Here is a 144,179-nt window from a genome sequence, read left to right on the forward strand (position 1 = left end):
ATAGCCCATGATTTGTGGGAACCAGTGCAATTCCAGCAAGACAGTCACTACAATTAATGTGGCAATTAGTTTAAAAGTAAAACCAACCATGTCTAATATTAACTACCTCGCTGGAATTGTGCCATCTCCAGAAAATTGTGGGCTAATAAATTTGGCCCTTGGTCAATAAAATACTGTATCATATTTAATACCACTTTTGTAGTTGAATTCCTTTAATTTAAAGGGAACTATGATATGTGTAAATGTCTGGGACGGTTCTAAGAGCGGTCTTACAGGGCTGTCGTCCGGATCGCTGGCCCCTAGAGGGTGCCACTGACTCCCCTTGTAATTTTTAGGCTTTTTTTGCATTATAATTGCTGGCTGCTGGGCAGCTGCCGCTACTGGCAGCCAGAGTTATATAGCAGGTGCAGCAGAAGCAAACTCGGAGTCTCGGAGCCTGAGCCTGAGAAGCTCTGCCTCCTAGAGCTCTGCTCTCAGTGCCCTGGGAGCTTCCTGCTCGGGCGTGGTTGCTTGCAACAAGTGTGTGGGATGCTGAGAGCAGTACAGACTACAGAGCCAACTCGGACCAGAAGACTAGCATCAGGTAAGGATTTTTTTTAAAAACTAGTGTACTATTATAAGTGATGCTGGTGTTAGTAAGGGGATGGGAGTGTGCTGCTGGTGCTGGGGTGTTGGTAAGGGGGGGAGTGTGCTGCTGGGGTGTTGGTAAGGAGGGGGGAGTGGAGTGTGCTGCTGGTGCTGGGGTGTTGGTAAGGGTGGGGAGTGTGCTGCTGGTGCTGGGGTGTTGGTAAGGGGGTGGTGTACTGCTGGGGTGTTGGTAAGAGGGGAAGTGTGCTGTTGAGGTGTTGGTAAGTGGGGGAGTGTGCTGCTGTGGTGTTGGTAAGGGGGGAGTGTGCTGCTGGTGTGTTGGTAAGGGGGGAGTCTGCTGCTGTTGGGGGGAGTGTGCTGCTAGGGTGTTGGTAAGGGGGGAATGTGCTGCTGGTGCTGGGGTATTGTTAAGGGAGAGTGTGCTGCTAAAGCTGAGGTGTTGATAAGGGGGGGAGTGTGGTGCTGGGATTTTGGTAAGGGAGGGGAGTGTACTGCTGGTGCTGGGGTGTTGGTAAGGGGGAGAGTGTGGTTCTGGTGTGTTGGTAAGGGTGGGGAGTGTGGTGCTGGGATGTTGGTAAGGAAGGGGAGTGTACTGCTGGGATGTTGGTAAGTGGGGAGAGTGTGCTGCTGGTGCTGGGGTGTTGGTAAGGGGGAGGGAGAGTGCATCAGTTGCTGGGGTGTTGATAAGGCAGGGAGTGTGTAACCGTGCGGTGGTGTAAATGAGGTGGGTGTTGTTGCTGGTGTAAGGGAGGGGGATAACTGCTGCTGGTATTAGGGTGTTGGTCGGGGGAGCGAGTAAAGGAGGCAGGCTCAGCAACATACCCAGACAGGTACCCCTTACCGCTGAGAGGCACCCATATACACCTGTAGCTCTTATCACTGGGGGGCAACATAACCAAGGTACACCTTACCACTGAGGCAGTAGGCTCCTCCACATACCCAGATATCACTTTGCTACCTATCTCTATACCTTTGCTACTGGAGGCAGGCTCCTCCACATTCCCAGATACCACTCACCACTAGAGACAGGCTCCTACACATACCCAGGTACTTGCCAATAGAGACTGGTCTCCTACACATACCCAGGTACCACTTACCAATAGAGACAGGCTCCAACACATACCCAGGTACCAATTACCATTAGAGACAGGCTCCTTCACATACCCAGGTACCACTTACCAAAAGAGACCGGCTCCTACACGCACCCAGGTACCACTTAACCCTAGAGACTGACACGGACTACTGGAGGCAGTCTCATTCACATACCCAGATACTACAGAAGACCGGCTCCTAAAATGTATTATAAAGGGCATTACTGTGTAAGGTGCATTACTGCGCAATTATTCATCTTGAGGGTAGAGCTTGGGGGAAAGCCCAGCAACTCCGTAAGTGCTGGGCATGCCCCAAAGTGTGATGAATTGGGGGTGTTCAGCAAGGACACCCCCCTCACAGATCGGTCTTGCCCCCTTTGAGGATGCCATCTGTAAGCATTTTTTTTTTTTGGGGGGGGGGGTGCAACTGGAAACTTTTGCCCTAATTTCCACAATATCTAGAACAGGCCCTGGTAAATGTATTTTCTATATGATGTATATATTGCAAATTAGCCTTTCAGCCGTCTCAGTTGTTGCAACAATGTTCCTCTTGAAAAGTTGGATTTCTATTATGTAATTATCTTCCTCAATTATACGAGTCATCTTACACCGTATCTTCCATTGCTGTGATCAACATATCTACAGTGTAACGGGTGCAGGGGCCCAGGAATGTTGCATAATTGCAGCTTGAATAATTCCCTAAAACAAATGGACTAATTTGGAATATACATTTTATTTTTTTTATACACTGAAGGTAGTGCTAACCATATTTGTACATGATATTCACAAATATTTTGTCCCTGCCAAAGCTTAAATATGATCTTTGCTCTACAGTCAGAATTTACATATTCAGAAATCTATTTAAAATCAGAACTATAATAAAAATATAGAAATAAATGGCATCACCAAATAAAACTGCATGTATGCCATGCAAAGCAATGTAATATTACCTACCTCAATCACTTCTTGTCTGGCGGTTCCATGACCAGTATCAATGGCTGAAATGTGTAGCTAATGCTATCATAGACTCAGATGTTGAGAAATGGCATACAAGGGATTTACACAGCATGCAGCCATGGGAAAGACATTAATCTGATGAAGTTGAAGGCAGTGGCATCACTAGGGGCTGTGGTGGGACGGACCATACCGGGTGTCACCCTCCGAGTAGGTGACACCAAGAGGCAGGCTCCTCCTCAGTCACCAGGAGTTGGACACTGCACTGTGCATTGTGCAGTGCCTGGCTTCCAGTCACTGAGGAGAAGCCATCATTGTGGGGAAAGTGTCTGGGGCAGCCCGGCATCTCTGGGAGTGCTGGGCATGCTCCCAGAATAAAATGGGGATGCACCAAGAGGCCATGCCCACTTGTCCATTATGCGATGCCCCCTATTTGGACAATCTACTGTCCGCACTGGGTGTCACCAACACCAGTGACGCCACTGGTTCAAAGGCATCCAGAACTCTTTCTCAAACCCATCATTTATCTAATTTTTCCACAAGTATGATTATTTTTTCATTATTATTATTATTATTATTATTATTACAAATGCCAAAACTATATTTAATATATAAAATGTAAAATTGTCTATTTATTTTAGTCAGACTAATGAGCTGTTTTGAATAGAATATACTTGCTTTCCAGTTTTACAATACTTACTAATTACTCTGGACTTCACAATATTACATACATCAAAAATGAGCTAATCCATCATTAACGCAATTGAAAATTATGTGCACTTGTATAAATGTCTTTAGGGTAAATGTTGTTCCTTAAGAGCATATTCAAAAATTATTAATATATCCACTAGTTAAGATAGCAGTAAAATATCCAGATGTGATACTATATAAGTATATATAGGGATGTTTTTCACAACAAGCTTATAAGAAGACTTTCTGCTGAAATATTGTGTGACATACACTATTACACAAGTCCCCATAGGTATTAATATGGTAATGTGATATTAATAAATTCTATTTATATGATTTATGCTGTATATTGATTTCATATTATTGCCTGCTAAAGATTATCCATATTAATGCTATAAATCTAGATGAGCACAAATAAAGCTTTAAGTGATTGTTAATTCATAGATAACAACACATATGTTGTTGTATTTGTGAAATATATTAGCAATGTTTACATTGCCATGAATAAGTAATCATTATTCAAATATTTAGCAGTTACAGATTTGGATTTTGTGCATGCACTGTTACATTTAGAGATAAACAAATGGCATCATACTGTATGTACTAAATAAAACATATGATATGAATTAGCTAACAATCTTGGTGTGTTATCAGTAAACATAAAAAAACAAATATACCAAATACAGTAAATGTACCTAACCATAGTAAATAAATATACTTACTGTAAACAATAGGTACTTTCAGTTATGTTTTGAGATGCTGTTATATTTCTGATCCATCATTAAAATGTTGCCAGAGGTTAAAATGCCCATTGTAGTCCGGCATCAATAATCATGACATCTGGGTTATGTTAGGTCTGCATATTTTACATCTGAAAAATGGGATTTTTTTTGGCACTGGAAAGATAAATCAAACAAAAATTTCTTATAATAAAAGTTACAGCTACAGTACTGACCTATTAAGCAAAGAACATTTGTAAAGGGTCATTGATGGCTCATTTGATTCTCATCATGCTTATGAAAATGATTTTTCTGCGTTTGTGACCCAGTCAATCTCCAAAAATAATCTTTATATAAAAACTGATTTATTTCTAAAATTACAAGACTTTGGAATTTATTGATCACTGTCAACACAATATTGTCTTTTGTGTGTATGACACTTAATTCCATTATTTTATTGTGTACCAATAAGTTTTCCACGATATATATAGTACTGTCAAATCAAATCTCAACACAATCTTGGGACATAAGTACAGTATATACACTTGTACACCTGTTTAAAGCCAAATGTGTCCACTTCTAAATGAGCCCTTTTTTGTTGGAAGTAGTGCATCCTGCGCTGCCTTCCTCCAGCATCCTGTTTATTACACTGAGCCGACAGTCACTAGGAACCACCGGAGCTCAGTCAGAAGGGTCCGACATCTGACATGCGCTTCTGGGCATGCCCGTCATTTCTGCGCATCTTTACTCCATTGTGACCTGAGGACAGGGCGGACTCTGAGACTCTCACCACAGCCAGAGCCCTTTAAGTGCCCAATCATAACCACAAGTGCCCTATACCGCTCCGATATATAGTAGGATACCAGGGCTGCCATCGACTGGTGCATTCACAAAGCTCATGCCTGGTGCACTACACAGTCCAGCATTACCCTAAACTCCAGGCTGCTACACGGTAGGTAATCTATGTATGTTCTACACAGATTGCCCCCTGCTGTTACACCTGTGATATCCCTGTGCCATTTGTTACTTGCTGTTCTACCGGATTACAATAAATCTAAGAACTGGTTAAGCTGTACCACATGTGGTCTAACCACCTCCTCCACCAACATCTGATTTTCACACACAGTACCATCAGTACCTTGGCCAATACATGTGTACCTAGGTTGAACTTCTTATCTGGAGTAGACTGCACTAAGTACATCCCCATAGACATACAGTAACTGTGTCAGATTTACTCTGCTACTACTATCTGCTGTCACAATACTACTTTGCTACGGCTATCTTCTGTTACCATACTACTCTGCTACTACTATCTGCTGTCACTTTACTACTCTGCTAACATTTTTGTCTTAATATACCTCTTAATTGAGTTCCTGTAGACTGGATGCAATCGGGAAGCAGGCTGACGTAAGCCCGACAGCCGGCTGACGTAAGCCAGACAGCCAGCTTCCCGACTGCTTTATCCCAGTGAGGGATATCTAGACGCCTGTCATTTTTCCGATGCCGGGAGACCGGCGCCCGGCATCCCGATCGAAGGTATGCCAGGCGCCGTGAGCGGACAGCCGCGGGGGGGTAGGGTTAGGTTTAGGGTTCCCGGGGGGGACTTAGGGTTAGGCACCCCCCCGGGAGGGTTAGGGTTAGGCTAGGGGGAGGGAGGGTTAGGGTTAGGCACCCCCGGGGGGAGGTTAGGGTTAGACACCCCCCCGGGGGACAGGTTTAGGCAGCAGGGAAGGGGGGGTTAGGTTTAGGCACTTAGAGGGGGGATTAGGGTTAGGCACAGGGGGGAGGTTAGGGTTTGGCATGCCTAAGGAGGGTTAGGGTTAGGGGGGTTAGGTTAGTTTGTACTTACCTAGGGACGATCAGGATTTTCAACGCTGTCGGGTTGCCGCTGCCGGGATCTCTGCATTTGTCGTGCTGACGATGCCGGGAATCGACTTCCATGCCATGCGGCCGGCAGTATTTCATACCGATTCCCTGTAGACAAGTAGAACCATCCTCTCCTTACCACTTCCAACATTGGTACTGAACCTTTGGCTTCAGCCAGTGCTGCTTTTGTAGTTATTATGACTGCATATGCAACAATGCTTACATAGCTTTTATTCCATGTTCAGCCATATTTGTTTGTACTGTTAACAGTCTTTTGCTGTTTTTTCTTCTTTTGTTTGCACTGTTTTTGGTTATGTACTTTGTAAGACGCTGGAGACCCATTGTGGCTTAATAAACAAAGGATAATAATAATAATAATAATAATAATAATAATAATAATAATAATAATAATAATAATAATACAGTACCAGTATTGGGTACTTGTTTATGAGCTCACCAATTAATCTGCCTTTCTCTAGAAGAATTTGTGAGTTAACAATACCACTAGCACCAGAGCTGTAGAGAAGCTTAAAAGAGTTCTATATGTGAAAGAGGTGTTTGAACTTTAAAGCAGTGACTTCTAAGACCAGATTAGACAATGTCTCTTGTATGTGAATGATCAGTTACCACTAACAAGGTACAGTAGGTGAGCCTGTTCTGTTTTCATGTTAAGAACTCCTTACATTCTACATATTTATTCCCCAGCAAAGCTAAAAGATCTGATGCACGCACAAAACAGGAGAATTTACACTTTATTTATATATCAGGCAAGTACATCTGTCCTGCTCATATGAATCATTCCTTACGTTTTTTGTGCCATGTATTCATTTATAGTCAAACATCTGTCAATGTCAGAATATACTGAACTGTAAGTAGGTGTCTACATATGGAATATAGAACTCATTATAAACATTTAAACTGGTATTTCACAGTGACTAAGGAACCCATAACATGAATTTCCGGCAGCTGGACTCTATCAATCAACATACAGTACACAGAATATTAAACGCCTATGCAGGATGGTATCACTAACAGACTCTTATGGAAATTATGGACTGTATATCTAAAGTGTTAGTTATGTCAATAATATTTAAATTCTTATTTTTTATTTGTTATTCGCTTCTGTATTTGTCCTCATATATACACATCTTTCAAATAGTATTCCTGATATATACATACCTCATATGTAGGGCATAAGATGCAATAGAATAACTTAATATTTAGCATACATACTGTATATGGCAGTTCTCCCTGGTGAAATACTGTTTATATTAATTATTAAATGAACAACAAATGTTATTAGCATCACACAGTTAAAGCTACAATTGGTGGGTGGCTTACTGTGAAAAGATAATTATGCAAATAACAAATTATTCCCAGCGCTGCCTAAAACCATAATAAACAGAAAATCTTGAACCAACTCTGGAGCATAATTTTACTCAATAATACCCATGGGCTATCACCCTTATCATATGCATCATATCATTGTCACTCTTCAGGAAAGCAATGTAAAGGTAAAGAAAGGACACCTCCAAGGCTAGCAATGTGACGGCTTTCTAGCAGTTATCAGGACTTAGCAGGCAAAGAGTAACATTAGAAGCAGAAGCTATGCAATGGGGGCCTATAGAAAGAATATAGCTTCCCAAGTATCTGGAGGAAGTACTAAAGATTAACCAAAATCCCTCTCATGTTGATGGTTGGTTGTTTTTCTCTATAATCAAATAATAAGGGGTCAATCCAATTAGGTGCGAATTGTGAGTAGCGAGTTTGTTTTTTGAAACTCGCAGACTTTGCATCGAAGCACGCTCCCGAAAATTCTCCAATCCAATTAAAATTGCCTATTCACACTACTCGCAGTGGAGGGGTGCGATTTGACTACAAAATGAGATTTGAGAGAAGTGCATGAAAAAGTGGGGAGACCATCCTGGACCTCCCAAAATGGAAAATTTTGTTAGCAGAACCATATAGAAGGCTGTTTGTGGGCATTAGGAAGGTACTGTAGGTTTTTAAATGGTGTCAAATGGCTGATTTGTGTGAGTTTTTTAAATGCAAGAAAATTATAAAAAACAAACTTTTTTGTTTAATCTCAAATGAATTAAACAAAAAATGCAAAAAAAAGTACGAAAAAAGGTGATTTTGGGGTTCTTTGAGGGCACTTTGAAAAATGTAATTATTTTTAATGAAAAAAACAGTTGTTTCTCAATGAAAAAAAATTGTAATTAAATTTGGGGTGTCTAAACTAACAAAAAGGAGAATTTTGGGGTAATTTGAGGGCAATTTTGTTTTACCCCAAAAAATGTAATTGGACTAATTAAGCTAATTGGAAACTTCCAATTGTCTAATTAGTCATTAGGGGGGGTGTCTAAGGGGTTCAGCACAGTGAGCCTGATTCAGACCCGCTCGCGAGCGCACAACGCTCGCAAGCAGGTCGATGGTCCCCCATTGCGCAGGCACACGATGGAGCCGACTCCGGCATGTGCATATGTGAGACCCGGCCAGCGATGGGCGCTCCGTTGCTATGGGTCTCGCACCAAAACTGAGCAGCTGTCGATTTTGGGTGGCTGGCCAAACGGAGGCGTTCCCGAAGGAACGCCTGCCGTTTGGGGGCGGCCTCACTAGTGAGCTCTATTAGAGCCGGAAGCTCACTGGGGCTTGCGATGGGCGAGACCCTACCACAAGGGTCTCATCACAAGCCCGATGGTTGCGATGGTCGTGACCATTGTGACCATCATCTGGTCGCTCGCAAAAGCTGTAGGTAGTCAGCCACAGCTTAACAAGCGGCCAATAGGCCGGAACAAAAAATAAACGCCCTGATTCAGAGCGAGCAGCTCTGAATCAGGCCCAGTGTCCCAACATTTTAACCTTAAAATAAAGATTTTCCTTTCCGTCTCTCACCCTCAGGTGTGATTGGAAATATGCAAATTCATTCTGACTGATTGAGTGCGAGTTGCTAATTGGATTGTAAAATGATTTTGCTATGCAAATTCGAGGAGAAATTAGCAACTCGCGGCTCGCAATTCACACCTAATTGAATTGACACTTAAATGTAGTTTATAAAAATCAAAACAAGTGTATTGAGACACACTAAATTACAAGACCTTTATTCTGCACAAAAAATAAATCAATGGAAATTGGACTTTTAGCACCTCTCTTGTTTGTCTAATATATCTGTATTATTTTCACATCTTTATGTTTCACCTTTCTATATGTAGCAGCAGCTGCTCTTATCTATCCAACACTTTTTTACACTTCACCTTTCCTCATTAGAGTGATGCACTGGGGTGGCTTAGCTGGGCTGATTTGGGGGTGTCCTGAGCTCTGGATTTCAACCCCAGTATGTTAGGGACCTACCCTCAGAGGTTATCTGGGCACGGTGGGTAGGCCCATAACCATGGCCATGATTATGCCAGAACCTCTATTTTATTATTTGTTAAGTTCTATTGCAATATGTATTACTATATATAATTAGTAATGTTGGAGTTGTGCATCTGTAGTTCTTCTATTTGTGTTTGCAACAATAGTCTCCACAGTTAGCACCTCCCATATAATATGTATATTCAGGGTGTGCAGTCTAGGGCCCCTCTCCACATTTCCGAAATTTCTGTTAGAAGTAATATGAAACATCTATAAGACTAAAATTAACAATATAATGCAAAGGTGGATTGTTACTCAGCATAATTGGGGCCAAGACCAGTGGCGTAACTAGGGCAGGGTGAGTGGGGTGCGTGCCCTGGGCGCCGCTGGACTGGCGGCACGGGGGGCGCTGCCGGCCATGGTACTGGCCGGCCGGCCCTAGTTAGCCAGTGTAGCGCCGACCGCAATGAGTGCGGTCAGCGCTACACATTTACACAGGACCGGCGCTAAGCTTCCAGCACCGGTCCTGTGCTTCACACCTGAGCCCGTTCCCTCCCCCTGAGCACTTGCCCAATAGCACTAGGAGGCGGGCTCAGGCTGTGCATAACACACGCATCGCCGCCAGTGCTGGCGGCGATGCGTGTGTTAAACAGCAGCCAATGAGAGTCAGATAGTCTCTCATTGACTGCTGCAGCACCCACTGCAAGAGCCGGACTTCCGTCCAGCTCCTGCAGTGGGTAATGGGACAGATGTCATGACATCATGACGTCTGTCCCATAATGCTGAGTGCACCAGCCCGGGTGGGAGCGGCGTCGCGAGCAGGACCAGGAGCAGGAGCAGAGATTCAGGTAAGTATATTTTTATATATATATATATATTTTTTTAACCTATCTGCACAATGGGGGAGGGGGGTGGCTACTACTGGGGGGACCTCTACTGAGGGAGGGGTGGCTACTACTGGGGGTGCCATTGGGAGGACCTCTACTGGGGGGGCTACTCTACTGGGGACTACTACTTGGGGGGGAACTACCACTGGGGGCATTATAAAAGGGGCCTACTACTAGAGGCACTGCACTCGGGGGACCACTACTGGGGGCAATAATAGGAAGGGCCGTACAGGGGGCACTGGATAGGGGGGATCACTACAGGGTGCCTGCATTGTGGAGACCACTACTGGGAAAACTGCATGGGGGGACTACTACTGGGGGCACCATATAAAGGGCACTGCATAAGGGGATACCGCTACTGGGCGCACTGCATTGTGGGACTGCTACTGGGGGCACTGCATAAGGGGGAACACTACGTGGGGCACTGCATTTGGGGCGCCACTACTGGGGGTACTGAGTAAGGGAAACTAATTGGGGCTGTATAAGGGGGACAACTACTGGGGATACTGTATAAGGGGCACTACTATGGGCCTGCATAAGAGGGACCACAACTGCATACTGGGGGTACTGTATAAGGGGTGCTACTGGGGTTAAGGTGCATATGGATAGGAATGTTCAGCGTGAAAATAAAGGGGTGTGTCATGTTGACACGCCCCATTTTTAAGTGACCACGCCCATTTTTTTCCGCGTGCGCCTTCGGCGCGCACATCTCGGGATATTAGGGGGGGGCTCCCTTTTCAAATTTGCCCTGGGCTATAAATACCCTAGTTACGCCACTGGCCAAGACATAAGTGTTAAAAAGCTGAATTCAGAGCTGACCTCTTTCCTCCTGTAAGACATGCAATATGCAGTCATACCTTCTGAACCACATAGATATCATTTTTGGATGTAATGGTTGTGGAGTATGGAAAAACTGTGATCTTTAAGTAATAAGAAGAAAGTGTAGTACTTAACTTTCTATTTTTGTTGGACTGATTGTCTATCACTCTGCACTCTTATCTACCCATTTAGTCTGCTTGACAACTTGCTGTTTTCCAGGTGAGTTACACAGAAATTTGTTTAGTTTGTTTTAAACAGATGAAGTGGGAAAATAGAGTGGAGTGCTATGTGAGATAGTTTGACCCAACATAAAAGAGCGTGGAAGGTGACTAGGCATTTACCTTTTATTTTATAGTATCAAACTCTACCCCAAAGTAATCCTTTAACCATTTTCATCCTTGGACACCTTCAGACGGATTTCCTAATATCCTTATTGACTTTTATGATATCCAGCTGCAGGTTCATGTCATGATTACTAGGTTTTGGCCATGGCTATCCCTTTGATCCTTTAGAGAGAACCATATTGAAAGTGGAAAATGTATTTTCAGATTCATTTACAACTGTCCATGCATAGGCCGGTCCTGCTGTTCAACACAGCATTTTATTGATCACAAACATATATAAACTTTTGTGTATGTCAATGGAGCTTGTACAACCAATTTCTAAAAGAGGATATAATAAGGCAGCACCAAGTTGAAAAGTTGATGAAAACATTCCGGAAAAACACCTCTGACCACTAAGATAGCTGTAATTGCATCAAGCTTGTCTGTACAACTCAGGGAAAGGCAAAATAAAACAAAGTGCCCACCCTCCCTATCCTCCAATAGACCCAGGCTATTCAGCATTACATTTGTGGGAACTTCTGCAACACTGTTGGCAGGCATTTCCCAAGTAATATTTTCCATTGTAGAAAGAATGCCATGAGTGTGTTCAGTCAAAAATTGTAATTAAATTTTGTTAAAAAAAAAATGTTGAATCATTTTGTTTATCTCCAATTGTTTATTTGCTCTATGCTTTCATTTCAGAGTATACTGAGACATCAAATTGTGTAAATTTCAATAAAATCTAGAAAAATTTTTCTAATACTTTTTACCCGTACTGTATGTTATTTTGTTACTTACATCTTTGCTCTGTACTCTGCTGCGGACATTTGTGATACCTTATAAATACAAACTAATAATATTATTATTATCGTAAAATGTAAAGTGCAATGGAATATGCTGAGGAAGCATATGGAAGTGTTAATAATAAATTATTATTATTATTATTATTATTATTATTATTATTATTATTATTATTCATTGTATATAAAAAACTGATGGCTTCTGATGTATCCTGCATTATGAACATTAATTGTTGGTTGCAATGTGCCTTTATATGCTAATCTGAATTTCCCATGTTTCAAACTGCAGTGATTAGATGCCAGGATGGACCATGATTGTGAACATATGTAAAGCGCTGCAGAATAATAATAAATATGTATGCACTGGTCCATAAAAGTAGACAAACTTGAACACAGAGATATGTTTGCTCTTAGCAAATATTTTTAACTAATTTATCAAATCAAGATTAAGGCCATAGACTGTAACAAGTGATCTACTGTGAACTGTTTCAAATTTGGCAGAAATGCTGTTATAGGGTTTGAACCTACCGACACAAAAAATAGCGTTCCATAAAGGGGATGTGATATTTATCATGATTTCCCTTGAGACTCATCAGCAATGTCCTTGGCCTAAGGAAATGTCCCAGAATTGAATGAGAACTGTTACAAGTTTACATGCTTTTTAATCTGAAATGACTAATATGCAAACCAAGTTACAACAGATTCACTTATCTCTAATTGCAATTGCCTCTAAAGCCGCATACACACTACACAATGTGTGTATGCAGCGATATCTTACTTGACAGGCCCGGCGGGTCTGCCGGCATTGGCAAGTGTATACACACTTGCCGTTGCCGACCAGCGACGGACAACGGGATGGGTGGGGGTGTTTGGATCTGGTTTAAAAATTTTTTTTTATAATTTAAAAAAAAGAACAGCTAAAATCATAATATTTGTAATCCAAAACCCAGAATTCAGATGTAAAATCCAAATTCCGAACCATAGGAAGATCAGGACCTCAACCTGGATCTGTCCAGATTCACGCAATTCGGATGGATTAAAATTTTTGGAGAACCACACGTCTATTGTGTATAAGCAATTATATAAATATATTGGTGTGGGGTGTATTCACGTGGTATAGGTTGGGTCCATTGTTCCTCCTTAACACGTCATTGACTGGTAACCGCTACTTTGCATTACTTGATGACCATTTGCAGTTGTTCATGGACTTCATGTACCCCCACAATGATGGAATATTACAGCTGGATAATGCACCTTGTAATCAGTCCCAAGTTGTCAAGTAATTTGTTTATTGAGCGTTCAGGTGAGTTCCAACAAATGGTGTGACCACCACGTTCACCCATCATGAACCCAATCAAGCATTTATGGGACGTGGTGGAGAGGTCCATTCGAACCCAAGATCCTGCACATACAAATATCAGGGAGCTGTGGGAATATATCCAGATGGCATGGGGCAATATCTCTCCAGAGTTCTTCCATCCACTTGGTGGAATTGATGCCATGTTGAGTTGCTGCACTTCAACAGGCTAGATGTGGTAGTACAAGATACTAGGCACCTATCCATGACTTTTGGCAAATCACTAATACTGTCATTGTACAATCAAGCAGCTCCTTTTATGTTGTAACTCTGCAGTAAAAATGTGGCATGTCATAAATGTAATACATGTTATTGATACATGTGCACAATAAATGGTTACTTAACAACATCACACAGTAATAAAAATGTTTGAAGCACCAACTCTGACTGAGAACTGGCTGGTCGTCCTGAGCTGGAATAGTCTCTTTTTTGCTATTATAAACATTCTGAATTCATTGAAAGTGATCTGACTTCTTCTTAAATTACAGTGTAATTTGCACAAATTGATAATTGAGCCAAATTCTAAGTTCACTCATTGTGATAGAGTCATTCCATTAAACTTGCATTTTTAGCACTTAAACCCATAATCCATCTTCTAGGGACCATAACTCCATTAATTTAAAACTATTTATGCAGGTAAAGCATTAAAATTAAATAATAATTCAATCACATGTAGTTACTAAGTAATGATCAATAGATTTATCACCAATCATTTAGTGCACTAAAGAGGTCAAGGACTGTAATATTATTTAATATAGAGGTAAGGATCTCATATTTGTGATATTCCCCCAATATGATCCTCCTGAACCAGTATCCTCAACTTCCTAATTGAGATTCTACTGATAACAATAATCATATCACGATTTTTTTTTGAATTACTGTTTTAAGTATTTGAAAATAATAAAACTTCATCACAGTCCAAATACATTTGTATAAAGAAGGATTGTGATGCCTGCACTGTAGCTATTTGTAATGTGTATACTGCAGTAGCTATGTTTGAAGAAGAGGAAATATTCCTAATCTCTAGAAATATGCTGAATGTTAGACAACGGATTCCAGAGCACTTCATGCAAGCTTAATGTGTGGGTAAAAAGATTGCAAAGGCAATAACGAAAAGAATTGTATTGGTAGTATAATAGAGTCATATAACACATATTGATTGACGATTTAAAAATATTTTGTCAATAAATGTAAACAAAACAAACTAAATAGAAATATACAATGCAGGTAATTTATCCCAAATCATTAGCCAGTAACATACATCTGGGGTTACTGCAGTTTGTCCCGTAAAGGTCATAGGAGATTTGAAAATATAACAGGTCTCAATTAGTAACTTAATAAGATTAGTTAATATGCTTCTCAATTAATACATTTGAAGTAGCTGTTAATATGAGAAGTCAATCCCGATCAGTATCCAATAACACTGGTGGATTCTGAAGTAGGTCAGATTCAGGTGCAACAAGGAAATTTCCCTAAAAAGGACTTTAGGTGTTTAAAGGCTTAACAAAGTTTCAGTTAAGTAGAAACACAGAATAAAAATACATAATAAAGGTGCTGCCAGTGGAGTAGTGTGAGCAGCTGTTGGGAGGATGTCAGACTCCTAGCCAAAGCTAAAATGTAGAAAAACAAAAAGTACTATGAATTGATCTCTTATTAGTGATATGGCTTAATAAAGTAACATATTTTATACATTTTCAGAAAAATACACAACAAAAATATACCAATAGAGGTTAATATGCATCATATAATAACAGTTGAGCAATCAGTATTAGAATAACCATATTACAGGAATTAAAATCAGATTAGAAAATCACTGTACAGTTTGTCCCAGTTCAGTGTTAATATTACAAGTCTTGCATAGTTATGGACTTTAAGGGCATAAATTGAATCAAAATATTACCATCCCTCCTCTGCTGGAAAGGATGTGGTAGGTTCTTTCAGTCATATATGTTGGTCCTGCCCCAAGATAGCACTCTTTTTGGAAATTGCAGCCTTGATTGGCAGAGTAGTGAATGTCCCTATTGTCATAGATCCTTGGGGGGTATCCAATTTTTTGTGGTAAATTACCACGGCTAATTTCAGCTTATTAACACTTATGTCTTGGCCAGTGGCGTAACTAGGGTATTTATAGCCCAGGGCTAGCCAATTAACCCTGAAGTCAGCATGACATGAGCACTTATCGTGGGTTTCTTTTTCGGGAAATGATGTATCCCAAAAAAGAATCAACGATAATTGCAATTTTTTTCACCTAAATAAAGGTGAAAACACATAGGTCATCGAGCTTATTGTGTCACCTATATTTTTTCGGGAGAACTATCCTATTATTTAGACCAAAATAATAGGATAGGGTGAAAAAAAACATTGGCGAATATCGGGAATAATCAGCGAAAAATCCCTGTTTTTCGCCTATCGAGGGGGTCAATTAGCACCCGAACAATGTTCGGGACTAATTGGACACCGTTCTTGGTCTTTGCTTTTGGGACTACCGCTCACTGCTTTGAACAAAGCTGCCAACAAACATGTGGTTCAAATCCTAAATGAAGGCAAATTCTTAATTGCATCACACTGGAAGCATCCTGAAGCCCCTTCTCTTAGTCATTAATAAAATATGGCATCTGGCAGGCATGGAAAAATCACTGCCTATCTTAACATGAGACCTCACAAATTTCTGCAGGTTTGGAATCTGTTGTACTACTTCTAAATATGGTCCAGTGTTAGTAGGTGTATTGAAGCCCCTGCTGATTGAGGAACAGATGATTGCCCAAGCAGAGTCTTAGCAGTAACAAGCCTTGCATATGATGTTACTGATGGTACCTCTCGCAGATATAAGAAATTCTACAAAAAAGCTGGTCCAGAAGGATGGATTAATAATTGCGCACGGTTCATTAGGACACGTGCTTGGTCCAGTAGGTCAGCACTTTGCTTGATGCATTTCACTGTGGTACTGTAGGTAATCACAGCATCCTCAACCATATCACAACTCGTTAGCAGTGTTCATCATAGCACCCTGAACCTAAGCATTGAGGAGGGCATATTTTAATCTTTAAGGGCAAAATTTTATATGTGATGTATGGCTACAGCTACGCATTTTATACATGATGTATCGCTATAGCTATAGCGATACATCACATTTAAGGTTTTGCCCTTCAAATTAAAATATGTCATCCTCACTGATTAGGTGCAGGGTGCTAGAATGAACACTAATTAGATTTTAAAGCAATGTTTTAGTTAAGCATGATGGGTAAATAACAGCTGGTAGTGGTAACTGTAAAATGGAAGATGTATTTTCTTTTTATTCTAGTGGCGTCCTGCTATGAGCATAAGTGAAAAAAGGTCTAATCCTACCAGTAAGGTTTGAAGGGGTACATCAAATGTCCTACTTTATGGGTGGTGCTTCGTCCCCCATTAATCTGCCTCTAGTTACATGCTGGGATGAGAATACTGAATTGCCCAGTAATCCTATTACCGTTAGCTAATTGAAACCATGTGTTTTGTCCCCGCTATAAATATTTCAGTAAATAAACAAGAAAAAAAAATTGGCATCCATGAACAATTATGTCATACTTTATTGAAGAATAATTATCATAAATGAAAAAAGCAAAAAATCAAATTGCATCAAGATGCATAAGACAATATTAATATAGCAGCACTACCGTTAAAAACTGTAAATCCTTCACTGATACAAAATAAATGTTACTGCACAGCTCCTGGGTAATCTGTACTGCCTATAGTCAGTTTTTTCTGCCCACACATCTTGCCTGGATGCCTTGTGACGGTATACAATCGGGAAACCGGCTGCCTTAATACCGACAGCCGGCTTCCCGACTGTCATATCCCGGCGAGGGTGCAATGTCGGGCGTCCAGATGTAGACGCCTGACATTTCCCCCGACGCCGGGCGCCGCGAGCGGACAGCCGCGTTGGGGAGGGTTAGGTTTAGGGCACCCGGGGGGGACAGGGTTAGGCACCCCCTGGGAGGATTAGGCTAGGGGGAGGGAGGGTTAGGGCTAGGCACCCCCAGGGGGGACCTAGGGTTAGGCACCCCCCCAGGGGACTTAGGTTTAGGCAGCGGGGAAGGGGGGGGTTAGGGTTAGGCACTTAGAGGGGGGATTAGAGTTAGGCACTTGGGGGGAGCTAAGGGTTAGGCACCCATAAGGAGGGTTAGGGGGTTAGGTTAGTATACACTTACCTTAGCGACGATCGGGATTTCCAGCGCTGTCAGGCTTCCGCTGCCGGGCTCTGCTCATCTGTTGGCCAGGCACTGCCGGGAATCGAACCATGCGACCGGCGGTATTTCATACCGATTCCCTTGTGACCTGTCCATTTCTGTACCAGTTCCTGAGCCACTATGACCTAAATCTAAAGTCAACTTATTATAAAGGATCTACTGTTCCAGAGTTATTTGTTCCACCTGTTTTGCGCCTGAAAGTCTTCCTGATGTCTCAGAACAAAATTACCTATTGGTCTGCATTATTCGAACCACAGAGACCAAAAAAAGAGATGAATATATAGAAATATCACAGCATCATCTACTGAATTTGACTCATATTTTTTTTAAAAAGTTTACAAATATTGTGAGTTAGAGGAAAGTGTTATAATGAACCGAACTTTGCAATAATCACATGATCACAACTCTGTTTGAAAATCAGCTAGGAGTTTGATTAATAGGACCCATACATATGTACGACCAGCATATGATCAGATTCATCATAAGATTTCCCTATTATTCCCCGTAGCTCCCTGGCAGTCCCGGCAGCATGTTTGTTGTTTTTCTTAGCACAGGATCTGTCGTAAGATCGATCCTGTTTCTCACAGGCTCATAAGGGAAACAGTCATTGAAATTACTTGAAATTCCACACGATGGATCGCATAAACAAAATAAATGGCACGATCTGCACACGATACGATGGAACATATGGGCTGCACATCTGATCATAAGATCCAATTATAGGAGCTGCAGGAGCGCGCATCTGATCTTATCTTAATACAAAAAGACACAATTTTCACAAGATCCATCTTATGACTCGTCGAAAATCAGGCAATCAGCCCGAAATCGTGCAGGTGTATGGGGGCCTTAACTGGTGTTAAAAACATTTCTCTTCTTCGCTGGGCTGTTTTTCAGGTACTGCTGATTATGCCTTATGCTGGGCATACACTATACAATTATCTGTCAGATATCTGTCCAATCTGGCTGGTTGGAATGAAAACCTGGTAATGGTATGGGAGCAAATGACAGTCAAACATTTGTTCACAAACACTGGAAAACAGACAAAAACGGGCGTTCAGTCAAATTGTGACTGCAGTTCCGATCACAGTTGCTGTTTCGCGCACGCACACTGCGATGCATATGCATGCACAAAACGTAACAATCGACCGGATGCATATGTTTTTGCATTTGCGATCCTTGCTGAATCAGGCCCTCAGTTTGATGCTTGGATTTCACTTTAGATTTTCCTTTGATTCTAAGGGGTCTATTCACTAAGCAGTGTTAGGAGACAGAGTGAAAAGTGATAAGGTGCCAGCCAATCAGCTCCCAACTGTCATTTTTCAAACACAGCCCGTGAGATGGCAGTTAGGATCTGATTGGCTGGCACCTTATCATTTTTCAGTCTGTCTTCTAACACTGCTTAGTAAATAGACCCCTAAGCCTGTTCTGCCAGTCCCAACCTTGCAGTGTCCTAATGATTTTTCTGTCCAAGACCTTGTAGTATATTTTACTTTATCAGTTTATTTATATCCAAATTTTCTCTGTGTAAGTAACTCAGTGTATGTCCTGTCATGACTGTGGTAATGTTTCCCTGTCATATTATCATTTTTGTTTGTGCGCAACTGCTGCAGAACCTTTTGTCAGAGGTTTTTTATTGTTATTCTAAATAACTATAATTATATTGAATGTTTTTGTCATTGTTTCAGTATAGATCTGAGCTGTGTGTTCTGTATAACCATTGTAATCCCATTAACCCTTGATAAGACACTACCTCCCACTTGGAAATCTTGACGGCATCCAAGTACTGCTTAACATATCTAGCTTTAAGGGTAAGGTGGTTGTTGTAGGTGAAGCAATTGGTTCTATTTCTAGAAGCTTACTAGTATGATTCATAACAGATAGGTCTTAGAACACTTTATTCAAATATAATTAATATGAAGAATAGGAAATGAGTCAGAAAGGTTTATTCCAAACATGACTTTTCCAATTCACAGTGCAGGAACATCAACACAACAAATCAGCTTCATAGAAATTCAGCATCAAAGCAAAGCTTAATCGCAGAAAATTATTGTTACAGCAAATCATCATCACAATAAGGCCCTCATTCAGAGCCGCACGTTAACAACAGTACGCTCGTTGCGTTCCGATGTTGACTAACCGCGCATGCGTCGGTGTTACACTGCGCATGTGCGTACGGCAGATTGCAAGCTTTTTTTCTCTCGTTCCTAAAATAGCGTACAGGAAGTGACATGTCAAATGTGATTGACAGAACAGGGCGTTTTTGGGTGTTGACGGGGGTGGAGATGAAAAAACGCAGGCGTGGCGAGGCGTTTTTGGGGCGTACATACATTAGCAGATGCGAACGTCAAATGTGTTCGGACCGTCTCATACGTCACTGGAACATCCGCTTTCCCTTCAAAATGCTCGCACAGCTTAGGGTCAGGATTACTCGACCACATTGGCGATGGCCTTCTCCTCCGTCCCGGGACTCAACGATGGTGCTGCGATTAATCGCGGCTGGTCAGTAAAGTAATTAGTGTTGGATTGAAAACCGGCTTGGTATGTGTTTGGAAAGCAGTTTATTGGGATAGCACAAAAGCGTACGCAGGTGGAAATCAGAGCTGCTAATGTCATGATTACACAATCAATTAGCGTACATTTTGGGTGTTTTATTTTGGCCACAATTTGTTGGTTATGGCCTATTGTAACAATAATGTCATCATGTTTTAATTAGCTCCCCTTTTTTTTGGTTTACTGTGGAATTTGCATCGCTATGTGATTTTTTAAACGTTCCTTAAAGAGGCCTTTTTTTTTTTTTAAGAGGGTCAGTTTTTGCCTTTAGGGCCAGGATTAAATGTAACCCATTTGTACAATAATGTCACAATACAATGTCAGTTTTTTGTTTTAAATTTATTGTTTAAACACAAACAAATTGGCCTAATATTTTTTGGCCTTTTTTTTGTGGCAAAGATATTTGTTAAAATAAAAAATAAAGCCATAACTGGTAACATAAACGTAAATACCAAATTTAAAAAAATTTCACAAGAAAGGAGAGGGAAGTTTTGACCAGAAAGGAATATGAGCCAAGCACAGAAGGAGTGTGGGCAAAGTCGCCATTGCTGTCACCGTTTTCTCGCCCGTTTGGCTGGGTGAGGGTGGGCGCCAGACCGGGTCCAGGATGCCATCGGGCTGGCCTGTCCAGAGGCAGATGTTGTGGCCTCTGGACTAGGCACAGGGCTAGGCACATTTGGAGGATTGGCTGATGTTGTGCCAGAGGTGGAGGATCCGGATGTTCCGGCAGGAAGGGAGGTCGGCTCCACCATGTGCTGGCGAACGAGCTGCTCCAGGGCATCGGCGATGCGGATGTTGGCCCTGGTATTTTCCGCCAGGGCCTGAGCAATGGTCACGTTGGCCGCAGCATTTTGCTCCAGGGCCTCAGCCACCCATATCAGACTGGCGTCCATCCTCTGCAGAATCTCCGTATGGAAATCCGATTTAAAATTGAGTTCTGTGAGGAGGCCCACTGCCTGCGAGGGGGCACGCCCTGGACTGGCTTCTGCAGGGTCCTCAGCCGGATGTACTGGTTCCTCCCCTGCAGAGCCAGCAGAAATTCTGCGGCCAAGGCTCCCATCTGGAGCAGACTCATCCGCCTCTGTCTCTGTTAGGAAAATTGCGAAAAGACTCACATTAGAATCTACATATTGGCACAATAGCATTTCAGAGTTGGTGACATCACAAGACTTACCTTGGCCAACATGAGGAGCCGCAAAGTCTGGCATGTCCGTATCCATGTTGGACACGCCAAACACCTCCACAGCCTGCACACACCCCTGTGCCAGCTCTTCTAAGTCTGTCAACTCCAATGACACAGGGGTGGGACCCCCACCTGTCCCCCTTGCATGCCTAGCCCTGTCGGCAAGTTTTTGCTTGAGACGATATTTGAAGTCTGCCCATCTGTGGAATGAAATTGGAACCATTATCCTTTGTTTTACAATGGGGTTTGTTTATAGGATGGGAAAGTGTTTACTTACCGCCGTTTGACATCCCGGGCTAGACGGACATAATCACCCACCCTATTGACAGCAACGGCGACCTCCTCCCACATTCTCCACTTCTGGCTTTGGCTCATATTCCTGGCTGCCTGGGGCAGGATGTCAACGCACTTCTGGATCAAAACCTCCATCTCCTTGCTTGTGAAATGTGGCTGCCTTTTTTTTTTTGGCAGCTTTGGCGGGTTGACTGGGGCCAGCAGTCTCTTCCATGTCATCCTCCTCACCTATTTGGGTAAATATGCAGATTTAGCCACTTCACAACTTGCACAATATTATGTTTTAAAAGAATCATTGAGACAAAATGCATGAAGGCCTTACCGCCGGAATTTTTGGCCATTGTTTCCCTGGTCTGAAGCCATGTCTCTGCTTCCAGAATGAAATCAACCAGAAATTAAATGTGATTTCGTGACGTATTTATACATGCGTCCTTAGTTTGCGGCCGCATCATTGATTGTGCGTCCCTATGATTCATCCTTAATTTGTGCGGGAAAATAAACACTATTTATGGCTTGGTGTGTGTGGAGTCGAGGTTGCGTTGTTGGATTGTTGGCGGTTAAGTTGGTTGGATTTGGTTGTTTGCGGTTGGAGGATTTGGCGGAGTTTGTTTTTTTTTTGTTTTGCTACAGTTGTTTTGGTTTTCCGTTCGCATTTTTTTGGTTTATTTTTTTCCATCGTTTCCTGATTTGGTAAGTTTTGTGCAGTCTAATTTGTGGCCAATTGGTGTCTACTTCTGGTTTTTGGTTTTATATATTTTTTTTTACACTAATTTCATCTATTTTAGTTTGTTTTGGCTTTCGGACCCAAAGACCTTTTTGTTGGAAATCTTATATATTCGAGTTGGGTAAGTCCATTTTTTTTCTTGCATTTGCGAACTAATTAACGCATTTTTGACTGTTGGTGTAGTGACTTGCATTTGCGAACTAATTAACGCATTTTTGACTGTTGGTGTAGTGACTTGCATTTGCGAACTAAACGCATTTTTGACTGTTGGTGTAGTGACTTGCATTTGCGAACTAATTAACGCATTTTTGACTGTTGGTGTAGTGACTTGCATTTGCGAACTAATTAACGCATTTTTGACTGTTGGTGTAGTGACTTGCATTTGCGAACTAATTAATGCATTTTTGACTGTTGGTGTAGTGACTTGCATTTGCGAACTAATTAACGCATTTTTCGAGGCTTATTCATCATGTAAACCAGTTTTGCTTTTCCCTTTTCCATTTTTGGGGTCCATTTGACCCCTATTTGACGTACGGTGTGCAATGTCGTTTTCATCGATGGCCAAATGTGTGTTTCGCCTATTTTATGTGTTGGCTTGCACCAATATGACAAACAAAAAATCACCCTCTAAATTTTTGATGTCTCATTTTTGGCTTTTTTACAGTTTATACGTATCATGACAATACCCCGGCATATAAGCAGCTATGGATGGTATCATAAAGCTAAGTTGTTTTATGTTACTTTTGGGGTGGCTCAAAAGCCTTACATTGTAAACTTTGAATTTCAGGTAGATCTGGGGCGAATTGTTCTGGTCCTGCTCCCGGAAGATGACCAACCTCAAACTCGTCCCAGGCGTAGGCATCGTAGGCATGCAAGGCCCCAGATATTTCGAACACGTGTCACCCTTTTTGGAATGCCCGATGATGAGGTTTTAAGACGCTACCGTCTACCTCCCAAAATCATCATAGACACTCTCTCATTAATAGAAAGTGATCTTGAGCGGCAAATTGACAGTCCAACAGCAATACCACCACTGACGCAATTTATGGCGGTGTTACATTTCTGTGCCTCAGGATCGTTTCAAACAACGGTGGGAATAGTGGCGGGCATCTCCCAATCCTCCTTTTCCCGGATCCTGAGGGCAGTGATGGAGGCACTTTTCAAGCACCTCCATCATTTTATTAAAATGCCTTTGGATATGGGTGCCCTTAGTGTTGCCAAGGCCAATTTTTACCAAATAGCTGGCTTCCCACACATCATAGGGGTTGTGGATGGTACTCACATACCACTTCAGCCTCCAGCACGGCTGGAGGCAATATTTAGAAACCGTAAACACTATCACTCCCTGAATGTAATGGTGGTATGTGATGCCTCCCTCCAGATCCTGTCCCTGAATGCTAAATTACCAGGAAGTGCTCATGACTCCTTCGTCATCCGGCAATCAGGGATATGGCAGAAATTAACCAACCTACAAGCTGGTGATGCGTGGCTTCTGGGTAAGTGGAGACCTTTAGTACATAACAATGTTAAGCTTGATACACAGTGTTCCTGATGTTGGCTATTTTTTTTCACAGGAGACAGTGGATACCCTTAAATGTCCTGGCTGCTCACTCCTTATTTGGCTCCCACACCAGGGCCACAAAGTGCGTATAATTCCGCACTTACAGCCACCAGGCAAGTGGTGGAGCGCTGTATCGGCCTTTTAAAAGGCCGATTCAGATGCCTCCACCGCTCTGGTGGCGAGCTCATGTATGTGCCGGATATGGTGTCTAAAATTGTGGTCCTGTGTGGGATATTTCACAACATTGCCATAAGGAGTGGTGTCCCAATGCAGCCAGAGGATGCCTTACCTGAGGATGGCCCCCCCCAAGGTTGGTCGGAGGTCAGTATGTGGGGGGGCCATACGCGATGATGTGGTGGCCAGATTTTTTAGGTAAGTTGTAACAAAACTACAGTGTTTATACCTAATGTGTTTGTGTTTGTTTGCGAACATCTAATTTTGTGTTTTTTTTCTCACCATCTTCTGTGTGTTCACATAATCTTTGGCACTCCAACGCTCACTACTTCCTGCTACCCTTACCAAACCTGGATCTGGTCCTTTTGGGCATATATTCTGGAACCCATATTGCAACGCCATGTTTGTGGAATCATGTTGGCATGGTCCTTCGTCAACCAGTTCTTGATTTTTTGTTTTTATTTAATTATTTCTTGGTATGTGTTGTATTTGAATTTATCACTGTGTTCTTTTTTTGGGAGTGACCACTTTGTTTTCTCTCTTATGTTGTGAATAAATGTTTGGAGAGTGAAATGGTCTTCCTTTTTTGGGACGTTAACAGCAAGTGTAACCAGGTTAACACAAGTTACATTTGACTAAGGGGTAATCCAGTACTGACGCCAGTTGAGCTAAACTGAAATATGTTTTCAGCTTCCCAACCCACACCAAAAGGAAGCCTGGCCCAACCTTGGGATTTGTAAGATTGGCCTAAGCAGCTTGCGCACCAACTAGGAACCTGTAAAATATAGAAATATGTAATTGACACTACACCCAAAAAGGGAAATGACATTGTTACTGTTATGTGTTTCTTGTGTCTGTTTGACATACAAAGACAAAACACAATCTAACTTTTAAAAAAGGGAAATCCTTGCAGGAACAGTCTACTTATGTCATGCTAAACTATCTTGGTTTTGGATTTAAAAAATGAGCCAGAACGTATATTTGTCTGAATAAATTTATTTAGAAACGTTAACAAAAATAAAAAAACTACTGGCGAAGGAGGCCAGACAGCCGGTCGAGGGCCACCAGAATGCCGATTACATGTTGCCGCATCTGGCCAACACAATCCGCCACCTCTTGCCGACGCCTCTGTTCCTCTGTGGGTGAGAAAAGTGTGTGGGTTAATACAACAATAGGGAATCCACATTAAAAAAACAAAAACACAACCAAATCACTCCTAAACCTAAAAAAAAAAAAAAAAAGGGGGTGCTGCCAAAAATACAAGGCCTATGTACAAATTCCCACAGGTGTGATATGTGTATGTTGAAATCACCAGGAAGAGGTAAAGGCAAACTGCAAAATCACCAAAAGTCAAGCCACAAAAACACGAAGAAAGGCACGACACATGATTACATACAAACAGTTTGTGCTTTAAAAAAAAACAAAATAAAAACATACCGGGAGCCAAAACGGGAGCTCCGGAAATGCCTCCATGATCCTCCTCGGAGGATCCGTCATTCCCCAAAGAATGGGGAGGAGTTATGATGGTCTCCGGGGAGGGGGTAATTGGAAGAGGGGTGGGTGGAGGAGAGGGGGAAGTGGGACGGAGGGGAAGGAGGCCCGACATTTCCGGGAGAGGGTCTGGGAAGGATGGGGAGGAGTGGGGAATAGGGGAAAGATTTGGGGTGGAGTGTTGGCTGGGGGTTGGGGATAGTGGCCGGGAACGCCGTCTGGACGGACGGTGACGGCGGAGTCTTGGCTGTCCCCCTAAAATATGTCAAAGAAATTGCGGTTAGTTTATGGACAAATCCGGGGACCAAAACTAAAAAAAAAAAACAACACAAAAAATAAGCCAAATAGGAGTAGAATGAATAAATCAGAAATAGAGGGAAAACATGCACACGCAGATATGAGTACAAATAATAAATAGGACAGACAGGAAAACATGCACACGCAGATATGAGTACAAATAATAAATAGGACAGACAGGAAAACATGCACACGCAGATATGAGTACAAATAATAAATAGGACAGACAGGAAAACATGCACACACAGATATGAGTACAAATAATAAATAGGACAGACAGGAAAACATGCACACGCAGTTTGCCCCACAAACACAAACATTAAAACCACAATACATAACACTTACTTTCCAGGATCTGCATGCGAAAGCATGCCAGCAAGCGGGGCGTTCGCCGTTGCAGGTCGGACCACCTGCGCTCCAGCTGCCCGATGTTGCGCCATGAGCCGAAGGACCGCAGGCGGGACCGTGCCTCCGCATACGCGGAGCGCTTCTGCCGGTTGGTCATGGGTTGAGGTTGGCTGGTGATCCGGCGATCCATGACCTCCGTAAGCACCAGCAGCTCGCGCCTGGTGAATGCGGAGGCTCTCATGATGGCAATGGTGTTTTTCTTAAAAATCATTTTTGATAAAGTGTGTAAAAATTTTCTGATTGGCTAATGTATTTTGGAAATTAACAGGAGCAATTTTATTGGTTAGTGTATGAGTCATGTGTTCGACAGGGCCAGAAATCTCTGGAGAGTTATGATAGGCTTGATGCAGTGACATGCATAAGCAAATTTAAATAAAGAAATGAACCCAGGGAAATATGCGGGGATCCACAGCAATAGAACAATTGTTTAATTGTGGTTCACATGTTTTTTGAACAATAAAAGCGAATGTTTCATCCGTACGTATTCTGCGGGTAAACACAAACACGGACAAGAGTAAAGTTTCTTGCATTGTGTTGAAAAAAAACAATCAATTAAGCTAATTGATACATTGATTGGCATGATACGATTGAGGGAGGTAGGCAGAATAAAGGAGCAGGTAATCGACATCTGACAAGGCCACTTCCTGTTTATACTTGTGCGTGCGTTCCTTTCAAGCCATTTCGGGGATGTACGCTCGCTATTTCGTACGCTCGTTAGTTAGAGGAGGGGTCGTCAGAGTTTAGGGAGGAATTTTAGATGCGAACGAAAATACGAGCGAGCCATTGAATTTAAATATTTTTGTACGTACGCCTAACGTACGTGCGCCCGCTTGCGAGTGGGTCTGAATGAGGGCCTAAATCAGTGGCAGGAGCATATCAGTGTCACAGAAAATAAAGCATCAACATTGTCAGTTTCAATTAAAAGCACTGTCTGACAGAGGTTTGGCAGAAAGTAGACTCATTCTCCAGGACTGACTACTTTACATAGAGCATAATAGCCATATAAAGAGTTTAAGCACTACAACAGTAAGGAAGGGTTGGAGAGGATGTAGTCATAATGTCGACATTTTAAATGTCAACATTTATAATGTCCACAGTTGTGATGTCAACATTGTTAGCAGAATGTTCACAAGTTCACAATGTCATCATCTGAACTGTCCACAGAGGAGGATTAAGGTTAGGCTACAGGATGGGAGGGTTAGGTTTAGGCATAGCCACTAGGTGGAGTGTTAGAGGTAAAGGAATTAGGATTCACAGGATCTGCTGGAAGTCATCCTGAAGTAACCGCTGACCTGTGAGACACCGCTGGAGCTGCTAGACCTGCCATACCTGATAAGTCACCACTAAACCACCAAGAACATTATGATGACATTCTAATTATATCGATATTTCATCTGTGCGGACATGACGACTGTCTGCTGATCTAAATGTAAATGAATTTTGCACAAGTGCATTTTCCAGCTGTTCTCCCAGTCCCCAGGCAGTGTTGGAGCAGACTCTGACTACTGTAGATATGTGCACTCACCTCTGTGTTTTTGTTTGTGATTTATCATCTTGTTTTGGTTTTGCAAAACCACCCTCAAGTGTTTTGGTTTTGGATCTGGATTTAAAAAAAATAAATAAAAATGATAAAACATTTTTAAGAAACAGCTATAATGATGTAATTTTTGCAATCTAATACCCGAAATTCGGATTTAAAGTCCGAATTCTGAGCCGCCCTCAACGATCAGGACCGCAACTCAGGAGATTAGAACCGCGACCTGGATCTGTCCGGATGCACAAAATTCGGGTGGATTTGGATTTCTGGAGAAATAAACTGCACAACTGTAAACCAAATAAGGAACTAGAGCTATTATAATTAGAGATGAGCGGGTTCGGATCTCAGAGATCTGAACCCACCCGAATTTAGCAGATCTGAGTCAGATCCAAGCAGGCTTGGGGTTTCCCGCCTGGTTTGGATCTCAAAACCGAGGCAAAACCATAGAGTTGTAAATCTCACGGGTCGCGAACTTGCGTCTCTATAATCAATGTAGTATATAGGGACCAGGCGGCGGATGCCATTTCACTCCAGCTGTGGAGAGTGAACAAGTTCTGGACTCAAAAAAAAAATATATATATATATTGTAAAAAATACAATAAAATTGTCTTTTTGTGTAATATTTTTCTGTGTGTGTGTTAGGCTTAACAGCACAAGATCCAATGAGCAATGCAAGTTGCAACCTAGTGCTGCCCGACTCCAGTGGTCATCAATTGGTGCTCTGGGCCCAAGGTCTGGACCTGTAAAACAACATACTAAAAGTGTCTTTTTTTTGTGTAATCTTTTTCTGTGTGTGTGCATGTTAGGCTTAACCACATAAGATCCAACCAGTTGCAACCTAGTGCTGCCCAACTCCAGTCATCATCAATCGGTGCTCTGGGCCCAAGTTCTGTAGCTGAAAAAATAAAAAAATCTTGTCTTTGTTTTCTAATAATTGTCTGTGTATCTGTGCATGTTAGGCTTAGCCGCACAAAATCTAGCAAGTCGGCAATGCAAGCTAAGGCTGCCTGACTCCAGTCGTCATTAATCTGTGCTCTGGGCGCAAGTTCTGGAGTTGAAAAAAAAAATTGTCTTTTTTTGTAAATTTTTTTTGTGTACGTGACAGCCACACCTGGCTGTCACTGTCATCGGCATAGGTGCGCAAGGGTGCTGTGCTCCTGTCTGTCGAGGGGCTGCTGTCCAAAATAATAAATAAACAAATTTTATTGTGTGTGTGTCATCCACACCTGGCTGTCACTGTCATCGGTGTAGCTGCGCAGGGGTGATGTGCTCCTGTCTGTCGAGGGGCTGCTGCCCAAAATAATAAATAAACAATTTTTATTGTGTGCGTGTCAGCCACACTGGCTGTCACTGTCATCGATGTAGCTGCGCAGGGGTGCTGTGCTGCTGTCTGTCAAGGGGCTGCATAATAATTAGAATGAAAACCTTTTTTTTAAGTTATTGGGTTACAAAAAGTTTTTTTTTTATCTTAACCATAGCAGAAATGTTATCCTAACAGCTTATAAAGTTATATGCTCTAAAAAACTAAATCCTATATTTATTTACAAACCTATATAGAGTAGACATCCTAAATTCTAAAACTGTTCTATTCAAAAACGTAAACAAAAGCAAAGATTATAAGTCTAGTGTGTTAAAGTGTGTTATTATGATGTTAGAAATGAATGTAGAAGGCCAAAAATTGGGTTGACCACACATGGCTGATTGATCAACCATGGTGACTGGATTAGTGTCATAAGGAAGAGGAGGCTGCAAACTGGGTGTCATGTTATGAGTTGTCCATATGGGGTATGTTGCTGTTAAGGGATCAGGCTGGTTATCATTATCAGTGGACACATTATTATTATAGTTGTTGTTATTTTGGGTTGCCATCTCCTGAGGGGTGTTTACCAACAGGTAGAGACTACCTATCAGCTCAGGCACAGACACTTCCTGAGGAACAGAGCTCTGTTCTCTGGAGGGAAGCCAAATAGGTGGGAGCCCCTTTTCCAACATCTGAAGCTCTTATCTCTCCACATCATCTATTATAGATGAAAAAAAAATTTCATCAGGGACATCTAGCTCCTCTTTCTGTACCCTGCTCACCCTTTTTGGACAGGAAGTCCAGGATGGATGGTTTGGAAGAAGAAGGCCTAGGAACAGATGGGGATGGTCATTATCAAGACCTGGTCCCTCCAGTTGGGTGTAGTCTGGGAGGTATTGGTTGGCATGCAGGCAGTGGAATAACAAAGGCCTTCATGTTGTCTGTGCTTACTATTCCGTATTTCACTTTGCGATTCAGGTAGGAATAAAGTCGGCTACAGAACACAGTGACAGAATCACTGGATGTCTTAGTGCATTCAGGCCAAGTACGATACATGAATTCCCAGACAGATTCCAGAAAGATGAATCCTTTGCTTGTAATAATCTTTGGTAATTCCTGGCAAAGGTGGGTGTTAAAGCCAGACACTTTGAAGGCTGTAACTTTAAACTGCTTAATAGAAAACATGTGAATGAAACCTCCACACTACAGAACATGATGGAGAAATCCCTTGAAGTTCAGCACCTAGAGCATCTTTTTTCATGTTCTCTGAGGCCTCTCCTGACTGTGAAAAAAGATTCTCCACACTGTAGTCTTCCATTGTAACTTTTTAATGGTGGTTTCAATGTTGTCCACTGGCTGAGATCCATCTCATTTGAGGGTTGGGTTTTCTCCATGCAAATGAGACAATTCACATCCAGAAGGTGACTCTTATGTTTAGCCGAGGTGTCAGTCTCTCTTTTGGCAGAAATTGCACAATCTTGGTCTTGGGGGCACCATGATGAATCAGACAGATCCTCCATGGTAAACATCTGATCTGGTGTTGTATCTATTTCTATTAAACATTTGTGTGTGAGTTTAGCCATCTGCCGATTGTGGTGGAGCTCTTAGCCTGCTTTCTAAATGATTTCCAGACACAAAGTAAAACTTAAACCTTAAACTGAAATGTTGCATTTAATGCTCTGTTCCGCTTGTTCACATATCTAAGTAGTGGACAGTGGGAACAATGGCAATTTGAAGGCCACTAACTAACTCTGTTTTTTTTTATGTCCCTGTACAGGTTGGGAAATTCCTGTACAGAACAGAATGTTTGCAAAGGATTATTTAAGGCAATTGTTTATCTATTTTTGGAAAGCACACTTCCTGTTTCTGGTCCCCTTCTGGGATAAAAAAAATCCACTCCCAGCAAGCAGGTATGGCGCTCAAGAAAGAATTCACAAGAAAGACACAATGTAAGACTTAAACCTTGAATCTGAAATGTTGCATTTAATGCTCTGTTCTGCTTGTTCACATACAGTATATCATATGGTTAAGTGGACAGTGGGAACAACGGCAGTTTGAAGGCCACTAACTAAATATGTTTTATTTAATGTCCCTATACAGGTTGGAAAATGCTTTTACAGAAGGTTTGCAAAGGATTATTTAAGTCACTTGTTTTTTGGAAGCACTCTTCACGGTCCCCTTCTGGGATGAAAATCCACTCCTAGCCGCAGAAACAGGCACAGGATTCTCAAGAAAGACACAATGTAAGGCCTTAAATCAGGGGTAGCCAACCTCAGTCCTCAAGAGCTCATGTTTTCCAGATGACCTAGCTGGTGCACAGGTGTATTCATTACTCACCAAAACATTTAGAAAGATCCACAGGTGGAGTTAATTATTATAGTTGTGATTCTGTGAGGAGACCTGGAAAACATGCACTGTTGGTAGCTCTCGAGGACTGGGGTTGGCTACCCCTGCCCTTAAATCATAGATCTTATGCTTGTCCACATATCTGTGCTGGTTAAGTGGCACTTTGAGGCCACTAACTAACTATTTTGTTTTATATCCCTGTACAGGTTGGGAAATGCCTTTATACAAGGTTTGCAAAGCATTATTTAAGTCAATTGTTTGTTTGTTTTGGAAAGCACTCTTCCTGGTCCCTTTCTGGGATGAGAAAATCAACTCCCAGCAGCAGCAGCCATGCTCAAGGATTCTTCTATGGCAAGGACTGATGTGAATGTATCACATTTTTTTTGTAAATGCCTCCTCCCCTCCCCTTCTCCCTCATAAATTTTCTTTGGAGTAAAAAAACAAAATTAAATATACTACCAATCAACCCTTCCTGTCCCTGCCCTACCTTCAACTACATACATACTCCAACTCCCTCAGGCCTCTCTTGAATAATAAAAGTGTTTCCTGATGTGCCATGTTTGAAGTTGAACTGCCATGTGTTTGTGCCGCTCACTGCTGCAGCTTAGCTTAGTCAGCCAGCTATCTTGGTGCAAATTTTGGGCCTAAACTAGATGAACAAATCAATATTGTGAGCTGTGAGGTGGTCAAAATTGACTGGAAATGAGTGGAAATAAATGTTATTGAGGTTATTAATACTGTAGGAACAAAAAAGGCCAATTTTATGTGATTTTAGCTGTTTTTTTTTATTTTTTTAAGAAAAAATCCAGATCCAAGACCAAAACAAAACACGGAGGTGAGGTTTTGGCAAAACCAATCCAGATCCAAAACCAGGGGAGATCCAGATCCAAAACCAAAACACAGGGGTCGGCACACATCTCTAATTATAATAAGTATGGTTTCCTGACAGAAATTCTTGCCCTCTAAAGTTAGCTAGCCAGCTCATTGTGCTCACTCTCCATATTCAGTTTGACATGTTTTATCTACTCCAGCTGCTAATAAAAGTCCTCAGCAGCTTTTGTATGTTTCTGTCTGAGCCTCTTGTATTTGAGCTTCATGTGTTCAGGCTTCATCAATCACAAAGCTTAGTCCTGCCCTCTCAGCAGGTGCTTCTTGATTTTAAATAAAAGCAATCATTTTAATAACAAAATACAGAGTTTCGTCAGACACTCAATTAACGTCTGTTTTTTTAACATCTCTAATATTTTATATTGTTATTATAACATTTTTAATGAAGACAGTTAATTTTGCATGCTTTAAATAATTTGTTCCTGCACATTTATCTCTTTATACCACGTACTTTATTCAGGAGGAATCATTTCTGATTAATGTCTACAGTACTGTAGATAAAAGTTCTTACTGTTATTGAGCTCAGAGGGCATGACGGCTCTCCGGGATGTTGCTGACCGACAGCCACCAAGTCAAGACTCGGTGTTGCTGCTATTCCAGCCTACAGAGCCGAATGCTAAGTAATGCTGGAGCTTAATCTCCCTGGACTCCTGGATTTCTTGCTGAATTTGTTAACATGGTTGAATAAAACTAGTCAGGTAATTAGCTGAACATATGACTGTCACAGTGAGACCAACCAGTCTGTGAATTTGAAATCAATATCCCTTCTAGGATAAATAGATACATTTAAGTTTGTGTAGACACAGAAGTGGTTCCTCCCAATTAACAAGGAGGTGTTATTCAGTGGGAAAAAATGAGGTCTACACACTTATAAAGGAAAATTTGAAACTTTAAAGCATATTTCATGTTTTAACAAATCTGTGGGCTGACCAAAATAGTAGAAGATGTGTGAATAAATAACTGCAAAGTAGGGTAGTCACAGCAATCACTTATCTTCACATTTGAAAAATGTGTGAGAGGTTATGACTTATTTATTAAATGGGAAATAATTTCTATGCGAGGTTTAAGAAAAAAGTTATACAATGTGAAAGGTTTTGGACCATTTGCAAACTATTACTCACTCCTAGGGGAACATTAGCATAGACACTGAAAAATCCAAAATATAGAAAATCACTGCGGACTCAGGTGGCTGCAAAAGGGGAATATCCTAACTAGGCCATCCACCACCAAGCCAAGAATCAAATATACATTTGCTATATCCTCCTGCTGCACTCTACCTAACACATGAGTGAGACAATAAACCACAGATATTCAATATATTAGTAACAAATAAATGTCAGAAATCTGATAGTAGTTACAAGTGTTCCTAGTTCTTGAGGGTTAATTTTTAATATTCCATCCTTAGTGTAACTTGAAGCCTCTCCCTGTTTATGTCCAAATTCTTCTCCAAGATACAATTCCTCTATAAAGTATTCCTCAGAAATCATATAGTATCCCCAAGGATATAGTTTAATAGTAAATTATATAGTTATTCACCATTAAACTATATCCTTGGGGATACTATATGATATTCTGGCTCCAAGAAGTATTACACTATTGGTTCCCCTCAATTTCTCTCCTTTCTTGGGAATACTTCATAGAACAGTTGTATCTTGGAGAAGAATTTGGACACACACAGGGACAAGCTTCAAAGGATGGAATATTAGAAAGACAACCCTCAAGAACTAGGAACACTCGTAACTACTATCAGATTTCTGACATTTATTCGTTACCAATAGATTGAATATCTGTGGTTTATTGTCCCACTCATGTGTTAGGTAGAGCGCAGCAGGAGGATATTGCATATGTATATTTAATTATTAGCATAGACAATGCCTCTCTCAGTGAAACATGTTTACTGTATATACTTTGTGTATGGAATGGCAAAGTGTCAGATCTGGGGCTTCAACCCAATTGAAAACCTTTCTATCTTGTCCCAGGTATACCGACTCTATTTGAAAGTGTTTATATTCCTATCATTTTTATCCCTTTTGTTTGGGTTGGGTATGATATGTTGACAGGCATAATGTTGATATTCATCATGTCAGCATGAGAATGTCGAAATGGTCATAATTTCGATGCTGACCATGTTGACATTCATCATGTACACCAGGCGACTCCAGCGGCGTCTTCCATGTCCTGGCGGTCACTTTCAGGTCAGTCCTCTGATCCTCCAGCATTTGGGTGAGTGTTTCTCAGCTATCCCTATCCCTCCCTCTAGTGCCTAACCCTAACCTCCCCCCTAGTAGCCTAAAATTAACCCTCTTGCCTGTAGTCTACCCTAATGTTGACATTCTGACAATTTCGACATGCCACCTGTTGACATTCTGCCAATGTCGACATTTTGACAATGTTAACATCATAGCTGTCAACATTGTGGTGTCGACTTGTTTGTTGACATTGTCATTGTTGACCTTTTGACTACATCTTTTTTGTTAATAATTGTAGTTTTACTTTTGCATGTCATTTATTATGCTTTTTGGATACCCAATGTCTTACAAAGTACTTTGAAATATTAAATCTAAAATGTAAAAAGTTTTGTTCTTCTTACTGTAATAAATCCAATAGCCTTCTTTGATCTTGCTATCCTTGTTATAGTTTCACTTTGATAGCTTGACATTTGGATGTTAGGGCAGGGTGTGCTAACCCTTTGAATGCTTGTGTGTTAATTGTTAACCAGCCAAGAGCATAGTGTGTCCCAGTAGATATAGTTTTGTAACCAATTTGTTGTATTAAACCTTGGATTGCTGGTGTGTGAATTTTTAACCTTATTGACTAAGAAGAAGCATACTGTAGTATGTCACATTGTGTGACGGTATTGTGGAGTATTATTGCCCTCATACTATAGGTTTCAGAAAAAAAGCAATGATTCAACCAATCTGTATTCTGTGTGAAAGGTGAGGGCAATATTGAGTGTTGAAATCCTGTATAACCCTGTACAGTAATCATCCAAGTCAAAAACACAGTAAACTCTGTGTTTTTCAGCTTTGTAGTCAGTAAATTAAGGATAACAATATAGTACTGTCCGTTACTTTTTGGCAACAAGCTCACTATACACTTGTAATGATGCCCTTAATGTGGATAATAAAGTGGTGATGATGATTACATAAAGGGCCTGATTCACATGTGGATGTAGAAGCAGCATAAACACTTTTGAATGTACCCTAGTTGCTTATGAATGATGTTGTGTTCAGTACCCACTGAGGTGGGTGTGCTTGGTTGGCCAGATCACTGCACATCTTGATCATCTGTCCTGTCCTTATCAAAGGCAGTGCACCAAACTCCATACTGGTTCTATGACATGACATTATCACCATACACCACAACAAGTTGGTGATGAATTTCAGCTGCTGATGATAAAGAAATCTTAGCACACTACGCATCTCAATGTTTGGCCATGTTTCCCCCAGCCCCGCCATCTTACAGCTGATGTTGGAACAGTATGACTGATATGGGGAGCATTCTAATGGCCGTGTGGGAAATCAGTGGTCTACCTTTCTGGCCTGGCTGGACAATTTTATTATTATATATTTAATATTTAATGTAATACTTATCTCTTTATCTGATAACTGCCAATGTGAGATTTTTAACTCTTATTTGACTTTCCACCCATCAAAAGCGGAAATTACAGCTAGAGACTATTTTGCTCCAGCAATATTTGTAATTAATTCAATAACAATAATAATAATAATCATAATAATTTTGTTTAGATAGCGCTTTTCTCCAGCAGTACTCAAAGTTGCGTTATAAGTTTTATAAGCATAGCACTGAAGTTTATTCTTACAACATGAAGAAAACAAACCGAAAAACAATGGACATAGTGGACTGTATTGGGGACAATGAACTTAATGCAGAGTTTATGTGGTAATTTTGGGGAAAAAATTCCACAGGTTACATAACCCACCCATGAAAGGTACCAGATGAGGCAGCCATTTTGTGCATGCTACACAGGTTACCCTGGGTGGAATGAGTAACTCCTAGAAGAGATGATACAATATGGGGAAGTTGCAGTATACTAAGCAGAGCCCTTACATGACCATCAGTTTCCAAGTATTTTTCAACCCAGCGCTGGGTGTACCAGTTGAGGCAACCATCTTGGATGCACTACAAGTTGAAATATAAAATATATTCTTTGTTGAATGTGTGGTCATTTAATACTGTATGCAAAAATATGTAGTTTGCAAAGATAAAAGATACTCTGATTTTACGAGACACTCCTGATCTAGGTGTATAAAGAAGCTTGCTGGTATCAAGATTTATAGATACATATACAAAAATGTCCGGCTACATCTTTTGCCAATTGTGCTACAAACATGTGCACGCATCATCAGCTACGGTACGCTATTGCATGCACTGCGATCGCACCATGCAATCCTATGGTGGCACAGTGCAAATGCAGTTACCTGATCCGCTTGTGGGCAGACACCTCACGCTATGCATGGTGCGATTTGCAGCGTATACAGCAAAGATGTAGCAGAACACATCTGTATGAACCCGAGGGTTCATGTTGGCATTATACAAAGGTGGTAAATTTATATAATGCTGGAAATTTAGTGTATTTTGATCAGGGATGTGGGGAAAAGGTAGACAGGGGAGGCTCCAGAGTTCTGACTATAAAAATGACTAGAATAATACAAAGAAGATATTTATAATATTTTCTTTACATTTTTCTTGTAATTTTTATGGTCAAAAGTTAAACACTGGAGTATACCAAAAGCCGGCCATACACAGTGTGATGGCACCATGCGACGTGATGGGGAAACCAAACGTCCGACATATCAGGCGGTTCACACACAAGGTGCGATCAGGTGGCCCAATATGCTGGCTCCCCTCTTCTCCACCCGCATAGCGCTGCATGGGATCACATATCACATCCCCTGATTAACTGATCCTGCAGTAAAATAAGAGGGAGCAATGTACGTCCCCACAGGTGCGCGCTCGGTCCGACATCATGCCCATACACGGTGCGATATAGCAGCTAAATCGTACCAATCCATTAGATCGGCTGCTTTATCGTGCCATGTATGGCCCACTAAAGTATGACTCACCTGACCGCACATCACTGACTTGAAGATCACCAAGTGCTGTATGAGCTAATGCAAAATTTGCACAATTTACGGAGTGCAACTGTTCCTATATAATATACTTTCTTCATTCCTTTATCTCATTTCTATAAACTTGCTCTGCAAAGCAGAACTCATTTCTGCACAGCTACTCAAAGCGAGGCATACCAATGGGCATCTTTTACTGTAGGAAAAAACCTTCACCCCACCCAACTCCTTCCCTCAGCCTCGTCATTTACGTTTCCACAAATGCAGCCATCTTGCTCTGTATCCCTATATGATGGAGATCTACTGTAGTTGTACATACACAAATTTCTCTTGCATTGTGCTCTGGATAATTCGCACTTGATAGTAAAAAACATCATTAAACCATTTTACATTTCCTAATCCATTGTATCTGTCTTTTTACATACTGTAGTGTGTGTAAATTGTAACGCAGAATTTTGTTAAAGTAAGATGGTGTAAAAATAGAAGTTCCTTGCATATACTGATATATTTGCTGTCTGTACAATTTTACAATTTAGCAGATGCTTATTTAGTTGTAAAATCTGTAGGTGAATAAAGCAAAGCAGAAGCAAATATATGTCTGTGACACCAAACTATGCCGTCCTTTTTATGAACACAATGAACAGCATTGCCTCAAAAAGCCAAATAACTAGAGTTTACATAAATCAAAGTGTGTTTAATGTTATCTCGTAGTACTACAGGTTATAAAGAATCATTTTTTAGTCACTAGCAAATATATGCAGCCATATCAACGATGTGAGATGAATTTCTTTCAAAGAAAACTTTATGTATAAATAAAAGGCACCTTGTTCTGAAAAAGCAAACTGCATTCCTTAACACACACGTGAAAGATTTCTTAGAAATATAGCTTTACGCTGCTCCAAGAGTACAAGGAGCGCCTCTTAGACCTTATTTGTTTTCTAAATTTTGTTTGCCATTTACCAAGAACCTATTTACATCTTTAAAGTGTTATTGGTAGGGATATGCGCCGACCCCCATGTTTTGGTTTTGGTTCTGGATTTGGTTTTGCCAAAACCTCCCCTTGCATGTTGTGGTTTTGGTTTTGGATCTGTAATTTTTCTAAATAAAAAATCATAAAAACAGCTAAAATCACATAATTTGGGACTGTTTTTGTTCCTACAGTATTATAAACCTCAATAACATTTATTTCCAGTCAATGTTGGCCACCTCACAGCTCACAATATTGATTTAATCTAGCTTATAGTCAAAAGGTTGCATCCAGCAGTGTGCGGCACTAGCATGTGGCAGTTCAGCTTCCAACATGGTGCAGAGTGGCATTGCAGTGGTAGACAGGATGGCAGTTTAATAAACTATGCGACCCCTAGGAAGTTTAAAAACCAAGAATGTTTTCCTTAACTAGGTCAGAGGCCCGACGGAGTTGTAATATGTTTAGGGACTGAAGACAGGGAAAGGACGGAAGGATTAATTAGTTTTTTATTTGTTTATTTTAATGTTTTGATTCTTAAAAAAAATTATGAGGGAAGATCAATCTAGGGTCAAGTTCTCCAGTTCCTAAAAGACATCTTTGATCTGGAGGAGATTTTTAAATTTTTATACTGTACATCTAGTAGAGATGAGGTGGCCTTGCTTGTGGAGGTGCTGCAAAAACATACTGTAAACAGACGTTTACTTTGTACTCAGGGGCTTGTTAGGGATAATGGGACCAAGACTTGCTGTTTATATCAGAGGAAAGCAGCCTGTAGTTCACCGGCTTAACTAGAACTCCCAGCATCTGTGATGTTTACTGGGCCTACTGGAAGTTATTTGTCAACAAGAAGTGGCGTGCTTCAGGTTACCTCAGCCTGCTTTACGCACTGTATGTACCATTTAAATATGTATGTATGTGACCAATATACAAAAATCATTTTTGTATTAAACGTATTTGCACTTTATTGCACACCTGGCAGGAAGATGCTCTGTGCTGCTGCTCAGATTTGGCCACCCCATCAACTTGGTGGTTCAGAATTTTTTTTTTAAAAGAAAGGGGCATACAGGAGATGCTGTCTGTGGCCATTACAATTTCTGGACATTTATAAACTATAAAATTTAAAATGTCGTGCAGCAATGCCCCAAACAGCACATAATGCAAAGAAAAGACGTGCAAGATGGAATTGTCCTTGGGCCCTCCCACCCACTCTTGTGTTGTATATATGAGACAGAACTTTCACAGTTTCACCGATGTTGATGAATTGAAGAACTCGATTGCAGGGCCGGTGCTAGGTGTCTCTGCACCCAACGCCATCCCGTGCTTCCCCTCCTCCCGCTCCTTCCCTGCATCCTCCCCCTGACCATAAAACAATACCTGCAGCAGGTGGGTGGAGGGCGGGGTTTTTACTTCAGCTGGACCTGGCGCCCTTGTACAGCCGCACTGACAGAATGTGTCAGGAACCGGCCCTGCTTGATTGGTTTGAGACCAATGTTGATGAATTGACAATCTTGATTGGTTTGAGACCAATGTTTATGAATGAAGAACCTGATTGGTTTGAGACTGATGTTTGAGGATATCGAATGGAACCGGAATTTGGAAAAATTGATGGGACCAATGTTTGGAGATATCAGATGGGACCGATGTTTGGAGATATCGGCTAGGACCAATGGAGGCAAATAGAGACAAGTCTCTGTGGTAAAACCAGACTGGAGTGTTAGATGGAATGGAGACTTGTAAGTAGACTAGAGTGTTAGATGGAATGGAGACTTATAAACAGACTTGGAACTGGAATCACACAGACAGGAATCGTTCAGATACAGAGTACCTGGGAGCTCAGCACAGAGCTGTAACTTCAGCAGAAGCAATGTTGTACTGGCAACAGAGGCCAGTTATTAAATGGAATTTATAGGGGAGGATCGATAGGGATTGGATGCTGCAATCAGCTGGTCTGGAAGCAGCACATTGAGTGGAGGAAGTGCGTCAGATGACAGAGTGCAACATGGCTGCACCCATACTGTAGTTTAGGAGGGAACTCTGGCATGCAACTTGTGTGCCATCATGCTGGGAAGACAGGCTGTTAGCAAGGGGCTGCAGAGAGCCATCTCCTTGCTCAGTGACAGGAAACTGATTGGATGGGGCAGGAGCAACACAGACAGACCTCAGCACCAGCCGGGAGCAGACCTCTGTGCTATCCAAGAACTATGCACAGTGCGAGTGGACCTCAGCGCTAGCCTGGAAAGACACCGGAGAGGTAAGAAAGTGGTTTTAAGTGTGACAATCTCTATCCAAGGCTTAGTACATACACCCCAAGAGAAATGGGGAAACCTTCATTTGAAGCAGGGAAGTACCATTTTTCAAATTAGAAAAATTCTGCATTAGACGTTAATGTCTAATGATCAGTGTCATCATCAACTATTAACCTTAGGCCTGATTCAGCAAGGATCGCACCTGCGATTACACACTCAGTCGGCCGATCGTTGCGTTCTGCACATGCGTATGCATCGCGTTGCGAGAAGGTCTCATTGCGGTCACAGTGTCTACGCAGACCCATTGCAGAGTGATTGACAGGAAGTGACCATTTGGGGGACCATAAATTAGCCACTGTGATGTCATACGCAGCTTGGGCTTTCAATGCATGTCATGAAGTTAATTTCTGAGTAAGGTCAAACCTAGTGCAAGTATGCACAAGGCTGCAATGGCACTAGATGTTACCAATGGTTTTACAGACTTGCTAAGTGTTATGAATGTGTGTAAGGTAATGTTATGTTTGGCTGCGATGGCGTTGCGATTGCAATCATTAGCATATTTTCGCAGTGAGACTGTGTGCGTAATTGCAGTTGTGATTCGTACTGAATCAGGCCCCTTGTCCACTGCAGAAAAATAATATTGTCCAGGGAAGAGGGGATATCTCACCCAACCTGGCTTTCAAACAATTAAGCGGCACACACAATAAAATTAGTGGGTTCCCTATTTGAAATTATGGAATCTTTAGAATGTATTGACTGGTGATTACTGCTGTAGTATGGAACATACATTTCCATATATGGTCCAGGGAAACAAAATGTTCCCTATCTTCATCATGTGGAAAATACACATTTTCATGCCCTCCACCCCACATGCAAAAGAGCACCCTCGACTAAACCTCTGACATTGCTCCTCCCCCTTGACTTTGCCCTTCCCTCCTAGATAATAACACAATGGAGTGTGTGTCAGTTAGGACTGATCATCAGTTCCCCTTGCTGCAGTTGATCAGCCTCACAGTGCTCAGAGAGGGACTAAGCACTTTTAGTTTTCAGCGCATGTGCCTTAGAGTGCCCTCCGTATGGCATTCTGCGGTTCACTTTTAGCAGTGATGTCATCGGTCACAGACAGTGCCATCACTTCCTGGGGGCCAGAGGAGAAGGAGGAACTCATTCTGCATGTGTGCATAATAGATTTCCTCTTGATACACTGGGACATGCCCTTCTTCTGATGAAACCAGGAGTTGAGAACCCGGAGAAACGCATTAAAGTGATGTGTCTTCTGCTTCCTTTGGTCATTTGCTGCTTTTAACAGCACATCCATCTAGTGCTCTAGGAGATACAGCTGCACTGCCACTCTATTGCGGAGCAGAGATCAGCGATTATATAACACATTGCAATGGTCAGTCTCCAGCAGCTTTGGCTACTGATTCCCAAGAGGGATAAATCATTCCTATAAATCACAGGTTCTTTAAACTCGGTCCTCAGAACACCACACAGTGCATTTTTCCAGGTCACTTCACAGAATCAAAAGTGAAATAATTATAACCACCTGTGGATCTTTTAAAATGTGTCAGTGAGTAATGAATATACCTGTGCACCTGCTGGGTGACCTGGAAAACGTGACCTGTGGACCGAGTTTGAGAACCACTGCTATAAATTCTTAATGTCAAATGTATACTGTATATCATTAACTTAGGTTATTCCATTGCTTTCCAATTCTTTACATTTATACAGGAGCCTTAACACACATTTATTATGTGAAAGATGTATTTGATAAATTCCCATTATCAATATAGCTTGGACTTTATCGATGTTATTCTAACTGGCTTGAGAAATTGTGAGCCCTTCTTATAGAGGCTTTGGACTCTCAACTGGGTATTTCAGTATAGGTTGATTGCCCCTCCAGGATAACAGGGCATCAAGTCAATTATGGTAATGTTATAAGGTGACAGAAAGTAGCATCTGAAGTATGTCTGTTTACTTCATCAACATACATTAACATTACACATTAAATTAAATTACATTAACATTAAATTGTTTGTTTAAACACAGGGATTTGCTGAAATCATTTTGACTAAAATAACTTCTGATTTTAGGATATATCATGACAACATTAACACATTTCATAATTATCCTGATTAGGCTATAATCATGACTGCTTGTATAACTTTATAAGTGTAGAATTGTGGTAAGCACGTACTGATAACCCAGTGAGTCTAAAATTGTTTTTGAACCTTTTACCATTCAGCTAAACATAAATGCTTACATATTTTCTCGATCCAACATCTAATAGAATATCTCTACTTCTTAAGTCTCATAAATGACAGATTTTATGCAGTGAAGAAACAGTTTTGAGGTAGACGTATACCACCTCAGAAGTTACCATTCTTGCTTATCTTTAACCAGATATGAAGTACCAACTACAATATATGAAGGTGGTTCAGTAAGTGAGGTAACAAGACCTCTCACTCTATTGAATTCTAATTTACCACCAGGCCAGAGAAGGTAGACCACTGCTCCCCCTCATGAACATTAGACTGCGCCTCATATCAGTCATACTGTCCCAACATTAGTTGTAAGATGGCGGTGCTGGCATAATGTGATTAGATTTCAGCATCTAAAGGACACATCAGCAATTCATTGCCAACTTGTCAAGGTGTCTGCGATAAGGTCATGTCACAGAAACAGGTTTGGGCTTGGTGGACTGTCTTTGATAAAGGCAGGACAGATGTGTGGGTTGTTACAGATCTACCATTGGGAGGAACTGGACTCCCTACAGCCCTGACCTGGCACCAAATGATTTCCACCTCTTTGTACCATTGAAGAAGCACCTGGGTGGAAGGAGATTCGCAACCGATGATGGAGTTCAGCAAGGCATCATCTCCTGGCTTCAGTCGCTTGACACTCATTTCTTCTACACTGGGATAGATGCCTTGTTGCACGGTTGGAACAAATGTGGAAAAATAATCTGTACTAAGGCGATACTATTAATTACACGTATATGCCCGAGATTAATACACTTACGCAATGAGAGGTCTTGTTATCTATTGAACCACCCTCATAAATATATTAGTGTATCTTTGCATACCATAACTTGGCCACAAATATGAAATGCAAAATTACCAAATCGCAGTGCCAAGGCCACTGGTTTGCAGGGCAAGATGGCTGTGTTTGTAGAGGGGCAGAAGTTGACAAGTAGGAGGAGAGGGGTAGAGTGTGGGCATTCCATGCTAAGTATGAAAAGGCACAAGATTTATTATGCAGTGCTAACATAAGATTTTTGAAATGAGAGAAAAGGGTACAAAGCAGGGGCGTAACTAGGTATTTGAAGGCCCCATAACAAAAGTTTGCAAAGGCCTCTATGTAACACCGAATGGTAAAAAACATATATAACACATGTAACTTTGACAAGAAAGATGGGCCCCCCTCAGCTCTGGGCCCCATATCAGCTGCACCCCTTGCACATATGGTAGTTACACCCATGGTAGAGAGGGTACATTTTTAAAAGCTTTTATGCTCTGCAAAAGGGTGCAATAGCAGTTTCATTCAGCAAACCCACTTTCATTTTATTGTATCTCTGAGCTGGTGAAGATTGGGTCTCATCTTATACTTAAACAAATGTATAACTTACAGCTGCATGTCACAAAAAAAAGCAAATTCCAACACTTTCTGCACAGCAACTAATATAAATAAATAAAATAAAAACTCCAAACTCACAAAAGTGCAACGTCATAAAGACAGTCACCATGTAATTATATTCTCATGTTTAATTTAAAACATAAATAGACTAAACAGCAGTATTTTAGAATTTTAGGAAAAAGTCACCAAAAGATTATTTTAGCTTCACTTTGGAAAATTTCATGAGATGCTTCTACCTCCCAATGCAGCAAGTTTCACTATTAATTTGCAGGGGCTTCGCTCAAGAGCAGAGAACTGCATGCACCTTGTTGTGCTCTGGGCAGTAGGGTGGGTTGAAAAAAAATTTCCACATTTATTGCGAGGGTCGAAAAAAATTTGTGGGACCACTATTGTAATCTGCGTTTTATCAACAAACAGTATGAAAAAACTCGCTGCCAGAAGGACTTTGCGATGGTGTTCTGCGGGCATGCCTGTCGGGCGTAAATACAAAATCTTTAGGCGATTTTGAAAAACTAAGCGGCAATCATCTTCTCGAGTGGTCCCACAAAAATTTTTGACCCAATTTTCTACCCACCCTACTGGGCAGACTATCTAGATGGACTGCAGCAAAACCAAAGTGATTTGTGGTGCACATAAACGCAGATTTCTGTCCTCCCAGGTGATAACTGTAATCTATTCCAGGATGTCTCTGCACATGTCCACGATAGCAAACTAATTCAAACCTGCCCAAACTAAGGAGTGTAACTAATGTGCAACTTGCATCGACAAGGCCTGCTGCAAATCCAATCAAATGCATCGGGGTAAAATGTATCAAGCCTTCTAAAGAGAGGAGAAGTGGACAATTGAAAAATTTCCCATATCAACCAATCATCTCCTAGCTAACATTCTATAAAACTGATGGCATCATATCCACTTCTTCCCTCTTTAGAAGTCTTGACACATCTCCCCCTAGTAGTTACATATCTTCTATCCATAAAACACATTGCTATGGTCAGTTTTTATCTAGAAAACACAGAAGCTCCTCCCCCAGGAAATGAAGACTGGAATGAATGGCAGAGGTACAGTGAAGGTACCACCACTGAAGATCTAATGGGCAAAGACTCTATTTAAAGAGAATGGCTAGTCACAAAGTGGATAACCCATTTACAAAGCAAAGTACAGTTTTTGCTTAGTAGGATGTCATGGTGCAGACTACCCAGAAGCAGAACATAACTTACAATAATTACTAAACATTATAAAATGATTAAAATATTTACAAAGAATTATGACTATATTTTCACATCGGAATCACCCAATTTGGCTGCGCGAGCAAGTGCTTCTGGCAAAAGATCTCGGAGAATGTATTTTTTTCCCAATGGTTGTTTAACTGTAAAGCAAATATTTAATTCTCAGCTGTAAAACTAAAGACAACAATATTAATGTGTGCTACTGATTAAAAAACAGCATTGTGCATGTACAATCTGTTATATATAATACTTACATATGCAAATAAATACTGATATATACAATACACTATAAGGAATTGTTTAAGTGGGAAAGGTGATTTTTTTTTCAGCACAAGTAAATGTGAAATTCTGTGTTCCAATACTGCTGCTGTTCAGCTGTATGCTTATTCCAAGAAGAGCAGCATATCAATGATTGTTCCAGTATTTCACATTCTCTAATCCCACAAGTGTCATTTCACTAGGAAAATATTTCAAAAGAAAACTACAACATTTTTTAAGCAAAGCATTACTGTATTAGCCATTTTGTCGAAAGTTATTGTTCCGCATGTATGCACCTGGGTCCTCATTCAGAGATGTACGCTAGTGCAATCGCATCTGATATTTCGCAAAGGAAGGCAGCAGCAAAATGATGCTAATGTTTCCAAAGCTTACCAGAGCATAGGGACGCTGCTTTCTCATTTTCGTTTGACGACATGCAACAGTGTAAACATTGGTAACAACTATGCAGATTGGGAAGACAGGCAGCATTTGTGGCAAGTTTGGCAGGCGCAAACACTGCAGCTGTCATGACACGCATGCTGTATAGGTGATCGCAATAGCTAATTTATGCACGTTCATGAAATGGCGTTTAAATGGTCAGACACACCTGCGTTTGTCTAGCCACCCCCTGTTACCTCCGCCAAACGCTGACTACCTGTCACTCACTTTGTGAATAGATCCTCTGTGAGGGTGTAATAGCGAAATAATTGCTGCCCATGCGCAGTGCGGCTGACAGGCAAAGAATCGCTTGATCTGTGTAAAAAAATTGCCATTGTGTACATCTCTGAATCAGGCCTCTGATCCCATGGACAGAAGCTGCCACACTGTTTCTAAATGTCTGTAGTCAAGCAATTTATAAGGGAAGAATTCAATGGAACAATAAAACCCATACTGAATTTTTGCTTTGCTTTACTAATCAGTAACTTCAACAATTTTGCTATAACACAATATACATTCACATAGGGCTTGTTGCTGAGTTGACCTTAAGGCCCCCATACACGGTGCAATGGCACCGTGTGAGGCGACAGGAGATCTGTCGTCCCACATATCAGGTGGTCCGCACACACGGTGTGATCGGGTGGCCGACCGCCCGATATGCCGGTTCCCACCTCCCTCAACCACATAGCAATCCATGGGATTGCACATCGTATCCCCTGATCGATTAGTCTTGCAGAAAGATCAGGGGGTGCGATGTTAGACCCCACGGGAGCGCGCTTGGCCCGACATCAGGGCCATACGTGGTGCGATATAGCAGTCAAATCACACCAACCAGTCGGATCACCTGCTTTATCGCCCCGTGTATGGGGGCCTTTACATTAGTGTACAAAGCAATGTAACAGTTTACCAGCTGCTAATACAGATTACTGAGAGGCCCAAAAATGTAAGGGGCATGGTTTAAGATCTAATGTTGTTACTTTAAGGATAAATGTTTCAATTAACTAAGAATAGTGTCTGGCCAAGATTAAACACACTGGGTATCGCTAGGACATGTGAATCCAATCAAACACACAAATTTATTAAGAATCATGTTTGCCTGAATCATGTTTTCCGATGGTATATTAAATTGTGTTTGAGCATGTGTGAGTACAGTCATATTTGGCTGAAATAAATAGACCTGCCTGTGAGCAGCATGTTCTGCAGAAGCACAGCACAGATCAGTGTGATCTGTGCAGGCTTCTGTGTGCTATATTTGGAATAAAGTATTAAAAATTCTGCAAAAAAAAAAGTTGTGGGGTCTCTCCCAAATGCATAACTGTTACAAGTCGTGGTCACGACTTGTCTCCGTCTAGCAGTTTACCTTCTCATGACACTGTTGTTCCGGTTCCCTCAATTGCTAAGTGATCTGCATGCCACAGGAAGTCACGTGTTATCCACAGCATGGCGTGATTGGTTCCTCCTCCAATTTGTGCACACTGGCCTTTTACCGCCTTGCCGACTATAGTGTTCCTGGAGGTTCCCTCTGCTCAGCTGGTCATGGTCAGCATTCTGTTTCTCCTCGTGGTATTGTATTCTGGTTCTCCAGCTGAATTGCCTTGCTACTGGCTCCCAAGCCATTTGGGGTGAGCGTTTGGGCATAGGGCCCCTGAGGCTACTCTGGCTGGGCCTCCTCAGGGCATCACCACTTAATACACATAGTTACTTTTCACATCACCTTTTTATGTTTGTTTATTATTCATGTAATTTTTCACATATATTTTAACCCCTTAACACTTAGTAATTACTTGCACACTTCTATACTTTACACTGCACTGTCACTCTTTTTCCATTTTTCGTGTGATGCCCTGGGGGGGTCCTGGGCTGGACGTTATTTTGGGGTGCTCTGCACCCCGGACATGAACCATTTAGTGTAGGGACTGCTAGTGACAGAGAAGCCGTGACGAGGCCTAGCAGCTTCTCATGTATTTGCAAATGCATGCAACTAATATCTCAAAAATTCTATTACCATATAGTGTTCATATATTGTTGCTAGTATAATTCAGTGTGCTGAGGAACAATAGGGGATTAAATCCTGGGCTCCCTAGCCACACCAGCAGCTTCCATGCTGCCAATGGCTCACCAGCCTCTCTGTCTGCTACCTAGCCATACCAGCAGCTTCCATGCTGTCACAGGCTCACCAGCCACTACATCAGCTTCCCAGCTGCACCAGCAGCTTCCGTGCTGCCACTGGCTCACCAGCTACTACATTGGCTTCTCAGCCGCACCAGTGTCTTCTGTGCTACCACTGTCTCCCAAGCCACTCCATCTGCTTCCCAGCTGCACCAGCAACTTCGGTGCTGCCATCGGCTCTCAAAGCTGCATCGCAAGTACACAAACTTGTGTACTGGCTCTCAAGCCGCACCATCGGCTCTCAAAGCCACATCTCAAGTACACCCACTTGTGTACTGGCTCCCTAGTTGCACCATCAGCTCTCAAAGCCGCAACACAAGTACTCCAACTTGAGTACCAGCTCTCAGGACACACCATTGGCTCTCAAAACCGCATCTAAAGTACACCTACTTGTGTACCAGCTCTAAAACCGCACCATTGGCTCTCAAAACCACATCTAAAGTACACCCACTTGTGTACCAGCTCTAAAGCCGCACCATTGGCTCTCAAAGCCACATCTAAAGTACAACCACTTGTGTACCGACTCCCTAGCCGCACCATCGGCTCTCAAAGCCGCACCATCAACTCACTTACTTCTGCTATTGGCTTCCGTCACACTACCAGTTGCAAAGCTGCATCACCGGCTCTCAAAGCCGCACCACTTGTACACAATTCCTGCTTCCGGCTCTTGCCACACCATCAGCTTCTAAGCCGCATAATCAGCTCCCAAGCTGAAACACTGATTGTACTTATCCCTGCTGTTCCTCTCACCTTCGGATTCCATAGTACATTCCTGTGAATGGCTACTACCTCGAGTATTAAGACCAGGCGATTGTTTATAGGTCTAAGGGAACCATGGGTGGCTGTTAGTGGTGGAATACCTTGCTAGCCTGGGTTCTAGGGGGTTCACATGGAGCGAGCTTTGGGATTCATGACAATAACTAGCCCTGGACCTCTGAATTCGTTTTGCTACAGTAAAATCAGAGGGAAATCCAATGTGGGGTTCCCCCAATTTTCCTATAACTAGCATGGGAGTGATCAAGTCGGGGTGGTAATGCCACAGCAGTGATTAACACAGCGTGTGATGAACACACTGATAAATTTGAAAAGGGGCCATATATAGGATTTTGCAGGATTTCACTGTAAATTTTACAGGATTTTAGTTTCTGATCAGCAGCCTTGATTGCCAGACCACCTGTGAGAGGCTGATAAAGGGTGTGTCAGAATCTGGATTCAGTCTGTCATTGCCTGGGGAGCAGGTCAGAGGCCATTTTAAAGACACTGCGCTAAAAACTTCAGTTTTGTGAGTGGGTCGTTAGGTCCCTCCACTCTGAGAGAGGGAATCTTTTTGTTTAGTTAGAGTCAGACAGGTCAGAATTTACTCTAATATTTTGTTTATTTTGCTACACAAATAAAACTAGCTGTAGATACTTGTACCAAGGCCCTGGACTGGTATGATACTGATTGCTGCATGCAGAGTGCAGTTGTTTACCCCAAGAAATGGCACCCCTTAACCTGATCTTGCGATATATGGTGGAGAATATGAGTATTGTACTTAAATTGTAGCCATATAAATCTGTGGAAAAGTTTAAGTGACGCAACCGTTTGTTTGAGGTTTGTTTGAGAAAAATACTGTTATATTATGAACTTCTTGGTGGTGTCATCATCATATGTTTAGGAAAGCAAGATTCTGCTTCTCACCTGCCCAAAAGATAACATGGAGGACATAGTTAAGGCCTTGATACAGGCTCCATCGGTGCAACAGGAAGCCATCAGTGCTGAGCAGGAAGCCACCTGGGTACAGCAATTAGCAATTGAGGAGGCCCAGAGGCAACAGCAGTTGGATGTTGAAGAGATCCATGGTGACAGCACCAAGACAGCGAGGCCTTAAAAGAGGGGGTGCAGTATCTAGCAACCCTATCTGTAAATGCTTCCATGGATGTCACATATATCTTCAGCTCCATATAGGATAGTCATTTTCTGCTTAAGATGACAGAGTGTTGATATTGAAGTCAATTTAACTACATTCTAAAGAACAGCTGAGAGGGAAAGCTGGCCTAAAAATCATTGGGCCGACCCTTTGGTCACATTTCCTGTCAGGGGAATCGCAAAAGACATATTTTGACTTAAGCCTTACTGGTGCCAAGGACTATGATAAACTAAAAACTGAGATTTTGACTTGTTTGTGTGTCACAATGTCTGTTCGAGCACAATGAGCTCATCACTGGGGATACCAAGTGGATTAGCCTTGCTATCAGTACCAGAAATCATGGATACCACTGGCCTGCCTCCAACACTCAGCAGGCCACTAATTGCTTGCCTTCCCAATAAGAATCCTTAACACAAACCATCTGGGCTCAACCTCAGGCTAGAGATGTAGTAACACCTCTCTCAGGTGTTACCACTAACCTCCAGCACTGATGGAGGGAATCACCCATCAGCTGGCCACCTGCTCAATGCACACCTCCAGTGTCTGAGTATCAATTTTGTTCTAATAGGTGCTCCAGCTCCAGTACTATACTCTCCAGTATACTATAGTTTTCTTCCAGTGTTGTATAAACTCCAGTTTTGTTTACTTGACAGCAGCATATCCATACCTGCATTTTCATCTGCAGACTTTAAATAATCTTTTGCTTTCATGTTCTGAACCAACTACACTGGGCCCCGACCTAAACCCTGATTGAGTAAAGATCATATCCTCTTGCTGGGATTCCTGATGAATTCTGGTGGTAGTCAAATGCTGGGTACACACAGGCCGACATATTGACCATTCAATTAAATGGACAATATATCATGTGGGCATTGGCCATCGTGATATGTCTGTTAACTATATCATTCACAGACATATCAGAGCAGATGTGCTACACAGCTGATGCCAAACACATTTGTAGCTATTGTAGTTCATTGTACTGTGTGAACGGGCAGTCAGCCAATTGCCCGTACACTTGCTGCATGGGCTAGCGGTGGTTGTCAGCTCAACTGGGTGGGCGCATGTAAATGCCCACCAAGTTGTGACATCAGTCACAATGAATCAGACAGTCTGTAGGCAGAACATATGTTCTACTCAGTCAGTCATTCTGCAGATTTATCGGTCAAGTGTGTACTCACCTTTAGACACCACACCAGGTTATTTGGTTGCACCAATCCCATATGTTTCAATTAACATCTCTGTGGGTCTGTGTAGTTTGACACATTTGAAGTATGTTTTGAGCACCAGGGTTATTACAGTATACTCTGTGTATCTCATTGCATACTGCATGCCATTCCCGCTGTGCCAACACATCCATGCCTCTCATTGCTTGCTATGCACTGCTCCCACAGTGCCAATACATACATATAGCTTGTTACACATTATGCACTGTTTAAACAGTGCCAAGACCTCTGTGTACCCTATTGCATGTGACATATTATTCATACAGTACCAACACTTCCAGGTATCTTGTTGTAAGCTACACGCTTTACAAACAGTGTCAACATATCCCTGTACCTTGTGGAATGCTACCAAAATCCCACACTTTATTTACTCAGCTGTGCCTTTAGCACTTGTGCCTACTAGTCTAGACACATCAGGGTTTTCCTTGGCTACCACCTCTAAGAGTATTGCAGCTATACCTATTTCAATGTTTCCCCCTGTACTAGCAAAATCTCAAGTCTTCACAATGGGGACACTGTAATGTACCTAAATATGAACTGGAGGGCACTGTAATATGAACTAGGGCTACTGTAATGTAACATAAAATTACCCCAATGCAGTCACTAGCACATGAATGCAAATAAATAGAGTATTTAGCTTTCAAAAGACACAAACAATCAAAGTGGGTATGATGTTATTAGCACCAATAAGTTTAATCAATATAACCATTAGATGATATTACTATCATTAAAAATGTATACTTGTAATAGAGTTGTAATGGTTGAGTCTGCACAGGCTCCTCAAGTCCAAAATTACTATATGTATATAAATATACATATTCAATATATACATATGTTGCACCCCCTGAACGCAAACAGTTATATATGTATGCATATATATACTGTATATATATATATATATATATTTATATATAAATACATAGATATATATATCTCAAGATCTATTTCACAGGAAAATCCAACTATATATTAAGCACTAATCAGGCAGCTTATCTGGCTTATCTTGACTCAAGAATTTGCAGTACATCCAGCAGATGGCGCACCAAGAATCATCTTTTTGTGTTAATCCCTGGAGGAAAAACTGCAAATATTATTTACAAAGACATTTTGTGATCAATGTCCACAATATAAAATATACATCACAATATTAGATGCCACTACTGTTTTAGTATAATTAGTTCCACTGAGCAATAACAGACATCCATGCTAGTGAAGCTGTGGGCAAACGCTAGTACCATAATAAAAGCAAAAGTTAGGATGCAAGTGGGAAAGCAGTTTAAGGATGTCTTATCACATAATGCCTAACAATATTAAGGTAAGGCAAAGTGTAGTATAATGTTTATTGTAGCAAAACTTGTATTGTAGAAATGATAAGATATTTACAACAGACTAAAAAAAAGTTTCCTTTGAAATGTAAATATTCCTAATTACAGAGAGTTAATAATATTTAATATATAACATTTATTTTAAAGTAATCGTGTTTCTCAGTTATGATTGTGGTACCTTACTAAAGCTGGAGCTGTATTATAAATGTATATATGTAAATACTGTAATTAGAACATGAAAATACATTGTGCACTATGTATATTGCACAGAATGGGTAATATGGAACCATATTATAAATGACCATATACATATAAGTGCTGGTGAGATAATATGTGGGTAGTCAGTAGCAGTTCACATGACTCAGAACCTGCTGGAACCAGCTGCAGGTGGCAGTTACACAGAGTCAGTTATAGGGAGCCCTGAGGTTAATGTGCTGAGGTGAGGACCTGCACTGTGCCGCTCTCTTGAAGCTCTGCCATGACCAGAGACCGGCACTGCACAACGGGAGCAATGTGTGTAAGAGATGTTCCCCGGAGCTCCCTGTTGGTGCAGCTGGACCTAGTGATTGAATTTGGTTGGGAGAAGGGTGGTGAGACTCTTCTTAATTGACTCACTCATCAGTATATCAGTGAAAACATCAGGAGCTGTCTGTGTCTGTAAGATACACCTTATACAGTCCTATTAGACTGCATTACATATCAGTTGCAGGGAATCGCTCCTCTCACCTCCCCACAGTGTCCCTGCTTATTCAGTATGACTGCACACTTCCATACACCTACTTCAGTAACAGAGCAGCCAACTATCCCCTAATAAGTGACAGTCACTGCAGCCATATCCTGTTACTCTGCCTTTACCCTGCAATGATCAGCGGACAGCTACTATACTCTGCAGACAGATATATACAGTGGCATAAGAGCAGCTATAAACTGCTTAAAAAATAACAGTTTAGTCACAAGCACCCTGCAATTTGGAGCTTCCTGTCCCTTAGTGGAGCTAGTTAGTATGGACCGGCCTTCAATATCATTACTACTTCAAATATATATATGTTCAAGCATGATGGAAAGCTAGGAGACTGTTTATTTATCACTGGCGGTATTAAAAGACTGTAAGAGTATATCAACAACCTATGTGCACCACCTCTACAGATCCAGCAGGACAACAGTACTAGAGAAAGTACTGATTTATTTCTACATTTAGAGTACTGTATATTTAAGGTGTTTTATCTCACTATATTTTAAATGATTCCTGATAGTCTTAACCACTATAAACATTAAGATATGTAACTTGTTCTTGTTGATTTAAGTGTTAGCCATATTGTATTTGGTAATGTAATTAACAGGTTTTCATTGAAGAAAACTGCAAATATTGCTGAGTTCCAGTAAAATAAATTATTCCATCTTTTTGGGTATATTACTAACCTGAGAATGTTTATGAATGTATTATTCTGTTAAACTTAATTAAAACTCAGACAAATGACACTGTTCCAACTTGTTTGAAGATTTACCTCTTCTGATAAATAGAAACTTACTTGACAACAGTCATCATCGTTTACTGTAGCGAGATTACTCCTTTACCTCTGACGTGGAGTGTGACCATCTACTCCTTCTGGTAAGATATCTGAACACCACAACACCACCCTATACAGTTTGGCTAGTTATTAAATGATTAGCATTCAATGACTAATATATTTATTTAACATGCTCATAATGATTTGCTTTTTTGCAATGCAAATGCCATGCAAGATGGGAAATATATTTAAACAGCTTGTAGATGCTTTTCAATGACATTGATCAGAACCAAGCACAGCCTTCTTATCTCTTCATGTATTAAACACAGGTGAGCTAACACATACTTCTTTCTGTAGACTGACTTTAGAAATGTTGCACTGCTGAAAATTAAACCAGCTCAAAGTAGTGAACAGGGTGCGCGGTAAGCAGGATGGTGGGGACCTGGTACAATGCTGGATGACCAGCAAAGCCACATGGGTGCACTCCTGGCATTGAAGGTTCTAGGATCTGAAGGTTCAGTATCCCATTATCTGACAGCCAGACGGTGTGTGCATGTTTTCAATGTGTATACAGTTATTCACAGCACTCAAAGTAGAGGGAGTTCAGATTTTTTTTCTGTCACTTTTCCCTCTTTATGACAGGTAAGTATCATAGTGATGGTTGCTCCCAGAAGAGCATGACTTGGTTGGGAGGCTCTTAGAGATGCACCACAAGAAGCCAAGTTGTTTACAGTGAGGATGGGACAGAAGGGACAAAGCTCATGATTCTCTTTTCTCCAAGCTATTACCTTCAGCTTTGGAGGTCATGAGGGACAAATCTGAAATCAATGGTTTAAAGTCAATAGTTTAGTGAATGTAGAATCAGAAAAATAAAACTGCATATAATTTAGAGGCTTTCCTGTAAATTTGAGAAGTATTGTGGGGGTTATAACTAGGGATGTGCAGGCTCGGATTAGTTCAGATTTTCCAGCCAAATTCGGATGTTTCCTGCCAAAAATCAGGTCTCAGAATGAGGCAAAATGTCATCTTTCATGGACAAACATCATCTTTCATAGACTTTTGTCCAGGAATGATAATGTTTGTCCATGAAAGATGACGTTTTGCCTCTTTCTGAGACCCAATTTTTGGTGGCTAAAATCTGAACTTTGCGGGAAAATCCAAACTAATCCGAGCCTGCACATCCCTAGTTATAACTTAGTAATATTTGTATAAAATATAAAAAAATTGTGAGCATATTTATTTTGATAATGTTGTTTTATTCGATTCTACATGAGAGAAATTGCAAATTCGCCATCCCCTGACTTAAGTACAAAGTTTTTGAAGTATTGACCTAGAGTTGTATTTTTATTATTAGAAAGAATATATTATTAATTGCACTTTCAGGTACTTACAGTGGGTGGAGTGCTAGGAAAATTAAATACAAGTACTAGCCGAATACTGCACAATAGAAAGGGCGACAGACAGTTTTAGGCCACTGACTAAATTTGTATAATTCTGAATATGATAATGAGCAGGTAATTTCTTCCATTATCTTTAACCACCTAACTGGCATGGTCACATGGGATGCAACTGCTGCCAGATGGGTTTTCTCATCCCATACAACCATGCCCTCCTGCTGGGTGCCTGGCATTTTTAAACAGTAAATCAGTTCTGTACAAGTGCAACTGGTCTGCCCCCTGACATTTATTTAGCAGTCTCTGACCACCAACATCACATGCCAGTTTTGCACATGAGAATGCCATAATCCCAACAGCTGGCAAGTATTAAGGTTAGGGTAAGGGTTAAGTTTTAGTGTTAGGCACTAGGGGGAGGGTTAGGGTTAGGCTGTTTTAGGCTGCAGGAGGGGATGGTTAGGCTTAGGCTGTGGGGAGGGAGGGTTAGGGGGAATGTTAGGGGTTAGGGTTAGCATGCTTATCTTATCCTGTCAGGATTCTGACTGTCAGCATGAAACTGTCGGTATTCTGACTGCCAGCACCTTGACCACCGGGATACCGTATCCAACCCGATCTATGGCCACAAGTGGAATTTATAGCCACAGGTGGGGGGTAAAAGCAATAAAAGGATTTATTGCCATGGGGGGTGGGGAGTCTTTGGCTAGAGGGGATTTATTGCCACTGCCGGGGTAATTGGTCTCCACATTATCAATGGATAATGGGGAGACTAATAGCTAATGGGGGATAGGGGCAAATCTACAATGGAAACATATGGACACTGGAGGGGTGAGGGGCAATGCTACAATTGAGACTTATGAAACAGGTGTGGGGGATAATGCTACACTGAGGTTAATTTCTACTTGAAGATCTATGGCTATAATGATGATGGGAAAATGCTGCAGAGGTGGGGTGTGATCATGCAGGAGTCTGCTAGACTTACCTCCAGGGTGGTGCTCCACAACACCAGGACATTTTTTGTACTATAATATTTAAATAGGGTTTATATAAATATTCTTGCCTTAATTAAATAATAATAATATGATCATTTTGAGGATATTTTTGTAAAAAAATATCCATCAGTTAAGTGGTTAACAGTGAATGGCTGTGAATATCTGTATTACCATAATGCATCACAAAGCCATTGGCTAAGACATTCTGCTATAATGATTAATGACAGTTGATTCAAAGGTTTGATAAATGTCATACACAAATTAAATTACTTGACCTTAGCTTAATATAATAATGATCTCTAAAACAATGTGTTACTGAAAGCTTATTATTGACAACCACCACAGATGTCCATACATTACTGGAATCTTCATTAAATATGAGCACATCTTCCTGGTTTAAACATATTTTTAAGCAGGTGCCTTTTGGTTCACCTCACAGAACAATTTATAATAGTAACTTCTTACACCAATCAACCTCAGTAGTGTATAAAAAGAGAATTGTGTGCCTTCTGTTAAAGAATACATATTGGAAAAGCAATACGTATGAAAGGAGAGATGAAGGGAGATTATGTCAAATTGTTCTACATTACTGCATAATGCAGCAAACAGAGAAAACATTATGTTCTTATAGCCTAGGGTTATTCTACGGTTTAGATTTATTGAAAGTCAATGTATGTTAATGGATTTAGGAAAGTTGTATATCAAACTTAGGGTGAACTTGTCATTTTGCTGAGAAATCATTAAATTATTAAACTGCTTAATGATGCATATAGGAACAATACTAAGATTTCTACTGTAGCAGTTTTCATCAAACTTTTGACCATCACTTAAGTCAATTATAAGATTGTTTTCAATAATAAGTAAGTGTCTAATAGCTGTACAATCTATTCATCTTAGAAAGGACTGTAGTTAGCATCTAATTCAGCAATATATTTTGTTTTCTTCTATTTCCAATATGGGTCCAGTAATAAAGTATTTGAAAGCATTAGAATGCAGTAGCAGATCACGTCATGTAACCACAACCATTTAACTGCAGAAAACTGGAACTATGGGTGTTCCTGGCTGAAGAGCACGTGATTGGGTGTAATGCAATGTGGACGCTAGAGCAAATGAAGTGTTGCCACCTTTGCTGAGTAACATCTGCCAATTTAGTCTCTCTAGGCTGATGCTGGTAAATGATGCGCTTGGCCTGGAGTTGTCCAACTTCATTAACTGTTCCATAACCTTGCTGTATTGTCTGTGTTTCTATTACATAGAGCATTATGTTAAAATACTCTTTCATAACTTGTTGTTAATGAAGCTTTAAAGGAAGGTTTATAGTGATTTCCTTTCTACAATCATATCACTGATTGCAGAAACAATAATGATGGTTTGTATACAGTACAGAGATGCTTCTAATCATTGGCATACAATACACAACCAGTTCTGCGCACTAGTCTGCAATGCAGAGCCAATCTGGTGATGGATATATATTGCAGAGCCGATTTGACAACCAATCTACATTTGACCAATGATATCCTAATATGCCAAATAGTAGTGAAAAAAATCAGTAGTATAACCGTCTTGGCATAACATTTGCTCATGTACTAAGCTTTGAAGAGAGATGTACTAAGCCTTGGAGAGAGATGTACTAAGCCTTGGAGAGAGATAAAATTGAGAGAGATAAAGTACCAACCAATCAACTCCTGTCATTTTTCAAACACAGCCAGTGAAGTGGCATTTAGGAGCTGAATGGTTGGTACTTTATCTACTTTCACTTTATCTCTCTCCAAGGATTAGCACATCTCCCATATAGCATTTGTAAGCTGCAGTCAGCCAGGAGGTAACTAATAAACATTTGCTTAGCAATTCGGTATCCTACTAGAAAAGCGATCACTGCTTAGATACTTGGGAAAGTGTCTGAAAATGGTCTGAAAGCAGATCACTATCTCAATGCAACATAATGATGTCCCTGTGGCAAACAGAGAACACAGATGCCGTAATCATCTTTGTTACCTTCATGATTAAGAGATATTGATATCAAACACTTGCCATAAGCAACTTGCTACATATTGAATACAAAATTAACATTGTGCACATTACACTTATATTCATTTATAAATATACTCGACCTTTGTTCTTGTCTAATAGGGGGTATATGGACCCCTGAAAAACCTGTGTGATTGTGTATGTACAGAGCACGTTATAAACAGCTCAGATATATTTAATTGGGATTTTTGCTACTAACATGTTAGATGATATTTACTATGTACAGTAGTAATACTTTAGGCTTTCATTATTTGCATCACGAAGCCTCATATATAATGTGTGAGATTAGCATAGAATCCTTAATTGTGCTGCACTACAAATCTTTTTAATCATAAATCATTGTACAGTACCTTCCTTGTTTCCATAATTCCCAGAGCAGAGGCACAAATAGGCAAAACAGCCAGATAATAAAAGCTTTTTCCTTTGTGTTAGGAAATCTACATAAAACCTAAGCACTTTTTTAAGATGCCCCTGAATTTATAGAATAAATAAAAGTAACTTATTATAAAGTTTAATTTGAACTGATAATAGTTGTATTTCTTATTGATAAGTATCGAACAGGTGAATCTACAATATGAAAGACTGATTTAATTAAATGACCATAAAATTCACCAAAAATGTACAGTAATCACTGGTTCTGGACATTGGTGATAAATTCTAAACAGCCAGAGCAAAACAAAACTGTAAACATGAACAGTATTAACATTACTGGAACCATTAATTTTAATGGTGTTTCGCAGATGCCTTATTAGCATCATTATAATAGATTGATCCATTTAAATGGATGGAAAAGACTTCACCTTTCTTAAATGCTCAGTGCTGCATTAAGTAAACAGACAGTCTAAATAAATAATCAGAACTCTCATAGGTCACTCTTTGTTCGAAGCCCACAAGCCTTAAAATTAGTAACAACTGTAAAAACAGATGAAGAATCGACGTCAAATGCACTTTAAAATAATTTATTAATTACTTGCTTTGCAATTTCCCATTATCAATTAAATCCTGATGTCTGTAATTATTACCAGATTAACCTGGCCTTAATTTTACATGCAATTTATAGCCCCCAAAAAACTACAAAGGTCAAATATCTACTAATGTTTTCATTTATGTTTTGTTTAACAGAACAATATGACCTATGATCAAATACTTCTGCCTAAAGGCTATAAACAGAAAATGATTTAATAAAACTGAAACCTAATATCAATATTTGTAGTTGACCAGGAAGACAGAAATGGCAATTATATAAACATTGCGTAGACAAACTGCTGTTGTCAATTTCTCTTCCTAATTGTGCAATTATAAAACAATAACCCTTCTCTATAGAATTTATATGCATAACATATATGAGCATAATATGGAAATTATACTTGTTATACAGCAATAATATTACTAATAGTTTGTATAACAATGTACAACTAATTAAAGAAAACACAGTTAATATAGATTTCTACACAATTTGAAATCAAACTCACAGCTTAGAAACAACACTGCATTTCCTCACACTAAGATCAGCACATCCCAAGGAAAATGCAAATGAAAAACTACATCATACGGTACAACAAAGCAATCCTTGGGAATACTTTATTTCTCTTGGGCTCGTTTTGAAAATAAAATAACTGATGTTAATATTGTATGCACGCATTAGATAATTTGTAAGCTAAATTGTCTTTCATTCATTCAAGTTACCGGACAATCCCATGATAGTAGATCCGTACTATTTATTAATTTATACATACATGCATATTCATTAGGAATCTCTCAGTAGATATCTGAGGAATGCTATATGAAATTATTCTGCATATGCTTCAAATATATTTTATATATGAATATTCATGATTACATTTCTTGATATACAGTAGAACTACACATAAAGATGTCTGAATAACACAGTAAGTCATCACAAGGTCTGTTGCAGGCCTTTTGAAACTACATGACAGGAATGATAAAAGATTGAATTTGTGATTCATGGAAACCATCAGTAAGGAGATAACACAAAGGTCAAAAGACTTGTGGTGCAGAACACATATTTTAACCATTAAATATATATATATATATATGTATATATATATATATATATAATGTATACATGCACTGTATATATATATCCCATAGACAAAAAAAACTTAGTTTCAAATGTCCCATTAAGGCTACTTAGACATGATCTGAAATTTCACAAAACCTACTGAATTTCTGCCACTAAAACTCAAAAAAGAAATTAAATTCTGATCTGTTTCTCATCATTATTGCCTTATTGGGCGTGTTTCTTGCACAATACAGATATGGTATGCCATCACACCCTGTGGTTAAATGCAGATTCAGCACTCTCACAGAGGGCTCTATTTACTACAATCCGCATTTGTAATGCAGATAGATTCACACTGTTTCAGGTAAAAAGGACTGGAGTTTATTAATCAGACTTACACTCGTGTAAGTCTGATTAATAAACAGCAGGCACACAGTTGGTTAGTTCCTGAACAAGACTCCAGTCCTTTTTACCTGAAACAGTGTGTGACCACACTGATAGGATGAATGATATGTCAATCTAGACCTTACTTTCTCATGATTGGTTGGTTCCTCTCCCCAGCACTATATGACACAGGAAGCGTCTTCCTGTGATTACCCCGTGACCAAGCTATGGGCGAAACGCGCGTTGGGAGAGACGGATGCTCATGGCTGCGCAGCACGCGGCATCCTCACAGCAAGTATTGTACCCAGTGGGATTTATGTCTATTTATTAAGTTATTCCACTATTCCGGAGCCCGCGCGTGAAGCGCGTTGCATCTCATATCTTTCGGATATTTTTACAGTTGGTGACTGTTTGCATCTCTGTTCCCAGAGACACCAGTGGGCTTTATTGTATTTGTTCATGCGGCTCCTCTCACTTACTTCCTAAACTATATGGAGTGTTAGTATGAGTCAGCGCCACGAAGGGCACCACCATTAGAAATGGTTAGTGGATAATAAACAGGTATATTATTTTGCTCACAAAATATGGTATTGCCAAAGGCGTGTGTTATATCTATGAGCCTTATTTAACTTGATACTCTTTGAATATTAGCTACTCCTAATAAATTCATAGTAATAGAATACTATCTTTCATCATCATAGACAACATTGAGTGAAAAGTACTTACTTACTTGACTATTGCGCCTGCTGATGTGTGTATACATACAGGTATTATATGTTTGAAACATGATATCTTTTCCAATCATTTAACCTAAACTTTTTCCTGCTGACATGAGCAACTCATAGCGGCTTCTACTTATATGTATATCTACAAGATTTGTCTTCCCATAAGAGAGTGTGGACTGCAGACGCCTAATGATATATTCTTATCACATGTTATAAGTTTAAAATCTCAAATGTGGATATTTTTGCCTTCAAAATCAACAGAGGCAATATATTGTATATAACACCTGGGTTTTTCATGTGTGAATTGTATGTACACAGTTACTATCTTTGTCATTATCCATCTTCTTGTCTATGATGAATTAATATTCAACAGACCTGTGGATCAATATACAGCTAGAGGGGAATGCCCTTTCAAAAATAAGAGTAACTAGTCATCTGTGGGAAAGGTGTTTGTGACCAATATTCTTATATTAAGTGGTAATCATATGAGTCATTATGACATCCTACCCACACTGTTTGTTTGTTCTTCTGTAACCTCTATTAACTGCGGGCTATCTCATTAAAGTAATTCTCTCATTGTGTGTCCGATGCTATATGTATGACACTCAACAGCAGAAATGAAATATGAGCAACGTCCCTGTTAGTCTGTTGTTTCCACAGGCAATTTGTCCTCCAGTAATCTCGCACTCCTCATAGATAGCCTATAGCATAGGTGAGAAGCAGTAGAATGAGGAGAGGCAACTCTATGCCTGGACTTTACTGAATTTTCTTATACCCACTACTCATTTTGAATATAAATATTCACAGGTACTACTGCTATAAGACTACACATATATTTACTGGAATTTAATCTTATCATATTGTATATATTATTCCAATATTTTGCCAGTCCCAGGGTGCTTTCTATTTCTAATTGTATTTATATTATATGTATTGTCTCGTGTACTTTGTATAGCGTATGTGTTTAATTCTCCTCCATTTTTTGGATATTTTGGATATTCAGTGGACATTTCTATGGTTTCTTTTAGATATATGCAATAAAGTTTAATTTTTTAGGACACATTTGTCCACTTTTTGATAATCTAGTTTAAGAGTGCTCGCACAGCAGAGTTTCTTTTTCTGTTCTTTTTTCTACTTGACCATTGTATTACTCTAGCGAGCACCACCACTTCTCCTTTACTTGATCTGCTTCATTTGCGGTACAACTAGATGAGACTAGTGGTATTTATGTATATGTACAGACATTTGTACATATAGGTATTGTTATACCGCTAATTATATTTCTATACAAATGATTTTGCCTGTGCGACAAGTCCTCCCGTTCCCCATTCCCTTTGTTAAAAATCCTGACTCCAATTGAGCATGCATTTCACTTGATGAAGACAAAACTGAAGGGAAAATGCCCCAAGAACAAGCAGGAACTGAAGACATTTGCAGTAGAGGCCTGGCAGAGCATCACCAGGGATGAAACCCAGCGTCTGGTGATGTCTATGCGTTCCAGACTTCAGGCTGTAATTGCCTGCAAAGGATTTGCAACAAAGTATTAAAAAGTGAAAGTTAGATTTAGGATTGTTTAGTTTGTCCCATTACTTTTGGCCCCTTAAAAAGTGGGAGGCACATATAGAAACCGTTGTAATTCCTACACCGTTCACCTGATTTGGATGTAATTACCCTCAAATTAAATCTGAAAGTCTGCAGTTAAAGCACATCTTGTTTGTTTCATTTCAAAGCCATTGAGGTGGTGAATAGAGGCCAAAATATGAAAATTCTGTCAATGTCCCAATATTTATGCACCTGACTGTATATAGTTCAAGAATTAATAGAGCGCTACTAGTATCAGTTGTGTTTGATACAATGTTGCAGTATGTATATATTTATATATATATATATTTATATATACAAAAAAACGGGACAAAGAGGGTGCTCTAAGTGGAATACTCTTCACATTTGCTACGAAGCATATGATGTAGTTTTAATATATAGAATTAATTATGCCGACCAATCTTTGGGTGGTGTAGACAGACCTATCGAAACTTCCAAATGTCTTTGTGTGAATTCCTGTTATGGTATTGTTTGGTTTACATGACCTTGGAAGCCATAAAAAATAGAATTCTGAAACACGGAATATTCCAGCAAGTTCCTGAAAATACACCCTTGCACTTGTTTGCTGAACCACTGGTGGATGGCACCAAAAAACCTCTACCTCACCCGAAAGGGTGCAAGCTCATGGTAGTGGACCCGAGGAGTTCAGCTCTAAATAGACACCTTCAACCCAACATGTTTTGTCCCATGATAGGACTTCATCAGGGGCAAATCGTAATATACAGTATCAACAAGCCATTCTGCTGGTCGTGTATAGTCATTCTGGTTTCAAATTGTTTCCCTTGCGGGATTTACTACGGAGAAGTATTCTGAAGCTACTTATGTCAGTACAATTTATCTGTCTTGTGGGAGGCCACAAGAAGTGGAAGGTTAGATGGGTGAACATTGACAAGTCTGAACCTTGCTGTCTGTGTCCTGGATCAGATGAACGTGATCATGTCCTTTAATAGTAACAATAGGCCGAATTCAACTCAATGCGATGATGAATAGCCGTGGGAGGAAGCTCACGCAGCTATTCGATGCAACGTGCTGTGTGCCTTGTTGGGAATTGGTTAAGTCAGAGAATGCCGGTTTTCGCGACTTGACCTGGGTGTTTTGGCATGCGAACCGGCATTCTCTGACTAACGTGCCAGGCACGTGGCTGTTAGCGCTGTGCTAAGCAGTAAAATAACCTCGCACCAGGAACTTTTGTCAAATTTCTCCTCACATCCCCAGGAGGGTGCGAGAAGAAATCCTGTAGCCGCCCAAACTGCGCAGTGTATTGAATAACTGTAAGAGCTCCCTCCCATGACTATTCAGCTTCGCATTGAATTGAATTCGGCCCAAAGTGGGTTATTCTAATAAGTGATAGCAACTTTTAGGCCCCAGGCTGCAAGTATGATTGTGTGATACCTTTGGTCTTCCAAGGTGGTTCTAAAGTCTGGAAATTGGAGGGGACTGGGTAATCCATAAGGTTGCTAAATTAAACATTTGCAGGACAAAACCATACAGTAGATGTGTCCTGTCTCCACTTCCCCCCTTCCAGAACTCAATTAGACATTTTCTGTCTAGTGCAATTTAGACAATGAAAGTCATAATCTGATTGGTTGTGATTTTCACCTATGATAACATTAGTGGATAACATTCAAGGAATTTGGAATCCCAAAGTGGCTATATAGTTTTTGCTGGGATTTTAAATTCAGTCAGATTGGATGCACAAGACACTGGTTGTGTGGCCCTATGTCCATCCCTGTCTACGATTAGATGGAAGTGGTTTACCTAATAACCAAAACCAAACAATTGTGCAACCATCAAATGCCAACTGTAATTATTAATCCTCAAAATGAAAGACATTTTAAGGCATAAGGCATGTGGGGTTAGCTTTTAGCAATGTAATACACCATTATGGAAGTATTTTTACATATGGTGGAACTTGCATGCATGTGCAGAAGATAGTAAAGGCTCTACCACAGTGCCAGAGTCTTTGCTATCTCCTGAATTGCTGCCATTGTACAGAAGACATCACCAGAAAGATGGCATAGTCTACACCAGGTATGTAGGGCAGAGGGCACTGCACGACACAGTGGATGTCTGTTCCTTGTGCAGTATGTGTGGTGTGGGGATCCCTTGTCTAATGGGTCACTACACCATTATCATGGAGAATGTTGACACCTGGCAAGTACACACAGACTTTGGGACAGATAACATATCATATGTTTAATTTACTATGCGATACAGCTATATTAATTGTTATATATTCAAATGTTACCCAAAGATAGCAATCTTGTAGTTACAGTAGGTATTGTTGGAAATATGTGTGTACAGGTTTGATGGTATAGCAGAATTTCTGTACCCTCCAGCAGAGGTGTATCTTCCTATTGGCCTGGATGGCCCTCGCCAGGGGCGACAGCCAATGGGGGTCGCCGTTGCCACCCGACATCATTAGCAAATGTTCACTGTCTGCTCTGCACAGTGTCCAGACATCATTAGCAAATTATCACTGCATGCTGTTTCCAGTCTGCTCTGCACAGTGTCTCACAGATAACTGTCCTTAGTAAATGATCCCTGGTCTCCTTTTGTCTCCTCTGCTCTTATCAGTGTCCTCCATTGATTGCTAATGTGTATCAGGCTTCTTATATGTCCCTTTATATCAGAAACATTTAAAATTAAAGAGACTAATTTGTTATTTTTTACCTAATATATCTCTTCTCCCACAATACCCACCACATACCAATCACCACTCACTAATTCCCATATGTCAACCTTGCAGGAAAAGAGTGCAAGCACCACAGCAACCACAATGCTCTATTCGCAAGGTAATTTGCATATATGCAAATTATCTTGCCCACAATGCACCTTGTTTGTTATTGATGCCCTCTTTTCCTGTATTGTTGACATATAGAAATTAATAAACAGTGCTTGCATGTAGTAAGTGTTATAACTGAAAAAAAAAAAAAATATATATATATATATATATTAAAAAAGTATATATATATATATATATATATATATTGTCTCCCTATTTCTACAGGCATGTAAGTTGAACTACCCCCAGTGTAAGTACTAATACATTTATCTTTTTCTCAGTATGGGGAATTGATCATGATCTTTATAGGTTGTAGACATTCTGATGTTAGGATTAAGGCTCTCATTCAGAGCCGTTCGCTATTTGCGTTCGTTCAAAAACAAGGGGTGGCTATGCAAATGATCCGTTCGCACATTGCAGTCTGTTCACACCTCGAATTCTGAACGAGCGAGCAAAACATACGCTCGTTTATTTGATAAAAACGCCCCCTGGCCGTTCGCACCATACGTCATGTCCGCTATTTATTAGATTAATCGAGTACATCGAACAGGATATGAACTGCTCGCTATTCTTGTGGTTGGTTTTTTCAACCGCTATTTTGCGAGCAGTTCTGAGTTAAAAAAAACCAAGTGACATGGTCATTGACGCTGCTGTATTAATTATGCACACCCATAAAACGCCCGTTTTGACCTTTAAGCACGCCTGCGATCGGATCTCCACTCCCCGTTTTCAAGCACCTTCCCCTGTTACCACCCACATACGCCTCATTCTGTCACTCAAAATAGCAGGCACTTGCTATATTGCGTACAAATGATTTTCGGCCGTACTGACTGGTTCGCGCATGCGTACTAAAAACCGTACGCATGCGCAGATGTGCGAACATCGCTCGGAATGAGCGTACTGCCGCTAGCGAGTGGCTCTGAATGAGGGCCTAAGACATGATCCTTATGGACTGTTTTTGTTATTGTGTGTGAGATTGCGATGGACCCATATGGGCTGTTTTTCCAGTGAATTATATGGCAGAGTTAAAAAGCATAATGTAGTATAATCAGTCTAATTTGAATATATGTAAATTATGTTACCCATAATGCATGTTTGTTTTTGGTGCAATGTTTTCAAGATTTTTCTGTGTTTTTTGGCATTAATAAATAGTGGTTTGCAATAGAGTAAGTTCTATAAAACATATATATATATATATTAAAAAGAGAACTACAAAAAAATATTCTCCCTATTTCCACAGGTGTCTGAATTAAAGTACCCCCAGTGTGTGTTATTTTATTTTTTCAAGTAGAAGCAGTCATTGGAGGGGATGCCAGTCCCTTAGTTTGCCAGGGGCGCTTGAACCCCAAGATACACCCCTGCCCTCCAGCAGATATCCTGAACCTTAAGAACAGCCAAGTTACTTAACTAGTGGTTTTATTGAAGAGATAATGGGTACAGCCATACTCACTGTAGCATACACTAATATATAGAGGGGAGCTTGGGCTGAGCGGGGTGACAATCCACTCACCAGCAGATCGGTCTATGCAAATGCAGGTGGTGGTGCAAGGATGCTGGAACAGTGTTCTGGTCAGTGGTAATGCTGGGTCTCACCAGGGTCGGCTCAAGGCACTTTCAACCAGTGTGACCAAACAAGGACACCACCCCATAGAGGGTCACACCTCTCCCAACCATTCCCAATTTCAGTGTGACAGTCCCAGCTTTCGGGCACTGCACCACTTTTCCACCTACGGGCGGAAGTGTCCCATGGGAAGTCGGGATGCTGGGCACCTCCACCGCTGCAACTGTGCGGTAGTGCCGGACCCTGGAGAAGAGAATGAATGGAGTGCTGGGCTCACCCCCTGCCGGATGTTAAACGGGAGTCGTACCATACGCGCAAGCCCCCAAATAACATCATTCAGGGTTGTGGTCTATGGTAATTAGGCCACACACCCCATATTTGGTCGCATAACGAGCACCAAAGTCCTGTTCTGCACAGGGAGCGGCTCCTCCTGGAGCCGGCCCTGGGTCTCACTGTAGCTAAGTGGAAAACAACTGTCTCTTACTGTGACCCTCAACACAATAACAAGATGGCGCCGCACATGTGCAATTCTTAGGCCGGCGGACATCTTGAAATAGGGAACAAAGCCTCCCGGAGGATCAACTTGGAGTCTGCGCAGTAGTGCATTCTCAACACTACTGTATAACAATAATGAGTATTAAATGGATGAGTAGGAATGTCACTTATTCTGCTAGTACTGTAGCATGTTCAATATACTTTTGAGAAATTTTCTGTGACATCACAGAATTATATAAAGCATGTAAGCTTTCCCCAAATTGGCTCTAAAACTAAACAATAGTTAAGTGCAACATACAAAGATAATGTAATACTAAGGATGGGTGTGCTAGCATGGCTTAATCCAAGACTATGCATACCATCACACATCTTTCATCAATTCCATATTGTTAGTGGAAGACTTAACCTTAATTTTAAAGTCCAAAATAAATCTGCCTTTGACTTTGTGTTCTTTCTTTTACCATAGTTGCTTTAAAAACATTTCTTTAAAACTAAAATATTGGAATACATTCGTAACAAATGTCAAAATGTTTTAATGTGAAAAATAGTAACAGATGTGAATGAACTACAACATTGTCATACAAAATGCCTTTTGTGGTTTTCCAATACAAAACCTCACAATTTGTAATGTGAAAAATGATATTTCTAAATTGAATGCGGAGTTTAAACTAAACAGTATAGCCTTTTATACTGTGATTGTTTGGTCATGATGTAACCCTCTCCCATACCTTATAAAGAGCCCCTAGGTTAAAAGATACTATACTTTACACCTAGGCTGTGGTTATAGGGCTAGCCTAGGAATGCCCTGTTTGAGTTATTTGGTGTAATATGATGAATTTAATGTGACATGTAATTCATACAATACTGGTGCATTAACACTTTACTATAATGAATTGACCACCTGTTACTTTTCTCCACAGGCTTCCCTCGATGACACTCTTCCAATTCCTAGAGGTAAGTATTGCACACTGCTTATAGTAGGTTAACACTTTGCATATGAATTTATGACATGTGTCATAAATTCAGAGGAAAAACATATTGATACAAGATTCACTACATACAGAACACCAATTTTACTTCCATATGCAAATGGAATACCTTTTACACTAATATAAACTATTAAAAAGTTTAATACCTTTACACATAAAATGTTGCTCAGTATTTTAGTCTCTGCCTATGAAGATCATTAATGTAGCAGATAAAGGTCCTTAATATGTCCAGAACCACCTGAGCATAAATCCTAGTATCACTTGGCAGCGCAAAAGGAAGTTCAAAGTCCATTAAAGTTCAACACAGTCTTCCTTAGTAATATTGTTGCAAATGTATATCCATATACTGTACACTGACAAATTTAGAAGAATTACATATAAGTCAGTAGAGGTAAGCCAGTGCTATATATACAGCTAAATGATACTGTCTTTCTTTCTTATATAAGCTGGCTGAGAGCCAAAAGCATTCCTGAAGTGATTCTTCCTCAACCTACCTTTTCCTCCCCCGAATCCTTTATTAATGATAATGTAAGACCATTAATTAGCTTCTGTCTCCATACAATGGCTGCATTAGTCTTATAGTCTTATCCTTGCCTTTCCCTGTTAGTCTGAAACTCAGTGTCCACAGTATGGCTGTCAGCTTCTATACTATATATATTTCTCTCTGAGTTCAGAGCAATTAGTGGACTACTGTGGCTACTTAACGCTGCTTGCAGGGCAGTGTACTTTTCACTCGCTCCGTCCTGCGCTGCGACTCAGCTGATAATGAAGGGTGGGCTAGAGCTACAGTTGCCTGTAACTGCAACTCTGTTACACTATTTAGTTGATGTACAGGGAGACCGAATGGAGGCCATGCCCACTGCCTCTGTAGCTGCCTGTCGCAGCTCTTCGCCTCTAACTGCCTGTCAGGCGACTCTTCGCTCCTTCACCATTCTGATATGGCAGCTGCTTACGACTAGCATCCAGATCTTCCGGAACAGCCGCCGCCCCTTTTCACTGCTGCACTTCTGCAGATACAAAGTCTACGGCCCGCCGGAGCTCATCAGGTCCTGTGGTGACTTCTCCCAGCTCACGGTAAGAGCCCTCACTGGCTTCAGTGCCGTCGGCTCTCCGACGCCGCCACCAACCGTCGCTAATAGCCAAGCGGTACCAGAGAGACTATCCGACCTGAGCGCTCAAGGGGGAACTGCAGACTGACTAAACTGTCACCCCAGCACCTATATATCCCCACTCTACAGCCGTGCGACCAGTCCCTAACTGCCAGCAGCACAAACCCTTCTCTCCTGTCCCTGCATTACTAATAGACTACCTAGCTGCTCATGCCATTTCTAGCACTTTCCTAGGTAGTCTCATGCCACTGCTACTGGCTCTACCTCGTGGACCCAATATGCTTACAATGTTAATATGCACAATACATATAATGCACTCCATTACATAGATTTTATCTTATGCAGTTATATATTCTTATATATTCAATATATATATTTCCTACCTATATTACAGTGACAATCCTTTCTGAATAAATAACATCAAAACACAAGAGTTTATCAATATATACCTGGAAGTATGTACCAAACATACAGATATGTCCACATACACTTCCCTAAATATTAGCCATATATAAAATATGGCTACAATGATATAGAAACATTATATACCTATTTACTCTCATATATTATCTCTTTCAAATGAGTGACTTGTTTGTTTGACAGCTCATTGTCTAATACAGTGTATGATAAATATCATGTAATATCTTTAATTTGGAAACATTATACCTTTCTTCTTTTTATAATTAAAATGAAGCAAATAATATTGTTCCACAGCCGTACATATCTCTAATATAAGATTACAACAATATTTATGAACATCATTATATATTCCATATAAAATATAAACTATAGTTTAGGAATTAATGTTAAATTGATTAATTATTTGTAATGTCAGAAATTATATAAGTTGTTTTAATATTTAGCATTTTTCATAGAAAAAGAGGAACAATCTGACATAGCTTTGGAGTAGTTTATTTAAGGATCTAGGCCAGGGATGGGATGTACTAAGGACAAAAATGCGGTAAACCCCCTGAAAATTCAGCTTTCAGGATTTTACCACATTTCTCCACATTTTTCATGTTTACTAAGCACCAGAATGAGATGCATCTTTAGATTTCTTATGTACTAAGCCTTGGAATGAAATCCCTCACTGCTCCCCTCGCGGCACGTGCGTCTTTCTGCGCTTCTGGATCATAAATCCGGAACTCCGTAAGATCCCATAAGAATTGTAGCATGTGCCTGATACTTGTAATGACTTTGTAATTTGATATAATGCATAATAACTGGTCCTGCTTCTGAGTCTAACATAATGCTGTCGTATATTCACAAGTCCTCTATGACTATCCACATGTATTTTGAGTTGTATGCATTTATGTGATCACAATGCCCACAGGACCTGATTGAGACCCACTTGCTAGGAAAGTGTTTGCACGCAGATGTTTGCATTCTGCGCATGCATCGCAGTGCATGTGCACAAACCAGTAGGAGTGATTGGGAAGCATACACTCGCTGCGCATAGAGAGCCTGGCTGAATGAGTGACTGGACAAGCCATTTGTGGGTGGTGACAGGGTATGGTCGATGGAACGGGGGAGTTGTGGTGTGAATGCAGGCGTGCCTGAGCGTCTTATCGGCGTTTCAGAGACGTGCATAAGTAAGTGGCAGCGTCATAGTACACGTCACTTGGTTGTATTTCACACTGCAGTGCTCGCAGTGCTTGCGGTAGGGTATAGTCAACCACAAGCACTGCATTCACTTCCAATGGTACTCGATGTACCGATGGTTGCATACACTTCCTGATGACGTGCACAAGTGGGCGTCTTTAGACTGGCTGGTGGGCATCTGCGTACGATTGCATGCCAAGACATAGTGGGCATGCTAATGCCTTGCCGTGAGATCGCCTGCCTTCCCGAATTTGCATATGCATCGAGGGAGCGCACGCATCGAGCGAGCGGGTCTGAATGAGGTCCACAGTCGTCTGGCTGTGAGAAAAGCCTCATCACTAGTAATGACTCCCATTCTTGGTTGCAACTCTGGCTAGACGGCCATGACTGTCCTTGGGATGCTTACATGCCCTGTTGTCGCCCAGTTGCCACACAGTAATGCCCATTCAGCTGTCGGTGAGAAGTGACCGAGATACGTCTGACTGGTAGTTGATCTGAGTTGAGTATGTTGGATGCAGTATATGTGCAAATTGTGGTGAACTGAGAGCCAGGAAGGGCAGTGTGGAACAGCTGAGGTACACCACTGGAGTATGTAAAAGTGAGGGCAAGCAGACAGGAGCTAACTGTGACCATACCAGATGAGCCCCTGAAAAGTTCCAAAGATATTATCCATATAAAAAAAGTGGCACAAGTCCGCTCTTGAAAGAGTCCCTTGGTAATCCAGCCTGGCATTTGGAAATTTGACTTTAAAATGAGTTTACTTTAGCAAGTAAATTATGGATATCCTTAACACAGCAGTGACTGGTATGAAGCAATCTAAATGTACACGAGTAAGCATCCATTTTAAGGGTGTATGTATAATATTTTCTGGTTTTGCAATCTTTCTAAAGCATTTAATAGGTAAAAACACAAGCTGACAGAAAAACGCATGATATTGTCAGTTGCAAAGTAAAGTGGTCTAAATTAACGGATAGTGGCAAGCAAGTTGAAAAACATACCAAATATGTACAGTAAATGGTGATTACTTTTGAAACTACCAAAGAAATTTAGACTAGCTAAAGATCAAAGGGAAATTAATGAGGTAATTCACAGTGGGACAGGTAAAGGAAAACTCACTGGAAGAAGAGGAAAAACATGTTTTTTGCAAGTTTAAATATGTGCAGTAAAATGTACTATCCGAGCCAAATAAAGACCCCTAAACGAGACACCAGTTAATGCCTCCTCCCTCCTTTTATACATTCATACCCTACTATTTACAGTCTTTACCCTACATATATTAGGAAAGTGCTATAATATATATATATATATATATATATATATATATATTAAAAAAAACTAGGGATGCAAACAGCAAATTACATATATATGAATAAAGTACTTGCGTCCAAAAGTGTTTCTTCTCACGTTAATATTTTGTTAATATTTCTAATCCAATGATTTTCCAGATGATCAAGAACTTTCTATCATAAAGTAACTTCTCCTCCATAAGGGTATATAGAAAAGAACATATATACATAATCGTATATAGTGAAATATTGTTTATTGTAATGACATAAAAATAAATCTAAAACCACCACACAAATACATATAGCAGCATACCAGATAGAGGGGGGTGTAGATCTCTCACACCAACAATCGCATATAAAAAGATTTACCCCAGATACCTCCTGGGTATAGGTGCCTCTATCACTCCAAATATGTCCACCCTTCATCTGGATAGCTGCTTTCCTTTCTCCACCAACGCGTTTCGGCTTTACTATGGTCTTTGTCAAGGAACTTTGGAACTTTTTTCTGATTGACTGATTTCCATACCCCGGAGGGTGCGCACAGAACACAAGTACTTTATTCATATATGACATTTGGAGGTGACCACCTCAGCGTACTTGAAGTCGCTCTTTTGATTTGAAGCGCTTGTATCTCTTTTTACTTTAATACTGAGCAAATTACATACAGGAGATTCTGCATGAGAAAGAGATTAAAGAGGAGAATATGATATGGTTAGAAAGTGACCCTAATATTTTAAAAACAAATTTCAATAAAAACTTAAATCTAGTGCATAAATCAGTATTAATATAAAATATATATTCAATGTATTATACAACAAAGTTTTTACTAAGATAAAGGAAAGTCATATTAGAAAATCAATATGTGGAGAAAACTGACATACATATGGACAGGGTCACACACAAAGACACACACATACACAGGGAAGGTCACATATACTGTACAAACATACACATACACAGGGAAGGTCACAGACATACAGTGAGGGTCACATTTGCATCAAATCTCAGACTGTATGGATACACTCACATTTACAGATGGTCACATTTAGGGCCATATCCAATTAGGCGCGAGTTTACTAAAGAAATTGCACCTGCAGGATTTTCCTCACAGGTGTGAGATTTTTTATATTCAACTGGGTACAGAATTTAAATTTAGTTTTTAGCACCCATTGAGCACCTCCAAAGCAGGTCCGAGTTTTCCTGTAATCCATATTTTAAGGATAAATTGTCAGCACCTGCTCTGGACCACTTTGGACACTCCTCTAATGACTAATTAAGTAATTGGAATTGCTCACCTTCTGCAGCACTGTCCTCCTCTTCCATTTCTTCTCCAGCATTGCAGACAGCTTCCATAGATCAGACACAGAACATGCACTACTCGCGGTAATCTAAAATTGGTTGTGTGGTCTGCAGACTTTTTTGCAGGCTAAACATCATGGCCAATTGGATATGCCCCATAGAGACAAATGCATATACAGGGAGTGTCAGATATAGATAATATACACATGTTTAGTAAAGGTCACATAGAGACACACATACTCAGGGAGCGTTACATATAGAAACACAAACATACACAGGCATTGTCACATATAAAGACATTTGCATACACAGGGAAGGTCACATATAGAGATACACACATACACGAGCAGAGCTGTATTTAGGCATTGGGGGGCCCAGGGCACTTAATACTGGGGGGCCTTAAAGAACAAAATTTGGGACATGGGGATTGGGTCCTTGTGCAGAAGTCACTAGTCCCTAGTGTCATGATCCTCCCCCTGGTGCCTAACCCTAACCCACCCCTAGTGCCTAAACCTAGCCTAACCCACCCCCTAGTATCTAATTGTAACCATCCCCTCCTGCAGCCTAACCCTCACCCTACCCCTAATCCAAAAATATTGGAAAAACAAACAAAAAAAGTCAATCATTTTTGTGTCCACCATTTTCCAGTCAACCATTTGAAACTGTCAACCTTTAAACCTTTTCAACCTTTTGTAGTCATCAACTTTTTGTCCCCATCGACCTATTGCATGTCAACCATTTGATGTCGACCTAATGACTGTGAACCTTTTTATTGTCAATCTTCTATCCAGATACCACTGTGCTGCCCCCAACCTCCCGCACACAGCAAGTGAGAGCATTCCCTCCCTATCTTTCCTCACTGCTGGACACTGCAGAACATGGGCAGGACAGTACCTAAAAAAGGCAGAACTGTCAAAATCGTGGTGGTTTGAGGATATACATACATACAAACATACATACATACTGTAGTCATACACATATACGCATACAGACATACAGTCACACACATATATACAGTCACAAACATATAAATACACATACATATAGTCACACATATATACATACTTTACATATATTTTACATTTATTCACACATAAAAATATATACCCCTTCACCTTTTACCTTATAGGCCAGCTTCTGAATAGTGCTCACTCTGGGCCTGAAGCAGCTCCTTCCCTCTCCCCCATGCTGCTGGCACTCACTGTACTGTGATGTGTAGTTCCGCACCTGTCTTGGACTCCACCTCTCTTTTATTTTCCTCAGTTCACAGCACAGTCCTTCTCTGCACTGCAGCTATAAATAAAGAATGGGAGCTCCTAAGAGATAGGGGCATGCAACACATGCCTCCTTTGTACCCCCTTAATACGGCTCTGCACATGGGGGGATCACAATGCAGTCCTTCCTCTCACCTTGCTCTTGGTAAGGCAGCAGCTCCTTCCACTATGGTGCCTGCACTGTAAAAGTCATTGTAGCCCCCTTTTTGCTCAGGTCAGAGGAGCATGTGCTGAGCTCCTGCAATCAGGGCTCAGCACATGCTACTCTGATTTAGGCATGGGCATCAGAAGCCCAGGCTTCTGACAAGTGATGTGATAGCTACTAGTCATCGCATCAAAACCATTTGATGGTATACCCATTGATGGTTAATATGTGCACATGTGCAGAAGCAGTCGGAGCTTTGTGCATGGGAACATACAGTAAGTGTAACTGTCCATTAGCATAAAGTCCATTCCTATTAGTCAAATCAAAAACAATGCTGACTGGTTGACTCTATGCAGTCTACCTCTTCTCCCAGGCTGGCCACTCTGCTCAAACATATACTAGCTTTGATGTAGTATTTAAATTGGATTGTTGGCAAGGTAGAGGCTAGTTCTGACTCTACATAAAAAGCACATGTAGCCATATTCTGTCTGTACATTCTCATTCTCCAACAGGGTGTATCATCCCTATACATACTGATACACAATAGTCTTGATAAGGGTTGTACATGAAAAAAACGAAAAGAAAAAAATATATTCTGACAATTGGGCACTCCAGGGCTACTAAAGCAAGTATGGAAAATATGGGCCTGATTCAGGGTTGTACGCTAATGCCATAGCAGCTGAGATCCTGTACACAATTGCTGTGCAAAAATATGGGAAAGTCGCAGATGCCAAGGAATGTATTGAGACGCCCACCTGCGGCTTTGCAAATCCAATCATCTATGTAGAAGATGCAGCTTCGGTCGATAATCGGACTTCTGAGCAGCCCTATGGTCGCATGTACTGACACGCCGGAGCCACTATCACTGCGTATGGGATCACGGATGCAGGTTGTAACACGCCCCGAAAACAGTCGTGACATGTCTGCGTTCTTTGCTGCCATTCCCTGTTACCATACACAAATGCTCCCTGACTGTCAATCACGCTGCGAGTAAATAGTTACTGCAATGTACCTTGATGCATGCGCAGTGCGACTCAGATTACTGATTAATGCTCAACTGCGTAAATATCAAAATAGCGCACAATTCTGAATCAGGCCTTTTATTTGGTGTTCATTCAAATATTCTAATGGAATGAATATTTAAAAACTGACAGAAAAAGAAGATGGAAAAATAGTGATGAGGATTCAAAATATGGGAAATTATAAATCTTTGTCCTTAATTTTCTTTGGGTTCTTTAGGTTCTTTGATACAAATATTGTTATTACAAAACTTATACACAAAGAAAAATTATATCAACCAATGTACTGTACAGTAGTACTGCAATGACCTTGCTTTGGTAAGGCTTAGAACACATACAGTAGCAGCCTTGTCAGCACCTTCAATTTGCCACATTTGTACAAAGAGTTCTCTTTTTGGAATTCAGCAGTAACAGCTTTAAAGAGCACCAGGTAATTCACTGCTTAGAGATGGTCATAGCTCATACTGCCATATGAGGAAAAAAATTAAAATATTTAAAATTACTTTGTTTTTTCAACATCATTCTTTGCTAATCTGATTTTACCTATTTAACTAATAGATTTCTGTCTGCAACGACGGTCGCAGTGCTTCCAAAATCCTAGCAAGATAGACATGTGTGGCCAGCATTACAAAAAATAGGAGCGTGTCGGCCCCGTTTTCACGCAGATGATCCGATGCTGAGCCTATGGACACAGCAGCAAATCACAAAAGCCTGCAGTAGGCATCTTTCTACTACAGACGCCTCCTGCTGCTTTACATATTTTCACATAGCAGCTGAGTCCAAAGACGCAGCTGCTGTGCATTTAGAGTCCATCTTTGAATCAGGCCCATAATTAAAAAACAAACTCTCGCTTGTCCTCTGTGCTTTTATTTAGCAGTACAATTGTCCAGTCTACACTTGATTACAGTTTCTCCTTATACAATTCATAGTATTTGTAGCTCACTTACAAAACGTCATATATTGGAGCTGAAGTCAAACTGCTCCATGTTTTGGTTCCTATTTCCTGAAAGCCTCCTACCTAGTACACTTTCAAGATTGTGATAATTACTTGCAATCTGTCATACTATAAATACTACTTATTACACAGCATGTGACGAATAGCAGGAATAACACAACAAACGATGCCTAAGTGACAGGGCTTAAGTTCTTACCTACAATACACAATGGTCATTTCCTTCATTTTGATCTTGATACAAATGTATTGTGCTAAAGAATGGTAATACTAATTAGTGGTTGTGCCTATTGTCTAGATCAGCCTCTAGTTTATGCAATAATAAATACTCAGTCCATGATTGTTATATGCAGTACTTCTACACTTTCTCAGTGTTTGAGTAGCTGCTGTCCTTATGCTGCCTGTCATTCATGCCGGTACTAAAGAATCTATGGATAGGGAAAAGACAAGGGTGTAGTAATGATAATACAGTTTAAAATCAAAACTAAAGTTAAGTGAGTATGTGAATCAGGACATCAGTATACATGAATAATAAAAAAGAAAAGAAAATCCAATAATGTCATATAATCAAACACCATGGGCTTGATTCAGAGCCATACGTAAACCACACACATTGCTTGCATTCATGTACTTGAGCGAATTTTTGCAACTGCGCAAGCACGAAAATTTCAGAAAACACATATGATGCATGCAATACACAGAGTGTATGCACAAAGGTGTTGTCACACTCGGGACAGACGGTATTATAAATGTGGCTGAAGAGTGATGGGTGTTCCTGGGCGTTGATTGGGAGGTGGCTAGAATTAGACACAAAATTGGTCCATTTAGGCATAGAAGGCTATAGGTCATATCATATGGTAAATATGCACATAGGGCTAATGTATATTTCGATGGTGCAACCGATGGTGGCTTGCACGGATGATTAAAGTGGACATCAAAGTCTTTGCACATTTGGCTAAATGGATGTACACAAGGGAAGGAGTTTGTAGTGCCATTTTCATACACTCACAGATAGATTACCTCCAATAGATGCTGCTGCATGCACTTTTGCTTGCAACTCAGAATCAGGCCTCATGTTGCCTTATCTTAGCTCGTCTTAGACTTTTAGTGTATTGTGAAGAATTATCATAATGGTTTACAAGTTCCCGGGACTGATGAAGAAAATTGTGTGTAAATGTATCTGACTAACTATACAAAATGTCTAGTAAGTCTGTACATGCTAATAATGGCCATAGCTTCCCCATGCTTGCTGTGGTTACCCTACAGCAAGTACAAAAGGCTAAAGTCTCCACATTAACCCCTGAGGGGATGAGTAGTAAATTGTCAACAGCAGGAGTCACTGACACAGATTCCACCACTCTCAACCCCCCTTCCTGCAGAACCTGAACACTCATATTCCCCCTTCCACTCCGCAGACACTGACCAGCAAGTTAGAAGTCAGGCCTCCCAGTTTGAAAAACAGACAGATATCTCTGTAGCATCACTGAGAGAGCAGGCAGGAGTCTGATCAAGAGAGAATGTTTTAGGAAGCAGAAAGATTATAGAGAAAATAGTAAAGATTTGCAAGAGTTTGGGGTGGCTGAGAGACAGCTTGTAGTACCCCAGACATATAGTTAAGGGTTGTTGAGAGTAGCTAATGAAGCCCCCTTAGCAGAACATTTGAGCATACATAAAACTAAGTCAGGCTTAGTACATCATTTTTACTGGCCAGGACTGCTAACTGAGACATCCAACCACTGTCGCTCCTGTCATGATTTTCAGATGGTGGGAAAGCCTGGAGATGTAGGGCATGCCCCACTCCTACCTCTGCCCATCATAGCAGAGGCCTTTGAGTGGCTTGCTGTAGATATTGTGGAGCCTGGAATGACCAGCCTTATGTTAGAATCTACTCCTGATTTTCTAATGACCTCTCATCTAGAGATAGGGACAGAGAAGTACTAATGCAAAAATATCATGTATAATCCTATGTCTCTATGAGGAAAGTATGATTTCTTCGATGTCAAAAAATAACCAGGATTTCTCTCAGGAACAAGGAGCTGAATGGGAAAATTTGTGGTCACTTATACCCAGGGCTATTTTTCTGGAAAAATAGGTTTAGGAACTGTGGTTGGAAATGCTGTGGGTGGAGCTATAGAAAAAAATTTAATCAAGTCTCTGACTGCCGCCTATTATTGTGGACTATATATACACATATATATGGAATGGTGATCTGGGGGTGGGGCTACAGAAAAAAATAAATAAAATATATATATATATATATATATATATATATATATACAGTCAGGTCATAAATATTGGGACATTGACAGAATTTTCATATTTTATCCTCTATTCACCACCACAATGGTTTTGAAATGAAACAAACAAGATGTGCTTTAACTGCAGACTTTCAGATTTAATTTGAGGGTAATTACATCCAAATCGGGTAAACGGTGTAGGAATTACAACGGTTTCAATATGTGCCTCCCACTTTTTAAGGGGCCAAAAGTAATGGGACTATCAACTCAAAAGCTATTTAATGGACAGGTGTGGGCTATTCCCTCATTATTTCATTATCAATTAAGCAGGTAAAAGGTCTGGAGTTGATTCTAGGTGTAACATTTGCATTTGGAATCAGTTGCTGTCAACTCTCAATATGAGATCCAAAGAGCTGTCACTATCAGTGAAGCAAGCCATCATTAGGCTGAAAAATGAAAACAAACCCATTAGAGAGATAGCAAAAACATTAGGTGTGGCCAAATCAACTCTTTGGAACATTCTTAAAAAGAAAGAACACACCGGAGAGCTCAGCAACACCAAAAGACCCGGAAGACCACGGAAAACAACTGTGGTGGATGACAAAAGAATTATTTCCCTGGTGAAGAAAAACCCCTTCACAACAGTTGGCCAAATCAAGAACACTCTCCAGGACGTAGATGTATATGTGTCAAAGTCAACAATCAAGAGAAGACTTCACAAGAGTGAATATAGAGGGTTCACCACAAGATGCAAACCATTGGTGAGCCACAAAAACAGGAAGACCAGATTAGAGTTTGCCAAACAACATCTAAAAAAGCCATTACAGTTCTGGAACAACATCCTATTGACAGATGAGACAAAGATCAACTTGTACCAGAGTGATGGGAAGAGAAGAGAAGGAAAGGAACTGCTCATGATCCAAAACATACCACCTCATAAGTGAAGCATGGTGGTGGTAGTGTCATGGCGTGGGCATGTATGGCTGCCAATGGAACTGGTTCCCTTGTATTTATTGATGATGTGACTGCTGACAAAAGCAGCAGAATGCATTCTGAAGTGTTTTGGGCAATATTATATGCTCATATTCAGTCAAATGCTTCAGAACTCATTGGACAGCGCTTCACAGTGCAGATGGACAATGACCCGAAGCGTACTGCAAAAGCAACCAAAGAGTTTTGTAAGGCTAAAAAGTGGAATGTTATGCAATGGCCAAGTCAATCCCCTGACCTGAATCCGATTGAGCATGCATTTCACTTGATGAAGACAAAACTGAAGGGAAAATGCCCCAAGAACAAGCAGGAACTGAAGACATTTGCAGTAGAGGCCTGGCAGAGCATCACCAGGGATGAAACTCAGCGTCTGGTGATGTCTATGCATTCCAGACTTCATGCTGTAATTGCCTGCAAAGGATTTGCAACAAAGTATTAAAAAGTGAAAGTTAGATTTAGGATTGTTTAGTTTGTCCCATTACTTTTGGCCCCTTAAAAAGTGGGAGGAACATATAGAAACCGTTGTAATTCCTACACCGTTCACCTGATTTGGATGTAATTACCCTCAAATTAAATCTGAAAGTCTGCAGTTAAATCACATCTTGTTTGTTTCATTTCAAAGCCATTGTGGTGGTGAATAGAGGACAAAATATGAAAATTCTGTCAATGTCCCAATATTTATGGACCTAACTGTATATATATATAAATATATATTTACTTATATACACAAATATACAAAACACATGCGCTCCTCCGGTACTCTGTTAGCCTAGGGCATGCAGCCCAACTGACTTTGGCACCCTCCTTATGGGATAGATACCCCTATTTCATATAGTCCACAATAACAGGCAGCACTCAGAGACTCGAAATCCATAAACCCTCACCAGAGGGATTTATTTAGTGCAAGTGCAGGTCACTGACCTGCACTTGCACTAAATAAATCCCTCTGGTGAGGGTTTATGGATTTCGAGTCTATGACTGCCACCTATTATTGTGGACTATGGGCCTGATTCAGACCCACTCGCGAGCGGCTGTACGCTCGCAAGTGGGTCGATGGTCTGCACTGAGCATGCGCACGACGGAGGGAGCTCCGTCGTGCGCATGCGCCAGACACGACGAGCGAAGGACTTTCCTTCGCTCGTTGTGTCCGATCAAAGGGGGCGTGCTGTCAATGTTGATTGACAGCACGCCCCCTTTGGTGGGCGTGCCGGGGGCGTGCCTCCCTGACGGGGGCGTTCCCACGGGAACGCCTCCCGTCAGAAGCCGGCCCACTGACATCACTAGTGATGTCAGTGGGAGTGATTTTGGCTCTGATAGAGCCAAAATCACTCCGGAGCTTGCGGTTGAAAACCTCAACCGCAGGCTCCGGCTCGCAGTTTCGATGGTCGCAATGGTCACGACCATCGCGGCCATCAAAATGCACGCTCGTATAGCCTGTGGGTGGTGACCCACAGCTATACGAGCGTCCAGGAGGACGCTCCATGAAAAAGGAGCCCGGCCCTCATGCAGAGCGTGCGCTCTGTTCAGAGCGTACGGCTCTGAATGAGGGCCTATATATACACATATATATTGAATGGTGATCTTGGGGAGCGCCAAACTCCAATTATGCAGGTTCAAATTTTTCCTTGATATTTTCTGTTTTAGTGTCCTTTTAAAGGGATGAAGATGAAGTAGAAGAAGGGATCCAATTTCAGTTTCTACAATGATACCCTCAACCAGAGTAAACCCAATGACAATCAGTTTCTGTCTGTTTTATTAACATTTGGTTTTATTTAAAAAAATAAATGTAAAAATGAATAAAAACCTTACATCACACATATATCATGGCCATTGTGGGTTAGATGTTATTACTAACTCACTGTTACTCCTTAATGGAGCGAGCTCATTGACAGCTCGTTGAGCCCACTTTTTGGTCACAGAAACAAGTCACCCAATGCGTTTTGTCAACAATGACTTCTTCGGGGGTGTTTAATTCAAAATGTAGGAACTTCCAGCCTAAACTTGAATCCTCAATCAAGATGGCAAATGGTATGTCCTTTAAACAGCACTTAGATGAAGGTAACTGGCTGCTCCTAACAATATATACTGTATTTAGTTTTCAGGTCAAATGATGAATGAATGACCTATCCAGCCTGATGTTTCTTATTGTCCTTAGCAGGAGATATCCAATGGAGGGCAGCTTCCCTGCAACAGTGTACAACTCACAGGTCAGGTAGATTCACCGGGCCACAGCAGAGCAGCAAAAATCATGGGGAAAATGATGGCAGCCATTTTGCTGGTGGCTCGTGCATGCACAGTACTGCTATCTCCAGAAAAATGTCGCGGGCACATGTCCCCGGAGCTCTGGACATGTGCAGTAGATTCTGGCACTGAGCCAGAATCTAGTGCACCGCCAAAGAGAAGAGGAGGCCTGCACTGAATCTGCACACAGGCCCCTCCTCTCTTAATGCCTCTGTTCTCAACTGTCTCTCTGTGCTGAGATGGTTCCTGAGGGTAGGGAGTGCTGCTAGCATCAGCTAACTGACAGAGAGTGCCTCAGCAATAACTCTCCTTTTGCTGATCTTACAATTGCAAATTCTTTACTCATGTCACAAAACATTGACCAGCAGAGAGTGGGCCATCAAATTACCATTTTGATGCTGGATACAAATATGAATTTAACACTAGATACAAATATTTTAGGTGATACTGTGATGAAAGTGTTTGTGCCAGAATCTTATACTTTCATATTGCAGACACTACCCATGAGATAGGGACAAGGACCGATGTCAATGTTTTTAAAAATATTGTGCCAGGTTGTGCTCTTAACCAAGTATTAGAAAAGATGATGTAAAGGACCACACTCTAACTCCTGCTGTAAGTGCCAGGGAACTAGACATTTGCAATGCTTACTCCCAGGCAGTGGCAGATTTCATTTAGGGGCTGCAGCCATCCCATGAAACTTTGACAACCACAATTAAACAGAGAGGTATATTTACTAAAGTGAAAGTTCTTAGAAGTGGAGATGTTGCCCATAGCAACCAATCAGATTCTACTTAACAATTAACTAGCACCTTCTAGAAGATAATAGCTAGAATCTGATTGGTTGCTATGGGCAACATCAACACTTCTAAAAACTCTCACTTTAGTAAATATACCCCAGAGTGTCTTCTGGCAGTGGCAGTGGCTTCCTATTGAAAGCATGATCTGCTAATCACAGCCAGACAGGCAGCCCCAGATTGAGGTACTTTCTTCAGCTGGGACTGCCAGTTCGTAGCACGATTCGCAGAGTGAGCACTTCCAATGGGAAGCCACTCATATTATTTTCCGTGAGCTCTGTCCAGTTTCTAGGGGTTGTAGCTGATGTATTGTAGTCTCTAGTAGCAATCGTTTATGCACATTTGCCAATCACGGCTCTGCCAGATGCATTGTGAATGTGTAAAACACCTGGTAGGCACCGGAGAGAACAGGGGCTGGACCGCTGCTCAGGCTGCAGCACACAGACAGCCTCCCTCACATAAAAAGGTAGGAGCCACCCACTGGCATCACTAGTGGGTGCAGGGGGTGTGGGCCGCACTGGGTGAAACCATCCTAGGGGTGACACCAAAATAGCAGAGCTGCTCTGCTATTTTGGTGTCACCCCGTGGGATGGTGTCACTGTGACATGGAGAGAGGCAGGGAAAGATGTGGGCTGCCCCAGCAGCTGCAGGTGCACTGGGGAAGCCCACTGTGTGTCAAGAATGGGAGGTGGTAACGCCCCAAAGATCAGCACACATAAGGGGGCGTGGCTTTGTGAGATGAGGCCACACCCCTTTCCATGAAACCATTCCCCCTTTCGGGCATGCGCCTACGCGCAACTGCAGTTGAACAGGGGTGCCACCCATAGAGGGCCCACAGTACTGTCCCACCCGTGGACCAAAGTGGCCCGCGTGTGGTCAAATCGGGAGGTTGGGGACCCCCACCGCTGAAGCTGTGTGGCGGTGCCAGACCCCAGAGTCTGAGTGGATGCTGCGTGCATGTGCGCGGCATCCATTCAGTGAATGGAGAGTGCTGGGGGAAGCCCAGCTAGTGAGGCCCCCCAGCCTGATGTTGTTTAGAGGCATGGGCACGCCTCCTAATAATGTCACATAGGAGGAGGGGTCTATGGTAATTAGGCCACACCACCATTTTTGGTCACACGTGCGCGATGTAAGGGCGCTTTAGAGAGTTGGCACAGGGTGCTCCGACCCCTGGAGCCGGCCCTGCTCAGGCACTATCAGGTGAGGTAGCGACCCATAGAGATAAATATAAGAAGGAAAGTATTCCCCCACATTAACACTGTAATTTTCCAGGGAGGAGAACAAGAAGAAACGTCCCATAAGGACCCTAACATATGCAGTAAGGAGCTGTCAGAAGTGCAGCTGGGTCAGTTAAATGTGACATTAAAGCTATACCAGCCCAGTTTCACAGGGATTTCAGAGAAACTACAACTAGTTACACATCACATTGACACAGGTAACCAGCACATTGGGGCATATTCAATTGTCCATAAGGTTTTAACTGCATAAAACCTTGTGCCCAATTTTGGATTACCATGGGTATGTGCGTTCCCGATACTGGCAGTATCCAATAAAAAATGCACATGGGTTTCTCTGCTTAGAAAGCCCTCGGGGTAAGAAAAAATAAATAAACTTACCGGTCCAGTGGTCTTTGGTGGTCCCCATGTCGCTGGGTCATCTCCCCTCCATCTTTGCACTGGGGAGGGTGCTGCTGGGAGGTGAGGGGGCTGCTGGGAGACCAAAGGATGCTGGAAGGGGATGTGGCTGCTGGGCAATGTAGTTCTCCCTTCTGCTGCCTCTGGGGGGCTCACACACACGGGGGAGTCACACAGACACTCACTATACTATACTATGCACAGGATAGATGAACTTCTGGATCAGCTTGCCAAGACATGCTATATCACTATTATGGATCTCAGTAGGTGTGCTGGCAGATCTTATTAACACCTGAGGTGTGGAAGTTGTCTGCCCTTATCACCTCATTTGGGCTATATGAGATTCTGGTCATGCAATTGGGATGAAAAATACCCCGCCTCCATCAAGCGCCTGGTCAATGATCTGCTAGAGGGCCAGGAGAAACATACTGTTGCCTAGCTGGATGACATTGCAGTGTTCATCCAGACCTGGGAAAAACACCTAATCCATCTGAGCAGTTTTCTAGACCTAATACCTAGAACAAGCCTATCACATGAGCAATGACAAAATGGCATGTGTGAGATGCAGTACGTGGAGCACCAAGTCCTAGAACCAGAAAATGTAGAGGCTATTACTACATGGCCTACTCCTAAGACTAAAAAACAAGTCATTTATTTTTTGGGGATTGCTGGATACTACCAAAAGTTTGTACTCCACTACAGGACATTAGTGAAACCCCCAACTGACTAACAAAATAGAAGTTATCTCAGGTTGTAATTTGGACAGAGGACTGTGAAAAAGCAGTCATTGCTTTGAAATCTGCTCTGGTCCTCCTGTACTGTAGGCCCATATTTCAAAAGAAGGTTTTTATAGTGCAGGCAGATTCATACAACTATTGGCTGGGAGCTGTGCTCAGCCAGATAACTGAACAAGGGGAAGACCACCATATCATTTTCCTAAGTAGGAAGCAGCTCCCCAGAGAGGTGGCCTACCCATAATGCATAAAAAGTATATAACCATAGTGTGGGCCCTGTGGAAATTACAATCATACAGTACCTGTACAGGCAAGACTTCACTGTTATTACAGACCACTATTCTCTTAGTTGGCTGAACAAGGTATCTGGAGATAATGGAAAGCTACTAAGATGAAGATTCATTCTTGAACAATATAACTTTACCATCCAGCACAAACAGGTTTCTGGACATGGTAATGCAGATAAACTCTCCAGGCAGGCTAAAAGTGTGATGACTGGTGATCAAGTGAAACTGAGACATCGGTCACTTTTCACCTTGCTACCTTTATGTTTATTAAGTGTATGTCTTTTAAGTACCTGCATTGTTACCCATGATTGACATTTTATGTATAATGTCCAGCTGCAGGTTAATTTTTTTGTCTGAGATAATTTATGTGAAGGGGAGGCTGGCAGATTTATGTACAGTAAAGCACTTTAGGACTGCCAGCAAATGATCCAATAGACAGATAATAGTAAAATGATGGGGTCTTATACATTATGGACTTGCCCCTCTCATCATCATGAAGTTGGCCTGGGGAGTGTCACCCCTCCATACCTGAGTGACAACATGCTCTGGACAAAGGCCATAAAACCTAATTAGCACCTACACAAGCTAGTGAACCAGCAAAAGGGGGCTGTGTGACAGCCTAGGCAGGCCAAAAATACCATGTAGATCTCTGAAACTTTGTACAACTATTGGGGAGCCATTCTGACATTGGGAATTGCTCTATCTTCCTGTGTCTTCCAGATTCAAGTAAGTGAGACAGTTCTATTATTTTTTTTTATTTTTGTTTATATGAAAATTATTTGCCTTACACTATCTTTGTATTTAATTCTTATTATTTTTTTAACAAAAACTTTAACCAATGTATCTGTCTCATATTAAACTTTATTTAATACGATTGGTCTATGTGATTCTTATTGGATCCATTTTGCCTTTGTATTCAGCTAATCCATGCTATGTAACTGTAATTTGTAATTGTAGTGGTAGGGAGTACTTAAGGTTTCCTATTTGGAGTCAGTAGCTCCTGAATCATCCTTAGGTAACTGTAATGGTAGGGAGTACTTAAATTTTCCTATTTGGAGTGAGTAGCTCCTGAATCATCCTTAGGTAATTTAATAGTGAAAGGGAGAGATACTTAAGAGTGTAATCATTTCCGTAGACAGACCAGGTGGTTGTTTTTTATTTTATTAACTCCATGTCAGACCCACATTTTGCAGGATCAAGTAAGTGCTAATCTTGACAAAGTTAGTGACTACAGTTACTGATTGGAATATTTTCGAACCTGGTCAGTGACAATCCAGTTTCTTAAATCATCAGTTAAAATGGGAATAGAATTTTTTAGAAGGCATGTATTTTCCAAACTTCAAAATGAAGTTGTACATCATCTCACTGAGGTTAAGAATGAACCTACAGGACATTTTGTAAAAATATGAATTCATTTTTCTAGAGAATTACAGAGAATAAGTTGCTGTTTTTAGTAGATTTGTAATAAATGGATTTTTTTTACATAAAACAAATTACCATATTTAAGTCCCCATTTAAGAGAAAATCTCAAAGTTATGTTATTGCAAGCTCAAAATTTTAAGTAATTTATTATTTATTTTTCTAAAAAAAAAACTCATATCCCAACTTTTCTTAATTAATTATTATTATTTTTTTAGAATTTTATATAAGGCTGGTAGGATGACTCCTAAAAGTTTTTCAGTATTTGAGTAAGTAATTTAAGATTGAGGAATATTTAGACTTTAATTAAGTACATGCCACTTGTCTTCTATAATGCCCCTGTGGATTAAAATATATAAGAAGAACAGGGATGAAACTAAAAGTCACAGTGAATTACTATAAATTAATAATACAGTACAAAGAGTTTGTCACTTGTAGTGTTGATAGCCCTGAGGATGCTATCATGATGAAATGCATTGTACGAGTATAGTATAAGTCTAATTTTCTTATTTATGTGAGTTACACTAAATGAGGAGCCTGCTTCTTCGCAAGAGACACATCTTATTTGGATGTTTTCATTACTACAAGTTCTATTATTTTTTATTGTGTAAGCATATATATTGTATACTTTTATTTTAATAGAGAGATTAATGCACTGCAAGAAGTATGGTCTATGTCTACTTACCTTTTGATATTAGGAAGCACTACAGCTGTTCTCTTATTTACCCCAGGCCAAATGAAGATCATAATGATACCATGTTGATTGATCTGCATTCTGACTGGAGATTAAATAGATGCAAGTTTTGGAAATGACATTATCGACCAGATAAACGTGCTGATATTAGGGACGGGAGTCCGGTGAGTTTGCATTCACACTGTGTGTGAAAATTATTTATTATTACTAAAATTTGTAACTTAAGGTTTTTGGCTTCACTGCTATGTGTGAGCACTGGGAAAGTATTTTTTTCAGTATTTTAATTAAGGATGTATCCAACTGTGATAGCAGGCAGTTAAAGTGATCTTTCTACTACTGGAAAGAAGTTTTATATATATATATATATATATATATATATTTATATAATACGGTGCTGTGCTAAATTTTGTAGTACAGAAATAATGTTGGATGTAGGCCCTAAATATAAATCAATTTATTACTCTAGAAATTTTCTAAGCATTACTTCTGGTTAAAGGTTCTTTTCTGTTGTCTCTGCAACTTGCAAATTGTCCACATTATGCATGCATGTGCAGAGCAAGAAGAAAGCAGTGTCACTATAATGATTTAATTATTTTCACGTGAATATAGACAAGTATTCAGAATGAAACTTCTCACCTAAATTTATTCCAAAGAACAAATATTTGGAATTGTACATTTGCAATATGCTTGGCTTTGCTATAAATGCTTGCATATTATATGAAGTTTGCAGTGACTAAATTATTCTGTGCCTTTTAATGTCTGGCTGTGTCGTATATCTTTTCTAATAGAGATTGTCATTTCATTTGACATAAATATTCACAATATTGATTTATGGTGTCAAAGTACTGAACCATAAATATACAATACTTGCATTTATCCACCATAGAATTAATGACTCACGTCAATAAATAGTTCTAACTGCAGAAGATTCCATTCCATAATAGCTGTGTATTTATTGTAAATGTAGAAGACATTTAGGAGACTTAATCTATAAAGTTTGCCTATAATCCCAATACAATAACCATTCTAGATGTGTAATGTAGGTTCAACAACCTACTGATGGATTAGAATACACTGCTCTACTCATTTTGCCTATAGTCGCATCTGATTGGATTATGTCAGATTCACCTCTACAGTGATAGGAATTCCTTTGTTACTTGCCACTACTTAGAGGATTTAGTGGGTGTTTAGTGGTAATGTGACATTTTTACTATTTTGCGACTAACATACAGGGTCCAATTTATCAAGCTTTTTTTTTACCATACAATGATGCTTTTCAGAGTTTAGCCCCATTAGTTTTAAGCCTATGAAAACTTACAAGCAGGAGAGAGATCTTCTGATATATCTCCCGCTGCCCTCGGCCGGTGGTGGAAGTTACGCATGCGCAGTGTCAGCTTCCTCCGAGGGAGTCTTTCACAAATGTGAAGGACTTCTACATTATGCCAGGGATATAACATGCAGGGATAGCGGTTACCGCAATCGTTGAGCCTGCGAGTTTCCCATAGTACATAGCAGAGATATTTTAAATTAAAATTTCCACAGAGAAAGTAATCTTAATAATTGCGGCAGTTCTGCAATTATTAGTACATATGCCCCATAGTAGTTTTTTAGGTTATACTGAATAGCAAATACTTGTCACGCTATCAAAATGAATGTCAGCAAACATGTCTGCTTAGTACATTTATATTACATTATTTAATGTGATTGTCTATCATTAGTGTAATGCAAATTACACTTTTAAGGTTTGTACTGTACTTTGCCCCTCTTTGACCATTTGTGTGTCGACATTTTGACCCTGTCGACCATTTGTACCTGTCAACCTTATGCCATGTTGACCATTACTGTGTCGACCTATTGCCTGGTGTTTATCTAGAAATTGTCGACCTTTTAATTGTCTATCTATAGTCCGGATAACAATCAGGGTACAGTAATTATGGAGTTATGGAGACATAGTGGCAGAGAAACACTAATCCTTGCTTGTCAACAAGGAATAAAATAACAGTCATCAAAAAAAAGGCTTGCAGAAATGTCTTGGACGTTAGAGGACTGGTATCAGAGTTCATTTAACAAGTAATATAAGCTGGAGTGTAGAAATAGAAAATGACTGGTCAAATATTTCTGGAGACAGTAACTTATAATGACAGCTGTATACTTCAATAGTAAAAGTAAAGGCAAACTGATAAGCAAAATGGCAATGAGTCTTTAGGGTGCAAGTAAAGAGTAATGAGTCATTTGATATATGAACAAATGCAAACCAGATTAGTCTGTGCTGAGCTGGCTGGCGGAAGGAACAAAAATGGACAATGCCTCTATTTATTGAAGGGCAAAATTATAGATCGGTGCAAGTAGCATGCAGTATAGTCCAATATCATTTCAAGTACAGCCACAGAAGAACAAACAGCAGGACTCACACAAAAGCAGCAAGGAAGTCCAGAACCAGGAACATAATACCTTGCAGAGTAAAAAAGCCTTATGAGACTTCAGCACATGTGGAGGTAATCACCAGGCAGAGCCGTACCTAGACTTTTTGGTACCCTGTGCCAGAAAGAGCATTGGTGCCCCCCTCATTTTTCAAAGGGGCATAATGCACCCAAAAAAGGGGAATTACCTCATGGGGAAGGGCCAGGGAAGAGATAGGGGAGGCCAGGAGATGCTGGGGATGAAATAAGAGAAAGTTATAAGTGAGAATGATAATAAACAGAAATTTGACAGGCCCAAACAGCGCCCCCTGACCTGTGGTGCCCTGTGCGATGGCACCGGCCGCACTACCCTAGCTACGGCCCTGTCACCAGGTACGGAAGTGCGATTAACTGCTGCAGTGCTGAACAGCATGGAACAAGACTGAAGCAATCCTCCTGGTAGTAGGCATGAATACAACAGGATACAAGTCCTGGGTACCAGAGTCCTAACAGTACAGTAAGTTAATCTTTTATCTCATAACTTCTTTCCCTGTTGGGCTCATAGGACTATTACTAGGGACATGGAGCTATGCTAGGGACTACTACCTACTATTGATGGACATGACCATACTATAAGCCAGAGGTAGCAAAACTCGGTCCTCAAGGCTCCCCAACAGGTTTAAGAGATATCCATGATTGAGAACAGGTGACCTAATTAGTATTTCCCTCAGTTTGATTTAACCACCTGTGCTCAACCATGGATATCTCTAAAACCTGAACTGTTAGGGTGCCTTGAGGACTGCATTTGGGAACCTTTACTATAAGCTCCAGGTTAGGAACTATGATTCCCCTTATGATGAACACTGATCCAGTGATTCTGGTGGTGAGTGAGCTAAACTCTTATTCCTAACCCTAATAGCCTTACCCTAACCCTTACCCTTCCCCCGCAGTCTAAACATAACTTTTCCCCTGCAGTCTAACCCTAACCCTTTCCCTGCAGCCTAACCCTAATCCTCCCCTCGTGAGCTAACTCTTATTCCTAACCCTAATAGCCTTACCCTAACCTTAACCCTTCCCCCGCAGTCTAAACCTAACTTTTCCCCTGCAGTCTAACCCTAACCCTTCCCCTGCAGCCTATCCCTAACCCTCCCCTCGCAGCATAACCCTAATACCAACAACCCTCAGAATATTGGTGGAGTGGGGTCCACACCTCTCACCATGCACCCATAGATTATACTGTACTTACCTCTTCATCAGTGCTGCCATACTTTGGCATAGTGCCAGAGTCTATTGGGCGCATGCGTCGGCATGAGAGGAAGGGAACTGTTTTATGTGCCTGTACTGTATGTGTGCAGGCCTAAACTCACATATGCTAAGGTGCAGTGTTTGCTGCTATTAAAAGCCACTGCTTTACCAAGTACTGTACCTGCCTGTCTGGAGTCCTCATTTCCATACCCCATGTTACATGTGGAGGACCGTACGGGGACCTCTGCACTACTTTGTCGCAGCGCATACGCCAGCTAATATGCTGTGTAATTAAGTTCACCTGTTTACTGAACAAGAGCAGAACTCACATACATGCTTAATTAAGGACTGCATTGCTGAAAAAGAAAAAGCCATTTTTTTTCTGTTTTCTGTTTAACCCCTGCATTGCTGAAAATAAGAGATATAGTATTTTTTTCTATGTTAAATGTGAATTATGGTGCATACACACGGTCAGATTTTTCTTCAGATCTGAATGATAACGATTTTAAAAATCGTTCGATTGTTCATATCTGAAAGGAAAATCTGACGTGTGCAATAATGAACGATGAACGATGCGCGTTCCCGATTGTCAGATAACAATATCTGACATCTGATGCACTTGCAGTCAGTTTTAGATGATTTACATTCATTTTAATACAGGCTGAAATCGTTCAATTGTTTGCAAATCGTTCAATCGTACAGTCGTTCAATCGTTCATCTGACATATCTGACCGTGTGTATGCACCTTTACAATTGCTTTGCTGAAGAAAGAGATATATTTATTTGAGTAAACTGGCTTGTTATCTAAAAGCACCCACTATAAAAATGGAGGAAGTTTTTCGCACTGTAGTAAATTTGTTGGCTTCTCAGCAAAAGACAGAGGAACAAATGTTAGTTAATGACCCAGTAAATGGGCACAACAGGTACTGGGCATCTGAAGAAAATGTCTGTCTCAGATGACCCAGAGGCATATTTGTTAATGTTTGAGAGGGTCGCACAGCATTTAAAGTGACCAACAGATACATGGGCAGATAGACTTTCCCCCTATCTCACTGGTGAGGCTCAGAAAACCTATGCTGATTTGACCTCTGCTGATGTGGAGAAATATGAGCTAGTCAAAAGTGCCATTTTAGCTAGGTCAGGTCTCACTCCTTCTGGGAAAGCTCAGTACTTCCACAAATGGACACTACTACCAGGGGTCCCTATTTGGAAGCAGACTGCAGAACTCGCCAGACAGGGGTGGAGTTGGCTCCAGCCAGAAGACTGCACTGCCGCTCAGATTGTAGAGATGGTGGTTGTTGACCAGTGTATAAGAACCTTAGTGCGAATATGCAGCACTGGGTCACACACGCTGATCCTCAGAAATTAGAGGAATTAATTACAGTGTGGGAGCAGTATGAGACCACACGAAATATGACAAAAATGTGAGAAAAGAAACCAGGGAATGAGCAACCTGTTAAGATGGCACCCCATTGGCCTGTGACCCCGACTGTCACCCCTCCTCAAGGAAACACAGCTGGAGATGTGAGGGTCATTTGCTATTAGTGCAGAGAGCCAGGTCATATAAGACGAGACTGTCACAGAAAAACAGAGCCTATGGAGTGTGGTATTGCTAGTATGAGTGCTATGAACCCTGCTTTTTGCACAATGGTACCAATGGATTCTAGACTCCCATTAATATGGGAAGCTGTCTTACTGAATGGCCAAGAACTAGCACCTAATATAGACTCAGGGAGTGAGCCAACCTTGATCTCAGAGGCTGTCCTGCCCAGGCCACTGGAAAAGGTGCCAGGGTTAGTTGAAGTACTCTGCGTTCATGGATCCACATAAAAATTTTCCACAGTGAGCCTCACCATAGAGAGGCAAACTTATGAGGTGGTCGCTGAAGTTGGTCCTAAGCTTCCCTATCCTATCATATTGGGATGCAATTCCCCAGGATTTGTTGAGCTCTTAAAGGAACAACAGAGACAACACCAATGTAAAGTCTCCAAGACCCTACCTCCGAAAAGGCAGAAGAATGGAAAAGCACGGCCAGTCCTCTTTAGAGAGCAAACCTCGGTGCAATTAATATCTGAGGAAAGAAATCCGCAACACTTTGCCCGGTTACGGCCAGACAGAAATATTTGCACAGGTGTCATACCCAATACAGATGTTCCCATGAATGTGTTGGAAACCACCACCCCTCAGGTTCCTGAGGGCTGCTCTAGTTCGCTTAGCCTTACAGAAATTTAGCTGGTGGACACCTTGTCAGCAAAACAGCAAAAAGAAGTGGAAGATTTAATTTGCAATAATCAGGATGTGTTTTCTTCCCTGCCAGGGCGCACTGCTTTAGTAGAGAACAAGATAAATACACCTGAAGGAGTGGTTGTAAAGCAGCAACATTATCACATCCCTGAGATATAGTGGCAAGCAGTCCAGCAAGAGGTGAAAGAGATGCTCCAACTTGGGGTCATTGAGGGGTCCAGTAGTAACTGGTCAAGTCCTATTGTGTTGGTCCCCAAGCCATCAGGAGCCATACATTTTTGCAACAACTTTAGGAAGCTGAATCAGTTTACCAGGTTTGATGCATACCCACTACCATGGGTGGACAAATTAGTAGAAAATTTGGCAAGTAGCCAGTGTCTTACGACCCTGGACCTCCCAAAGGAATATTGGCAAATTTCCCTAAGTGAGACCGCCAAGGAGAAGACTATCTTCTCGACCCCTGATGGCCACTTTAAATATAAAATGCTCCCTTTTGGCATTCATGGGGCACCAGCAACATTTCAGCATGCCATGGATCACCTGCTGAGGCCACACCAAGGGTATGCTATAGCCTATCTAGATGACATTGTCATCTATACAGAAAATTGGGAAGAACACTTTCCCAAAGAAGTGCTAAACAGCTTACGACAGCACAGGTTTATGGCTAATCCAGCCAAGTGTACCATTTTTCTTTCAGAGGCCATTTACCTCAGGTATGTGATTGGCAATGGGCAAGTGAAACCCCAACTGTGGAAAGTGGAGGCAATTCAGTCCTGGCCTAGACCCTCCACCAAGAAACAAATGAGAACTTTCCTTGGGCTGCTAGGCTATTACCGCCATTTAATTCCCAATTTTGCATCCAGAGCTTTACCCCTGACTGAGACCCTTAAGAAGGCTCAACCAGAATAATTATCTGGACCAAAACAATTGAAGCAGCCTGGAAAGATATGAGGATGGGTCTGTGTTCCAAACTGGTTCTGCAGGCACCGGATTTCAGAAAACCCTTTGTCTTGAAAACTGACGCCTCCATGACAGGCCTAGGAGCTGTTTTGTCACAGTCCATTGTTGGTGAAGAAAAGCCGATCCTCTACTTAAGTAGAAAGCTGTTACCGCAAGAGAAAAGATACGCCATAGTTGAGCTAGAATGCTTGGGGATAAAGTGGGCAGTAGAAACCCCAAAGTAATATCTACTGGGAAGAGAATTTGTCTTGGTCATGGATCACGCACTTCTGAGGTGGATGCACCTCAACAAAGGAGTTAACCCCAGAGTGACGCGCTTGTTGTTGACCATTCAGCAGTACAAGTTTGTCATACATCATCGGCCGGGAGCTCAACATAGAAATGAGGACACATTGTCCCGGAAGTTTGAGAAAGCAGGGTGGAGTCGGCTGTCGCGAAAGAAGATGTGCACTTCCCCAAGCATGGAAAAGTTAAAGGGGGGGATGCGTGGTGAGAGGGATTGTCTCTCACCTGAATTACTTCTTTTTGATGGAATCAGCTCCCTCCAAGGGAGGCTGGAGTGAAACCTGTATGTTCAGCATTAGCAGGGGAGGTGTGGAATTCCAGCATTTCACATTTACACAGACCCAGCTAGAATAAATACTGGAGCACAGGAAGGGTTTAAAACTATCACACACCTGACGTGATGTGTTGTAGTGCCAGGGTCAAGGTTATGCTGAGAGAACATGCCCAAATTGTGCTGCTGACTGATTAGCACAAATAGTGCTGAGACTTTTATGTTTGTTTGTTTGTTTGTTTATGTCATACGCCTGTATGTGTGCAGGCCTAAACTCACGTATACTAAAGTGCAGTGTTTTCTGCTATTAAAAACCACTGCTTTACCAAGTACCTGCCTGTCCGGAGTCTTCATTTCTATACTTCTATACCCTGTGTAACAATATATATATATATATATATATATATATATATATACAGTCAGGTGCATAAATATTGGGACATTGACATATTCATATTTTGGCCTCTATTCACCACCACAATGGCTTTGAAATGAAACAAACAAGATATGCTTTAACTGCAGACTTTCACATTTAATTTGAGGGTAATCACATCCAAATCAGGTGAACAGTGTAGGAATTACAACGGTTCTATATGTGCCTCCCACTTTTTAAGGGGCCAAAAGTAATGGGACAAACTAAACAATCCTAAATCTTACTTTCACTTTTAAATACTTTGTTGCAAATCATTTGCAGGCAATTACAGCATGAAGTCTGGAACACATAGATATCACCAGATGCTGGGTTTCATCCCTGGTGATGCTCTGCCAGGCCTCTACTGCAAATGCCTTCAGTTCCTGATTGTTCTTGGGGCATTTTCCCTTCAGTTTTGTCTTCATCATGTGAAATGCATGCTCAATCGGATTCAGGTCAGGGGATTGACTTGGCCATTGCATAACATTCCACTTTTTAGCCTTAAAAATCTCTTTGGTTGCTTTTGCAGTATGCTTCGGGTCATTGTCCATCTGCACTGTGAAGCGCCGTCCAATGAGTTCTGCAGCAGTTGACTGAATATGAGCATATAATATTGCCCGAAACACTTCAGAATTCATTCTGCTGCTTTTGTCAGCAGTCACATCATCAATAAATACAAGGGAACCAGTTCCATTGGCAGCCATACATGCCCACGCCATGACACTACCACCACCATGCTTCACTTTTGAGGTGGTATGTTTTGGATCATGAGCAGTTCCTTTCCTTCTCCATACTCTACTCTTCCCATCACTCTGGTACAAGTTGATCTTTGTCTCATCTGTCCATAGGATGTTGTTCCAGAACTGTAATGGCTTTTTTAGATGTTGTTTGGCAAACTCTATTCTGGTCTTCCTGTTTTTGAGGCTAACCAATGGTTTACATCTTGTGGTGAACCCTCTATATTCACTCTTGTGAAGTCTTCTCTTGATTTTTGACTTTGACACATATACACCTACCTCCTGGAGAGTGTTCTTGATTTGGCAAACTGTTGTGAAGGGGTTTTTCTTCACCAGGGAAAAAATACCTCTGTCATCCACCACAGTTGTTTTCCGTGGTCTTCCGGGTCTTTTGGTGTTGCTGAGCTCTCCGGTGCATTCTTTCTTTTTAAGAATGTTCCAAACAGTTGATTTGGCCACACCAAATGTTTTTTGCTATCTCTCTGATGGGTTTGTTTTGATTTTTCAGCCTAATGATGGCTTGCTTCACTGATAGTGACAGTTCTTTGGATCTTATATTGAGAGTCGACAGCAACTAATTCCAAATGCAAATGTTACACCTAGAATCAACTCAAGACCTTTTACCTGCTTAATTGATAATGAAATAATGAGGGAATAGCCCACACCTGTCCATAAAATAGCTTTTGAGTTGATAGTCCCATTACTTTTGGCCCCTTAAAAAGTGGGAGGCACATATAGAAACCGTTGTAATTCCTACACCGTTCACCTGGTTTGGATGTAATTACCCTCAAATTAAATCTGAAAGTCTGCAGTTAAAGCTCATCTTGTTTGTTTCATTTCAAAGCCATTGTGGTGGTGAATAGCCAAAATATGAAAATTCTGTCAATGTCCCAATATTTATGCACCTGACTGTATATATATATATAAATATATATATATATATATATATAGTGTTCAGATCAACACAGGGGTGCCCTCTCCTGGGGTGGATGGGCTCATCCAAACATACAGCAGCCAGGGAACAACAACTAGTCCATGGTTTCTGGGTAATTAGCTGATGCTAGTTTAATGTGCAGTAAAAATATATCATAAAACAAAAACCTAACCCATCTGGTTTCTAACTAAATAAACAGGATCCTTCTCACAACCATGGTAGGACCTAATGCCCCTACCACAAACATAGGCATATGCACAGTACTCACAGTCAGTAAATTATATCCTTCTGTCTCTAAATGTAATCCCAGACAGACTGGGCTTTGTGGGGGCCATATCATCACTTCCAAGACTCCTTGTTCTACTTTACCCTGAATATAGTTCTTAATGACATTGGCTGTATGTGTGGGGTCATTGTCCTGCTACAGAATAAATTTGGAGCAAATCAAATGCCTCCCTGATGGTGTTGCATGATGATAGGACACAATTAATCCTGACCAAATCCCCAACTCCATTTGCTGAAATGCAGCCTCAAACTTGCAAGGAACCTCCACCATGTTTCACTGTTGCCTGCAGACACTTATTATTGTACTGCTCTCCAGCCCAAACAAACTGTCTTCTGTTACAGCTAAATATTTAAAATTTTGGCTCATCAGTCCAGAGCACCTGCTGCCATTTTTCTGCATCCCAGTTCCTGTGTTTTTGTGCATATTTGAGTCACTTGGCCTTGTTTCCATGTCGAAAGTATGGCTTTTTAAACACAATTCTTCCATGAAGACCACTTCTGGACAGAATTCTCCGAACAGTAGATGGGGGTACTTGGGTCCCACTGGCTTCTGTCAGTTCTGAGCTGATGTCACTGCTGGACATTTTACAATTTCGAAGGGAAGTAAGCATGATATGTCTTTCATCTGATGCACTAAGGCCCTCATTCAGAGTCTCTCGCAAGATGCGATCGGTCGCTTGCAAAAAAGGGCTGGGTATGCAAATCAAGCGATCGCTCTTTGTGCTGTAAGGACGCCCTCTATGTCTTAGTGAGCGACGACAGTTAGCGTACGCTGGACCATAAAACCTCCCACCTGTCACTCGCAGCACACATTATCCCCGGGAAGAGTCTGATTAATCGTGAACATCGAGGGCCATCGGAGCTGCTCGCTTAGGGATGACCTAACCTACCCCAAGCACTGCGAGCAGTTCAGGCTAAAAAACAACCAAGTCACGTGTGCGATGACGCTACTTTGCAAATTATGCATACCCTTTAAACGCCGTTTTGGCGGCCAGACACGCCTGTGTTCGCACAACCACTCCCCCGTTTACAAGCACCTTCCCCTGTTACCACCCACAAACGGCACTATCTGTCACTCAAAGCAACGACCTGAAAGTGGCTTGCGAGCTAGCAAAATCAGATCGCAACGAATTACTTGCATACGCGCACTGCGAATTATACGCATGCGCAGATGTGCGATTATCGCTGCCTGCAAGTGAGCGTGCCCTAACGAGAGACTCTGAATGAGGTCCTAAGTTTCCTTTGCTGACCACTGCATCTTCGGTCCTCAATGTTGCCTCTTTCTTTGTGCTTCTTCAAAAGGGCTTGAACAGTACATCTTAAATCCTCAGTCTGCTTTGAAATCTTTGCCTGGGAGTGACCTTGCTGATGCACTGTAACTACTTTGAGTCTTGTTGCTGTGTTCAGTCTTGCCATGGTGTATAACCTGTGATATGAAACTGTCTTCCACAACCTCACTTTTGTAGCAGGGTTTGGCTGTTCCTCACCAAGTTTTAAGCCTCCTACACAGCTGTTTCTGTTTCAGTTAATAACTGTGACCCTGATTCAGACTCGGTCTCTCTGACAGAGCGCTCGCTCTGAATCAGGGCTGGGCTTTTTTTTTTTAGAACGGCCTCCTGGCCGCTTACATTGCTGTGGGTGACCACCCACAGCTACAGCGAGCGGCCATGATGATGGTTGCGATGGTCAAGACCATCGCGACCATCGGGCTTGCGACGAGACCCTTGTGATAGGGTTTCGTGGGAGCAAGCCCCAGAGAGCTTTCGGCTCTAACAGAGCCGGAAGCTCTCCACTGACATCACTTGTGATGTCAGTGGGGCCGCCACCAAATGACAGGCGTTCTCATGGGAATGCCTCCATTTGGGCAGCCACCCCCCGGCCTGCCCACCAAAGGGGGCGAGTGTCACTCAACATCGACAGCTCGCCCCCTTTGTTGCGAGACCCGTTGCTATCCGGGTCTCGCGCATGTGCACGATGGAGCCGGCTCCGTCGTGCGCATGCGCTCTGGGCCACCATCGACCCGGTTGCAAGCGCTCATCGCTTGCGACTGGGTCTGAATCAGGCCCTGTGTTTGAACCAACATATGAAAATGATGACCGTTATCACCTGTTTGGTATGATTACTATAATCCTACAAAATCCTTGACATTGTGCAAGTGTACTTAGAAGAATTGATGCTGTTTTGAAGGCAAAGGGTGGTCACATCAAATATTAATTTGATTTAGATTTCTCTATTCATTCACTTTGCATTCTGTTAATTGATAAAAATAAACTAGTAACACTTTTTGGCAGCATTCCTACTTTGCAGCATTTTTTCCACACCTGGCTAAAACTTTTGCACTGAGTTGTGTGTGTGTGTGTATATATATATATATATATACATATATATATATATATATATATAAATATATATATAAGATCCAATGCTCTGGCACTCCTCCACACAGTGTCAGTGGGCATGCAGCCCCAACTTGCTCTGGTGCCCTCCAAGGAGGACAGCACCTGCAAATCGATATATATGAACAAAGTCCAGGCGGCACTCGGAGACTAGTGATAAGTTCCCTCACCAGAGGGATTTTAATGGTGGGTCACTATTAAAATCCCTCTGGTGAGGGTATTTATCACTAGTCTCCGAGTGCCGCCTGGACTTTGTTCATATAAATATGCATATGGACAGTTTGTAATATTAATGGGAAATATAGTGCATATAGACACAGTATTTAACCCATTTTTATATAGTATTCTTCCCATTCTCATTATGCTTCTGCATTGGAGACACTTTTAGAATCAGTATTGACAACCGCAAAGAGTCAGCAATGACAATGATTACTAGTTAGAACACATTACCATGTGACTGGTAGCAGTTATGTTTAGTGTCTCACTTCTTGCATAAAATCACTGACACATGGGCGTTGACCTTTTTGGGGAAAATATTTATATTTAGAGGTGAGCGGTCCGGTTTCAATGGAACTGAGCACACCCAAACTTTGGGATTTCAAGTGATTCCGAGCCCCGCATCGGGTCCTCCTGCCAAGTTCGGATCTCAAAACAAGGCAAAACATCATCTTCCCATCATTGGATCTTGCGTGTTTTAGATTTCATGTAAAAGTATCTCACTTGTGATTAGGCGCCATTTCACACAGGAGAGTGGAGAAAGAGTGTGTGGGACTGTGAGTTGGAGTAATGTGAGGCAATTGTTAAAACAAATGCCTTTAGCAACGCATCAGGGCACCATTATGGTGCCATTAGGAGTTAGTTATGTTTAGGTTTAGACTTTAGAGTTTAATAGTAGGTAGATCTAGAGAGAGGAGTAGGTGCCTGGGAAGTGTGACTACCGGCATCATTGTCATTTGTCAGAGTATGTGTCACAAGAAGAAAAACCAGCGCTAAATTATTAAAAATATAATGAAATAGATAACTGAAGCTTGATGGATGGTTTCAAATTTAAAAGGTAACAGAAGAAAATTTATTGCGCTAATTAGCACTTAAAAGAATACAATTGGCATATATGTTTTATTTTATATTTTTTATTTGGGATGGGGATTCCACATCAGCCACTTCTTTTGTCACTCACCTGTCGAAGCAGGATAATTGACTGAGACAGGATCGGTTTAAAATTAGATCGAGGCGACACCATTTTGCGAATGGCAATGAGATGCCATTTTGCAACTGGCTGCCCAGCGCCATTTTAGTGAAACTCGCCATTATAAGTATGGCGATGCTATTATTTAGCGTTGTGCGATTCCCACACAATAGAAAGAAGTTAAAAGTCCCCACCACATAAATACAGACAGCCACTAATACATATAAATTGATTATCCCTGCAAAACATGTACCATGGTGTACTCCACAAAACACATAGTTGCACAATGCTAACTAGCGTCTTTTCCCAATTCCCCAATACTTACACACTGCACACTTACATAAAAGATTCCCTAGCATTAAAGTGTAATATTCAAGGTTTATGCAGTAATTATTAGTGTTGTGCAATGAAGGTTATTTGATATCTAAGGTTTAGTACATGGTAAGCAGACCGTGTGTGGTGTTGTACTGATCCACTGTGTCTCAACAGATTTCCGGTATCATCGGTGAGAAAATCGCAACATGCGTCTGCAAACTATGGACTATAGAGAATTAAAACATTAAAATGTACTCTGTAATGTTATCAGCTTAGATTAGCATGCAGCCAGAAAAAGGACACAAAGGGTTGTTGGAGGCTGTTTGTGTCCATTCGAATTGACCTATGAACTATCCTGTAACAGAAGCACCTTTAAGAAGAACCAATGGAATCATGCCGAACTTGTCTATTGTATTGCCTATCCCTGTAAAGAGTATATATGTGTGCTCTCTGAACCATGTCTTGAGTCTTCTTGCATAGCTGTTGACAGAGGTTTCTATTGCTGATGCCGGTATCTGGGTCCAGAGCGCGTGCGTATGTAGCAACTGTACCTTGGGTCTGTATGATTTATTTGCGCTAATTGTCTTTAGATCACAGCATGTAACCATCTGTTTTTATATTGAATAATAACTTTTTGTGCTTTGGAACCACAATCAAAGTCTGAAAGTATTTATTTACTGTGCGACTAATTATGCTAAATAGCGACAATTTTAGAAGGTGTAGGCAGGATTTTAGAAGGTATAGACAGGATTGCATAGAGGTTTTAATTAGGTATCCATACACCTTATAATAATAATAGTCACAATTTGCACTTCACTCACAACATTGATAGCCATCGAGTTGACTTTTTGGACCTCACTCCTGAGATCTGTGCGGGTAAAGTTATCACCTCGAATTTCATGAAACCAGTTAATATGAATGCCTATTTACATTTTGATAATGCTCATTATGCCCCATGGAAATGCAATATACCTAGGGGACAGTTTATGTGTCTTCGACGCAGTTGTTCCACAATAGAGACCTATTCTCTCCAAGCGAGAGATATGAGGAATACTTTCAAGTCACGGGGATATCCTGAAGCACTATTAGAAAAGGCCTTTATAGATGTTTTAGATCAAGATAGGGACACACTTTTAGCCCATAAAAAACTGAGAGTAATGACAATATACAAGTAGGCGAAACTAGAGGAAAGAATCAGAAACCAGATAGGGATTTAGCCTTTATTTGTAAATACAACAACTCTTTTAGGGAAATTAAGGAGATTATCTCCAGAAATTATAGGGTCCTTAGACATGATAATATCCTCTGTGATTTGCTACCTTCACATCCTTGTGTTACTTTTCGGAAAAACAGGTCACTCAAGTCCATTTTGGCCCCTAGTCATTTAGAACAAAAGAATGAAAACAAGATTATGGGACATATATCAAATAGTCTCAATTGGTTGACCCCTAAACCTTTAGGATTACATAGATGCGGTAAACCTAGATGCACCATGTGTTCCCATATGGCTAGACGCAACACAGAAATCCACTTACCATTTACAGGAGAAAACTATATTTTAAATTCTTTCATGAACTGTGATTGTAAGTATATAATTTATTTACTGTCTTGTGAGTGTGGCCTATTTTATGTAAGTTGCACCTTTAGACCTCTAAGAACCTGATTTATTGGGCAATATTGTTAATCGCAGTACTTTGCACAGTGGCCCTCATTCAGAGTCGATCGCTAGAGACAAGCGGTCGCTCTGAATGAGGGCGGCCACTTGTGGTGTTAAGTTACCACCCACAGCTCTAGTGAGCGACCAGGTTGATGGTCGCAATGGTCAGGACCATTGCGACCATCGGGGCTTGCGATGAGACCCTAAGGTTGGGTCTCGGCAAGCGCAAGCCCCAGGGAGCTTCCTGCTCTGATCGAGCAGGAAGCTCCCCACTGACTTCATTGCTGATGTCAGTGGGGCTGCCCCCAAACGGCAAGCGTTCCATCGGGAACGCCTCCGTTTGGCCGGCCATCCCCCCTGCCCACCTCCCAAATGGGGCAAGCTGTCAATCACCATTGACAGCTCGCCCCCTTTGGTGCGAGAACTGTAGTGACGGAGTGTCCGTCGCTAGCCAGGTCTCGTGCATGCGCACGTCGGAGCCAGCTCCGACGTGCACATGCCCAGTGGGCAAACACCGACCCGGTTACGAGTGCTCAGCGCTTGCGACCTGGTCTGAATAAGGCCCATTGTCCCTAGACACTTTAATATTAAACACAACAGTGATCTCTCCTGCTTAAAAATTATAGGACTAGAAACCATTGCTATGACCTCTAGGGGTAGTAATAGGTTTAAAAGACTTTGCAGCAGAGAGGTATTTTGGATGTTTAACTTCAACTCTTTACATCCTGAGGGACTAAATGAATCAATGGAACTCAACTCTGTCATTACCTGAGTCATCATATATTAACATTATTAATAATGTAATTAATGTAAATAGTCTTATCATGATTTATTAATATATGTTTTTTGGATATATATAATCAAAGTATATCATATATGTTATATTATTTTTTTGTAGTTATTTATTATCATCATTATTATTATTTTTATTATTAATTTGATGTGCTTTCATCTGAATATTGTCTATATGACATCTTATAGACAGATTCCTATGTATTTATAACACAACTGAGTATTCTATATGTTATGAGTTTTCTTACTCAATAACAGGTAGACTTTTACTAATAACTCCTCATTTTTGTATCTCCCATAGTTTTTCATTATTGTATCTTTCCCATGTTTACCTTTCAACCAGTATTGTAAGTTGATGATCCCCCATTATTTCATGTTTCAGGGACTCTCCCTCACGTGATTGGAGATGACGTCAGAGGAACCCCCGGTGCTCATATGTATAGTTGTTTATATTGTATACATGCTTCTGATGGAATTATGTCAGCACATGTGTTCATTATCCTCATGTTTGTCATGTCAATAGTGAAATCTTTGGGATGCGCTGGGGATTTTTTCCTCACATGACATTAATAATATGTAAATAGACCAGAGTGCCCGAGTGCGCATCATAAGTGACATTTTTTACTTACAGTTTTTTGATTGGGTAACACCAGACCATGTGACCTATGATGATGACGTGATCGGGAGTCTGGAATCACAGAAGTATCTTAACTGCGTGTCATAAGTGACGTTTTTTATTTACAATTTTTTGATTGGGTAACACCAGATCACGTGACCTATGATGATCACGTGATCAGGAGTCTGGAATCACGGAAGCACCTTAACTAATAACTGGAGATTACAGAAGGTAACTTCATATGAATTTTTGATTTATCTACAGTCAGGTGCATAAATATTGGAGACATTGACAGATTTTTCATATTTTGGCCTCTATTCACCACCACAATGGCTTTGAAATGAAACAAACAAGATATGCTTTTTAATATTTTTTTGCAAAACCTTTGCAGGCAATCACAGCCTGAAGTCTGGAATGCATAGCCATCACCAGATTTCATCCCTGGTGATCCTCTGCCATGCCTCTACTGCAAATGTCTTCAGTTCCTGCTTGTTCTTGGGGCATTTTCTCTACAGTTTTGTCTTCATCAAGTGAAATGCATGCTCAATCGGATTCAGGTCAGGGGATTGACTTGGCCATTGCATAAAAATCCACTTTTTAGCCTTATAAAACTCTTTGGTTGCTTTTGCAGTATGCTTCGGGTCATTGTCCATCTGCACTGTGAAGCGCCGTCCAATGAGTTCTGCAGCATTTGACTGAATATGAGCATATAATATTGCCCGAAACACTTCAGAATTCATTCTGCTACTTTTGTCAGCAGTCACATCATTAATAAATACAAGGGAACCAGTTCCATTGGCAGCCATACATGCCCACACCATGACACTACCACCATCATGCTTCACTGATGAGGTGGTATGTTTTGGATCATGAGCAGTTACTTTCCTTCTCTATACTCTTCTGTTCCCATCACTCTGGTACAAGTTGATCTTTGTTTCATCTGTCCATAGGATGTTGTTTCAGAACTGTAATGGCTTTTTTAGATGTTGTTTGGCAAACTCTAATCTGGTCTTCCTATTTTTGAGGCTCACCAATGGTTTACATCTTGTGGTGAACCCTCTATATTCACTCTTGTGAAGTCTTCTCTTGATTGTTGACTTTGACACATATACACCTACCTCCTGGAGAGTGTTCTTGGTTTGGCCAACTGTTGTGAAGGGGTTTTTCTTCACCAGGGAAATAATTCTTCTTTCATCCACCACAGTTGTTTTCCGTGGTCTTCCGGGTCTTTTGGTGTTGCTGAGCTCTCCGGTGCATTCTTTCTTTTTAAGAATGTTTCAAACAGTTGATATGGCCACACCTAATGTTTTTGCTATCTCTCTGATGGGTTTGTTTTGATTTTTCAGCCTAATGATGGCTTGCTTCACTGATAGTGACAGCTCTTTGGATCTCATATTGAGAGTCGACAGCAACTGATTCCAAATTCAAGTGTCACACCTAGAATCAACTCCAGACCTTTTACCTGCTTAATTGATAATGACATAACGAGGGAATAGCCCATGAAATAGCTTTTGAGTTGATAGTCCCATTACTTTTGGCCCCTTAAAAAGTGGGAGCCACCTATAGAAACCGTTGTAATTCCTACACCGTTCACCTGATTTGGATGTAATTACCCTCAAATTAAATCTGAAAGTCTGCAGTTAAAGCACATCTTGTTTGTTTCATTTCAAAGCCTTTGTGGTGGTGAATAGAGGCCAAAATATGAAAATTCTGTCAATGTCCCAATATTTATGGACCTGACTGTATATATTTTTATCATGGGATAATAGTATGACTGCCTCCTGTGTTTACTGTTAAGATTTATTTACCAATGGATGGTTTTTCTGTATTGTTTTCCTGCACTGATTGATTTAATGTGTTCTGAATATTCAATTATACACTAGGTATATAAGAGCCACTCTCTGACCCACACCTTACACTCCTGATGAAGCTGAGCGACCATTGCTCAGTGAAACACATTGAGACCCTCCAGAGATCCTCCAACCAATTGTCTTTTGGACCATTGTGATACTGTTGGAATATTTGGTACACACTCTCTACCCGGAGTCTATACATCTTGGATTTACCCCTGCAGCTGTGGATGCTTCCTCATCACTGTGCTTCAGCCTGTCATTTCACCATCTCTGCTGGATGCCAGAGGATTTCCCAAACAGCCATTTAAACCAAGAACTGGTAAAGTGCTGCTGCTTACAGTCACATCATTGTGGCCAATTGCCATTTCAAAGTGGGACTTATAGAACTTTCTATACCCACTCAGCCCCCTGTTGTCTCTATGGGGTTACACCTTTGATATTTGCGGGAAAATTCAGAGAGAGATCAGTTTACCTATACAATCATCATTGGTCCTAGGTGGACTTTTATCATACCCTATTTGTGTTCATGTCGTGTCCTTAATGTTTGTATGTCATTTAGACATTTTTATATGTGTTTATATGAGTACATATATGCCAATTGTATTCTTTTAAGTGCTAATTAGCGCAATAAATGTTCTTCTGATCCCTTTTAAATTTGAAACCATCCATCAAGCTTCATTTAACTATTTCATTATATTTTTAATAATTTAGCGCTGGTTTTTCTTCTTGTGATGATTTTTACTTCTTTATAGGGATTGACAACCTCATTTTTAACCAGCAGCGTCTTATTCACCTGTTGTTTTCAGTATTTGTCAGTGTATGTGTGTTTGTCACATACACTGCACACTCACACTCTGCAGTGCAAACTAATAGGCTACTGTTTGTGTGGTGCTGTTGATTTTTTCTGCTTCTTAAAGTGAACCTGCACCTTTTTTTTCTTTAGGAAATCTATCACTGCAGTATACTATACTGTTTATCTGTCCAAACAATATTGTTCTTTGTTTGAGGCTACTGCACCCCAAGAAGACCTCTTTGTTATTATTTTCCCAGTAATACTTAAAAAAATTTGCAACAAAATGTTTTTCCTGTTTTCTAAACAAAAACCATTGCCAATGTTGTCTGTGTCTGCCAAACAAGGCAATTAGTGCAAATAATTTTGCATAGTGTGTTATCCTTTTAGTGTAAGCAATGGTGTGTGTGGTGCTGTCCCCCCATCATCTGCACCCCAAATGAATTCTCACAAAGACAACACAATGATATCCCCTGCTTCAGTTTCTCCTGCAAATGCAGCTGCCAGAAAAATACTGACCTTTGCCAAGAGACCCACTGCAGAGGAGGATGAGTCAACTCAGCGCACCAGAGTAAATCACCATTATAACATCTGGTCAGACTTAAAAGAATTGCCCAAAATTATTGACACCTTTACCATGATTCAATCTCATACAGCAAGCATCATTAGAATGGCAAATGATTGTTTTAATGACAATGTACAATTTAGCATGTCAAATACTCCATTTGAATACTAGGAGTAAAAAAGAACATTTGAAGCCCCTTGTACAACTAGCTTTGCTTTACTTAAGCTGCCCACTCTCCAAGTGTGTACTCAGAAAGAGTGTATATCACAACCGGGAACCTTGATAGCGGTCAGCTAGGAGGCTATTTCCTGAAAATGTGAAAAAACTGATGTTCATAAAAATGAACTACAAATTCCATGAGAAAGAGCTTTGCCGCCAATTATAACAAAGTATAGAGACTTCTGTAATGGTAAATTCCAGGGGGGATGAGCTAATAATGTGTAATGATGATGATGATGATATTAACACCACTGATGAGGGTCAGGATGAGGATGATACTTACATCTTCCAACTATAGATATGATTAACAACACTGTTAGCCACCTTAAAAACTCTTTAGTAGCTTGTTTATGGGGGAACAAACAAACCGAGCACTTCAGCCACAAAAGTGGCAGTCCCTGTCATAGAGTGCTTGGTTTGCTAACCTTTGCATGTCCTTTTTAATATACAAAATAAGGCTGTGTGGGAGGCCCGGAAAAAAAAATAATTGTACAATACTTTTCATTATGTGCTTTGCCAAGGTTGTGTGTGTTTGATCTGCAGTGTACTGTATATTACTATACATCAATGAGGTGTTTATGTTTTTTCGTTTCTTGCAATGCCATCTATCACCAGAATCTCATCCAGGCATATAGCCCTGTTTCCTGCAGCTTCTCAGCAGATACAGAGTAGTATCATTAATCATATAGTTATTAATTATTCAATTTGAATAGACTGTTATTCTGCCTTAAATCATGTGGAGTTAATATCAGTGGGATTTTGGATGCTTGTATTTTGGTAGTGTTTTCTTTTCCATTTCTCTGATTTACTTTTTTTTACAGTTAAACACTAATCAATCAATTTTTTTTGGATTCTTTTTTTTAATGGTTTGTTCAATTTATCATTTTTTTATTTTAGTTATATTCTGTAATCAATCTCATTTGGATTCTTGTTTTTTTAATGATTTGTTCAATTTATCAAATTTGTTTTAATTTATAGTTATATTCTGTAATCAATAAATCAATCAATCAATTAATCAATCAACCTTATTAAGATTTTGGATGCTTGTTTTGTAACAGTGCTTTCCATTTCCCTGATTTACTTTTTTATAATTATATTATTAACACTACTAAATTAATAGTTAATCAATCAATTAATCATGGCTTTACCTGACCTCCACTATATAGTATCAATTTACCTATGCTAGCCTCTGACCTTAGATCTAGTTCTTGATTAATGAAAACATTCTATAGCATTGTATAGTTTTATATTAAACTGCCATCCTCTCTGCCACTGCAGTGTCACTATGTTTCCTAGATGTGCTATATATAGCAATCAATATCCTAGTACTTTGCGAGGACAGACAGAAAGGATGAGAGCCAATGACTGTGAGTGGGGGCGCACTGGAGACAAAGATAGTGCAGGGTGAGCACCAAGAGTGTGGAACTGAAAGAGTGTGGGACTAAATGTTGGCCCTCATGAATTTTGGCATACAGTTGGAAAGCCAATGTGGTTTGCTACGTGCATCAAGTACACTTTGTAAATGAGGTTCATTGTACATTTCAAGAACTTTGCCTTGAAATAGAGCTTTGTTAGCTACCAAATTTCTTTGTATAAGTCTAAATCTTTTCATTCTCTATATACTGTAACTTTTTATGCATTTATTTTTTTTATTACTGTAATTGTATTTTAATTTGTATCTGCTGATTGCACCCACAAAACATGCTATAGCAATAACAAATAGCTGCTCATAAACTTTATCTATGAACATATTGTACATAAAAAGTACAGTAAATAAAAATGACTGTGAAATTAATACTCATTTCTATGAAGCCTCTAACTTTATATTTTTGTACAGTGACTATCCATGTTGCAAAAGGATCATAAGCAGAAATAAGAGACAAGAGACACAGATTATTCAGCTTGTACTTCATTTACCACCTCCCTGGGTTCTGAGTTTTATGGTTGAATTGAAACTGTTATCCATCTGTTTAGATAGGCACTCAAGGCAAATGATGCCTTCAAGAAATTAAATCTATTTGTGGGGTCTGATTGCGAGGCTACACCACATTTTACATGCTGCTTGACAAAACATCACATTAACAGACAGTATCGTCAGACAGTAGGAGCTACATAAAAAAGTTAGATTTAATTTGTCTTTATTGCAGTGCACATTTATATTAATATTGTTTTATGTCAACCTGACAGGTCTACTACATTTATAAGCTGCACAACCAAGGAGAAAAATGCCTTAGCTGGTAGGAAAGGCATTATACAGAATGTAAGTTTACTTAAATAGCTACTTACTGTAACTTTTTATGTTTGGGGGCTTATTGTATCACTCATTAAAAATATGTAATTTACAAAAATACATATACACACGTAATATGTAAGCACTTTCTGGAAACATCTTTCACAGTTATTGAGGCAGTAACATTTTTGGAAAATATGTGGCTGTGTCATTTAAGCTACATGTCCTACTGAGGTTGTTTACATTTCCTATAGGGGATGTAGTTAATTTACTGCTGCACAGATGGTGGTGGTCGAAATCCTGGCACCGGAATACCGACCCACGGTCAGAACACCGGCGCCAGAATCCCAACATCAGGTGAGATGCCGACGCCGGCATCCTGACAGCCGGCATCCCAAATGTAAGTATAGTGGGCCAGGTTAGCTTTCAGCTGCATGGGGAGGGGGGAGAATTAGGTTTACGCACCACGGGGGGGTTAGCATTAGGCTGCAGAAGGGGGGAGGTTAGGGCTAGGCTGCAAACAGGGGGGGTTAGAGTTAGGCACTAGGCACTAAGGGGGAGGGTTAGGTTTAGGCACTAACAGGGAGGGATAGGGTTAGGGTTAGGGGAGCGAAAAGGTTAGGGTTAGGATGCAGGAATGGAGGGTTAGGGTTAGGAGGTGAAGGGGGGAGGGTTATAATACGAGTTACGTAGCCCATGTCAGGATTCTGAGCATCAGGATGCCGCTGTCTTTTGATGGTCAGCATCCCGACTGCCAGTGTCCCATACCGAACCCTCAGTTAAGTTGCAAAAGTAGAAATAACGTGCTATTGGATTGCATGATGTTAATACTGGCCTGATGATAATAATAAATGGGAGTGAGATTTAGGCATACTGTTAGAGAGAAGTGTGCTTCTCTTCTGTCTGCTTCTCCTCAGCAATACACTGCGGGCACTAGGACCTGGAGCCAGCCGGAGGTGCAACCACTGACCTGAATTGTCACTGTGCATACGTGACACGGAGCACATCACTGTGTAAGAGTATTGCAATACTGGACACACATTCACTACTTAGCTCCTCAGGTTAGACCACTATAACCTACATTTCCCGCTGTTCTGCCAAAAACCACCACAGTGTGCCGCTGTTACCAATAAACCTGCAAGCCTGCTTAGGGACTCTCTGTGTGGACTAACCCTGTATTTCACATTCCGCTTGTACCTATTGAAACCTCCCAGGTTCTATGACAATAGGTCATATCAATATAAAATAGAGTTTTTATTGTGTATTTTCACACTGGAACCAAGCATTGGCAAATATCTGCAGTTGCACTCACATTTTCACTTGTGGAAGGGGTGTAACTTGGCTGTAATGGGGTGTTCTCATATAGGCATTGTTCAGAGAGGAGGGGGTTTATTTACGTGGTGTCGGGTTGTAAAACCTAACACTTCTGTTTGTGTTTATGCCCAATATTTAAAAGGGAAGTGCTTATACTAGCAAAACATGGCTTGTAAAAATGCTGCCCTTTTAAATAACAGGCATAAACAGGAACATGACTGATGGGTTTTACAACCTGACACTTCATAAATAAACCCTGATGTATCAATGGAAATGTAGACCATGCAGAGTTGTCCAGAAGCATTATGTATTTGTTCAGATGGATCTTTTGCACCAAAGATAGGGATAATAATGATAATGTTGACAGGTATGAAACCTAGTGTACAGATAAGGACAAAGTGGTCGCAGATAGCATTTACCTCTGTATACGAGTGACTGTATGCATTTATTTCCATGCACATAATTCAGGAGCAATTATGTCCAACTTCTCAACTCTTCATCAGCCCCAATGATTTCAGTGAAGCATAACAATAGAACCCCTCAAGTCAGGTATAACAAAATTATATAAAAATTTGTAATGTTCAAAAAAGGCTATGAATTAAGATAAATAATCTATTTAATTGTTTGACTGTATTTCCTTTAAAATATCTAACAGTGTTCCATCAGTTTTTTTTTGTTACTGCAGATTTACAAAACTTGTGGGCACCACAATTTACATGCTGCTTGACAGAACATCACATTAACAGACAGTATCATCAGACAGTAGGAGCTACATAAAAAATTTAGTTTTATTTGTCTTTATTGCAGTGCACATTTAGATGAATATTGTTTTATGTCAACCTGACATGTCTACTACAGTTATAAGCTGCATAACCAAGGAGCAAAATGCCTTTGTTGGCTAGAAAGGCAGAATGTAAGTTTACTTACATTGCTACTTACTGTAACTTTTTATGTTAGGGGGGCTTATCGTATCACTCATTAAAAAGATGTAATTTTTAGAAAAATACATATACACAAAATATGGAAGTGCTTTCTGGAAACATCTTTCACAGTTATTGAAACAGCAAAGTATTTGGAAAATGTGTGGCTGTGTCATTTAAGCTACATGTCCCACTGAGGTTGTTTACATTTCCTATATGGGATGTAGTTAATTTACCCCCGCACGGAAGCTGGTGGTCGAAATCCGGGCGCCAGAATCCCGACCCGCGGCCAGGACACTGGCGCCGGAATCCCGACATCAGTTGAGATGCTGAGGCCGGAATCCTTACAGCTGGCATCCCAAAAGTAAGTACAGCGGGCCGGATTAGCTTTTAGCATCAGGGGGGGAAGATTAGGTTTAGGCACCATGTGGGGGTTAAAGTTAGGCTACAAGAAGGGGGAGGTTAGGGTAAGGCACTAAGGGAAAAAAGGTTTGGATTAGGCAATAACAGGGAGGGATAGGGTTAGGGTGCAGGGGCACCGAGAGGGGGGGAGCGGCTACAAATTACCTGGGACCGGGCTTGCTGCAGAGGCCAGCGCGGTCCCGTGTCCGGCACTGCTCCCCTTCCCTCTTAAGTCATAGCAGCCCAGCACACACTCTGGGAGACTGCTCGTGGCTGCTAAAGCAGCAGCCGGAGCAGTCTTCTATGCCTATGGGGGGAGCAATCACACTGATCGCGCCCCCCATTGGCTGTGCGCCGGGCTCAGGTACACACAGCACCCTCCTCCATTTATTTTCTAAGTGGGCGTGGCCATGCCTCCCATGATTAAGCCACAGCCCCTGCCACCTGAGCTCTCGTCGGCCTTGTTAGGGTGCAGGGGTGGAAGGTTAGGGTTAGGAGGTGAAGGGGGGAGGGTTACAATACTTATGTAGCCCCTGTCGGGATTCTGAGCATCAGGATGCCACTGTCTTTTGATAGCCAGCATCCCGACTACCGGTCTCCCATACCCAACCCTCAGTTAAGTTGCAAAAGTAGAAATAACGTGTTATTTGATTGCATGATGTTAATACTGGCCTGATGATAATAATAAATGGGATGGAGGATTATGCATACTTTTAGAGAGAGAAGTGCGCTTCTCTTCTGTCTGCTTCTCCTCGGCAATACACTACAGGTACAAGGACCTGGATCCAGCTGGAGGTGCAACCACTGACCTGAGTTGTCACTGTGCATGCGGGACACAGCGCACATCACTGTGTAAGAGTTTTGCAGTACTGGAAACACATTCACTACTTAGCTCCTCAGGTGAGACCACTATAACATACATTTCCCACTGTTCCACCAGAGACCACTGCTGTGTGCCGCTGTTATCACAGTGTATTACTGCTGTTACTAATAAACCTACAAGCCTGTTTAGGGACTCTCTGTGTGGATTAACCTCTATTTCACATTCCGCTGGCACCTATTGACACCTCCCAGGTTCTACAATAGGTCATATCTATATAAAATAGAGTTTTTATTGTGTATTTTCACATTGGAACCAAGCATTGGCATTAGGGATGTGTGCTGACCCCCGTGCTTTGATTTTGGCTCTGTATCTACTTGTGTTTTGGATCTGGATTTGTTTTTGCCAAAACCGCCCCTTGCGTATTTTGGTTTTGGATCTGTATTTTTTTATTTTTTTTAAATTGATAAAATCACATAATTTGTTTTTTTTCTTTTGTTCCTACAGTATCATTAACCTCAATAACATTAATTTTTACTATTTTCCAGTCAATGTTGACCACCTCACAGCTCACAATATTGTTTTCATCTGGTTTAGGCACAAAATTTGCTCCAATCTAGCTGGCTGACTAATATAAGCAGCAGCAGTGGGTGGCACAAACATTGGCAGTTCAAGTTCAAACATTGCACATCAGGAAACAAATGTTTTTATTATTCAAGAGGACTAAGGGAGTTTTAGTATGTATGTAGTTGAAGGCAGGGACAGGAAGGGTTGGTGAGTAGTAAATGTAATTTATTGTTTTGATTCTCAAGCAAATTTATGAGGGAGGAGGGGAGTGGAAGAGGGGAGACATTTACAAAAAAATTTACTCATTCACATTAGTCCTTGCCTCAGAAAAATCCTTGAGCGCTATGCCTGCTGCTTCTGCTGCTGGGAGTGGATTTTCATCCCAGATGGGGACCAGGAAAACTACTTGTAGTGCTTTAAAAAACAGTTGACTGTTAAATAGTCCTTTGCAAAGATTCCACTTCACTAGAAAAGCATTTCCCAACCTGTACAGGGACATTAAAAAAAACTTAATTAGTGGCCTTCAAAATGCCTTTGTACCCACTGTCCATTTAACCACAGATATGTGAACAAGCCAAACAGAGAAAATGCAAGATTTAAGGTTTAAGTCTTGCATTGTGTCTTTCTTGAGAATCCTTGAGCGCTATGCCTGCTGCTGCTGGGAGTGGATTTTCATCCCAGAAGGGATGAAGACATTGTGTCTTCCTTTCCAATGGACACAGATCTGAAGAGATGCAAAGAGCTGTTGGTAAGCAAATTGTCAGCTCAAGTGGCATGTGATGCAGTGGTGGCTTCTCCTTCAGTTTCTCCAGCAAGTGCATCTCCTGAGAAAAAAAATTAACTTTCCCAAAATAACCCACTGGCAATGCAGATGAGTCAACACAACCAAGTTTTTTTGTCTTGTGCCCAGGCATAACCGTGGGCTTTTCCTTATCATGGGCAACTACATCCACTGGTGCCTAATTTACACAAACAACATCCTCATCAACAACATCCTCATCATCAACATCCTCATTAGCATCAGCAACACAAATATCCTGTTCATCCTAGTGTACTTCCACAGAAGCATCTCAATTTATATGTCAGCATGTTCATTTGTGCTTACAGTACATCATCAGAAGAGGCAGAACCACCAGTCATAAATAAAGGCCAAGGCCTTAGCCTTTCCTTGAAACTTCATGTGGTGAAACTGGCATATTACCAATTTTATGTCTTTCTGCAGCTAACTTTCCCTTTGATGTTTTCTTCTTTACCACTATAAAACATTGGTTCTTGATTTTAGATGCCCTGACTTAAGCCCTGTATGCCCTTGGGCATCGGCTTTAGTAGATGATGTAGATAGACTAGTATGGTCATGACTGGTGGCACTGGCTGCAGCTCCAGCTCTAGTATGTGGTTCCTACTCTCCTCTCAACTGATCATTCTCCATATCAACAAACACAAATGAAGTTTTGTACAGCACACATGTCATTTGTACTAATTTTAAATATTACACTGCGGTATCAATGACCTACAGTGTCACAAGGGTTTCTATTAATAAGAAAAGAATAACACACTGCGCTGCCACTTAGTGTCACAAGATTAGTTATGAATAAGAATAACACACTGCGCTGCCACTTACAGTGACGTCATTATGTTTTATATATAACACATGTTATTTAGCACTTTGTTCTGGTCTTGTAGTCGGCGTGTAGACTATTCATTTATTCACAATTGAGGAAAGAAGTGAAAAGTCGAATATTAGACTGTGCTACAACTTACAGTGTCAGAAGATTAATTATTTATGAAGAATAACACACTGCGCTACCACTTACAGTTTCACAATACGTGGATGATAAACTGCGGTGTGGCCGGCAGTGTCACCAAACAATAATAGTGCAGCTATGTTGCTAACGTACATAAACAAAAAAAAATTTTTTTTTTTTTTGTGGATTGATATTAAATTAATGTAACTTTTATTTGTTTTACACTGGGGAAGAGCACCCTGATTGAGGCAGCAGCCCCTTGGTGAGCAATACAGACAGCACCCCTTTTTGATGGACAACAAAGCACCCCTGCCGAGTGAGGACAGACCACCTGCAGAGTCACAAATACTGTACATGGATGATAAACTTCGGCAGTGTCACCGTACAATAATAGCGCAGCTAAGTTGCTAACGCACACTCACAAAAAAAAGCACTTTTATTTTTTTTTAAACTGGGGAAGAGCACCCCTACTTGACAGAGCACCTCCCCCTGGACAACACAGCACCCCTTTATGGACTGCAGCCCTAGCCTGATTTACAGGACAAAAACACAGCAGCAGCCACAGTTAATTGACAGGACTAGTGACACAGCAGCTGCAGCATCCTCTGAAGGAAGATCCCCTTTATATTCTGCAGCTTAAGCCCCTTTATGGACAACACAGCAGCAGCCTTCAGGCCAAGACCCCGACTGGACACACACACTGAGTGAGTGACAGTGACTGTCTACGTCTGCTAGTTTTTCTCTTTACAGCATGAGTGAAAATGGTGCCGATTGCGGGGACCTTTATATCATCCAAAACCCGCGAGAATCCGACAGCGGGAGGATGACATGTTTTGCCTCATTTTTGGATCCGAGTTACGTGGGAAAAACCCATACCTACTGTAGCTCGGTTCTCGCCTCGGATCTGGAAGTTTGGGTGGGTCCGGTTCTCAGAGAACTGGACCCCCTTATCTCTAATTGACATATATATGCAGTTGCACTCACATTTCCACAAGGGGTGTAACTTGGCTGTAATGGGCTGTTCTCATACAGGCAATGTTCAGAGAGGAGGAGGTTTATTTACGTGGTGTTGGGTTGTAAAACCTGCACTTCTGTTTGTATGTATGCCCAATATTTAAAAGGGAAGTGCTTATACTAGCAAGACATGGCCAGTAAAAACACTGCCCTTTTAAATACAGGTTGAGTCTCCTATTTCCAAAATGCATGGGATCAGGGTTTTCTTGGATATCGGAATATTCCGTATTTTGGAATATTTACATACCGTAAAGAAATATCTTGGGAAAGGGGCCCAAATCTAAGCACAAAATGCATTTATGTATTATATACACCTTATACACAGCCTGCAGGTCATTTTATACAATATTTTCAATAATTTTGTGGCCCAAACAAAGTTTGTGTACATGCATGAAAGTCATTAATGTTTCATATACACCTTATACCCAGAGCCTGAAGGTATATTTAATACGATATTATTAATAACTTTGTGCCTTTAACAAAGTTTGTGTACATTGAACCATCAAGAAGCAAAGATTTCACTTCCGTATATCTGAATATTTGTTTAAGGGAGACTCAACTTGTATCAGGCATAAACTTGAACATGACTGATGGGTTTTACAACCAGACACTTCATAAATAAACCCTGATGTATCAATGGAAATGTAGACCATGCAGAGTTGTCCAGAAGCGTTATGTCTTGTTCAGATGGATCTTTTGTACCAAAGATAGGGTTAATAATGATAATGTTGACATTTATGAGACCAAGTGTACAGATAAGAACAAAGTGGTTGCAGATAGCATTTATCTCTGTATACAAGTGAATGTATGCATTTATCTCTGTATACGAGTGAATGTATGCATTTAAGTCCATGCACACAATTCAGGAGCAATTATGTCCAACTTCTGATCAACTCTTCATCAGCCCCAATGATTTCAAGGAAGCATAACAATAGAACCCCTTAAAGTCAGGTATAACAAAATTATATCATAATTTGTAATGTTCAAAAAAGGCTATGAATTAAGATAAATAATCTATTTAATTGTTTGGCTATATTTCCTTTAAAATATCTAACAGTGGGCCTGATTCAGACCCGGTCGCAAGCGCTGAGCGCTCGCAACCGGGTTGATGGTGGCCCAGAGCGCATGCGAACGACGGAGCCGGACAGCGACGGGCAATCAGTCGCTCCGGGTCTCGCACCACAGGGGGCGTGCTGTCGATGTTGAGTGACAGCACGCCCCCTTTGGTGGCCGGGCCAAGGGGGGTGGCTGCCCAGACGGAGGCATTCTCATGAGAACGCCTACCATTTAGGGGCGGCTCCACTGACATCACGTCTGTTTGAGTCGAAAGCTCTCTGGGGCTTGCGGCCACGAGACCCCACCACAAGGGTCTCATCACAAGTCCGATGGTCGCAATGGTCATCCTGGCCGCTCGCATTAGCTGTGGGTGGCAACCCACAGCAATGCGAGCGGTCAGGAGGCCGCTCCATAAAAAAAAAAAAACGCCCTGATTCAGAGCGAGCGCTCTGTCAGAGCGTCTGGCTCTGAATCAGGGCCTGTGTTCCATCAGTTTTTTTATTTTGTATCTGCAGATTTACAAAACTTATGGGCAGTACTGGAATATTGAGACTGTGAACATTTAGGAAAAAAATATACATGTGGTTATTTTTACTCCTATATCCACTTTTGGATATTCATATTTACCTACAGTATGTGTCTGGCTCCCCTATATGTTCCACAGAGGTCACCGGGCTGCTGCTTCTTTTGGCTGGGCCCGGGCAGTGACAGCAGACTCATTTTCCATGCTGCAGTAGTGCTCCATCTCCGATCAATCTGTATCCAGGTTTCCTCATCACATGAGTGTCACTGACCAGTCATATTACACTTATGATTGGGAGGTCAATTTAAATGCTTCCTGATCTCTGCAGCATTGCCTAATCTTCCTCTTTCTCTCTGCGGCTGCTGGTGAAAGCTCCTGGTCATTCTGCTTCTACAGTATGTTAGCTAGTATCCTCCAGTGCCTGCATTCATTGCTCATACTCCTGCAGTGAATCTCCTGTTGCTGCTCATTTATACCCCTTTTACACCAGAGCAAAAACCTGGGTTTTTGCTGGGTCTACCCGGGTCACAGCTCAGTGTAAAAGGGTCCCTGAAAAATAACCTGGGTCAAGTGACCCTGCAATCCAACCCAGGTAGCTACCAGGGTTGGACCCAGGATGGACCCAGGTAATGGTGCAGTGTAAACGGTGCAACCTGGGTTATCCGACCTTGGTCATGCCTAAAATGAGCTGATTGGTGGTTGTGGAGCTTTCACGTCCCACTTTTTATGACCTCACAGGTTTAGCAGGGCAGACCTGACTTCAGTGTGAACAGGGCTGACCTGGGAGTAACCCAGATCAAAGGTGCAGTGTAAATGGGTCTGACCTGGGTCTGACCAGGGTTGGAACCATGTCCAAAAACCCAGGTCGGACCTGGGTTTTTGGTGGAAAAGAGGTATTAGATTGCAGCATTTCTCCTGCTCCTTTAGTGTAACACCCACACCGGATTAAGTGGTATCAAGGGAGGCTTACCTGGAGTTCTTCAGTCAGGTAGTTGTAGGATTTACACTCAAGCAGACTCGGATAGTGAAATGAATAAACTTTCTACAGTTTTATTTAATAGTACAGCAACTTGTAAAGGATATTTACCATTAACAATAATCTTTCAAGTCTACAGCCAATAGTAAATGCTTATACTAATAATAGCATTAAGTACACTAATAACACCTTTAACAATAGTTCACACACTTTGGGTTGGAATTTTATTAATCAGGAACTCTTCTGATCTTGTACTGTGGGAAGACGGATTAGTCTTATGCTTATGAACCGCTGTACATGCAAATAGTGGAATAACTCTATTAGCAGATTATGCACAAACAGGTTTCAAGACTTAGGGTCAAATTCAATTAGAAGCGAAAAGTAATTTTCGCCGATGATGTCATTTTCACCGATGATGTCATTTTCGCCGATTCCACTTTTCCCAGTATTCAATTCCAAATACTTTTCGCCTAGGTGGAAAGTCAATGCAATGGACCCGGCGATAAAGTTTTGCATATGAATGGCAGGCGGAAAATATTGCAGAATTGGAGTTTTGGGGAGCACACATAGGAAAATCACCCAGCACCCTTTGGACAGCCCCCCAAAGGTAAACTGTGTAAAAAAAATAAAAAAAAATAATTAAGAACACACAAAAAATGTACTTTCATTTTGGAGGTGAAAAAAACAAAAGTTGGGGTACAAAGTTAAAAACTAGACTCCAGGGGGGTATCCAAGTATGCGGCAGGTGTTTTTATGATTGCAGGTGGTTGCGGCAGGTGGATTTTTCATGTTTTTTAAAACGTCACATTAGCAACTTCGAAATATGCTAATACCCATTTTCATGTACCCCAAATTTGATGGGACTAGTTATTTTCTCCAAAAAAACCCTCCAAGATGCTATTCTTCACCACTTTTTAAAACACACAAAATAGCACCTATTGAGACCATTTTAAGTGGCCAAATACCTTCAGCAGGGCTATTCGGTGGTATCCAAAGTGATCCCCCATGTCAGTGCATCTTTTGGGGGGTGTCAGGCTATACAGGGATAAGTGTGGACGAGCGCGATACTTTTTCGCACCCAAAACCAGCGATGATGGCGAAAAGTCCGGCAACGGACTTCTCGCTTCTAATTGAATACGGGCCTTAGTGAGCTCACAAGTCTCTCAAAGTCTAACCAATACTCCTTTTGTTGGTGCATGTTTGAATACAAGGTTGCTTTATGACTGTATTTCCATGATAACTAATGATAGTTGGTAAGGCTGCTCTAACAATTTTACTGACTCTGGCTCTGTCTCTTGTATATTGCAAGCCTGGGCCTGTAAATTACTTTAGGTAGACTGATGCTGTCCCTGAAGATGATTGTCCCTGAAGATGATTGTCACTCCTTAGGATGGATATTCTCTTTTAATTGTCACTGAATGCAGCTGACTCTGCCTAGCATCAGCGTAATATCCTGAGCTCACTCACGCTTCTTTTTATATCAAGCTGAATCTTGTCAGATCCTCCATATTTTAGATGCAGTTTTTTAAATTATTAAGAACCTGAGCTTCCCTTTTCTGTCACAGTCTCTCAGATTTATATATATATATATATATATATATATTTATTTATATATATATAATGAAGGTGTTTTACAGCAGCAGCAAGCTGTTAGGTTTTACCCACTGAGGGATCCTGTTATACTCTTCTGACAGTTCAATTTACCTCAGGTCAAGCTTATATATCAGTGGATCTGTTCAACCTCTGGGCCTGATTCAGAGCCGGACGCTCTGACCAGAGTGCTCGCTCTGAATCAGGACCCTCCTACATGAAAATGGAGCGGCCTCTTGGACGCTCGCATAGCTGTGGGTGACCACCCACAGCTATAGCGAGCGTCCATGATGATGGTCGCGATGGTCAAGACCATCGCAACCATCGGACTTGCGACGGAGACCCTGCGGTAGGGTCTCGCTGCCGCAAGCCCTGGAGTATTTTTTTGGCTCTATCAGAGCCAAAATCACTCCCACTGACATTACTACTGATGTCAGTGGGGCCGGCTTCAGATGGTAGGCGTTCCCATGGGAATGCCTCCATCTGGCAGCCACGCCCCCGGCACGCCCCCCAAAGGGGCCGTGCTGTCAATCAACATCGACAGCAAGCCCCCTTTGGTGTGAGACCTGGAGCGACGGCTACCCCGTCGCTAGCCGGGTCTCGCGCATGCGCGAACGACGGAGCTCCCTCCGTCGTGCGTATGCGCAGTAGGGCACCATCGACCAGCTTGCGAGCGTCCTGCTCTCTGAGCGGGTCTTAATCAGGCCCTCTGTTCCTTCTTAGTAGATAGGGTAAGGAGAGGAGTTGGCATTAATGTTGCTACTACTAGATATATCAGGTCAGTAGATTCTTCTACTAACAGAAGATACTAATGCTGATCAGGACCATACAATAGCTGTATAACTGTCTATTATGTCTGCAGCGTGTTGTACTGAGGTGTGATGTGTATTTAGCTGACAGACCTGCTCCCTGTAGTACAGCTTCAGCACCTGGAACAGCAATCTCCCCTCCTCTCTGGCTTCTGGCTGTCAGTCACTCTGGAGGGAGAGGGATTTAGGGTGGTCCTGTGGATGCTACTTCCCTCTACGGACCTGGCAACTTCCTGTCAGCTCCAGTTCCTGCTTTGTGACTGGTCGATGTGCGTTGATGGTACTGATGTTTACGCAGAAGAGCGAGATCGGATAGCTATGAGAAAGCAGCAGTGGGCGTCTTTATGCCGGCTGAGGTTTGGCAGGAATTGACATATTTTAGCAGCTGCAAATTCACAGCTGTGCTCGCAATTGTGATCCAGACTGAATCAGGACCTCTGACAATAGTACTCCTTAATTTCCAGCATACTCTAGGGCCTATTTATCAAGTAGTATTTGCAGGATATTCCTTCAAAACAGCAGTTTTCAGGGGATACCCACAAATATTAAGAATCCCCCCGAATGTATGAAGGAGAGACCTCAGCAGATATCTCTGACAGCAGCTGCAGCTCCCATGGGTTTCACATGCGTGTTTGCACTCAGCGCAAATGCAGACTGCCCCCGGATTACAATACAGAAGTGAAACGATTGCTTTTGCTGTCATTTCACTTCTTTGCACATCGCAGGGACAGGCTCCTTTTGGAACCCCTGTCCCTACATGTCATCTAGGTAAATTCGTGCAAATGTGAATATCTTATTGACACAAATAGCATTGATAAGCAATTCTTATTATTGGGGCTCAAACCAGATAATTAGTAAATATGCTACACTGCCCTATAGTGCCTCTCCTCCTATAGTATACTGTATGCTGTTCCTGCACCTCTCATTTCCATCAATCTGTATGTGATACCATATAGGGCTGCGACCTGCCAGTTCTCTGCAGCAAAGACCATTCTGTGTTGCAGCAGTTCTGGTGAACACTACAGTTCTCATTAGACTCTGCCCCTGTGGCATGACGTGAACTGAGAGCACAGTGTGGTATAATGTGAACTAGGGGCACTACAGTGTGGTAAAATGTGAACTGGAGGCTCTACAGTGTGGTATAATATGAACTTGAGAGACTACACTCTGAACTGACAGCACCTCAGTGCAGAAGAATATGTCATTTAGGCATACAGTATACTTTTTGTGAAATGGAAGTACTATAGTATGACAATGTGAACTGGGGGCAATACAGTGTGGCATAGTGTTAACTGGGGGCAGTACAGTGTGGCATAATGTGAAGTGGGGGCACTACAATGTGGCATAATATGAACTTTAGGCACTACAGTGATGTTTGATTTTGACTTTGATGATAATTAAAAATAAAAATCAGCATATTTAAAACCAGTCAGAAAGCATGACCTGATAATGTAGATGAAGCTTAAAAACAATACTGTTTATGTATTGGTTAAGAAACAGAGTTGTAAACTGTCAAGTTAACACAAGTTCTAGTGATGCGCTAGACATTACCAAATGTCTAGTTTTGCCTATTTACACTACATTTTATAGAGAAAAGTCATTTGAGGATCTTCCAAACCTACTGTATGATCTGTTTTAATGGGCCCTTCAGGTTTTTATGACTGGTTAGTGTGACAAGTGTGAGTAACCTGCTATATATTGCACAACACCATACCTAGCAATAATTGCCTAGACTTATTAAGTGGTTGCTTTTGTAACCTGAATATTCTGAAGGTTCTGACCATGAAATTTAGAATGGCAATATTAGAATTTATTATTATTTTGCGGTCAAAGCCACCGCTTTTTAAATCTACCCCTTTGTTTTTATGCATTGCACTTATTTATACTTATGATTGTTGAAGGGACAGTTTACATGGTGTTAATGGTCTATAAAGTCCAACACATGATGGGAACACAAATCACATTCTTGTCTTCATCTGCATACTAATCATTACTACCATTACTACCACTACTAGTCATTACTAGTCAAATTAGGAGTTATGATCTCTTTTAGATCCTCGCCCAGCCTGCAACAGTTTTATATGTTTAACATTTCCAGATTCATATGTCTTTGACAGGCATGAGCTTGTTAACAGAAATGATCACCTCAAAGTAACGCAAAGTAATATAATGAAATCTCCTTAATTTGGAATTGTCCTTTGTGTGTGTGTGTATATTTATATATATATATATATTCAGGGCCGGATTATAGGGGGGGCGACAGGGGCGGTCGTCCTGGAGCCCCCACACCTAAAGGGCCCCCACACAGCAGCGGCAGCTGCACAAGAGCAGCTGCACAAGAGCAGGCACCATTATTAAGCCCCGCCCACCTCGTGGCAAAATGTCGCAATTCGCGGGTCAATCAGCTGTAGCCGGAGCCAGTATGATGCCTATCCATTACAATTGTGTCATTTGGCTCCGCCCCTTTCCAATTGACCCGTGACTTGTGGCCAAAGCCGCAAGGGGGGCGGAGCTTAATAACATGGTGCCTTCCTGCCAGGTCTCCTCCCCATCCACAACATGCAGTGCAGATGGTGCAAGGTAAGTGTGTGTGTGAAATGTGTGTGAAATGTGTGTGTGTGACTTGTGTGTATGTATGTATGTTTGTCTGTATGTATGTATGTATGTATGTTTGTGTGTAATGTACAGTATGTGTGACACATGCATGTGTGATGAATATGTTTTTTTTTTGCATGTGTTTTTCTGTGTGAATGTATGTATGTGTGTGTAAGTATATAAATATATGTGTGTGGTGTATGTGTATATATAAATATATACAATTATATTGATAGGGGCCCCCACAAAGTTGTTGCCCCAGGGCCCCCTCAAACCTTAATCTGGCCCTGTATGTATTACCTGTTATACGTGCTTGCAAGTTACTGTGATCTGTGCATATCTGCTGTACCAGATGACCCTGAATTACTCTGCATATCTATATTGGTTAATAACCCATCTTAACTGATTCAGTTATTCCATGTGTGGGCTGACATTTATCTCACACCACTGACACCTATTAACACCGATAGGTTCTGCCAATAGCAGTGTCCAGGGATTATATCAGGGCTGTCTTAACTGCAGTGTAGGCCCTGGGCAAAGCAATGCACTGGGGCCAGTGGTGTATCTATAATGGGTGCAGGGGGGCACCGCACACCCTGCACCCATATTATTTTAAACTTATCTGCCCGTGGTCCCGCGGCAGGTCTCAGGGTTGCTTAGAACACTGGAAAATGGCCACCGTGGCCATTCTTCCGGTGTTCTGTGCATGCGCAGTAGACTTCGGGCACACTCTAGTGCCCAGAGTTTACTGTGCATGCTCAGAACACCGGAAAATGGCCACCGCGCCCATTTTCTCAGCTCTGCACATGCGCAGTAGACTCCGAGCACACTCTAGTGCCCGGAGTCTACTAACGCTCCGGTGGCTGGCCAGCCGCATCAGTCGGCTGCCGGCCACCGCAGAGAGACGAGGGGGCCCCGCACAGAGAGTGTACACGGGCCCCCTCCTCTGTTAAGACGCCCCTGACTGGGGCCCTTACCCACCCATTCATAGGAAAAAAATGTAAATGTTCAGTAAAATTTAAACCTTTAGTACTACAATTTAAACCTTGTAGTGCTTTCAACAAAATCAGTTCAAAATAAATATATAAAAAAAAATGTTAAACAATTGGCAAACCAGAGCAGGAGCCTGGGAGACTGAAAATGCTTTGCTGGACCTGTACCCAAATTCTGCTTTGGAGCTTGGCGATTCACTGTTCTACCCCTTTAAGTACAAATGTGTAGTGTCATATCTCCTCTGATTGACTGAGGGCCTGATTCAGACCCAGACGCTGGGCTGCGCTCGCTCGCATTGAGCGATTTTTCGCAATCTGTGCATGTTTATGATTCGCAATGCGCGTGTGCGAACTAGTCAGTGCGATGGGAAAGTGCTCGCCCGTAGCCCACAGTTGGGCCACTACTTTGAATGACAGATTGCGCCGTTTGTGGGTGGTAACAGGGGAAGGTGCTTGTGAACGGGGAAGTGGTTGTGCGAACGCAGGAGTGTCTGACCGTCATACCGGCCTTTAATGGGCGTGCATAATTAGCAAAGTAGCGTCATTGCACACGTGACTTGGTTGTATTTTAGCCAGAACTGCTCGCAGTGCTTGGGGTAACTTAGGTCAACCCCAAGCGCTGCGAGCAGCTCTGATGGCCCTCGATGTTCACGATTAACCAGACACTTCCCGGAGATGACGTGTGCTGCGAGTGACAGGTGGGAGGTTTTATAGTCCAGCGTATGCTAACTGCCGTCGCTCACTAAGACATAGAGGGCATCCTTACAGCGCAAAGAGTGATCGCTTGATTTGCATACCAGGCTCCTTTTTGCAAGCGAGCGATCGCATCTTGCGAGCGGCTCTGAATGAGGTCCTGAGTTCCTACATCCTGAACCACACTGCAAATAGCAAGTTTTCTATCTCTGTGTAGTTGCTTCCATTAAGTTCTGCACTTCAACAGCCAAAAACACCACCTCGATGAGTTACTGTATGCCATGTGCTTGGCTAAGACTGATGCAGTCTCACAAAAAAGATGCATGAAGTTAAAAGTAGAACAAAGTGGCATTTGTACCACAATGCTTTTTCTTCTGATTTACAAATGGCCCTGACGATAACCGATTGCATGCGTGTGTGTGTGCGTGCATATGTGTGTGCTCGTGATTCATAATGTACAAAAGCAGCAACATATTCTATTGTGTCCTTGCTTGTAATATATTGGAGACCTTTTATTAGCATTTTGACATGATAAATTACCCAAATCTTCTTATTTTTTTCTACTGCTGTACTGCATTGTTCATGATTCATTATTGATTTATTACAATATTGCTTAATGATGCTTACTTTATCACACAGAATGTCTTCTACCAACTGTTTTAGCAGCATGACATTTTAAAGGATTAATAATGTCTTCTATCCGTACAGGCTATTGTATAGCAAATGTGATTCCTTTTGTGAGTTCTCTGCATTCCATGCAGAGTGGAAACTAATCACGAGTTCTATTAGCTATGAACACAATTGCAGCGTGTTTCAGTTGACATTTACATATGATTTTTATTTGAGGCCTACAATAACAATTATGCGATATGCATTTTCAATGATCATTCGCTATTTAAAGAACAATGTAAATGTCCACATTCTAGAACATAACTTATATTGCACATAATACAGTATTTTATCATAATTGTTTTAATATGAAACTTGATTAATGGCTCTCAGGATCAATCTTTGATAACCATAAGTGTCAGGTAATTCTAAGAAATAAAGCAAGTTATGCCTGTTTCCTACTGTATTATGCTGTATGGTACTTTATCAGTACGAATTGTCAAGAAGAAACATTTTCAATCTTCTTATGAACTCATACGAGATATAAATATGGATATAACAAAATACCATGTGCATGCTCACGCCAGGATGCCCCCTATCATATTCTCCTTTTCTCATCTATACTGTGTGAGTGAAGGTAGAAATCAGAGGAATGACAGAGAGCACAGGTATATGAACAGAATAAGGGGTGTGGTACATTTTGTCGACATCCATCACTCGTAATGCCGACATGCAGCGCGTGGGCATGCTCTCAATGTTGACATTCATCATGTCAACACTGATGAAATGTTAACATGATTAGAATGTCAACAAAATGTTTCTAGTTGTCTAGTGGTGACTGGCCTGTTATAGCGGGTCTGGTGGCTCTAATGATGTCTTCCAAGTCCAGAGGTGAGATGATGAGGAATTCTGGCAGACACAGAGGTGCTTCCACCAGTGAGCATTGCTAACTGTAGCCCTCCCCCTCCCCCTAGTGCATAACCCTACCCTCCACTCCCATAGCCTACCCCTAACCCTCCCCCTTAGCCTAACCCTTCCCTCTCTACGCACCCTAACCCTCTATCCGCAGCCTAACTCTAACCCTCCCCTGCAGCCTAACCATAACCCTCCCCTGCAGCCTAACACTCCGCCACAGCCTAACCCTCCCTTGCAGCCTAACCCTCCCCTGCAGCCTATTTTGAATTCTGACATTTTGACTACATCCCCAGAATATGTGATCGTATTGGGATCAAACTAGCTCATGTAAATAGCACGCCATATAAAAGACTTTGTGATTTGAAAGGCAAAGGTTATCTAAAGGATATAATAGGGAATTACTTTGAATTATTCTGTTTTAATTTTTGCAGTATGCACAGACTTATGTCAGACTGCGACTCTATAAATGGTCAGATATGATGCATTTGTACATAGTTTACCGTGTGTGTGTACAAAATGTGTGTATGTGTACATGCATGGATTCCAGAGCTGTAGACCAATAGTTTATATGTATGCATTGTTTAGTTACCAACAAGTCATCACTAGACTGATCATCAAACAACAAGCTCTGACTAACTTATACCCCTTTTAAACCAGCAGCAGTAACCCTGGTTATTGCAAGTGAGTGTGCAGCAACCTTGGTTACTGTTCAGTGTGAAAGGGACACTTTGTAATAAGTTGGTTCGAGCGACCTGGCATTTCAACCCTGGTCACGATAAGGGTTGAGCACGTGTTCAACCCTGCTTGTGATGCAGTGAGAGCTGGTAACCCAGGTCGAAGCAATCTGGGTCCCATTCTCTGGATGCCGATTGTCACGGCTGGGTCAGGGATAGGAGCCGTTGTGGAGACAGAGGTCGTCAATGGAACGGTTTGCTGGTACTGGAAGGAAGCCAGTTTCAAAGGGGTGCGAATCATGAATGACGAGACGACAAGGAGATCCGGACAGGTACTGCAGAAGCGAAGGTACGTCGGACCCGGGCACTGGAGTGGAGAACTAGGACCAGAGTCTCAGGTATGGCAGGCCCTCCTGGGGAGCAGGAGCAGAGAGCGACACACTGGAACTGGGGATAGCGGAAGTCAAGCTGGAGCTGAACTGCAAATACAGACAGACTGTGACAACCTGCAGCGGACGGGAGCTCAGGAACTAACACACAGCTCACAGTGTATGACGTTGCATTGGCAAGGAAAGAGTGTGCAAGGCACCCTTAAGTACCATGAGTTGTGCAGGGATTGGCTGGAGCTCATGGAGCAATGCAGGGATGGGATAGGCTTCCCCCAGGTCACATGTCTACCGCAAGATGGCGGTGCCCAGCAGCCGCCGGCGAACACAGAGGTCCGCTGCCATCAGCCCCCCCAGCACCCGGATCACCTCCAGGAGCTGCCACAGGAAGGACCCTGCCAGAGTGCCCGGACAGGTAAGGTCCGAGTGCTCCGTGGCAGCGCCGCCCGGATCGTGACAGTACCCCCTCCTTTAGGGACGGCCTCCGGACATTTCCTAGGCTTCTTAGGGTTCTTAGAATGAAAATCAAGGATTAAACAGGGAGCCTGGACATCTTCGGCCTTTTCTCATGACCTTTCTTCGGGATCGTAACCTTTCCAGTCCAACAAATATTGCAATTGACCGTAACGGAGTCTTGAATCCAAAATTTGTTTAACTTCGAATTCGTCCCCCCTCACAGTCTTGACTTTGGGAGTTGGAGGAAGAACCTTGAAGAACCGATTTAGGATTAGCGGTTTCAAAAAGGAGACATGGAAGGAGTTCGAAATTCTGAGGTAATGAGGAAGATTTAACTTGTAGGCTACGGGGTTGATGACCTCGATGATAGAAAAAGGGCCGATAAACCGAGGAGCGAATTTCATCAAAGGAACTCGGGAGTCATAAATTTTGGGTAGATAACCACACTTGATCTCCCACCTTCATACTAGGAATGGCCCTTCTTTTAGTATCAGCCTTTAGCTTGTATCGAAGGGACGTTTTCAGAAGGGAGGAGTGAACTTGAGTCCAAATTTTAGAGAAGTCTTGTATAGTGGAGGTCACAGCAGGCACATTGAAGGTTGGTAAGTCTGTAAACTCGGGCACTCGAGGATGGAGGCCATAAACAATCATAAAGGGAGTTTGCCCAGTCGAAGAGTGGTAGGAATTGTTGTGCGCAAATTCTGCCAATGGAAGAGAATCGGACCAATTATCCTGGGAAGACGACATATAGATCCTTAGGAAGGTTTCTAGGTCTTGGTTTACTCTTTCTGTAGATCCATTGGATTGAGGATGATAGGCGGTAGAAAATTTTAACTTTACTTGGAACGTAGAACATAGGGCCCTCCAGAACTTGGCCACAAATTGGACCCCTCGATCCGATACGATCTACGATGGAAGACCATGTGAGCGGAATATGTGATGAATAAAGAGTCTAGCTAACTCAGAGGCGGTGGGTAGCTTGGAGAGTACCATCTTAGAAAAACGGTCAATCATGACCCAAATGGTGGTAAATCCGTTGGAGATAGGTAAGTCCATCACAAAATCCATAGATAAATGAGTCCAGGGTCGAGAAGGAATGGAGAGTGGCAGGAGGGCTCCTGTTGGAGGTAATCTGGAGGTTTTATGTTGGGCACACGCAGAGCAGGAGGCAATGAACTCGTCAATTTCTGACTTCATGGCAGGCCACCAATAGAAATGGCGCAAGAATTCCAGTGTCTTGCGGATGCCAGTATGACCAGAAAAATGAGACGTGTGTGCCCAAGTGAGGAGTCGTTTACGGAGGGCAGGAGCAACAAAAGTTTTCCCAGGAGGTGGCTGGATATGGATAGTAGCGAAAACCTTGGACTCTAGTACTGGAGTTTCCTTAGGAAGGCCAGAGAGAGCTTCGGAGGAGAGCGAACGGGAGAGAGTGTCTGCTTTCTGATTCTGTGTTCCAGGACGAAAGGTCAAAATAAAATTAAACCTGGAGAAAAATATTGCCCATCTAGCTAAGCGAGAACTGAGGCACTGGACGTTCTTCAGGTACAGCAGATTCCGATGGTCAGTGTAAACCGTGATGGCAAACTGGACTCCTTCTAGGAGATAACGCCACTCAGAAAAGGCAGCTTTGACTGCCAATAGCTCCTGTTCCCCAATCGGATAATTTCTTTCTGCCGGTAAGAATTTTTTTGAGAAGTAACCACAGGGGTGGATTCTGTTATCTTCGAACTTCTGGGACAGTACTGCCCCCACTGCTTCAGAAGAGGCATCTACCTCCAAGAAAAAGGGTCTGGAAATGTCAGGCTGTCTTAGGATGGGTGCAGAGATGAACGCTTGTTTTAGCATTTGGAAGGCTGTCTCCGCTTCTGGGGACCACATAGAGGGGCTAGCTCCATTGCGAGTAAGGGCGGAAATTGGCGCCGCTAGGGTTGAGAATCCTTTGATAAATTTCCTGTAATAATTTGCGAACCCCAGAAACCTCTGGACTGCTTTCAAGGAATCCGGGCGGGACCAGTCCAGGATGGCCTGTACCTTCTTGGGGTCCATCTCTAACCCAGAGCCAGAGATAATATAACCTAGGAAAGGAATGGAGGGAACTTCGAACTCACACTTTTCCAGTTTGCAGTACAAATGATTTTTCCTCAGGCGTGATAGGACCTCCCTCACATCAGAGCGATGTTCAGGAAGAGAGGAGGAGAAGATCAATATGTCATCCAGATAAACGACAATGGAAACATATAACAAATCTCTGAATATTTCATTTACAAAGTTCTGAAATACAGCGGGGGCATTGCAGAGTCCAAATGGCATCACTAGGTATTCAAAGTGACCGTCTCTGGTGTTAAAGGCTGTTTTCCATTCATCGCCGGCACGGATTCTAATGAGGTTATACGCCCCGCGTAGGTCCAGTTTAGTGAATACTGTAGCTCCTTTGACACGGTCGAACAATTCAGTAATAAGGGGCAGAGGATATCAATTCTTAATGGTAATGTTGTTCAAACCCCGATAATCGATACAGGGTCGAAGACCTCCATCCTTCTTGGATACAAAGAAGAACCCAGCACCAGCGGGAGAAGTAGATGGCCGAATAAAGCCCTTCTGGAGATTCTCTTGTATGTAGTCAGACATCGCTTGGGTCTCTGGCAACGATAAGGGATAAATGCGGCCCCGGGGCGGATTCTTGCCGGAAACCAAATCAATCGGGCAATCCCAGTCCCGATGTGGAGGAAGTTCGTCAGCCCTGGTCTTGCAGAAAACGTCGGAAAAGGTCCGATAATGAAGAGGCACGGACGAATCTCTTGGTATTTTAATCTCTTTAATAGGCTTTATACAAGGGAGGCAAGAGGCAAAGCAGGAGTTTCCCCAAGCCGTGACTTGCATGGAACTCCAGTCGATACGTGGATTATGTTTACATAGCCACGGATATCCCAGAATTATCCCGTGGGAGGCCTTGGGAATCACCAGGAAGCAAATGAGTTCTGTATGAAGGGCCCCCACATGAACTTGAACGGCCTGGGTTTGTAAGGAGACATTCCCGTTGAATATTCGACTACCATCCACGGCTGATAAGGAGATGGCTTGGGAGAGAGGAGTGACAGGGATCTGGAGATCTTGAACCAATTCGGCAGAAATGAAATTTTCAGCGGCTCCTGAATCAAGAAGAGAAAAAATTGTTTGAGGTCCTTGTTTTAAGTATAATACAAGAGACATAACGGATTCGTTTAAAATTGGAGACGGGGACAAAACTCCTAACCTGGTGTCTCCAGTGCCAGTTAGGAGCGAGGGTTTCCCGGATGCCGAGAACAGGAGGCGACCAGATGTCCGGGCTCACCACAATATAAGCACAGATTCTCACGGCGGCGCTTTTGCCATTCTTCAATAGAGAGCCGGGGTCCGGTTAATTTGCATGGGTTCGTCAGTCGGAGCTTCAGACAAAGGTGCACAGGTGGACTAGTAACTCGGGACCTAAAACGATCTCCCTTGAATCTCTCTGCCTGTCTCTCGCGGTAACGTAGGTCTACTTTATTGCAGAAAAAAATCATATCGTTTAGTTTGGCAGGAACCTCCCGGGTGGCAAGGTCGTCTTTTAACCTCTCCGAGAGGCCATTCCAGAAGGCAGAGACTAAGGCTTCCTCATTCCACTTTAGCTCGGACGCCAAGGTTTGGAATTGTATAACATATTGGCTGATTGGTCAGGATCCTTGGCGGAGACGCATAATCTCAGTGGACGCGGAAGTAGTTCTCCCAGGTTCGTCGAATATTCTACAAAAAGAGGTCAGGAAATCGGTGTAGTTGTCCAGTTAGGGATCAGATCTTTCCCAAAGCGGGCATACCCAGTCCAGGGCTGAACCGGACAACAGAGAGACAATGTAGGCTACCTTAGACTTGGCAGTAGGAAAATTCGATGGTTGGAGCGTAAAATGAACGTCACATTGGTTTAAAAAACCGCGGCACAGTTTAGGCGTTCCATCGAACTTGCTCGGAGTGGGTAGGTGCATATGCGACTGGAAGTGACGGTGGGTTGGTAGTAGCGGGCATGTTCACCGTAACTAGGGAGGCTTGTAAGGAGTCATGCCTAAGAGACATATCTTGCAGGAATTGGGCTAACTGCCGCTGCGAAGCCTCCAGACACTCTGGCCGGTTGGCAATACCCTGTAAAAGGTCCACACTAGGACTCTGTCCACTAGCCGTATCCATAGGGCCAGTGCAAACTGTCACGGCTGGGTCAGGGATAGGAGCCGGTGTGGAGACAGAGGACGTCAGTGGAATGGTTTGCTGGTACTGGAAGGAAGCCGGTTTCAAGGGGGTGTGAATCATGAATGACGAGACGACAAGGAGATGCGGACAGGTACTGCAGAAGCAAAGGTACGTCGGACCTGGGCACCGGAGTGGAGAACTAGGACCAGAGTCTCGGGGATGGCAGGTCCTCCTGGGGAGCAGGAACAGAGAGCGACACACTGGAACTGGGGACAGCGGAAGACAAGCTGGAGCTGAACTGCAAATACAGACAGACTGTGACAACCTGCAGCGGACGGGAGCTCAGGAACTAACACACAGCTCACGCTGTGTACGACGTTGCACTGGCAAGGAAAGAGTGTGCATGGCACCCTTAAGTACCATGGGTTGTGCAGGGATTGGCTGGAGCTCATGGAGCAATGCAGGGATGGGATAGGCTTCCCCCAGGTCACGTGTCTACCACAAGATGGCGGCGCCCAGCAGCCGCCGGTGAACACAGAGGTCCAGGAGCCGCCACAGGAAGGACCCTGCCAGAGCGCCCGGACAGGTAAGGTCCGAGTCCTCCGTGGCAGCGCCGCCCGGATCATGACACCGATGACATCATCAACCCAGCATTAGTGCCGGGTCTTGCCGCTTGTCTGTAAGGAGTCTCAGCCGGGCCGCACCCTGGATGGGCGTGTGAACATAATCCCGGTTGCAACCCGGCAGACAGATTGAAAAGTAGTATAACTGAAATCCTGAATCAGTCGTTTTTACTGAAGAAGTAACTGTGTCGAGGAAAAGCGTGTGTGTGTGTGTGTGTGTGTGTGTGTGTGTGTGTGTGTGTGTGTGTGTGTGTGTGTGTGTCTTATGTCTCCAAGATCACACTCACAATGTATTTTTTGTTAAAGCTCGCAATTTATTGTTAGAGTTAACTTTTTGTATTATATCTTCCCACTTTGTCCAGCATCAGTTGATGTACAGTACCCACAGGTAAACAGCTAGTTTATAAACTTTAAACTCCACCTCAGCTCTATCTGAATTGGCTGGTGTTAAACCCATTCTCTTCTCCATAATTTCCTTTATAAAGCTGACAAGCCCAGCTGTTCTGTTTGACCTGTCTGTATGTACTGTAGCCCCCTCATGAAATCTGCCAGCAGGAGTGAAAGCAGAATCTCTTCCAAAGACACTTACTTTGCCGCAGTAAGAGGTAAGTTTCAGAAAATATGTAATTCAAGCAATACTGCAAATTTGTGGACTGCCATTGCTAAGATATAGGGGCTTATGTAATATTTTGTGACTGCTGCTGTTGCGGGAACACCGGCAATTCTTACATATTTTTTTAAAGCTGCAATCATTTTAAAACAGTTTGGTTTTACCTTTAAAATGATTGCCACTTTAAAAATACAGAAAGACTCGCAAGAGTTACCGTAGCAGCTGCAGCTCGCAACCTATTACATACTGTAAGCCCCGTATTCTTCAGTGAATCATCGTGCCTGTTTCAGAGGTGGGCGCAGTAGCAGTCACAACAGCGTATTTTGGCACAGCCATGACTGCGTCTATATGCTAATGCCACGGACGATGGTCTTCCTACTTATACACCCACCTGCTTCTGAGCTAAACTGTTGCTGTGTATATAAGGGTCGGTCACACCATCATTCATACTACTGAAGACTGTACCAGCTGCTTGTGTCAATGCAAATGCATCTTTAGACCACGACATGCCTGCATCTAACCAGCCACCTCACTGTTACTACCTAGAAATGCCCACTGAAAATCCCTCTCTCCTCATACAAATTTGTTCTACATATTAGGGCCTGAATCACTACGGATCGCTGTTGTGATCGCAGTTGCGATTATGCACGCAGAACCGCTGCAAAAATATGCTAATGAATGTTATCACAATGTTGTCTCACACTCAGCATAGAGACGCCCACTACCGCTATCTCACATCCGTAATACCTTGCAGTCCTGCATATACATCGGGAATATTGAATAACATCAGCCCCTCACGCACAATTACAGCAGGTCAGACTTTACTCAAAAATTGCTAACCTGTTCGCACACAGTAAGTACTCAAGCTACGTATGCCATCGCAGTGGCTAATTTATCCCTGCCCATGCAACAGATTTTAAACGGACAGACACATCTGCGCTTCTCCTACCACTCCCCCGTCACCACCCCCAAATGCTCAAAGCCTGTCACTCACTCTGTGATGGATTCCTATCTGCTTAGGTGATCTCAGTGTGAACACAATGCTAACTCACGCACTTGCACTGCAGTTCATACGCGTGCGCAGTACGCACCATTGGCCGACCTACGTACGCTTTTGCAGTTGCAATCCATAATAAAGCAGGCCCTCAGAGCGGTATCCATCGGGATGCATTTGCAGTGTAACTCGGATGCATGAGCAGACTAAAAACATCGGCCACTTGCGTCTGACATTGACACTGCATCCACCTCTGTATCAGGTCCATAGTCTCTGTAGAGGAATACATATTAATCATATGGCATTTTGGATTGTATGTTCACTACTGAAAGTGGAACATCTATGTCATCTCCTGTGCATTTGGGCATAAATATAATTTTACACTTGCTGAAAGACCCTCTCCTGTAAGATCTGGGACTGCTCAGTTCCTAATTTAGAGGTTACAATTAAATATTGACTGTGCATTTAACCATCTGCCTACCAATGCTGCATGTACTAAATACATAGTACAAGGTGTGGCTATTAAATTAAGAGACTATACTTGTAAAAAAAAAATAAACCATACTGCGTGATTTAAAAGGGAGTGGGTTAACATTGACATTGCACTATTCCAAAACGGTTTTGCAAGTTTCACCCCTCACAAACAAATAGTTTGCTGTCACACAGTTTTCAAAGAAGCTCTGTATTTTCAGTGCATCGTAAAAATGCTTTGTTTAAAAGTAGAGCAAAGGGTTACATTTTTTAGTTAAATTGAAAAAAATGCCCACAAAATCGTTCTGTATGGTAACCGAGGCTTACGGGGCAGATTGTGTGTCACGTGCACGTGTGTTTGTGTGGCACAAAAGATTTAGTGACAGTTGAGAGGATGTTGAAGATGATGAATGTCCTGGAAAGCTTTGCATATTAATAACAAATGAAAATGTGGAAAAAATTTAGAAAATTGTTCGAATTGACCGTCGACTCAGCATCCAAGTGATGATTCAACATTACAACAAAAATGTTCTAGCAACTTTGCAGGAAAGACTCAGAAAAAAGAGGCCAGAGTTGTGGTAAAATGGTTTCATCCTCCATTAGGACAACGCACCAGCCCACACAGCTCTCTCTGTGAAGCAGTTTTTGGACGAGAAACAGACTGCATTGATAGAACACCTTCCATACTCGCCAGGCCTAGCACCGTGTGACTTCTTTCTTTTCCCTAAAGTCAAATCTGTACTCAAGGGAACCCTTTTTGCATCAGTTACTGAGGTAAAGAAGAAAATTACGGAGCTGTTGAGACAGCTGACAGATAATGAGCTACAGCACGGCTTTGACCAATGGAAAATAAGAATGCAGCGGTGCGTGGATGCAGAAGGGGAGTACATAGAAGGGGAACAGATTTAAAATGAACTTAATATAATTAAACATAACCTAGCATAAGTCTTATTATTTAATAGCCACACCTCGTATATGAGTTTTTTATGTTGTTTTCTACTCAAATACCATTACTCTCATAATTGTGAATTTATATCTGATAAAATGTTTTCTTAGCTAGTTCCTTGGTTTGCATATTAATTCTGGCAGATAATAAGCATTTTAAGATTTTGATAGCATAAGATTACTTTTAGTGTTGTTTAATTTATATTTCTTTCATTTTGAATGAGCTACAACAGTTTATTGGTGGAATTTAGTTTCAGTGTTGTGACCATTATCTGTAAATAGGGATATTTAAAAAACAAACCAACAAATATTATGTCCCTGGTGTGTTGTGCACTGCAATAACTGTTCCATCTGTATTTTGTTTTATTTCTTTCTTATTTTGTTTTTGTTTATTGAGTGTTTAGAAATAAATGACTCTTTTCTTGTGCTGCTTTTTATTGAACCAATATGTTTCCCTAGTGCACAGGTTAGGGACATACAGTAGTAGACTCTGCAGACATCTTAGTCACAGTTGCATTTAAAGTATGAGTTATTTGGTAATTATAGGTAAAATCATGACTCAAATATGAACAAAACCATTACAGTAGTGGCTTATTGAAATGTAATATGTGTTCAAACCAATCAAGATCAGGATGGTTTGTGCAATTTTAGTACATGGCTGTAAATACATAAATCCATTAGTATCTGTTGCATATTATTAAGTTATTTCCTAGTCATCAGATCATAGCACTTCACGATCAAAACAAGCAGTACTACAGGAGAAAAACATTAATGCATAAAAAAGTGCATGATGCTATCATTCCAAAGTGCACATAACAGACAAAAAATGCTTCGGTACCAACTTGTCATCAGATCATGCAAGCATTTATTCAGCTGTAGCATGAATTTTATGGTCATACAAATTTTATTTTCAATCCCAAGATTAGATTATTATTTTCAGGTACTCTCTATACTAAATTTAACGGGGTTGTACATTCTCACTTCTGTATTTGCTTCTTAAAGGGAGTAGAGGCACAAAGTATTCTATTATTGGTGCTTCTGCAGCTGTTGTGTTTGCTGCATATCACAGTGATACATAAATCAGTTGTGACAGTATCTTCCAATCCGTGGCTCCTCATGAAAATCCTGCTCTTTAGTGGAGGCACTCTTCCTCTCACTGACAGCCTAATGTTGGCGGTGGAGAGTCCTAGTAATATGCGACTTCGCATGCGATAGATATTCCACGCAGAGCGGATCCAGCGAAACCCCTCCTGAGACAGCATTAGCTAGCATCAAAACTATGCTTTCTGATACTTGGTAATTGTTATAGATTCAAGGTGCTGTACCCATAAAGGACTATGGCGAATTTGGTGCAAAATATGTCATTTGACATTTCAGTTAAAGTAAATTGAGAGAAACTGAGAAAAGCCTGGAGAAAGGGCATTATTCAATGTCATAAATAGAACCCAAAGTGTTAAAGAGGCAGAATTTAGGAGGCTTTTCAATTTTTTTCTACTGATCCCTATCAAAGGGGAGTTTGGCATTTACAGTAGTTAGTGTACATGAGTGGGTGCTGGGGCGGGTACAAAGTACCAGAACCCAGGGCTGTCTAGGAGCCTAAGAGTGCAGGGAAGTGGCATAATACTCTGCATAATGCAGTGGCCATGCCCCCTCTGCTTATAGGGAAATGCACCATGATGGGGCTTAATCATTGCCCCAAGTACTCGGACTGCCCAATATCTCTGATTGTACATGACCTCTTTAAAGAATACACTAATAAGAAAGTTTTTTCTAGGAGCTATTTCTAGCAATATAAACAAATGGAGTATATGAAATTGAGTGTACAATTCCATGGAGAGAAATGTGATTTATTACTTGCATCTGATAGATAGGTCTCTTTATGCAGCATGGAAGATGAGGGACGATGAATTAGCAAAGCGATTTATGTCAACAGATCCAAAATACTCTGGTTATGCTTAAAAAAATATTTCTCTGGTTAAAAACAAAAACACAGCGTAACATGGTTGAGTAATATAACGATACCGTGGCATGCAATAATGGACAATCCTTCTGATATCCCATTTTGGTATTAAGTATCAAATCTACACTGTCCTCATCCTTGGTTTAATTAATGCTTTTTTTATATACATTCACGTGTACACTACAAAGAAGGTTGATATGCTATTCTACCACCTTCCTCCTACGCTGACCTCTAAGAAATGCGTGTTCCAAAACAAAGTTTGATATATAAAATATTGCTGCATCTTTGCTCCACAGATCCATCCAATACTAAAACAAGGTCCAATAATGTCTATGCTAATTTCTATTTATTCTATTATATAATCTTTTAGTTATTATTTTTGAACAGGTACTTCAAAAACACCTAAAACAAGAAATATAGTTAAAAAAGTAGGCTTATGATGTTTAATTAAAAAATCAAATAAACATTAGTACCCCTTATGGTCACCAGGCAGTGAAGCAGTGACCTTCCTTTCAATCTGTGTAATTATGCCAAGTTATTTTTCATATTTATTTTACATGTGTGTATTTCATATGCACTGTTGATTATGTTGGTGCTATAAAAGTACATTTCAGTAAATAAATACATTATCAAACATGCATAATCAAACAATTGATAAATTTGACAAAATACTTCTTGCCTCTGGGGTTGATTTCCCTCTCATGAACAGTTCCTAATTGTTATTCAAAATGAGTTTCACTATTTAAATTTAATATTTTCAACTGGAATCTCTCAATCACATGCAAGAAAGCCTCATTAATCCAATCTTCCTGTGTTTGAACATGGTACTTATATTGTTATTACCTGATCTACTGATGTAGTCTTAACTTCTAAATTGTATTCACTCAATTTAAAATGTCCTAGCAAAAATTGTTTATTTACACTCTTCAATCTGTTTTTTACCTACTTTTCATGTTTTTATTGCTTCTTATGAAATGCAAAATAAGATCCATCTATTTCCATTTCCAATTTATTACACTAAGGGGGAGATTTATGAAAGGGCCTGAATCAGCAATGTGCGTAAACCCGATGGTTAACATACTATATATTTCAGAAGGTGGAGCACCTGCACATTCGCAGGACCTATTCTGTGCATGTACAGGTTGAGTTCTGCGTGATCTCACGTAGTGCCCCCAAGCCACAGCATGACATCCTGCAGTCATTTGGGGGCGGGACGCTGGCCTGTATTCCTGTGAACGGGGGCATGTCGTTCCCATTTTATGCAAATGTCCAGACCAGAGTTTACATCTCAGGATGCAGATTTTCTGGTCTCACAAAAGGGCAGGAGGCAGCCAGTGTTCAGCTTACATAGATGGCTGCTGGTCACAATGTTGATCTAATGCTGTGACTTTGGATACCTCACTCGGTTCTGTGATGCCAGCTGGAGGCATCTGTTTCTCACAGATGCATCCTGCAGCCAATAGCATATTAAATAGTAAAGTATTGCAATCAGGCCCAAAAGTGTGGCTTTGCAAAACCACCTGTTTTTTGTCACTTTTTAACGTAGTTTGTAAACCTTTCAAAGGGACGAATTCAATTCAGTGCGATGAAGAATACCTGTGGGAGGGAGCTCTTGCAGTTATTTAATACACCGCGCTGTTTGGGCCGCTAAAGGATTTCATCTCGCAACACCCTGGGGATGTGAGGAGAAATCCGACAAAAGGTCCGGACGCTTAGCGTCTGATAATGCTGGTTAACACCCAGGTTAAGTTGCGAGAACTGGCATTATCTGACTTAACCAATTCCCGACAAGGCAAACAGCGCGGTGTTTCGGTTGGCTGCGGGAGCTCCCTCCCGCGGCTATTCATCGTCGCATTGAATTGAATACGGCCCAAAGTGACTAACAGCAAAATCCAACAGCATACAATAATTGCAAAGTGCTAGTTCTGAAACTGCCATCCCAACTTTTACAAATGCAAAAAACACCATGGGGTCTATTCATCATGACATAATTATCACTAGTGATAATTATGTTTTAAACTCGCTGCGAGTTTAAAAAATGTTTTGGAGCATTCATCATGTCTCCCTAACTAAAGTATCACTTCCGAAAAGCTGCTCTTTTTTGCGGAGTCAGCTTTTCAGAAAAGTGATACTTTTCCCCATGTAGCTGAGGTATCCACAAAAATGTCCTCACTGCTGCATGTCTCTCCCTCCCTCCCTCCCTCCCTCTCTATAACCCCGCTGCATCTTACCTCCTCCCCCCACGTCCTCCAGTGCCCAGCCACAGCCCCCTGCAGCCACCATGGTACCTTATGAAAATTAATCAAACAGTTCCTAAGTGGTGCTTAGTAAATTGATAGGCTGAATACGGATTTAGACCAAAAATGAATGGCTGCACTGAGTAGGTACAAATACACCTCATTTCTATTGACAGCTGGGTAAAAGAGACCTTAAATCAGTTGAACAGTAAAAATATGGTAACACATTTATGCTTTAGTATACATTGCTGCTTATAGGCCTGTTTATGTATTCTTCCTAGTAAGTACATTCAAATATGTGAAACACTTTCTGGTAGTGAACAGTGAACAATGGGCCTGATTCAGACCCACTCGCAAGCGGCTGTCCGCTCGCAAGTGGGTCGATGTTGTGCACTGCGCATGCGCACGACGGCGGGAGCTCCGTCGTGCGCATGCGCCAGACGCAACGAGCGAAGGACTTTCCTTCGCTCGTTGTGTCTGATCAAAGGGGGCGTGCTGTCAATGTTGATTGACAGCACGCCCCCTTTGGTGGGCGTGCCGGGGGCGTGCCTCCCTGACGGGGGCGTTCCCAAGGGAACGCCTACCGTCAGAAGCCGGCCCACTGACATCACTAGTGATGTCAGTGGGAGTGATTTTGGCTCTGATAGAGCCAAAATCACTCCGGGCCTTGCGGTTGAAAAACTCAACCACAGGCTCCGGCTCGCAGTGGCGATGGTCGCGATGGTCAAGACCATCGCGGCCATCAAACTGCACGCTCGTATAGGCTGTGGGTGGTGACCCACAGCTATACGAGCGTCCTGGAGGACGCTCCATAATTATGGTGGGCGGCCCTCATTCAGAGCGTGCGCTCTGCTCAGAGCGTACGGCTCTGAATGAGGGCCTATGTCTTTAAAATAATCTTACAGTACACACAGCTGTTCTGACATTCTTTGAAAGGCAAGTCTATTGTTAAGGTTTCATTGTTCTGTAACTACAGTATACCTCATCTTTTATGGTGGGGTAAGTGCAGCAAGCTCAAATGTATTGTTGCAAAGTGGGTGACCTCATACTTCACTAGGAAGTGGGCAGCAAATTCAAGCACATAGGACCCCTCTTCCATACCATTAATCTCCCTGAAGAGGCATAAACTACATACAAATTGTTACCAAGCACTGGCCATGTTAGCGTATACTGAGTGGCAGGAAGTGATGACATTATTAGCATAAGTCTACTTGGTGACATGAATTTCACAATTCTTGATGAATGTCATAATCAAGACACCAACTCTCCTTTTCATACACCCCTTTCTTACAGTGTATATACATAATACATGATTACAGAGATGGAGGCACTGAAATTCATCATTACAATGATTGCCTCAGGTGCATGAAACATCATTGTCACCTACTTTCTTCTATTCCTACTTTTTACAATTTGACTAAAACAAGCAGAAAAAGTGCTTTAATTCAGGTCACAGGACATAAAGGTAACTTTAAATATCCTTTTATTTTATATTAAGAGAGTACATTATTCCTAATACACATTTTTAATTTTAAACAGTAGTAAGTTGTTTGAAGGAGGTGATCTTCATAGCCAGGTG

Source organism: Taudactylus pleione, unplaced genomic scaffold (genome assembly GCF_031769625.1).
Source record: "Taudactylus pleione unplaced genomic scaffold, aTauple2 ptg000053l, whole genome shotgun sequence".
Classification (NCBI taxonomy): Eukaryota; Metazoa; Chordata; class Amphibia; order Anura; family Myobatrachidae; genus Taudactylus; species Taudactylus pleione.